Source organism: Dipteris shenzhenensis, chromosome 7 (assembly GCF_047967505.1).
Source record: "Dipteris shenzhenensis isolate YYH24624 ecotype China chromosome 7, Dip_SZ_1.0, whole genome shotgun sequence".
NCBI classification, from domain to species: domain Eukaryota; kingdom Viridiplantae; phylum Streptophyta; class Polypodiopsida; order Gleicheniales; family Dipteridaceae; genus Dipteris; species Dipteris shenzhenensis.
In genome coordinates, this window is record NC_141602.1 from 53,170,177 (window position 1) to 53,314,355 (window position 144,179).

General features: G+C 42.5%; 3 protein-coding genes and 1 pseudogene across 3 annotated transcripts; all 4 read right to left on the reverse strand.

The window, feature by feature from the left end:
* Positions 1-5,813: 5,813 nt before the first annotated feature.
* On the reverse strand, positions 5,814-9,165 carry LOC147900492 (uncharacterized). Its single transcript, XM_087376662.1, has 9 exons — positions 9,151-9,165; positions 8,464-8,733; positions 8,003-8,307; positions 7,857-7,910; positions 7,675-7,773; positions 7,109-7,324; positions 6,903-7,024; positions 6,206-6,663; positions 5,814-6,091 (listed from the first exon to the last, which is right to left on the reverse strand). Exons 2-9 carry the CDS (start codon positions 8,649-8,651, stop codon positions 5,965-5,967), a joined length of 1,569 nt encoding a protein of 522 aa, XP_087232788.1. The 5' UTR covers positions 8,652-8,733; positions 9,151-9,165; the 3' UTR covers positions 5,814-5,964.
* Positions 9,166-14,422: 5,257 nt separating this feature from the next.
* On the reverse strand, positions 14,423-15,270 carry LOC147900493 (uncharacterized; annotated as a pseudogene).
* A 19,500-nt stretch (positions 15,271-34,770) lies between these two features.
* Positions 34,771-87,363, reverse strand: LOC147900494 (P-loop containing nucleoside triphosphate hydrolases superfamily protein). The gene is made up of 7 exons (XM_087377042.1): positions 86,521-87,363; positions 86,205-86,351; positions 86,006-86,080; positions 85,710-85,891; positions 85,360-85,528; positions 84,851-85,258; positions 34,771-35,025 (listed from the first exon to the last, which is right to left on the reverse strand). The coding sequence occupies exons 1-7, from the start codon at positions 86,740-86,742 to the stop codon at positions 34,888-34,890; spliced, it is 1,341 nt and encodes a 446-aa protein (XP_087233168.1). The 5' UTR covers positions 86,743-87,363; the 3' UTR covers positions 34,771-34,887.
* A 21,047-nt stretch (positions 87,364-108,410) lies between these two features.
* On the reverse strand, positions 108,411-113,504 carry LOC147900495 (pentatricopeptide repeat-containing protein At5g27110-like). Its single transcript, XM_087377586.1, has 2 exons — positions 109,104-113,504; positions 108,411-108,547 (listed from the first exon to the last, which is right to left on the reverse strand). Exon 1 carries the CDS (start codon positions 113,273-113,275, stop codon positions 110,234-110,236), a length of 3,042 nt encoding a protein of 1,013 aa, XP_087233712.1. The 5' UTR covers positions 113,276-113,504; the 3' UTR covers positions 108,411-108,547; positions 109,104-110,233.
* Positions 113,505-144,179: the final 30,675 nt, after the last annotated feature.

Sequence of the window (144,179 nt, forward strand, 5' to 3'; positions counted from 1 at the left end):
ATTACTTTGCATGCAACTAACTAGTAACGTACTGTCCTTCCAATTGATCACCAGTCTCTGACCAATACGTGGTTTCACCTAACTAGCACATCACATCTCTCCTGATCTCATCTCGCTGCATTTTGTAATTTGCATTCTGCATTTTGCCCATCATTGTTCCTTAGTTTCTCCCTTCTCAGCTCAATCTCTCTTGCAAAACCTAGCTGAGTTGTACTCTCATCTCAGTTACTCTCATTTTTTTGTCCATCACTCATTGGAAAAAATCTTCCCTCTCATCACCAACGTTTCAGCTCCTCATAGAGTTTTTCGCCCATCAGATAAATCTTCTCCTTGAAGATGCCACCAAAGTACCAGAAGTGTCTCTCGCTCCAAGATTACCAACCCCTGTTTGCAGGGCACTTTATGCAAAATGATACTGAATTCAACTATATCAATGGATTGAGCATGGAGGGATTGGACCTATTGAGGATAGTGTAAATTGCACATCTACATAGGGCATTAGGGGCAAACCCTAGAAAGGCGTGAAGCCTTCCGTGTGTGAGGCATCTTTTGTTGAAAGAATTTTCCATCGAGAGAGAGTGCAAGCCCCTCTCCGACCGTCAAGGCAACAAGACCTTCGTTGTGAGACATCTTCATTTTTGCTCTAGTTCTTCTTCTAAAGCTCCGTTCACCCTTCATTTTGCTTTAGAAAGCTCCCATATCTGATCTCTAGAGTTCAAGATATGGTGTTGAGAAGTTCCATGGTTGTTCATGAGAGATATTGATTGTGGGATCCTTTGAAAGAGAGAGCATTCTAAACCAATTTTGAGTGCTTAGTTGTTTAGGATTGAGAGAGAGAGCTAGTTCTATGAAAGACATAGGGACTCTCAGAGACATCTATTTGAGAGATCATTACAGAGGCAACCATCTTGACTTGCTTCTCTAGCTAAGGCTCTCTACCCCAATGGCCCTTGGCACCTTCTATGACTCATTGCAAGCATGACTTCAAGGGCTGCATGAACCAAGTGCATATCAACCTTCTAACAACCTAATAGCTATGGTCTCCAATGAGCAGATGCTATATAGCTCCAAGAAGCAAAGCCCTTTAGAGGCAACTAGCACCAAATAGGTAGCCCAACATCCAAAGCGTCACGAGCAACCTCGACTAATAGCCAACTCCTACAACCACCTGCAAGCCAATGATGGATTGCAGATCCAAAGCTCGTGGCTCTCATGTAATCCATCAGCGTGACCATAGTGGCCTTGACATCTCTCTCTCAATAGAGACACCAAGCTTCACCTCCACACTACCGGCATATAGAATCCAACAGCCAATCGACACCCAATGTGCCAAATCCCTCTAACGAGCTGGTAACCATAGCAAGCTCCTCTACCACCACAATGAGTAGCAAAGACCACCACCAAACGACCTCTTTCAATGGCCCACCATCTATGAGAAAGCACTCGACTGGCTTCACCGACTCAAGCATCTAAGCAGCTGGCCAGGTAAGACAACCCACGACCTATGACGAGCAGCCGTCCACACCATCAATCTACTACACCCAGCTAAGCAACACCTTCTACAACGGCGACGCTCACAAACGATGTCTCCATCTTCAAAAGGAGGGGTTTTTTAATTAAATTTTTCAAAAAATTAACAGGATTATAATTACATGTGGGATTTTTTAATTCAATTTTAGAAAAAATTCAATTAGTTCATAAGTAAAGAGGAGTGTTTTTATTAGGGGGTAAATTTTAGTTGAGGGGTTTCTTAAATAGCCCTTGATCACATGTGATATATAAGGTTTCTTCGTAGTGCACCTCCCGAGGGCTCCAGCACCTCAAACATCAACTAGCTCTCTTGGCAACTCCATCTTCAATGCCACGCTACAACTGATGAAAATTTCATGTCAAAATGGAATCTTCAAAAGATTCCAATGAATCTTAACAGGGAACCATGAAGAGAAGATCTCGCAAACAAAGCATTTGCTAGGAAGAGAGTTTGAAATGACAAACTTTTGGGTTGAGGCTATCAATACTACGGTTTACATCGTTAATCGTAGCTATACAAAGGCACTCACAGGTAAAACACCACATGAGGCTTACAGCGGTAAGAAGCCATCTATCTCCCACTTCAGAACGTTTAGGTGTGAATGCTATGCGCATGTCAAACAAAGAGAGAAACAAGCTACAACCAAAAATCTTGGCTACTCTCTACACCTAGTTATAATCACTCTACTATAGGCTTGATTCTTGGCACAACTTGTTTTCCATCACATGACTTGGTTTCAGATCTATAAGTTCAGTGTAAGCCCCCCAGTGAGCCCTCATTGGTGGCAGCCTTCATCCATTGTTCTCATGGATAGATAATCTCGCCAATACATGAGTAAGCCTCTTAGATAGAGCACTAGGCTTCCTCCAGCACAGACTTTTTCACGTCACACAGTTGATGATACACTAGTCCATGACTTCAGATGAGATCCATGAGTGGAAAGATAATCTACTTAGACCATTCAACATCCATAAGGTATGTACCAATTTATGACATTGACTCGAGCCTCCGTTGGTCTTGAGAGATTAGTCATAGATTCTTCACTTGCTAGCATGGATCAGCCCACACATTCCGATCATGCACATTTGTCAGTAAGCCCTCAGTATGAGGCACATTTCTTGGTAAGCCCTCAGCACAAGGCACATTTGATGGTAAGCCTTCAACACCAGGCAGTCCCATCAACACCCACTCATACTATATGATGCACAGCCATCATCTTCATCTCATCCTCATGAATGGATATGACTCCATCTATTGTCACATCAATTATAGATTGTGCCACAGGAGTTCACCATTGGTCATGCACTCTTACAATAGGTAAGTCCTCAGTACAAGGCACTCAAATCTCCAGCCACACGCAAAGATACATGCGATAGCACATCCAGCTCTTTAAATGATTCCATTCCCACATCCATCATCGATGCCTTCACCTCCAACACAAAGCATACATTGGACACAATTTGCACTTCAAGACATTCCAGCATTCAGCTCAATCATGCCGCATTGCATCCCAGTTATCATCACCTCTTTTGATCATTAGATTACTCCTCAGCATGAGGATATTTATGGATCAATGCAGCCTTGTCCCAGTGTAGTGGACATCATTAGGTTCAATCATAACACAACCTAGGGAGACTTAGTATTTTAGCATGCACTTATGGATGTCATATGCATTCCATACTTGATGCAAATTAGTGGTTCGATCCAAGACTACATATCTATCCTTACATCAGCATTCAGCAGCTCATATGCCATAGGGATATCTTATAACTTTTTAGTGATATTCCAGGCTTCTAGACCGAATAGGTTAATGGTGCACTCAACCTATTGCAAAAATTAAGGAATTTTCTTGATTTGTGCAATAGGTTGGATATACTTTGATACAGGATGTAGTGCCACACCCGCATATCTCGCCCTATGCTCATCATGAGGAGGCAAAGCATCGATGATATACATTCCATGCCGATGGATGTTTAGCCATGCACACATAAGACCCTTCAGCTCTCGACTGTTGAGCATACAAGTTTGACAAGTTGCCATACCTTGTCAATTTTACGAGCCTCTTCTTCAGCCAAGCAGTGTATCACACTTGCACCTTTGGCCCTAGCCTTTATGCAACCCCTTTATGCAACCTGTAAAACACTCTGTCTAGATCAACTATGTGGTCTTCTTCAACACTGCATCACTATGACAGAGATTACTCTACTGTAGCATACCTCTGCCATTGTTGTTAGTCCTTTTGGGTTGGTGAAACCCTTGTTTGTCATCACAACCTACCAAATTCTTTCTTCATAGCTACATCGACTAGCCTCAGATCTAGATGCCTCTTCTTCAGAGTAGCTACACAGTCCATGGCGACTCATGACATGTTCAACACATAGCCATACACACCGTTCTTCACACAATCATCTTTGGATTAACCAATCTTTGATCCAGGTGGACTTTACTTTCGTGTTCCTCTTCCCTTCGGCCTACCTTCTGGGTTTTATTCCCAAAGGCAAAGGATGACCCACAACTTAATAGGGGGAAATCCAAGTTATGTACGGGATCTCATAAGTTATACTCATTGTACATGTTTCCATGACGTAGTCACTGTGCTCATACATGCACACATACTACTCTAATTCTTTCCAGTTTTCTTTTCAGTTTTGGATGCTATCATTATGTACCAAGCAAAACACAAGAACTTCTTGTACATGCACCCTCTACTTACCTAGTGCAAATTAAGAGGGGGTGTTGAGGATAGTGTAAATTTCAGTATCTACATAGGGCATTAGGAGCAAACCCTAACCCTAACCCCATAGGGTTCACATGTATATATTCATGTTTATGTTCAATACAACATAGTGTACAGGTAGCTATATCATGTGCATCTCTCCCTCTCTCTCTCTCTCTCTCTCTCTCTCTCTCTCTCTCTCTCTCTTGCCACCTCATCAAGACCCTCACAGTTTGCAAGTGGGTTCAAAAGATTGTAAGAAGATGGTTTTTGGCATGTCTTCAAGTATCCATGACAAGCACCTTGTAAGAAGGTGAAGTGCATGCATCGATGTCAAACCACAAATTTTGGAAGATTTCATGATGATTGATGCTACATTGGAAAGTACACTAGGATGCTCAAGGATATGGATTTTGCAAAAAAGCACAGTGATCTGGGTGCTAAGATTGCCAAGTTGGAGGACAAAGAATTGAGATTGAAAAGTGGGATAACATGGAATGACTCAGCTAAAGTGACAACATCCATGCTTGCACATACAAACCATAGTTTCTCTTCCATGGCTACTACTAGAAGGATGGGTGTTGTGGGGGTACTCAATAGAGCGAGCGAGAAAAAGCGAGCGGGCCCAAAAAAGTGAGCGATCTTTTTCACAATCCCTTATAGAGGTAGCCACTATTCACGCTCTGTGAAATCCACTATTTGGGAAGAATCTCCAAAATTAAACTTAACCTACTTTCCATATTTGGGAGAGTAAAGCAAGTTGATAATATATTATAATTATCTTGATAATGTAACTTGGACTTGGTAGCATAGGAGAGACTAAAGCAACTAACACTTTTCCAACAACTCAATTCTCATATCCTTCAGTGAGTCTATTGACGATGACTTCCGCAATTTATTGATATTTCATAGTCCCTCATATGGCTGCAAGTTGTATATTCATGCCTATGAGTCTCACTATATACGCATGTCAAAAGCTTTTATTGATTTGCTTTCTCTTCATCAAGATCCTAGGTATTCATTTGCCTCATATAAAGTTGCAAAAATATCTCATGCCTTTTTTAATGTTTTCATTGTATTTGACTATCCAAGCACAAAATCTTGTACATTTTGCTTTCTCAAATGGTAATTGTATTTGTCGTTCCTATCCCATTTAAATTGTGCATGTGAAATACATTGTGTCTATGAAATACATGTTTCATGTAGTTGACATGATTTGGGTGTCAAATGACCTGTATACAAACCCAATGTCAAAAAGTGATGTTTTGGACTAACAGTACAAGAAAAGATACAAAATTGATTAGAATGATCTCAATAATGTAACTTCCAATATGTGTCATTAGTAATCAAAAGAAAGTGAAGTGTCACTTCAAAACGTGGGATTGCATCACATACACAACAATTCTTCTGCATTCAAAATGGGTTTTATTTTCCTACAATCAAGACATCCACATTGCTTGAAATCATACTTAATAACATTAATACCACTTCACCCATATCTGGGAGAACCCAAGTGTCATTTGAAAGCATAGGAATGCATAATACATAGAGAAATATTACCACATTACTGTTAGCTCACCCATATGTCAAGAAACCCAAGTGTAATTTGAAAGCATAGGATTTCATAATACATAGAGCAATATTACCATATTCAAAATGGGACTTCTTTTCATAAGTATCACCAAGCTGTCATCAAAATGGTCTCTTAAATCATATTCTACTCCTCTTGACACTCATCATCAACAAAGTAAATGCGAGCTCGTGGCCTATCTGAATGCCTCTCATCATATCTTCTTTCAGTTGACATGAATCTTGCCATTTCTTCTGCATAGCATGGTAACAAACTACAATCAAACATACATTTGAAACCATAGTAAGTCAAAACGTTAAAGAAACAATAACAACAATCCAAAAATATCCAAATGTCATTAAAGAAAGACCTAAGTTCAGCACCATACTAATCATCATATGGATTTGTGATGGGGTCCACTCTATCTTCATCCCCATCGCCATCATGCTCTGACCTCACCCGTTTCCCGGAATGGTCTGCTATAAGTGGCTCAACAATGGTAGCCATAATACTACTATCTGAATCAAAAGAAAAACAAGGTCTACCAGTAGCTTGACAAGCACGCATGAGAGGAGCTGTGCCACAACCCATCTCCAAAACCAATCCTCCTAGAACACATAAGAGAGACAAAAGGCACCCAACAAAGTAGCAACATCGCTCAAGTCCACCTCGAGCCATCTGAGAAGACATAGGCACTATTGTCCTCTCACTGAGAGGCACATAGTGAGTCCATAAATCAGATAGCGGATCAATGGAAAGGTTTCGAAATAGTGGAACACTCTCTTCCAAATAAATTGATGGAGTCTTCTTAGCTCTACGTACTAGAGCCAACATAGATGAATGCATCTGTGAATCATGCATAGAGAACCACATACCAAAGAATGACCTTAGCCAACAAGTATCATAGCATGAAAGACTACATGTGACCACACATATGGAACACAAATGAAATATATGATTTTACCATTAAAACCTAGCATGCATACTACATGTAACATGGCATCTATCAATCCCACATAAAGTAACACATTAAAAAGTTCATGAATGTAGCATTACAACACACCATGCATAGAATTGTAGCATACCTTAAGAGTTATACCATGGTATTTACAGTATCCATGTGGAAGCTTGTCATGAATGACTACACGTCTAACAACTTCCAAGCCTTGAACAAATGCAAAGCGCTCCATCCACGAAATACAGTGTCCTACAATCAAATGACACTATCTCATACAAGAAAAATGCGAATAGAGGACATATAACAACAATAGTACTAGATATTGAACCTTACCTGCCATAGGACATATAACTGCTAACCAACCACTATCTGATAATGAAGCTGCTGCAATGGCAAGCCCATAACGCACATGGTCCTCCAATAAGAGGTTCCAAACTGGGATGGGTTCTCTCTCATCAAGTGGAAATCCAGTGGGAAAGTCAACCAATATAAAATCCGCAGCCCACTTAATCTTCTTACCCAACCGCATGTAGTCTCGATCAGGGTTAACTACATCTTGGGGGGGTCACTATATATAAACCCTCTATACCACCTGCGTTCAAGGCCTATTTCTAAAATCCCTTATCTGTAAATTTTTCATTAATAAAATGTACCCCTTTTCTATACAAATCTGTAAATTTTTTCCAAAACTATTTTAAATAGTCCCTTATGTATATTTATTTCTGTAAATTTTAGAAATAAAAAATATCCTTCTGTTGAACTCATGTGATAGGGTTACATATGATGAGTGACCCCCCCGAGAACTACATTCATGAAAAACTCATGCAAAATAGTATACTTTTCATTTTTCTTGGACTGTGAAAAGTCCATGCCCATGGTTATGTAATCACCCACCATACAAGCATATAATGGAGTGATACCACGAGTCGATAGACTATCCGATGACTGTGCCTTATGAAATACATAATGTTGTACTAACTTTGTGATAGATTGTGAACCTACATGGAAAATTTATATCAAACAGAACCAAAGGAAATTTTGAAACATCGATAGCAAGAACAAAAAATAACTAGAACCTTACTTGCATGCTCCATTTGATCCTTATCTTGCCTTGGTGGACTAGATGGCTCCTCATCTAAATGGATAGGAAAGAATAACGTTAGTATACTATTCCAAACCCTCATCATAAACAATATTAGGAACTCAACATGTATGTATATTTCTTACCTTTCTTTTGAGCTTGTTCTTGTTTTTGTGCTTGTGTTTTTGTTTTTCTAGAGCTTCCCCCTATTTTATCCTTACTTTCTTCAATGTCCTTAGATGAAGCATATTTCTTGTGAAAGTCTCTCTCACGTACCAAGACTTGTCCCTTGGGGAAGTCTATCCACCAAGGACAATTTGCAAGTTCCCATTGAGTGTGATTGTGCATGCCAGGAGGATACATACAAGCAGCATGACCAATTTCCACCCAACTCTTGCACAAATTTGGAATCTCTAAGATCTTTCTCTCTCTCACCAAATGAGCAAGATACCTACAAATCAAAAATCACTAATTATTTGGACCTCCTATATAAAGAAAGGTTCACAACAAATTTGAGACAAACAAAAATGATTGTCAAGTTCAATGTTGTTATAAGCTTCACAAAACAAATAGAAAAGCACCATCATGAAAACTAAAAGGGACCAACCTGTAGACAACCCTGTGAGCGGCCATGTCCAGCTCAGAGAGACCGTCTACTTTCTTTCCTCCCTTACTCTCAATCTTTGAATCCTTTGATCGTAGAGCTAAGAACAAATGCTTTCTTCCTTCTAATTTTATGTCCTCCATGTACTGTTGCATTGTGTAATCTTTTGGTGTCTCTAAAGGAATGCCCATGGTTGTTACAATCCTCAAGTCATCAAGAACTTTCAAAGCCTGGGTCTCTACTTTCTCAAGAAATATCTCTCTATTAATCCATCTACACAAGTGAAAAACAAAGTATTCACACAACTAAGACTTATGGCACTTCTACAATACATACAAACAATACATACAAACACTGTAAAATATGTTTATTTATGAAAGGAACAACTCACCCTCTATACTCCACATCCCCCACAGGCATGAAATACATATCCCTCATTGGTTTGGTAGCCTCTAACAAGGAAAGAAAAATGATTTTTTTCTCCAATCTCAAATCAGACTTTGCTATGAGTTGCAGCTTCTCCAAAGTTACACAAGAGTCCAGACCATCAACAAATCGCAAGGCAAATAACTTTTCCAACCAGGCCTCACCCAAGCTTGGATCTATGCAATTCAAAACCTATCCAAGAATTGCATGTTAGATGCATAAAATGATTTAAAAATGTAACAACAAGAAGAATGAAACTCTCACCTTTCCCATCCTGTCAGCAATTCTCTTTTGAATCAGGACGCGTTGCTTTCCTTCAGCTTCTGTTCTTTGGTCTATAGGCATCTTTGTGGATATCTTATCAATTGCTTTTTTAAGCTCTGTATTGTACTCAACCTACACAAAAGATTTCCTTTTATAGAAAGAAAAGGAATGAAAGAGAATAAGCACCAAGAGAAGTGTAGCATTAAACCTGAAAGACCAATCTTGCAAGATAACCTCTTGTCAATGGAAACCAAGGCCTTTTTCCTTTACTCTCATGAGCCCTCCAGTTCTCTATGGATTTTACTTCATTAGGAGACAATGATTTCATAAATATCATAGGATCACACTCACAAATGTTGTGTGCATTTATGAGTGTGTCTCGGAGGCTAGGTTTGACGATGGCATGCTCATTCATACTACAAGATACATCAAAAGATTAGTTCGTTTGTACAAAATAAAAATAATGAAGGTAAAGAATTATACAACACAAAATAATGAAAGAAAAAAAGGTATCAAAGTACTTACGAATTCATGCACTGTAGGCCAGCCAATAGAGCAATCTCACTTATTTTTCTAGGATCAATTATCGTGCAAACCACTCTTATGTGTCGTTTTTTGTTTGTAGGAAAGATATCCTTTATAACACTCATCCAAGCAGTAGTCTTATGATTTCCCTCCCAAACAAAAAACATCCTTCTTGACATAAATTTAAATTCATGACTTGATAGCAAGTCATTCTCAAACTCTTCATCAACATCTCTCCAAGTGAGAGACCACCTCTCCATCATATCATCTGTCACTACTACCTCCTCTCCATCACTTTTGCAAACGGACACTATGAAAGATCCTTTCTCTGGAAGGTAGCCCTCCACTTGGAATGCGCTTTTTAGTGAAGGCACATCATCATGCAGTCCTCGTACTCGTGCATAGGGGATCAATCTACATAATGGAATGCGAGGACAATGATCTGAATCAAGCATCCTACATTTTCCAATCACATCACCTCCTCCTTCCACTTGCACTTCAGTGTCATCATCCAATTCAACCTCCTCCAATCTTGGTCCTTCATCTCTTGGAGCAGAGGATGTATCAGGCTCAGAACCTGCTGCACTCCCTGGTTCTTCTGTCCCACCTACTGATGATTGGGCAGGGGGATCTATTTTCTTTCCTCTTGCTAACTTTGGAGGCAGAGCCTCTTGAGGCTTTTTACCTTTCCTTCCAGTCATCCTGAAATGAAATACAAAAATAACACCTTTTCATACACTGGTTACATATGAAATGAGATTGCAAGACAATGAAAATCTAATCCAAGAGCAAATATAGCATAGCAAACTATAGAAAAAATCTATTGTTCACAGCACATGCTATTCTTCTCCAAAACATTCTATGAAGATCAAGAGTTCAATGTGAGCACAATTGTTAAATTTTTTAAACACTAATCAGAGACATGTTTACACTATCATTTTGAACACATGCATTTAGGGTCTAGTTTATCTTAGAGCCAACAGTCAAACTACTATACTATTAAAGATACAAAGAGCTAACTGTCAAACTAATATACTATTATTGATACATAGAGCTAACATTCAAACTCCTATACATAGATGTGTATAAAGGAATATCTAAACATACTTATTTATCTTTATACACATGTCTTTATTTATCTTTAAACACATCTGTTTTCACATATTTATGCATATGTCTGCATATCCTTTTCTATGAGCAAATAAGAAAACACATGTAAATAGTTTTATGTATGCATGTATAAACTTATCTATGTATGAATTTATATCTACATATACATACATAACCTCTCAAACTCTCAACTCCATATAGCACTCATTTGCTAATGGAAGAGACCGCATCTTCCATGCATATGCTTACATTTACAACAGACTTCCATATATACATCTTGACATTTTCATACATGACATATGGACACAAATAAATGTACAATAAATGTATAACACACATACATGTCTATGAATACTTAAGCATGTCTATTTATATACATGCGATCTTTTGGGGGATTTCTCCAATATTCCACAAACTCTCACCCCCTTCCATAGAGGACTTTCCTCAATCAAGGAGTTCCTCCTTTAACTTGAGGCATGATTCAAGAATGTAGATTAAAAGCAAAAGCATACAATGTGTTGGCAAAATCATCCTTGTGGTGAAAACAACTCGCAGAATTGAAAGCTACATAGATGACATTTATGTCGACCTTATATCTACTTAACTCTTCCTCTTTGAGATCTTATGTCCAAAGAGCATTCATATATAATAAAAATCTTAAAATGTATAGGTTGAATGCAACTGTGAAAGCACACATTAGTAGTGTGCATTTTAGTGCTATTTCTACCAAAATGGACAGTGTGTCAACACGTTGTCTATTTCAGTGAAAAGGGCATATAAAATGCTACCCCAATACAAGGCCACTATTGAGCAAGACTTGACACAAGATGGCTTGACACAGTAACTCTGGGATTTGGAAGCTAACTTTATTTTCAAGTCACCATGCAGGTCAAGTGTGGGAGCATTCTTGATCCGAACAACCAATCTTATTGTAGGAAGACTGTTGCAAGTGTGGGAGCATATCAATGTCCTAAACTGTGAAGCTTTTTCTACCAAAAAAGACAGCGTGTTGACGCGCTGCCCATTTTGGTGTCACAAGCATCAAAATTTCCTTCTTTACTCAAATATGAAGGTGGTACATGAAAGATACAAGGTGGTCAACACGCTGTCCATTTAAATGGAAAGGGTATCCCAAATGCTCCTACAAATGCTCCTACAAATGCTTAACACAATTTCGAAATCAATTTGAGGATGTGAGGAGAAGAAGGATTCACAATTTCGAAATCAATTTGAGATGCATAGACATGAATCGATGAAAGTTTTGTCATGAAAAGTAGATCAAAATCAAAGACGCGCTGCCCTTTCTCATGGAAAGTAGATCAAAGAGGACCCAATGATTTTGATCTACTTTCCATGAGAAAGGGCAGGGCGTAGTATTGTCCAAATGCTTTTTAGTATACCTCCTTTGACATGATTCTAATCTACTTTCCATGAGAAAGGACAGCGCGTCCTTTCTCATGAAAAGTGGGTCAAAAAAAGAGATGATTTTGATCTACTTTCCATGAGAAAGGGCAGCGCGTCAAAAGGGCAGTGCATTGTCTCATGGAAAGTAGATCAAAAAAAGAGATGATTTTGATGGACTTTCCATGAGAAAGGACGCGCTGCCCTTTCTCATGGAAAGTAGATCAAAAGAGGGTAGCCTCTTTTGATCTACTTTCCATGAGAAAGGGCAGCGCGTCAACGCGCTGACCTTTCTCAATGAAAGTAGATCAAAAAAAGGATGTGGAATTCTTGAAAACAAAAGCGTGGGTGAGGAGTATGTACCTTGGTGGGAGAGAAGGTGGAGCGTGGAAGGAGATCAAGGGAAGATCAAAAGGCCAACGATGACTGCCAACGACGATTGCCAACAACGACGACTGCAGCAGGGGATGCAATGCTCAATCAAAAGAGTGTAGATCAAAAGAGTGTCCTCTTTTGATCTACTTTCCATGAGAAAGGGCAGCGCGTCAATGCGCTGCCCTTTCTCACTGAAAGTAGATCAAAAAAAGGATGTGGAATTCTTGAAAACAAATGTGTGGGCGAGGAGTATGTACCTTGGTGGGAGAGAAGAGGAGATCAAGGGAAGATCAAAAGGCCAACGATGACTGCCAACGACGATTGCCAACAACGACGACTGCAGCAGGGGATGCAATGCTCAATGCCATAGCCTTGCTCGCTGATGGAAGATGTAGACAGGGAGGAATGTCCCCCCGAACATGCAGGCTAGAAGGAGCAAGGAATGAGGTTGGTCCCAAGATCCAAGATCTCACACGAGTGGAGAATGGACATGCAGACAAAGCTACATAAGAACTCAGAGAGGTCCCCAGCTGCAAAACAGGAAACGAAGGCGAAGCGGAAGCGGAAGCAGAAAGGGAGGGAGAAGCGGAAGCGGAAACAACTTCAGTGACTGCTCGCCTTCAGTAAACAACTGCAACAAAGCTCCCCACAGCTACATTCCACACGACCAACAAAAGAAGCATCAGTAACCAAAGAGAGATGACATGCTTTTATATGCTTTCGACGTCTCACAGTTTCGAGCACACAGAGGATGAAGAAAGGCAAGAACGACTTGATTTGAGAAGGACCCGATGTTCGTGGATGGCGAAAGGACTTACGTAGCATGAAGGAACGATTTGGGAAGATGCCTTACGTCTAACAGCAAGGCTCCTCAAACCATCGACGACTCAAACCTTCAACGAAGGCTGAGGAAACAAAGGCAGAGGAAACGAAGTCGACGAGGAAGCAACGAAGGCAGAGGGAACGAAGGCGAAGCTGAAGCGGAAGCGGAAAGGGAAAGAGAGAGAAGCGGAAAGCTGAAGCGGAAGCGGAAAGCGGAGTGGAAGCGGAAAGAGAGAAGGGAGGCTACGAAGACCAAAAACAAAGTGCAGTTGTAGTAGCTACGGGCAAGTAATAGCAGTAAGGGAGTCACGCAGGAGCTGGGACGGCCAGATCAGTAATAGTTGTAAGGTAGTCGCGTAGGATCAGTGAGGCCACTGCAAACAACGCTACGTAGGAAGTAGTAAGGGTGGCTCTTATGGCCACAGGGAGAGAAGCAAGCAAGAACCATGCAATTCGTAAAGAACCATGCGATTCATAAAGAAGCAAAGAACAAGCTGTTTAGAACAAGCAAAGAACAAGCAGAGAGCTAGTTTAGAATGAGCGAACAAACAACACCCTATTCATGGTATACCCTTCTATATCAATTTGTAACAAAATCGCATCAAAAACTTACACGATTTCTATCAGTTCCGCATATTGTGTAACAAAAGATGGGTCTTTCCGATTCCCATTCTGGCAGGAGGCAATGCAAAACTTCACGCCGAAGATAGTGCAAATGATGAAAGATGAGAATCTTTTCGCATGGCAAGGAGGGCCGATCATCATGGCGCAGGTATGTGATGTGTGTAGCGAATGATTTTCTGGATGAACTGGGAATTAGTTAGAGCGAGGATGGAGTAACAAAACTTCATGAATAGGGTCGTGGCTATAGAAAGTGAGGAGCGAGGAGCGAGGAGAAGCAATGCGATAGATGAGAGAGCTCCAACGAAGTAACTTTTGTAATTTTGCCAATTTTGTATCGGTCTTCCAATAGACGAGAGAGCTCCAATGAACAACCTACGCAGGCTACCGAGATTTCAGGATGGTTCCAATGTGAAGGCTACTGTGGGAGAAAAGTGAATGTGGCTATCCTCACAATTTCTTCATCGCGAACACCAAGTTCCTTTATATATTCCACAGTACGACGAAGCCGACGATCAACATTGTACCCGAAAATGTGAGGCCAGCGAGTTAGCAGCTTCCCCATCTCCTCACCTTTCGCAACGCCTAGCTCAAGAAGAAATCTCAAGGTGGGCTCAAGCTTCGCGTCAATGCTGTAGCTGATCAAGCGAGGGCAGGAGAGGAGAACCTTGGCGAGTCGAGCCTCCTTCACTCCAGCGCCCTGAAGGAAACCTAGGAGGGGGCAGAGCTTCTCCTCGACGCTATAGACCAAAAGGTTGGGAAACTTGGCAATGGCAGAGGCAAGCTCGGCTCGTTGGGCACCAAGGCCGGCGAGGTAGTCGGCCATGGGGCGAAGCTTCTCGCGTGCAAGCCGAGGATGAGGAGCTGAGGGCAACGGGAGACCATAGCGGGAAGCTTTCGAGAGGGGATACCGATGTGGTGTTCGAGGAAAGCCCAAAAAGTCGTGGCTACCGTGAGAGAAAAGCGAATGAAACAAATGTAGATCAAAAGAGTGTAGATCAAATGTAGCCTTTGGGGAGGATGAAACAAATCCAAACATCTTCAAGGAACACGAAGAAACATAACACTAGTACAATAAATCGATCAGAGATAAGAACGCATAACATCTTCCTGGGCAAGCCATGTCTGCAAAGAGAGTAAAATGAGAAACACACTAAAGCATGTACCCTTCTCAAACTGGCCACTGCTAGTGTCCATGGAATCACCATACGCTTGCTGTGCGTTGGCTCTAAACAAAACGATCAGAGCAAGAGAGAATCCAACCATGCGCAAAGACTATCCTATTCGCAGACCTTCCGATCTCTTGTAGACGAATACCAACCTAGCATGTCGCCTGGCATCAGCGAGACCAAGCACTAGAATAGAAGTTCCAAAAAGTCGTGGCTATGAAAAGTTCGCCAAAACTCCGTAGTATCGTCTCTTTCAAAACTATGGGATGCGTAATATTTCAGAGGACTAGCTGCTGCTCGATATGCCTGGAATGCGGCTTCGTCCCGAAATAGGTTCTACCTACAGTGGCAGCGCTGTTTGAGCAATCAAGCAAGCAACCCAACTGAAAAGTGGTCTGATATATCCAAGCAGGAAACGCGTTCAAGGAACCCATTCACGATACAAGGCGGCGGTGATTCGATGAAGCGAACCCATTCACGATGATATGAGGCGGGGGTGGAAGCGACGACTGGGAGGGGTGGCAAGAGGAAAGGTAAAAGAAAGAAGAGTAAGGAGAAAGCGAGGAGCGAGGAAAGGGAGAACTAGTTGGATGGGAAATAAGTACTGGATGGGAAATAAGTAATCTTTCATTTTAATGTGAGAACCTAATACAGTGCAGTGTACACTGAGCATACTGAATTGCACTATGTACAGTGCAGTGTACACTGCATATATTGTACACTAGTGCAGTGTCCACTATAGCCCATCTTTGCAGCCCGTCTTCAATAACTGTGATCACATCCAACCTTGCATGCCTGACCCATGTGTTACTAACTAATGCTATCATTACTTAATTAATATTCTAGTTTTGTAGGCAATGATATTAAATTTTTTCTCTGACCAGATTCGTGTTTGCAAGTTATGGAGCCTTTATTCAGATTACCATCTTGTAAAATGATTACCATTTTCATGGAAAAGAAATAGGATATTATGAACCATGTCATGGAGCCTTTATGAAGATAATTGTGACGGCGTCATCTAACTCGCCACCTTTCAAAGACATAATTTCTTCATGTCTTCTCTTCTTTTGTCATCTCTTCCTTCTATTAACATCTTCTCTTCCGCTGCCATGTCCTCTTCTATCAACCTCTTTTCTTCTATTTCCATCTCTTGTGCTTCCATTTGCTCTTCTGATGCCACCTCTTCTCTGGCAATGTCATTTTTTATCACAATCTTCTACTGGCTACATCTTCTTTTGTAAATGAAGAGCCGCTAGCTATTCTAGAGCTCCGTCTTCTTTTGCACTTGCAAATTGATGAAATTGTTCTCATAGCACTTGGGTGGCGCTAATCCTTTAGTGTTCATTTGTGCATCTAAAACATGCCTGCATCTGTGTTCATTCGCTTTGGAGAATCAGAAACATTGTCCATTCGTTATGACACTCCTTTATTGGAGGTCTCCCTAGTAGATCTCAAGGAACACTTTCACCTTGCGGATGAGGAGATTAGTCTACATCAAGAAATCGGAGTGGATGACATTGCAGTAGTGCTTCCCTTGGTGGACTTGGAGGATGGTCAAAAAGGGTACAAGATCAATGGAAAACAACATTCAACCTTCAGAGTTGAGGTGATAAGAAGGAAAGATTCTCATAGTGACTTTCAAAATGCTGAAGTGAATAGTGTTATTTCACTTATAGAGAAGATGCCTTTGAATAGTTCTTTGCATGTTGCATTAACTTCTGCAGTTAGAGTTGAGAAGGTTGATGAATTGCCTAAAACTTATGATGGGTATGTTGTCTTTGAACTCCCCCCTTTGCCTGATGGATCTCCAATGTCTGGAATGGAACAAAATGCCGATGGTCATGTATGGACAAAATATTCAACATGTTCACAAGACTTTTTCAATGGAATTTTAAGGATGAGTAGATGTTTTGGATACTTGAGATGCTGTAACCTTCATTGTCCTTACCTTGAACGAATGGGAGTTCTAAATGATACACAATGGAAGGGAAAGCTTAGGAAGCCACCTGTGCCTGGTCCAATTGATCCAACCTTGGGATCAATTGTCTGCAAGCATTGTTTGGAAATCCCAGAGTGTGTTTATCAATGCAGTGCTATCATATATTATTGCTTGCCTCATGAAAGAGCAAAGATGACAAGATGTGCTGTGCATGTTGGGTTCCATGACCATCCTGTTGAGAAAGGAAAAAGTCATGCAAAGGAATTTCTAGTAGATGATCTTGTTTCAATGCGTGCTAGGCTAAATGCAAGTTCATCTTGCAAAAACATTGAGGTCTCGGTTACACAAGACCTTATGATGGATATGTTGCTTGTAAAGGAGGGGGTCGCTATGGAACCTTTAGATTACCAACAATTTAAGAGGTTTTGGATACAATCACACCAATGACACAAAGGAGAAGGCTTCAGAGAATAGTGCAGAGTGCAAGATGTGATGCTAGAGGAGGAGATGGTGAAATGGATTCAATACTGGGTTTGAAAAAGAGATGCAGATATCCATATGTGCAAAGTATCTTGTTTCCTGGACAGTTGCAAGATGAACAACAACCACATATTTTCAAAATGTCGACCATTGGTCCAGGATCAGGGGTTGATTTGGTGAATCGAATGCGGCCAAGAGGTAGCCTTGGATCATAATGGGTGCATTTTGACCACGTCCATCGAGTAAAAGGATGGTCAACTATGGGTGCTCATGTGTATGACCCTTACATAAGGGAACTCTTAACAATAGCTATATGTGAATTCAAGGTGGAAGATACCCATGCACAAGTGCAATTCTGGAAGCTTTTGAATAGTCAGATGGAGAAGAATGGTTTTGAACCACCTGAATTCCGAGGATTCATGGCAGATGGAGCAGGAGCAAATTGGCTTTCTATCCGCACAGTTTACAATGGTGGGCCTGAAAATGTAATGGAGGGTAAAGAAAGGACTTGTGGTTTTCACTCGGAGATGAGCATGGTTGAGCATACCAAAAGATGCATTAAGCCACAATTTCAGGAGGAGCATAAGGTTCTATGTATGAAATGGAGGGAGGCAATGACAGCTGCTTCTGCAGATCAATGCAAGAGAACATTGACCTTGTATTGGTCTCCATTGCATGTGAAAGAGGGTGAGTTGCCAGCACTCCACACATGGTTGGCTTGGTGGGATGTTAGAGTCAACCAATGGGGGGGAATGTTTTTGCAGCAAGAGAAAAATTATGGGTTTGTTCCTACAGTAAATCTTTCGGAGACAAAACACTCTAGCATGAGAGCAGCACATGGGTATGCAAGACACATAACATTGTATGAAGCTTGTGCTGCAGATCTTGCAATGAGTGTCCTTCAGAGTGCTCACTATAATGCCTTTTTGAATGGAAAACACTTGGGTACAAGTCTGAATTTGGATGTTCTACGACAAAGAATACTTGATGGTGGTGGATCTAGTAAAGGAGATAGAAATAGGCATGTTGATTTGTCACACACTGTGATTGAAGAGGCTGGGTTACACTCTCCAGAGATGGATAGACCGATGACAGAACCGATGAGTATGAGAAGAAAGAGGAGTTCTACATGTTCAACTGTGGTCCATGCACTTGATAGTCATCGCCCTGAATACATCACTGTCACTACAAAGAGAGTGATTGGGAAAAGACGACTTCTTGATTTTTTAAATCCTGCAAACCAGGTAGTTTGTAGAGAGGCAAACATTCATGATGCCAATTGGGCAATTAGGAGAACTGAAGCACATAGTGTTGTCACATGCTTTGGTTACTTGACAGAAAGTCGGAGACGGTGTAGGGCAATGATCAATGCGCTTGGTAGAAGTGCAAGCAATGGTGTGCCAGCGCCTTGCTTTAAGGGAAGAAGGCAACATTCCAATGGATTGACAGAACAATTTGTTTGGTTTTGCAATAGTACTGTGACCCATATGTGGAAGGTGGATAATTCCATTCAAGGTGTTCCTAGAAACTCTCCAAGTGTGTGGAAGGTTGCATGTGGGACATCAATTACTGTGGATGAGAGGGAGACCCTAGTAAGGGCAGGATTTGTATTTGAGACTAATGATGCTATTGGTGTCATGAGCTTCCCATCTCGTATGCAAAAAATATGTACGCCAAGCCATGTACGCCCATCTCGTCGTGATGGAAAGCTTGTGTCATGGAGAACTAGGTTGAATAAAGAATTCAAAGAAAGGATAAGCAAGGCAGTTGCAGAAAATGGGGAGGTTATAAGAGAGAGCACTATTATTCCAAATGAGGTGCATCTTTTCCACATTCGTACATCAGGTTCAATTTCCAAGGGGCTAACATACTGTGTCTCAATTTCAGAATTCCCACGTTGTACGTGTCTTGATTTCACTCAAAGGGAGACAAGTAAAACTCCTTATATGCCTTGCAAGCACATATACTTTGTGTTCATTGTAGTGCTGGGATTGAGTGATACAGTGCATCAGTTTATGCATCAAGCAGCATTGACTAAGATTGAGTTGTTTCAAGCACTGGCTGGAAAAAGAAATCCATCTTCCATAGACTAGATGATGTGAAAGACATTTTGTTGTTCTTTGCTGAACATGTAGATTATAGAGATAGGGATCCTTCTATGTTTTTGTAATGGAAGTAAGGATATACTTCTGCAAGCATTAGAGGCAAGATATGTCAGCCTTTAATGTGGAAGTAAGGATATACTTCTACAAGCATTAGAAGCAAGATATGTCAGCCTTTAATGTGAATAGTAGAAGATGCAATAGATGTAATGTGCTTTTTTGCTCTACATGCCTTCCATTTTTTGGATCAGATGTTTGGAAGATGTACTTCTGCAAACATGGAAGGCATGATATGTACATGTAGTATGAGCACGTTTTGGCTATATTCTATGTGCTCCTATGTTGTTGTCTCTCCATAAGGATTTCAGTGTGAAAGTAAGGAGAGAAAGGTATTTAATATGATGTGTAGGCTACTCCTTTTCTTTGGATGGGTGTATGGAGGAAGATACCAAGTATGGGTAAGAAGGATATGTGTAGCCTGATATTTGTCTTCATGATGCATGTATGGAATATGTAATCATATAAGCATGGCAGGCATGATATGTAATGTAAAAAATGTGTGCAATGTTAGTTCTTTTTCAAATCTCATATTCAGTACCACTATGTGTTTGCTTGCCAAATTTATTGTAATGTAAATATATGAGAAGGAAGGAGATATGCAATTCAAAAAATGTGCCCTCTAGGTAGTCTTTGTTTTTGTGAATCATATATTTTATATACTATTGAATCTCTCTCCATAATGAGTCTAATGTGATAGCATGAGAAGGAAGGAGGAAAGCAATATCATTTTGGGGCATGACTCCTCTCTCCAATGAGATTTGATTAATCATATAGTGGATCAAGGGCTGCTCGCTTGCCTGTTGTTTAATCACGCTCGCTTAATTGGGCTCGCTCGCTTTTCCTTGCTCGCTCTTTGGTAATCCTTGGTGTTGTGCATGCTTCCATTCGGGATGATGAGTTGCAGGAGCTACTAGAAGGATGGATTTTGTGCATGTTGCCATAGGGGATGATGAGCTACATGAGCTCATTCAGATGGTTGAGGGTGCACAAAAACAAATAAAATAAAAACCTTGTCCTTTGATGCACATAATCCATTAGAGAAGAGGTCATTAGAACTACACCATACTGAGGGTCTATCTTTGAAAGCATAGGATATCTATGCAATTCAAGCTGCAATCCTAGAAGTTACCTGTGCATTAGCCTACAGGTCAATGTTTGTTTGGGTGTAGCCATTCTTGGTGAGATTCAGGGCATGGATGGAGTGGCAAACACAAAGGCACTACAAAGGAGATAAGATAACACCCAAAGACACTCTTGAAAGAGAAGAGGGAGCTTGTATTCCAAACTTGTGCCTACAACAATGAAGACCAAAGTCAACCATTCGGTGTTTTATACATGTCACCTTTTGAAGAGAGGGCCAACCCTTTTCCTTTTAGCACTCTCCCTTTCTTTACATTAAAAGGCTCTTAGGCCCATAGGGTGCCAAGGCATATTGCTACCCTTTCCATCTCTCCCTATTGTTGGAAATAGCCCTTGTGTTAACCATATAAGAGTGCTTGGGACAAGCCTGGCATTAGGAGGTGTTCCTAACTGGCTCCCAAATAGCACTTGTGTTAGCCTTGCACCTCCAAGCCCTAAGCTATTTGGGGCTCAAACCAACTATATGAGGCTCAAAACCTAGAGTGGCAAGGTCGATGTTGGTCTACTTGCGGCTTGACTCCCGTGAGGCACTTAATCGCACTAGCCACATTTTGTGGCAATTTGCAGGTAGAACCTATAACCTGTGACCATTGGGGGTATTTGGGGCTCAAACTCCCTGATCTTGTGATGTACTCCTTCCATGGCTGCAATTGTTGAAGTAAATCATGGAGCCTAATCACCTTTAATCATTGGTTACCCTGCATTCGAAGACTATACTCTGTGGATGTTAACATGCCCCCTTCCTATTGCTGAGCTTCCCTTGGATCAGCCACACTGGAGGACACGGAGGTAGAGGGGGAGGTCTTGAAACTGCGTAGGACCGATGTCAAGGTTGAAGATAATCTCATTGGTCTGATTGTAAAGGCGATTATCGATGGGGAAACTATGGGCGAGAAGGTCGCGAGGAGTAGTAGGAGGAGGCAGTTGAAGTGGACCATTGCTACGATGGGTATCGAGCCATACGTCATTGAATGACTAGAGGCCAAAGCAAAATTCCTCTTGAGTCATTTCTTTGGGAAAGTTGTACTTCAAAAAATTGTACAACATATTAGGGTCCTGCTACTAGAGCTCTCGAAATTTCTCCCAAGTCCATCATCATTCCATTGGTATGTACAAGGGGTGGATCCGGCGATCGATGTGGGCACTACAGTAGTATTGCCAAAACTACTCCATTTTGATGAAGGGAATGCGCCAGTGAGGCTGTAGACCAACGTCGCCATCGGTCCGTGGGAGAAGAGCATTAGGGGCGAGGTGGTATCCTCCTCTTGTGTGCTCTGGATGGGCACATCGTCAGTCATCGAAAGACTAGGTGATGAATTGTGTGAGGAGGCGCATGTCTAATATTTCATAGAGGTGGAGGCGGGAGCCTTCGAGTTGGTGCTTCCAATGGTGCATAAGGGCACTATCTAACAGTTCTTGGAACGACTGCAAGTCAGGATGCAACTGTACATTTTTGGGTGGGAAGGAGGGAGGAGCTTGTAGAACCTCATCATCTTCAATGGGCATGGGTTCCTCCTCTGTTGTGCCTATGAGCGTTGTATAGTTGACCATCTGTACAAAATTGGCTACCTTGAGCAACGTGTTAAGAGCCTCTTCAAGGAGGTCGATCGGAGTCATAGATGAGATGGACGGGGATGTCTTGTGTTGTGCGATGGTGGTGTTAAAGGCATTACAAGAATATTCAGGCAGATTGGTGCATGGGAGGGGTGGCTTGTTGAGTGGGTTGGGCAGGATCCAAAGGAGGTGGTTGTGGGATTTCGACAAAGGGGGTGGTAGAATTAAATATTTAGATGGCTTCTTGGCCTCCCTCCTCGGCTACTTCCTCGGGATATGTGACATGTATGCTTTAAAAATTGCTCACCAAGGACTCAAGTGAGTCTTGGAGAGCTTGTAGCACCCAGTTAAAGAGGATTATAATGCCGAGGGGATTGTAGGTGGTGGATTGGTAAGCCACAAGATGCCCTTGAGATTGTATTATGGAGACTCGGCCATAGGTCAAAAACCCAAGAGAGGTACTTACCCTAATCACCTCGTGCTAACTGTGGATGCACATGGGTGTATGTGCAAGGAAATGACTTGTGGATTGCAGTTGCATAGGGTGATATGCCAACCATACTGACTCACCTAGACCTAGACTCAATGATCATGTGGAATGCAATGTTGACAGACGTCATGCTGTCGCATAGCGTGTTAAAAGCCATGTAGAGCATGTGTACAGCTTGTGTCTTACCTTGGATGTTGGAGGTACATTGGCATTGTGATGAGTTCTTATAGGATGGTCCTTTGCCACAGGAGAAGCAGGTTCTTGTGTGATTGCCTTTGGCATAAACACTTGCTCTCATGAGTCGAATGGCACCATTGGAGATGGTATGATTGCAACTACCCTTGATGGTTCACATTCGGGTTTGGAGGGAAGTTCTTGTGCATCACCCCTCATTGTAGGGGTCGGTTCTTGTGTTGCTTCCTCGCTACCTTAGGTGATTTTCATGTTGAGTTGTACAATTTGTGGTGGTAATAGGGTGCGTTCGAGACTCTAGGGCTTGTTTGCTGTAGTCGGTTCATCAGTAGGTTCTTGTGGTTTTGCATCCAAGGTCAACACATGTTCTTGTGTTGCTACCTTCAGAACCCCTACAGCTTGTGACTTAAACTTCGGCACCCATAGGACCTGCTTGTCATTGTAACTATCTCGGTCTTCCAAGAGCTTGGTGGGGACCTAGCACTTGGGGGGATGCTACGGTTGAGGAGGCAGATTGAGGCCTAGAGACCGAAGTGTGGGATGGTGTTGTGTCCTTTTTGGCATGAATGTGTTCACCAAGGACGTCTCTGGAGCGATTACGGACTCCTGTGCTACTTGGATTCTTTCTGGTCATCGGTTCCAGTTGAAGTAGTATTGAGCACAGAGAATAGGCTCTTGCACTTGCTATTCATGGCTCTCCTAAGTGGGGGATGGGAATGGTGGCATAATGGGCAATTGCACCAAGTTGCCATAGCAGTTGGTCCTCAGCTCCTTCTTTTCTTGGACCACGGCGAGGGTGCAGCTAAAGGAGCAGGACTTGGTTCACACAGCAGGATTACTGCAGTTCTACCATCATTCGTGAGGGAAGTTGTTCTGGCTTGCCAGTTGATTTGACAGCTCACAGCATAACACCAGGTCCTTCCCAATATGATATTTTCATTAGTCGCTTCTATGGGGAGAATATGAAAGCGTATTTCTACTGCCTGGCGAACAACCATTAGACTTAAGTTCAGAAAACCCAAGGTGCTTATGAGTTGGCCATTGATAGCCCTTACTGAAGTGACGGTGAGGTTTAGGGGTACCTGTAGCTTTTCTCATACCTCATGGTAGGAGATGAAGTTGTGGCTCAACCTCGGATCCATGAGTGCTCTGATACGCATGCCCGGTCCTTGCAGTTGAACATGCAACCTAGCTGGTTCTATCGTTAGTTCATCCGCTAGTCTTGGTTGTTCAAGCGTTGCCTTAAGTAATTCCATTTTCTTATGTTGTCTGAGTTTAGAGTTACTTGCTCTGGCTTCTTTGATGATTTGGCATTTCATTTGGGCTACCTCGGCCTTGAGTTCTTTTCTCTATGAATGGCTTAAAGGGTACACAATGTGAGTGGCCCATAGTATCTCTTTAATTTGCTCCCGTTAATGTAGTTGTCCATTTCTATTCCATCAAGGGTGGCTATTTTGCATGCCCCTTGTTGAGTGATCTCTACCATGCGATAGGGACCCATACCTCAGTACTTGAGCTTGCGTTGGTATTTTTGATGATGTACATGAGTTCCAAATCACCCTCTACAAGGTCTTTGCTCTTGAGGTTGTGGTCAAACCACTTTTTGCATCGGGCCTTCTCCATCCAAAGTCAGTAGGCTGCACGCAACCTTGTCTCTTCTAACTTTTCAAGGTCGATTAACCTCAGTCGTTGACTAGTAGTAAGGGACATATGAACTGCATGATAACTTGTTCATTTAAGAATTTGGCGATGGATCTTGCATCTACCTTCACGGTGGCTCGCCCTTCTACCCACTTGGTGAAGTAATGGGGCTTGGACCCTACTCACCTGCTCCACCTCTACGTCTTTGGACTTGTGCACATTCATAAATATAAAACCATAACTCATCGAGGAACATTCATAAATATGTTACCATAACTCATCAAGGCACATTCATAATATATTACCATAAATATATTAACTCTACATCTTTGGACTCATACACATTCATGAATATATTACCACAACTCATCGAGATTGTACGAGACAAAAGATTCCATATGGGAGGTGGTTTTCTCAGACAATGCAACACGTGCAGACCCTTTTGGCACATTTTGTGAGAATACAAGCATTCTTCTATACCATTCTTTGCTCCCTTGGTTTTCTTGTTGTTGGCACTCACACATGGGGTGGGTTGAGTGCACATGAAATAGAGGGGGATTGGGGTGAACGTCTAGATAGGTGCCTAGGTACTTGGATGCAAGACGCATCACACGAGGCATGACGGGATCGAGACCTCAACAGACAAGGGGGCGTAGGTCGTGGAGACCTTGGTGTTCATTTTTAACATAACTTTTGCGTTTGGACTTCGATTAAGGAGCATGTTAAACCATTGCGACAGGCACGTCATGATCTTTGAGGCTGGGGTGGTGGATGCCCAAGTGAAGACTCCAAGCGGGAGTTATTTAGGATGAATCCAACGTGATCATTGGCTACATTTGAGGGGCACGGGACCTCCCATGGCTAAGGGAAAGGTGCGGTACCTTACACTTGGTATTAGAGCCACAGTGGGGAGTTGTGACTCAGGGGAGAATCTTGCGGCTTGTGGACTCAGATTCAGATAGGATGCCACACCAGAAGCTAGAAAGGATAGATGAACTACCCGACGAGGGTAAAGAAATAGTTAAGAACGACAAAACCAAGAAAAATTAAAGCTGATGAGAGACGTTCATGCTTTCTCATTTTATTAAATAATCACAAAGAAAATATGCTTTGCAGGTAGAGGTTCTAGCTCTTCCAGCACTAAGCAAGCCCCAAAAGGGGGGTGCTTTAAATGCAAAAAGGACCACTACATGAAGGAATACCCAAAACGTGGCAAATTTGCAAGGCCTCGAATTGCCTTGACCCAGGATGAGGAAGCCGGATATCATGAAGACATGGAAGGAGGAGTTCAAATCATGGAGATTGAGGAAAGAGACTCCTCCTGACTGGAGGAACATCCCAGGATAGGGGCATGTAGAGCAATTGCGAGGTGCATGGCTACAAGAGTGGCAACATGTATTCCCAACATCTATGTCAATGGACAAATGAATGACATCCCTCAAAGGGTAATGATTGACTCGGGGGCCACACACAATGTGATCAGCCCAAAAATAGCCAAATGCCTAAAAATTAGAACAACTGATCTAATAGATATATAGGTGGCATTTGGGCAGGGAAAACAAGACTATCTTAAGATAGCATGGAATGTCCCATGCTAGATGGGTAAATGGAAAGCCAAGATGGACTTCTTGGTAGTCCCCATGGATTTGGATGAGGTAATATATGAAATCGAATAGTGGGAGAACTATGTGATTGCAATGATGGGAAAGGGAGCAGATTCCTTAATCCTAGACATGTAGGGATGCGGAGTCCAAGTGAAGTGTGTCCGATCAGGTATATCACCCAAGGATGCTAAAGGTCTTCTCAATGATGGAAGAAGACTAGTGGTGGCTCAGAACTTAGCCACCCGAGTAATAAACAAGGCTTCTGACAAATTGATAAGTGCTAAACAACTGCACAAGGAAGTCAAATGAGGTACGGAAGTGCACTTACTGTGATGTGCATGGTGTAGGCTGACCATGGCAAAGGTAGCATTTGTTGTGATGCATCTAGGGCAAGTCAACGAGCGAGTTGGGAGAAATCTACTAGATTGGATATAATTTTGGAGGAATTTGGCGATGTGATGCTAAAAGAACTTCCTAAAGGATCACTGCTGCGGAGGCATGTCGACCATAGAATTGAGTTGATTCCAAGCAGCATGCCACCAGTGAAGGCGCCATACCAAATGAACGATGAACAGCTGAAGGAGTTGAAGAGGCAACTCAATGAGCTAGTTGAGAATCACCATATGGGGCTTCAGTCTTGTTTGTGACCAAGAAAGATGAAAGTTCCAAATTATGTTTTGACTATAGAGCTCTCAACAAAATCATAATCAAGAACAAGTATCCAATGCCACTATTGGATGACTTGATGGATCAGCTAGCTGGGACTAAGTATTTAATCCATATCGATCTAAGATTTGGATACCACCAGATAAGAGATAAGGATTGCAAACAAAGATGGTGAGAAAACTTTTAGAACTAGGAATGGGAGCTATGATTGGTTAGTCATGTCTTTTGGACTTAGCAATGCTCTGGCCACGTTCTGTACCATGATGAACGACATTTTCAAGGAGTACCTATATTATTGTCATTGTTTACATTGATGATATCTTGGTTTTCAATAAAATGATGGAGGAACATTAAGAACATCTATGGAAGGTGCTTACCAAACTTTGAGAGCACAAGCTGTTGCTCTTGAATTATTCAAAAAAATGCAATAGATTTTATACATAGAATACCATTTGCTCACCCAAAGATGGAATTGTGATGTTTGTAGGCAATGAGGCTACCGCATGCCTGCCTATGCAGCCAACTATCATGTGTCGTTGCTCGGATTTCAACCATAGGAAGCGAAGTCCACAAGATGGCCTAGGTGTAAAACATTTTCACAAAGTACAATGGAATAGTGCCATTGTGTGGCTTTTTTAATTGCACCCTCTTGAAAGGTTATTTTTCTTTCTCACGCATAGCGCAATTGGTGCAATTTTTGATGGGCAATGAAATTTTTTATAGAAGGCAATTTTTGAATCAAAACCGACATTGGCATTGAATCAAATGCCTTCTATCTCCTTGTTGGAGATAATTGTTTTTATCTAGTCCCACTTCCATCCTTTAGGGTCATGGTAGGGACTAGCTAAGGTGGTTACATGTACCTTTGCTCTCCTGGTTGTTTGCAAGGTTGCATTAGTCACGTCCATTAAACATTTTATGGCACCTTTGGAATGCATGCTTTGATCTTGTGCCTCATAAGCACTTTGTGTGGAAGGTTGTGAAGATGATGCCATTGCAAAAGTAAAAGTTACTTAAAACCTAATAACAAGGTCATGAAAGAACATGAGCCATGGGTATATTTCAAAGTTAAAATTTAAAAAAAATATTACAACTTAAAAATCATTTGGTAACAACCCCATAACATAACAATCTAAGTGGCATGACCAATCACTCTTCAGTTTTGGACATCCCTTAGTTGCATATAGCTCTGGTGCTAACCAAGGAAATCAGTTTTCGGGTGCAGAAGTTGGATCTTGCTTGTACTTATTCTCTCTCCAATGTAAACTGTTTTCCCAATCAATAATTTCCACCCACACGGATTTACAATCCCTCATAAATTCCAGCAGATAGTTGTAGGCATTTAGATTTGTGTGTGTGAAACCTCACTCATGCACTACTCTCAATGCACTCACATTAGTGGCAATGATTCATACTTGCATCTTATACTTTAGTATGAATGCCAAGATCTTAGAAAAACATTTAATAAATGTGTTCAGCATTGTCAACGGTCTTCAATTTGTAAGCTCATCCTTATTCCTCCTTTAGTATCAGCTTTACCATTCTTGTGTCTATCCTAGATTCAAGAGATCCACTTTCAATTGATTCATCCCACATTTGTAAGAGGTATGGTCTAATTGTGTCCCAAAACACTTAATAAAACTCTTTTGACGACCCATCTTCGCCAAGTGTTTTACCCTTAGCCATATTATTTACAGCTCCTTTCGGTTCTCCCAATGTAAGATCCTTGTCAAAAAAGACAGCATCAAAATTGGGCACAACTCTAGGATGTACGAAACTGCATTGCCCTTGCTAGTAGTTTTTCTGTCATCCTGACCTTAGGCTCCCCAAAAAGTTGTTGGGAATGTGATATAACCACCTAGAGGATTTCAATATTATCTGTGACCCATCTGTTTTGAACAATTAGCTGATTCAAGCTCTCCAGTGCATGTTTTTTCCTGAGAGTTTTGAACATATCATCATAAGCCTTGTCACCCTTTCTTGCCTTGAACATATCATTGTTAGCCTTATCACCCTTGAACACACCATTGTCCTCGTCACCCTTTCTTGCCCACCACTAGCTCTTGTAAATCTAATATTGTTGTGCTGCTAATTGTTCCTGGCTTCTCAAATTTTCCTTAAAAACTCTTATTTTTTGTTTCCCCCTATTAGGAGCAATCAAAGGCTAAAGCCTTAAAATATTCGTCCAGAACTTGTCCCCTTTTGAGTCTAGCCTTACGAGAAAATTGTCCTATTACGGTTCTCACCAATTTCTCAGTGTAATTAGCAGTTCCACCAAAGGCATCCTTCCAAATCTTCTTTATTTTAGATTGCACATAGGGCACCTGGAAAAACAGGGGATTGGATTTGAACGACAATTTGACCTTCTTACACGTTCCTCTATCCAATCTCATGAGAATTAGATTATGATCAAAGAAAGGGAGGGACATCAAAGAGCTGTAGTTGTCTTTTAGAAATTCATCACTAATCTCTTAGGACATGTAAATGCTATCAATTCTACCTCACCAATGAGTTTCCTCAATCTGATTATTGCACCAAGTGTGATGTGTTCTCTATGACATCAATCAATTCTATTGTTACCTTGAGGCATTGCCATGCAATGAGTTCACTCCCTCTTAGGTAATTCCCAAGTCCCTGCCATCTATCACTCTTGCATTCTAACCATATTAAAGTCTCCCATGATAATTGTTGTGTCTTTGAAAGGACATGCATCCCATAACAATGTCGTGTCTATCACTAAATTAAGGGAATAGATGGAGAAGCTCTCACAGGAAATCTTGCCATGCATAAAGTCCACACCTTTTCCATTTGTACCTAAGGCTGCAATAGATCTACCAATGAAACTTTCTAAGTGAGTTACTACTCCAAGAGCTGCCGTCACAAGAGGTAGACATATTATGGAGGTTGACTCTTTGGGAGAGACTTGAGTTTACACATGAACAAAGTCAAGATATTTGTTTTCTAAAAGTGGATTGTGATAAAGCCCATGACAAAATGGAATGGTGATTTATCCCAAGTTCTCTTCACGATATGGGTTTTGGTGTTAAATTCTGAAGTTTTGTTCCAGTCCTATTGAAACAAGCAATGGCCAAGGTTGAGGTCAATGGAAAAACTTCTCCTCCTTTCTCCTTGAAGGTCCAGAAGGCAGGGCTTCCCCCTCTCTCCCCTACACTTTGCTATTTGTGCTGCAGATGCCTTAGGTTGGCTGACACAAGACAGAGTGGACAAGAAATTGATTAAGGAATTGAAGAGGGGGGGGATTTGTCAATCAACAATTTGCCGATGACACCAACCTAACTTCTCAAAATGGCCACTTGTCAATGGATAATACATTGGTCTAAGTGCTTGGATACCTTTTGCACAGCTGTTGCAGGCTCCAAGATTAATCATAGTAAGGCAAGGGTTCATGGAACCAAAAAACCTCCCTCTTGATGTTGTGCTAGATAGAGGTTGCAAGTTGACAAAAGAGGAGACCTTTGAGTTATTGGACATACCTATGGGTTTCAAGTGCACCAACAGGGATAGGTGGGATTGGGAGGTTTCAAAAGATCGATAAGAGGGTAGCTAAGTGCCAAGGTCTCTAGCCCTTGGTAGCCAAAAGAAAATTTGTTCTTAATCATTTCTCTACCCCTCACTAATCTACTTTATCTCATGCAAGCATCCTGGACAAAGGAGAGAGGCCAAAGTTCAATGAACATTTTGTACAATGGCAAAGGCCTTGGAGTAGTGAACATATAAACATCCTCTCCTAAGTTCGTGGGGAATTGGTTGCTTACGGCTTTCCAAAAGACAAATTCAACTTTAGGTTAAAGAAACTTAGCTAGGGTTAAACCCCTTAGATGCAGGCAGGCATTGGAAACATTTTCAAAAAGCCTTTGCCATGTTTGGCAAAGAACCATATATTCAAAGGGATTGGAACTATGGAAAGCAATGTGGAAAGCTTGGGAGATACTAAGATCACACATCCTCTAGAAAGGCTTCTCCAAGAAAATGTGGACTTTCTCATGCACTGACTCAATTTATTTCTGTCATTTGGGAAAATGCACCTTTGAAGGATGCTATATGGTAGGACTTATGGGACATACAAAACCATAGATCGATTGAGGATAAAGAATTGCAGAGTATAAACAAGTTGAACCGTTTTGATCTCATGCTAATTCACGAAAGGAGCCTCTGGGATAGCGAGACATTAGCCTGGATGGGCACGGATAGGCAACAACACCATCCCTCAGGAGTTCAGATGGGTTAAGAAGAGAAAATCTCCTATTCCCGTTTGTGAGGAATACTTAGAGGAAATAGTGGACCATCTAAATATGAGATGGCATAAAAGGACTCCCACAGAGTTTGGTTGGCCTGATTTGATAGAATTTGGACAAGACCAATACCGAAAAAACATTCTTGTCTTTTATGGTTAATACTACCCAAAATAGTGTGGATAACAAGCATGGCCCGGTCTATTAAGTAGGGGGTGTTGGAAAGGTCACCTGCCCACCTGTAAGCCAACAAATGAGGAGAGCATGGGGGAGGGAGACCTAGGGCAAGACATGCCTAGAGGGAAACTGCTGGAGAGGGGGTTGCCACATGGGCAACACCTCACAACAAAGAAAATAGAGATAAAGGGGCTGCAACATGGGCAACAAACAAGCTGCCACCATGAGGGTAGCATATTCATGGACTTACTTGGCCAAGAGTGGAGCCTCTGGTTGAGTAATCCTATACAAGGTAGACAAATGGTTGGAGAAGTTAGGTCACAATAGTTATGGGCAGGTTCGGGGTTGTTTGGAGCTCCAGACAGAGGTGGATAGAGGTGAACAGGTACATTTGCAGTACAGCAATAAGGCAAGGGCTATGGCCAGGGTTGTGGCCTGCATCAGACTCTAGAAGTAGGCCATACAAAGGCACAACCATGGTGCTACAAATTGGGCAAGATGGAGCCTATAGGAAGGCCCGCAATAGGATGCATATGGCTTGGGCCAGTGACGCAGTGCCACATGGCCAGGTAGGTACAAATGGATCAGCAAGGAGAGCCCTTGTAGGGCTGGTTGAGCTGAGCCAACCAGGTCGATTGGCTAGCCAACATAGCATACCAGCCAATCGACCCATTTAGGGCTGGCTGGTCAGTTGGTTCAAGGGGTCCTTGTGCCCTGTATAAAGGCGCCCTTTGGGGCTCCATAACACATATTCTGGAGCAGCAAGTAGGATCAGCACAGACCAGCATCCTTGGAGCCTATTTCTAGAGGACCAAGAAGAGTTGGAAGGCTATAGACCTAGCTCAGCAAGGTGCTGCCCACATAGGCTGATTCACAAGCAGTAAGGTAGAGAAGACCATTTTGGATAGAGGGTCCCCACAAGCTCGAGGTGGAGCATGCACGCTCAAGTCTAGAAATATCTAGCAGATAGTAAAAGTACCTTGTGGTAAGATCAAAGGACCACGCTCTGGTGGGACTACTTTGGATATATCTCTCTTTTGTATTGTGTCCATAGCTTTGGATGGAAATATATATTCTTTTTGGTAGCTTCTATATTTGGTTGGATAATTGTCTATTGATGAGTCTACACATCTATGTGATGCACATAAGTTAAAGAAGTTTGTGATTCCACTTGCACGCGCGTGCACACACACACACCATGTGAGCTTCTGGGCTATTCTATCAATCTTCCACTGTGCATACCCTCTATTGGTCAATTTCTAACAGGGGGATGGGAAATGCAGAAGATGCCTTAGGTCATAGGATAGAATACCCCATCTATTCATGAATTGCCCTCGGTCACACTGAATGTGTGGGAAATAGTCAGAACCCACATTTGCACTGTTCCTTTTAATTATGCATATATTTGATTTTGGATATGCCTAGCAAGTTAAAAGAGAACTAAAATTGTATCAAGAGCCATGCATTGTGGAATAGTTGATCACAAAGGAATGCTAATTTGTTCCACGGCGAGTTTTGGATGTAGGTCAACTTACTTTGACGTAGTGGTTGCACACAAGCTCAAAGTGAAAAGATAGAACACTACGACCAACTCGTTCATCAGGCACATGATTGTCTCAAGAAAGATGTGGTATTAGCTAAAAGACATGTGAAACTGGCTGCCCTCATATGGAATTTACTTGATGATATTGTTGATCTGCTGCCTGAGATGCTTGAGTGACCCAGCCGACTGCTTAGCAGAGAGAGGATACACAGGTTGTGCTTAAATAGAAATGTTCTCACTTTTCACTGCTGAAAGGATACCAACGTAGGTTGCAACTCAGGATGTGTCAATTTTACGAGCAAAAACCTATGAGCAAGTTTATCCAAGCGTGTTTTTCAAGAGATTTAAAAAATTGTATTTCTTTAGGAAACATGGTTTTTACACTTATTTTCACTAGAACTGGATTCCTTTGTCATAAAAATATACAGACTAGTCAATCATTCATTTTTACATAACATAAATTTTTTAATTCATAGACATCTCTTTATATCTTGTTATTACCTTAAAAAAGTGTTAAAAATAATTCATTTAAGAAACATCTCTCATAATCACTCTCAATGTAATAATATTATACATATATAATTACTTAAACACATTTAGATCAACATGACAAGAGCTTTCAAGTGTTTTTATAGCATAAATAACAAGATATTATGGATATGTTCCTAAAGAAGTTTAAATTACTATAAATAAGTATTAACTTGGACTTATATATCACTCTCATAAAATACATGTAATATTTAATACTATATATGCAATATTTTTAAAAATATAACCCCATATATGTGCTCAAATGGGATTTTTTGATTAATTTGAGTCGATGAATGACTATATTTGAGCATTGGATGTGAAAGTAATGTCACTTTTTTAAAAGTGTTGTCCAAGATAGTTTCGCTAGCCAAACTACCTTGGAAGACCTACTTCAAAGGGGTTTCGCTGGCGAAACTACCTTGATGAGTTGCTTCAATGAGATTTCTTTGGAGAAATCCTTTCATGAAGATAAGTTGAGAGAGTATTTTCAATCTCACTCCCTATTAAGTAAAAGTTGTAAGAAGAGTCATAAGGTAATTTTCATAGAGAAGTCTACTTTACATGTGGGTTTATGTTACCATTCCCAAAGATTTGTGCATAAAATAGACATTCCTATAATACTTTGCATATTTCTAAGTGAAACTATGTTTTCTTCCGATCCATTTTTGCCATATTTTTACATGGTCGGAAGCTTTTTTTCCCCTTCGCTCGGACGCTTGGAAGATTTCCCTCGAAAAATGGTCATCCCTTGCAGCTCAATGTTCTATGTGTGGTGCTTAAGTGATCTTTCAAAGCACGGTGGAACTTATCCCTTTACTTCTTAATCTCTTCAACTTCCTTTGCTTCACGTCCAAGAAAACTGAGGATTTAAAAATGATAGAAAATAAAAATTAGCAATTTTCGATTCAACAAGTCAATATCATCAATGTTCACTTCAAGAAATCGATGTACATGATGATGCAATGAAGTTCATACCCATAGGACAATCACATTGATAGATGCCTCTAAGACTATTCATGCTTGTTAGTACACTGCCAACAACTATATTAAGAAACTAACATCCTTGAAAGACAAAAGGCCACACACATTCAAGAATATAGGTGATGAAACCCAAAAAAGTATTCCAACATATTAGAACAAACACAAAGAACATGCGTGTCAATTAAAATTCACATTGTAGGAAAAAACTTCAAGGTGGTATGAAACACCTTCAGGTAGAGGCCCTTTAATTATGAGAGATTCTCTTGTTAAAAAGTTTGTTATGTTTTACACTCATTTCTCTTTGTAAGAAAATTGCATATACCTCCTTTTCCCCATTCTGGACTTTGATGTTCCAACGGTCTTAGCGAGGTTTCATGGAAACTATCAAGGTTTTATCCTCGAATTTAGCACCACCAACCTTTCCTCGCAACCCCACGGGCAACTCTACTACCCGCCTTTGATCACCCACCTCAATCAACAGGGCCGATCCTCCTCTCCACTGCAAAATCCACATAGCCTCTTTCAAAACAGTTGTAAAAGAATAGTTCTCTACATTGCTACGCTAGAGATTCAATTGTTATTGGGTCTCAAAAGATGCAAAAAACATGAAGCCAAAGTTGCATTGACGATATAGAAAGACTATAATAGAAATCTTCCATTTAAAAAATGTTTGCATTTGATAAGAGGAGCATTATAACCCTTTACAAAAATTGAGAAAAAAAATAAAAAAATTTGCATGTCTAGGCATGGAATTCCCAACTATAGAGAATTAACAACTGATACAGATTAGAGGAGATCAAGAACCTTTGGAGTTCAATTTACACTAGCCTATCTCCATAGATTCACTAAGAGTCACTTGCATGCTCGCACTTGTCATCAAAAAATACAAATTACATCCTTGAAATCAAAAGCAAATACAATATGCACACGGGACTAGTACAAGAAGTATGGAAAACATTGTCCTGATTAGAAAATGTCACACTGGGAGGGCAGGTCTAGTTGTGACACTATGCAAAGTCATTGCTGTTCCAAGGCCTATGGCCCATATGCTGTTCCAAGGCCTATGGCCCATTGTGGAAGATCCTCACAACCTGCAAAGACAAAAGGATCGACATTGATCTTGCCAGCTTCCTCTCTCTTGAAGATGTTTTGTTTCATTCCAACAATATTCAGGTCTGATAGTTGTACCAAAAGGGGTAGAAGATATGTGATTGATTTGTTGACTCCTTCAAAGGATTTACAATTATTTTTGAATGCCCTCATCCCATCTGGCCTCAATATGCGTAACTGGTTAGAAAAAAGGCAGAACTGCCGGATTGACACCCTCAAAGCATGGGGGAGGTGGATCAAAGTGTAGCAAGGCACATCGATGAAACCCTCCTTTGAGATCTGTAGATAGTGCCTTCTGTAAAAACCGAGCTTCATAGGAGGCTTGCTAGGTGTTAACTAGGTCATTTACATGCGTAGCTATACAAGATCCTACAGAATGACCCGGTTTGCCTCATGATAATTGAGCAAATCAGAGGGGGTCTCAAGATCATACTGAAAACGTGGCAAACCATCTTCATGTCCAAGCTTCCTATATCTCTGATCTCCCTCGACAGCATATGTGTGTGTGTGTGTGTGAGAGAGAGAGAGAGAGAGAGACAGAGAGAGAGAGAGAGAGAGAGAGAGAGAGAATTGTTTGTGAAGACTATAATGATTGTGTGTGTGTGTGAGAGAGAGGTGATGTGTGTGTGTGTGTGAAATCCGTGAGAGAGAGTGAGATTCCGTGCTAGCCCTCATGCTCCCACGCTACAGCTTCTTATTTCTCCCTCAATTTGACACCCTCGAGGTTCTTTTTGACGTCCGTTTTCTGTCCGTACGGTCTATCAAAAAATTCTTTAAAAAAAATTTCGTACTGTCAAAAATCCGTACGATTTTGTCCGTACAGTCAGAAAAATCCGTACAGTTTTTTCCGTACAGTCGAGGAAGTCCGTACAGTTTTCTTGTTAGGAAAATTTTTTTTTAAACTGTCAAAAATCCGTACGATTTTGTTCGTACAGTCAGAAAATTCCGTATAGTTTTGTACGTACAGTCCGCACAGTTTTGTCCGTACAGTCGGGAAAGTCCGTACAGTTTACCTGTTTAAAATAATAATAATCGTATTGTCAAAAATCCGTACGATTTTGTCCGTACAGCCAAGGAAAAACCGTACAGTTTTGTACTTAATGTGCTTTCCTCCTTGTAAAGCGTTGCTGCTTCCAAGTTTTTTCCTTAACTTGAATGGCGGATTATTCCTATGAGAAAACCTTTCACAAAGACAAGTCGGTTTCCAACAAGAAACAAAAACAGGTGATGGATTCATATGATTCCCTTCATGACTGTGCTGAGGCTCAGCTTGTTTATGAGGTTATGCATGAAGGGTTTGAAGAAACCCGTAAAGGTTGGAAAGATCCACTTTCCACCACTGGCATTATGGTGGAAGTGGATGATATATTTGATCCAGAAGGAGTATGCAAAGCATGCCATTATAATTTTCTTCCCAGGACGGATGCCTGCTGCTGCAGATGTTGGGAATTGGTTGACTCGAACCCTGGGTGGTTCTTATGTCAAAAAAGTTCATTATGCAGTGAGGGGCTTTTTTGAGATCATCATGGCTGATGAGGAGCACCGTCAGGTTTTGCTGGAGCACTCTCCTCTTTTCTATGGCTAGCAAATGCTCCATGTTCTGCCCTGGTCTCCCACCCGGGATTATCAGGCATTGATTCGGCATCGTTGCCCTGTTTGGGTAGAAGTTGTGGATTTTCCTCAATGCTTGTCTTCTCTTCTACCTAAAATTGCAACTTCCCTTAGTAAGGTGGTATGTCCCCCGTGACCCAATGGAAATTCGAATCGCTTCTGCATTTTGTGGGATACAGATCATCCCACTCCAGCTTCATACTCAATTACTGTGAATAATGTTTCCATGGGGAGTGCCTTTTACAAGCTCAAGTGGGGGCTGTTTGCAGGTGCTTGCTTTGAATGCAAGCAATTTGGGACATGGCTTCACAATGCCCTTCCCGAGCTCCACGGATGCTAGTGCAAGCTGAAATGGTTCAGCCTTTGAATAAAAATGCAAATGCCTCTTCTGTGGTAAAAAACAAAGGGGTCAAACAGTTTTTCTCTGTTCAAGACAAAGGCAAAGCCCTGGCTGTCTCACATGGTAATGCTTCTTTTCCTGTGCCTTTGTCCTCTCCACCTCAGGGAAAGGGGAAAATTTTTTTGACTGATGGATGGCAAACTCCTCGCAAAGTGATCTCCCCTAGTAGACCTTTGCCTTCTCGGACTTGGAGTGGTGCCTTTTACAAGCTCAAGTGGGGGCTGTTTGCAGGTGCTTGCTTTGAATGCAAGCAATTTGGGCACATGGCTTAACAATGCCCTTTCCGAGATCCACGAATGCCAGTGCAAGCTGAAATGGTTCAGCCTTTGAATAAGAATGCAATTCTGTGGTAAAAAACAAAGGGGTCAAATTTTTCTCTGTTCAAGACAAAGGCAAAGCCCCGGCTGTCTCACATGGTAATGCTTCTTTTCCTGTGCCTTTGTCCTCTCCACCTCAGGGGAAGGGGGAAAAATTTTTGACTGATGGATGGCAAACTCCTCGCAAAGTGATCTCCCCCAGACGACCTTTGCCTTCTCGGACTTGGAGTGGTGCATCCTCTCATGGGAAAACACCTGCTGAAAACTCTGATGTTGGCTTGACTTGGGCTGTTGTGACTACAAATCGGACCTTGTTTCCTGAAGAAGAAGTTGCTGCACTTTTGTCCTCTCCTCAGGCTGATGCTTCATCCCAGGGCAGAGGCCCAGACATTGAGGTGGAAATGCAGACGTAGACAGCCCGTTAGTTGCTGTACATACCTGTCCCATAACTGTAAATATGCTTGATCATCTGAAGTGAGTTACTCTCAATGTACAGGGAATGTGTGATGGTCGCAAATGCAAACTGGTCTGGATGTATATCAGGCAATTGCAGCCTGATATAATTGCTTTGCAAGAGCATAATCAGCATATGTATGCTGGTCAAATAGGCCATTTTGCTGGTTATGATATCTTCTATGCTGGAGAGCACTCCTTTTCTGGTGTGGCTTTTTTGGTAAAGCACGACCTTCAACCTATTGTGGCTCTCAATGATTGCCATGGTAGATGGATTATTGTTCAGTGCCTTGTTCAAGGGGAAATTTTTGAATTTGCATCGGTTTATGCCCCCCAGTCTTCTCGTGATAGAGCTTTGATCTGGGCTGCCATGCATACTTATCCATGGCGACAACATGCCTTCATTTGTAGTGACTTTAATAATGCCCCTCAATTGGGTGACAACACCTCAGGCCACACTCATATGTTGGCTTCTGAAACACAGGCATGGTTTGATTTTTTGCTTCAGTTGCACCTGGTTGATCTCTGGAAGGAATTACAGCCCATGCTTCCGGGTTATACCTTTCAGCATAATGCTCAACCTTCTTATCGGGCATGCTTGGACAGATGGTATCAGATTGATCCACAACATTGTGATGCCTGTACTTGTCAAATTTGGGTTGATCATGCTTTCACACATTTGGATCATGCTCCTCTTTGGTTGAGGCTTTCCTTACATGAATTTCCCACTGACAGATTGCCTTGCCAAAGGCTTTTGCTGATTAATAATAGTTATCTGGAGCATGCTGACTTTAAAGCCTTGGTCTCTGATGTTATTCAGCTTCTCTCTCGTCAGATACGCATTGGTTTGGATTATGCCTGGCAGGCTTTTGTTGCTCGGATGCAAGCAGTTATTCGAGATTATGGCAGATCCTATATGCAAGCCACAAGGGAGACTGTAGCACATGCCAAATTTACATGTTAGAGTTTGACTGAGCTTGCTCATCTTCGCCCTTTGTCTTCAGAGAAAAGCATGCTCTTATGTCAGGCTCAATTCTCTCTTTAATCTAATGATCGCAGAAAGAATTTTCTTGCATTCTGGGATCTTCTTAAATTCACCTTGCTGCAAATGGTAAATACAACATGGCAAAATCAGCAGATGCCTTTGTCATGGAAAAAGGGTCTTCTCAAGCTGATTCCAAAAAAGCAGCTATGTGATTCACTGGGTGATTGGAGGCCAATCACACTCATGCTAGTCATTTACAAGATCATTGCCAAAATGGTGGTTGATCTGATTAAAGGTTATTTGCATGATGGGTTGCATCCCTCCCAATATGGCTTTGTTCCACGTCGCCATATCACAGATAACATTGCCAATGCTTATATTGGGATTGAATATGCCAAATACACGCAGCAGGATATTCTACTCTTGCAGGTAGATATTGCAAAAGCCTTTGACACAGTTCAATGGGATTTCATCTCGCAAACTATGCGAGCTTTGGGATTTGGACAAAAAATGCAGCAGGTTATTTACTGGCTTTACAGAGATAGCAATGCGGTTTGCATTATCTCTGGGGATATCTCTGATGAGTGGACTCTTCGTTGTTCGGTCCGCCAAGGATGCCCTCTCAGTGCTTTACTGTATGCCATTGCTACTCATCCTATGATGCAATATATCGATCATCTTGTGGCTATAGGATCACTTCATGGCTTGGAATTGGATGCTAATCGCAGCATGGTTGCTCAAGCTTATGCTGATGATTCTTTCTTTACCCCAAAGAATACGCCCCATGATCTTGGTGCCTTGATGCAGGCCCTCTCTATTTATGGTTTGGCAGCTGGTCTTCATGTTAATTTTCAGAAGTCTAAGCTGCTCCCTTTGCATTCCAAAGATTGGCATAGTCTATTATGGCCCGGGGATATCATTCCACCCACTCAGTTTGTTCGTCATCTTGGTTACCCTTTGGGGTGGGAACTCACTTGCTGACAACAAACTGATTGGGTTTTGGCTAAGCTTCGAAAAAAGCTTGAGTATTGGAAACTGGCAACCTGGCCTTTGCACGTTCGTCTTCGAATAGTGCAGTCCATCCTTGTGGCATATATTCAATTTTACTTGCCATTGATCATGTTCACTAAGGCAGACCTTACATCTTTCATGTCTATCTTTATGGAACTCTTCTGGCGATCCAAACATGGCAGAAAAAGTCTCAGGTTGCTTTCGATGCATCACATTTGTTCTCCCAAGATGCATGGTGGATTGAACATCACAAATATTCATGTGCATATTCTTGCCCACAGGGGGAAAATGTTGCTGCAATTTCTGCAAGGTGATCAGCCTTGGGCTCTTATGATTAGGACTCTAGTCACTCATATCAGTATTTCTGCGTTTGGTCATTGGCAACTCGATCACTGGGATTTCTTTTTTGGCTGCACTGATGGCACTTTGCCTCGATGTCCTTTTGTCTCCCGCTTACTTCTTGACTGGAAGCATGTTTTTTCTCATCTGGAATGGAATGGACGGCAATCTTTGCTTGGGAATTCTTTGAGAGCTGAAAGCGTTCACTGGTCAAAAGTCTTTCAGCCTCCCTTGGCTTTACAGGAACCTCGACATTCCTACTTTGTCTCGTTTAAAGGCATCACCTCGGTTGCTGATGTTATAGATGATGCTGGTACTGTGCTCCCCTTTTCTCAGCAGCCACTACATATGGATTGGGCTCTCATTATCGTCCTTTGTGGCGACAAATTACTTCTATGCTTTCGCCCTTTGTTCCAATTCCTCCTTTGGAACTCCACGACCAACTGGAAGATTGGACTTTGACTTCTCCAGGGTCCTCTTCTCGTCCTTTGAGGCCATCTCAGATTACTGTACCTGCATTGTATAAAATCCTTTTGCCTCAACCTTGGGTTTCAGAGAGAGGTGATTCTGTTTGGCGAATGCATCGCCCAGCCAAGTGGTGGAGGAAAAGATTACAGCAACTTTGGGCCTATAAAGTACCGCTTCGGCAACAGGTTTTCTTTTGGCAAGTTCTTTTGGGAGTGTTTCCATCTGGACAGCTATTAGCTCATCGACACATTGCTCCTGCACTACTTTGCCATAGATGTTCTGCTTCTCTGGAGACTGTGCCTCACTTGTTTTGGCATTGTCCGTGCTCTCGTGAGTTTTTTTATCTGCTTCGACAGCACCTGCGAGCGAGATTCCCATCTGTTCCGTTTGGGAAGTTCTTCTGGCTATTTGGGTTTCATCCATCCAGATCGGAGTTTCATCTTTTCTTCGTTTGGGTTCGCTACTGGGCACTATGGACTTTATGGACGTATAGGAATTGTAAAGTCTTTGGTGATCCTACTTTCTCTCTGTTTGGCTTTTTTAGGCGTTCTCTGCAGCAGTCTTTCTTTGATTGCTTGCAGACCCGCTGCATAGATCATGAGGTCTTTTTGGCATACACTGAAATTTTCAGTTGATGTAATTGTAGCACCTTTTTTTGAGGTTGCTACTCATATAATATAATCAATCAAAGATTTTACCCCAAAAAAAAAAATGTGTGTGTGTGAGAGAGAGAGAGAGAGATGTGTGGTAGGTGTGTGTGAAGCGTGAGAGAGAGAGAGAGAGGGCGAGATTGAGAGAGAGGCATTAGCCCCTACTTGCTGTATGGTACATCCAGCACCCTTCTGTCCACCTCTTGCTCGCCGTACAAACCCGCCAAAGTCCAACCTCGACCCCCTTCCTGCCCGTACAGTCATTACGAAACCGTACGGCTGTACGGACTGCTGTTGCTGACGCTGCTGGGACCTGCACGTTGTGGGAGGCACTTCTTCTCGTTCGAATTCACATCCTGCTTGCTCTTGCTATCAAATTCTCTCTCCTTTCTCTTTGTATGCTGTTTTTGTGTTTGTTCTCAAAACTTCAATCTTTCTACTTGATTACCTTTTCTCTTTCCCTCGCCAGAACTTCTCTTTTTTCTCTGATTTCTAGTTCATCTTGGACTTTTTTCTGGTTTTTTCTCTTTTCCTTCTCCAGAACTTGTCTTTTCTTCTCTCTAAATCCCTAAATATCTCTTTCCTCTTCTTCTCCTTGCAAATACACTACTTTCTTCTTCTTTGTGGGCTGTTTTTCGAGACTGTTTTTCCTCTTTTATCACTTTACAGGTACCCCCTTTTTTAGGTTCCATCTTCTTCAGAAGACATGGCTGAATACTCTTATGAAAAAACTTTTCAAAAGGATCGATCGGCTCAATGCAAAAAGAAAAAGCAGGCTGAGGGTCAACATGACCCCGTGCATGATTCTGTTGAAGCACAACTGGTGTATGATGTCATGCACAAAGGATTTGCAGACACAAGGAAAGAGTGGAAAGACTCTGTTCCATCGGTTGGTCTCATGGTTGAAGTGGATGAAATTGTGGATCCAGTTAAAGAATATGCCAAGAATGTAGTCATTTTATTTTTCCCAAGTCAGATGCCACCTGTTGCAGAGGTAGGCAACTGATTGACCCGAACACTGGCTGGCTCATTTGTTCGTAAGGATGCAGTCAAAGTCTTTTTTGAGGTCATTATGGTAGATGAGGTTCACAAGCAAATGCTTTTGGAACATTCGCCGCTCTTTTTTGGGCAGCAAATGGTGCACGTTTTGCCATGGTCCCCCACAAGGGATTATCAGGCTCTGATTCGACATCGATGTCCGGTCTGGGTTGAAGTTGTAGACTTCCCGCAGTGCATGGCTTCACTCTTGCCTAAAATTGCAGCAAGTTTAGGCAAAGTGGTTTGCCCACCATGGCCTAACGGCAACTCTAATCAATTTTGCATTCTCTGGGATACTGATAATCCCACACCGGAGTCTTATTCAGTCACGGTGAACAATGTTAACATGGGAAGTGCATTTTATAAATTGAAATGGAGATTGTTTGCAGGGGCTTGTTTTGAATGTAAAAAATTTGGGCACATGGCTTCGCAGTGTCCAATGAGTCAGCATAAAATGCCTCCTGCTACTTTGCTTGCTCAGATGCCCAATAAGGATGCTCCTGCCTCTATTGGGAATAAAAATAAAGGTAATAGATGTAGGATCCCGTAGGATAGAATAGATGCATCTTGCAAGAGGTGTGAGAGCACAATGAAAGAAAGATGGTAGATCTCTATTATGATTATGAGTGAGAGGACTCTCTCTTATAGAAAGGGAGAGAAGGTAATACCTTCCCTACATAGTGGCAATCAGCCCCTACATCAGTGGGAATCAATCCCTACATCAGTGGGATTGCCTTTGTCTTACGTCATCACTTAGGTCACAAACTAGACACATCATAGCACTTGATGTGCCTTTACAACACACACAAACACATATGTGACTCCCCTAGATGCACACATGCACCATAGAGCAAGCCCTTGATCATACTTACCCCAACAAACCCCCCTCAAGGGGTTGCCTCTTGCAATGTCAAGGATACATCTAGTCTCATAGTTTCTCATGCCATCTCATGGTGGTCAAGGATTAATCTATGGCTAGGCTCTCATGCTAGCAAGGGTTCCCAAGGGTGTGAGGTTCACAGAAATGGGATAGTCAAAACACATATCACATGGCCTACATCATATGGTGACCAGAGGTGATTTACATAACATATTCTTTTTGGAGTAGTACTCCAAGCAGAGAACCTCAAAATTTGACCAAGTGATGATAAACAAAAAAGACGAAGTGCCTAAAAAATAGTCTTCATTTTCTTCATTTGCTGATGGAGTTCTTCCTTCAGCCAGATTTGCTTTGTTGTTGAAGTAGTCCTTCATAAGAAATGCTTGATTCTCTTTGTTGTTCTTCATGGAATAACACATTCCCTTTTCCAATTGTAGGCAAAGGAACAAGATATATTTGAAGCACTTCCCTTCATCAATGTGATGAAAGTATGAGCCACTTAATCCCAAAGCTATGATAGCAAGAGCCTTCTTGTCTTTGATCAACTAATTAGCTTTTTCTTTTGTAGACTTCTTTCCATTCACAACATTCCATATCTTCCTTTTCATAAGCATAAACTCAGCTTTTGTTTGCCAAGTATGGAAACTAGTTCCATTAAACTTATCAGAAAAGGTCTTAGCTTCCATGGCAAGGTCTTACCCGAGGGCAGTGTCTAGTGCCTTACAAGTGAAAATATGAGCAATAAAAAATATTCCTTCAAAGTACAAGCATTTAGTGTAGCAAAGGCTTGCAACCAAATTCCATACTACAAAACATAATGGAAATGATGCTTCCACTTGCATGCTTCATAGAGGTGGCTAAATGAAAGTATTCCAAGCAAATCCAGGTGTAGCAACTTAAAGCAAAGCTGTATCCATAGTTGTATTGAAGCTATTCAACACTTTAAAACATAAAAAATGCTTAAGTAGCATCTAATGTAGCATCAAACTCACAACCTTGTCAAAACTGTCCAAAACAGAGACCAGAACTTGGAGGGTGCAATTCTCACAGCTCATAGCTCTATTCAAGGGGATTTTTATGCAGGAAGAAAGGCCTTATACCTGAGAAGGGCTACCAGCAAGGAGGGGCGCAATGTTGCGCCAGGTCGCCATAGCCAGGCTTGAGAAGACAGACTGGTTTTTCATAGTTTTCTCCTCCATCTCTTGTCCAAATGAGCTCAGATTTCAGCAGCAGCTTGCCCTCAGTGTCGTCCAGCACGGGCTCAGAGAAATTTGCAGATAGGTAAGTACAGAGGCGGCATTGCGCGAAATTTTGTCAGAGAGTGTGAGTGTTGGCATTGCGCGTACAATCGAAATTTCTCTGATTGCTTGCAGCTCGAAGTTCGCCCATACGTGAGGAGTTTGCAGCTCAAAGGGTTTGGGCAATGGTCGTTTGCAGGCAGAGAACAGAGCTCTCAAAGATTTGGGGAAGGATATGTATGATCAGCCCCTGGGGGAGGAGGTGCAACAATAAAATCCGTGATACGAGTGTTGGAATGGTCACCTCCCCATCTGTAAGCCCCCATATCAGGAGAGCATGGGGGGGGTGGACCTAGGGATGTATAGACTGCCACATGGGTAGAGAAGGGGGCTGCCACATGGGCTGCACATGAGCTGTCATGTGGACAGCACAAGAAACGCATCAGAAGGCCTTGTGCACGAGAGATGGCGGGGGCATGTAGCCCTGGATCTGGCCTGGCAAGACAGAACTTCAGAGCAGGTGTACGGGCTAGAACAGGCCCCGAATAGAGGCACACAGGTGGTGCTGACATCAGCAAGTGTACGAAGCAGGGTACAAGGCTGTGCAGACCTGGGACAGGTGGCGCTGACATCAGCAAGTGTACGGAGCAGGGTACAAGGCTGGATGAGGCCTGGTGGAGCAGCAAAGGAGGCTGCTATGAGGTAGGGACCTGCCTTTATATAGGCTGGGCCCTTGCCTTGATTGGAGGGCCAAGGCCCTAGAAGTGAGCCCAAAAGGCCCAGTTTGTGAGCCCTAAAAGGGCTGGACCAGCCACAGACTGGTCGGCCAGAATGGGGTAGGCTGGTCGATTTTTGCCAGCCCCCTTGCGGACCTATAAAAGGAGGCCTCCAGGCCCTCATTTCATATCTTCTGGAGCAGAAAAAGACCAGCAGTCAGAAGGAGCAGGAGACCTACTCTTGGAGCCTATTCCCGGAGGACCAGGAGAGAAGGAAGAGCTGCAGACTGAGCTTGGAGGGCTGCCTACCTAGGTTGACACTCAGGGCAGCAAGGTTGAGAAGAACACTCTAGACAGAGAGTCTACATATGCTCAAGGTGGAGCACGCGACAGAGAGTCTACATATGCTCAAGGTGGAGCACGCGGGCTCAGAGATCTAGAAGTGCTTGACATCTAGTAGGATAACCTTTTGCTATTGTATCCTGTCCTATTTTTTGGACGGACGGAAATATAAAGTGTTGCCTCTATATTTGTCTCTGAGCATTGTCTATTAAGTGGCTTGCACATCTATGCACATTAAGTTAAGAAGTTTGTGATTCCACATCCCACACCACACTGTGTGAGCTCCTGAGCAATACTATCAGTCTTCCACTGTGTGTACCCTTTGTTGGGTAATTTCTAACAATGAGATGTGAATGCAAGGGATCCCATGATGTAATCGACAACGCTAGAGCCCCCACCATGTGGGAAGCACGTGAGACCACCTAAAGTTTTATCACGACCATTAGATGTCACCCGTCATCCGAAACACGCAACATACTTGCTTCCTCAAGATCAATGTCTGGCAGTAGAATGGAATCGTCCCTGAAGTCGAGGAGTGGTGCCTGACGGGCGCCTATCGTAGCGTTGAAGTCCCCAACCAAGAGGACTTCCTCACGGCTCGAGAAGTCAACAATGGCCTAATAAAGAGCTGCTTATGGTGATGTCTCAGCCTCCTCTCGGATATCTCAAGCAAAGTGGGAGGTCTCGGGAGGGAAGTAGCATACTGCAACGAACAAATCCCGGCTGTCCATGTGTCACATCCAGATCCAAAGAAATCTGGAGTGTGTATTTCTCTGATCTACTGGGATGGTTCCCAAAAGGGTGGACCTGTAAAGAACTGCTACTCCTCCTGACCTCGCACTCCCCCTGTGTCCCTCATCTCATCTCTGTAAGAAGACTCCCATGTATACTCGCTGATACTGATAGTGGGCGCTCTGGACTCTGATGTGTCTCTGTATAAAAGACTATGTCATGACCTGTATAGGATTCCGAGAAGTTCCCTGGTTCTAACCATAAGGTACCATTGCAGTTCTAAATGGTACAGAATAGGGTCTCGGAGGTCTGAGTCTCATAGACCCCGCCTCCCTAAGTGGGGGAGGAGGTGGGTGCCCAACGGGAGAGAGAAAGAAAGATATATAAACATCCGCGAAAGGCCTCACGGGCCTATGGGACAAAGCGCAGAAAACGCCACAAGGGAAAAAAACCCATACAAGCCACAAGGGGCTGGAGCAAAGGGCACACTAAGGCCCTCGCTGAGTACTATGCTGAAACAAAGAGCTTGATAGCTCAAGCAAAAACAAATACAAAACATGTCGTACCATATCATATCATGTCATGCCATATCATGTACTATTTGAACGTAGGAAGAGAGCTGGAATTAGGACTAGACCTCAGAATCCGAAACCCGTGTTGGAATGGTCACATCCCCATCTATAAGCCCCCATATGAGGAGAGCATGGGGGAGGTAGACCTGGAGAGATTGGGGCTGTCACATGGGCAGCTGTTGAAGCAAAGGACAGGCGTACAGCTTGCAACAGGGCCCTGTGAAGGGGGCGCTGACATCAGCAGGGTACGGCCCCATTGTACGGGGCTGTACGGAGGCTTATCAGATCTGTACGGCGCTGGAGAAGAGCCTGCCAGAGGCGCAACAGGGTGGGGGTGACCAGCAGCCTGGTCGGCCAGTCATAGGGCTGTTAGGGCTGGTTCCAGCCAGCCTACCATGCCTAGAAAATGGCAGGGCAGAAGGGGGCTGGACCCTGAATACATAGGTGGGCATCTGCCCTTGAAAGGGGGGCCAAAGCCCTAGTATTGTGGGCCAAGGGCCCTTGTAATGAGAGCCCTTTAAAGGTGGTTTTCCAGCAGACTGGTCGGCCTGTTTGGGTCGGCCAGAATGATGCTGCTGGTCGGTTTTTGTGGAGCAGGCCTTGAGCCTATGTAAAGAGGCCATTAGGCCTCATTCATTTATCACTTGCAGCAGCCCTTAGGACAGCAGACAGGAGCAGCAAAGGGGGAGCCTTAGGCCTACATGCAGGAGGACAAGGTGACTTAGGAGAACCTGTAGACTGAGCTAGAGTGGCAGCCCACCTAGGCTGGCTTCCGGACAGCAAGGTGGAAGGGATCTAGACAGAGAGTCTACATATTGTTGAAAATGGGGAGAGGGTGAGAGACACTCAATCACATGATTGGAGACAAGAGCTGAGGCACAAACTGATGTTGATAGATTGTGTAATCATAGCAAGTACATAGCCTCATTTATAGGCTGGGCAAGCCTTATCTTCCCACACAGACACCTCATAAATGAGGTCACGCACAAGAGAATCTAGATCCTATAATCTAGGGGAGGAATCACACCTACCACATGAGGTGGCACAAGTGGCCTCAAGACTCTTCACACTCACACAATTGTAGGACACTCCTAGGACTCTAGGACCACACACACACACTAGGACTCCGATTCCAACAAACCCCCCTTCGGAGCTAGGGTGAGAAACTATGACAACATCCAGACTGTGCATCCCAGGCAATCTCAGAGGCTAACAGCTGAGCATAATTCAGAGGTTGAACCAAGCACTCTCATGGCTTAGGTGTCAACGTGATCAGAGACTCAAATCTGAGCATGGATGCATGACCAACTCATAGGTCTAGGGAGTACACCAACATCCTGGAACTCGGCCAGGCCTGATAAAGGAAAGACATAACAACCCCCCTGTCTCCTAACTGAAATAAGTGGAGCCTTTTATAGACCAAGGCACACAAAATGACAAATTATTACATCATTTTAGGGGGACTACCCAGGGCAGAGTACCTAACACACATGACTCTAGAAAGCCCACTCTTCATCTATCACCTCATGGAGGGATAGACCAGAAACAGCAGCAGTGCAGGCTTGTTCCTCAGGTCCAGAAGGTGTAGCTTCATCGTCTTCGTCCTCGCTCTGTTCCGCAACTAGATTGGCATGTTCTTTGGCTTGTACCTTTGCCATCTTCTTGAAGCAACGATCCTCTGGATGGCCAAGCTTCTGACAGTAATTGCATTTAAGAGGTTTTCCTTTCTTCTTGGGCTTATTCTTGAGAAAGAATGCTTTGCCAGACTCAAAGGAAGATTCTGCTTTCTCTATAAGCCTACGGTCCTCATCAATGAGATGAGCTACCATATCCTTAAAGCTCATACTGCGGCTGACTCTTAGGACAGCTAGGATCTCATTGTACTTGGAAATGTCTTCAATACTTGAGAGAAGTACAGCAACTTGATCATCATCTTCAACAATGGCTCGGATGGCAAATAATTGTTGGAGAATTGACCCAAGATTGCTCAAGTGTTCATTGAGGGTTTCAGTTTCTTTCATCTTGAGCTTGAAGAGTTTTTGTTTGAGAAAGACTTTGGAATTATTGATCTTATTTCCAAACAAATTCTCTAATTTTTCCCAAACGTCATTTGCAGTCTTATCAAAATCCACATGGTGGATAAGGTTGTCAGCTAAAGCTAGGCCAATGATAGCCATTGCTTTATCATTTTGGTTCTCCCACCAACTGATTCTAGCATCATCACTTTGGGGTTTTGGCTCCTTGCCATTGGTGATATTCCATATGCCTTCTCGCATAAGAAGAAGCCGGAGTTTCATCTGCCAAGTTGGGAAATTGCTCCCTGAGAATTTCTCGATGAATGAGGAGTTTTTTATGACATCCATTGGTGGGAAGTCTTAGCTGTTATTACAGCCAGTGTCTAAATCCCTTACAATGTTTACTCAAATTTTGCAAAAAAAGCCCCAAATTTTACATAGTAGAAGCTTCAATTATGCCAAAGGAAGACACGGGACAGAAAAGCCCTAAATTTTAGCGTTAGGGTTGCTCCAAAAATTAGGGTTTGCAGAAAATTGGGGCTTTTCAAAATTTCCTAGAGCATAGTGTTCTAGCAATACTAGGGAAGCTTCAGATCATAAAAGCCCCAACAAATTCACCCAAAATGAGGCAAAATTCTTGAAAATTGCAATTTAGGATTTTGGGCTCAGAAATGGGCTAGAACAAGTTGCTCTTCAGGTCGTCATGGAGCAGAAATGCTGGGCTTCAAGGTCGGTCTGAATCCCCTCCAAATGTGGTGGCGATTTTGGAGCTGGAATCCCAAGAATGGTGGCTCATTTCACATGTAGGTCGTCTGTCGCTGGTATATGTGAGACGCCGCCAACATCATCGCAACGACACCTTCGCAGGAGCTGTCGCAGGTCAGGGGCGGAAGGAGGAGAGCGAGGAGCGGCAACAGCAATGGGCAGAATTCTAGGCCGAGATGCGTGAGCAGACTGCGAGAGAGGCGTGAGCAGATTGCGAGGGAGGCGTGAGCAGATTGCGAGGGAGGAGAGAGGTAGCAAGCAGAGGAGTTAGCGGAGGAGATAGCAGGCAAGAGGTAACATCAGCACGGATAAGAGAGGTAGCAGACAGTGGAGATAGCAATTCAATGAATGACGTAGATGACCAGCCGTGAGCTCTGACAACAAGTGGTGCAAATCCGCTTCAACAATGGCCGATGAGCTTCACCAACTCGTGAAACATCTTAACAGCTCCCAATAGCCAGTCACAGTAGCAAAAACAGAAAGTCTTTGTTGGCAAAGGTAGAGCTACTCAATCGGAGAGGAATGCCATCAGGCAGGAGCTTTAAGGTGGCTCTGATACCAACTGTTGAAAATGGGGAGAGGGTGAGAGACACTCAATCACATGATTGGAGACAAGAGCTGAGGCACGAACTGATGTTGATAGATTGTGTAATCATAGCAAGTACATAGCCTCATTTATAGGCTGGGCAAGCCTTATCTTCCCACACATACACCTCATAGATGAGGTCACACACAAGAGAATCTAGATCCTATAATCTAGGGGAGGAATCACACCTACCACATGAGGTGGCACAAGTGGCCTCAAGACTCTTCACACTCACACAACTGTAGGACCCTCCTAGGACTCTAGGACCACACACACACACTAGGACTCCGATTCCAACACATGCTCGAGGTAGAGCACGCGGGCTCAGAGATCTAGAAGAACTTGACATCTAGTAGAAGAACCTTTTGGTATTGTATCCTGTCCTACTTTGTGGACGGACGGAAATATAAAGTGTTGCTTCTATATTTGTCTCTGAGCATTGTCTATTTATTGGCTTGCTCATCTATGCACATAAGTTTAAGAAGTTCGTGATTCCACACCCCACACATCACAGTGTGAGCTCCTCGGCAATACTATCAGTCTTTTGTTGTGCGTACCCTTTGTTGGGTCATTTCTAACAACCCGGCACTGTGGTGTCTCGTCTATGAGTGGATATGCATCTGTCTAGCCTTCTCATGCTATGGTGGCGGAGGGGGACGTGGTCTCCTCGATCTCTGAACCTGCTGAGCTATGTTCAGAGTAACCCCTTGTCTCAAGCGATCTCCTCTGAGGAAAGCTGTGATAGGTCGGACCTCAATCGAGTGTGCTCTGGTCCCTCTCCGTGTCACACGCAGCCTCTACAATCCTCTCTCGGCAATCCATAATGCTTGCATATCAGCTAGCTCCTCCTCCTCCACCCCACTATGTCCTGGAGCTGACTCAAATGCATAGAAATATGTGACATGCCGCTATGTCTGGTCAGCCTCTGTATCATGTGGTCTGGTCCCCTCCTATTGCTCCCTGATCTGTCGTAGCAGGGTCTCCTATGTCGGCATATCTCAAGTAGATAAAGACCAATGCAGACCTGGTCATGGAAGTGGATCAGTCGCGATAATGGGCCGAACCCACTTTCATCTTGATAGAGACAGTGGTATCGCCTCCCGATCTCATAGTAGGCTGGGCACGCGCAAAGAAAGTGCTCCTCTTTCTCAATCCTCAATTGATGGGATGAAACCCGCATCTGCCCAATGGCAATCCTCAGTGCATGTGAGACTCCTCGATCCTCTAGATATTGGTCTGATGATGAATGCCTACTCCGAGACTCTCAGGTAATAGTCACGGTAATATTGGGTCTTGGTGGGGAACTCCTGATCTCCCCCCCAAGCCCGAGATATGTGGAGCTTAAGGATGTCTAACCATATGATACGGTTAATCTCATCGCGTAGGATCAACTCAAGGGGTGCATCCATACTCTATTGAAAGGGAGGGAGTCTGTCCATCCGAATCCCGTGTCTGGCGAACCATGCGGATATACGCGCATACCATGTGTCCGCCCCGCTCTCAACTAGTCTGGATGACTCCAAAGCCAGGCACGAGATTCAGATGGACAGACTCAGCTAGTCTCAGGCGATCTCCTCTGAGGAAAGCTGTGATAGGTCGGACCTCAATCGAGTGTGCTCTGGTCCCTCTCCGTGTCACGTGTAGCCTCTACAATCCTCTCTCGGCAATCCATACTGCTCGCATATCACCTAGCTCCTCCTCCTCCACCCCACTGTGTCCTAGAGCTAACTCAAATGCATAGAAATCTGTGACATGCCGCTGTGTCTGGTCAGCCTCTGTATCCTGTGATCTGGTCCCCTCTTGTTGCTCCCTGACCTGTTGTAGCAGGGTCTCCTATGTCGGCACATCTCAAGTAGATAAAGCCCAATGCAGACCTGGTCATGGAAGTGGATCAGTCGCGATAGTGGGCCGTCCTGATAGAGACAGTGATATCGCCCCCCGATCTTATAGCAGGATGGGCACGCACAGAGAAAGTGCTCCTCTTTCTCAATCTTGGTCATCATCCAGGGAGATCTTGGTTCCTTCAATGTTGCTCTCGCGCTCATGAGAATCTTTCTATCCATGGCTGTCCGGAACTTCAGCACTAGTGGCTTAGTAAGTGACTCACATTTTCCCACCCTCCAAGCTGTCTCGCAAGTGAGATTGACCCCCAATTTGGTAAACAATATGTTGGCATCTCCCATTGGAGTGTCTCCCATTGCTAGGCCCCTCACCAAGACATTTATCGCTTTGTTGGTCCTCTTTTTCTCCTCAAGTGCCTCTGAGATGAACTCTTTCTTTGGGGCTGTTGTGCCCTTTTTTACCACATCTTTCCATTCCATCATCTTGGCTTCCCCATTGCTGATTTGTTGTTTAAGCTCAGCATGTGTGCCTTGCATTGTTTCCTGCATGGCTGCAATCTCCTTCCTAAGAGTGGTATTTTCTGTTTTCAGCTCTTTCATTGCTTTGCAATTCCTCTCTGGAAACACTTTCATGTCCTTTATTTGCTGCACTTCAACTTCAAGAGCATGCATCCTATCCTGGAGCTTGTTCTTTTCACATATCCATTCAGCTTTTTCTTTCTCCCATTCCTCCTTTTTGCCTTTTTCTTTTCTCCATTCCTCTTGCATTTTACCCCTATGTTTTTTCACTTCAGTAGGTGTCTTGTCTACATGTGCTTTCTCCACAAGGAGGGCCACATTTGTAGATTCCAAAATGTCAATTTTTTCTATCAATGCAAGACATATCTTTTGAAGGCTGTTGAGAACATTAGATGCAGTGTTTGGAGTTGTCCCTGCCGTGTCGGCTGTCATGGCATTGTCAAGTGCTTGTTTCCCCTATTGGATTCGTCATTTTGAGCTATACTTTGCCCATCAAGACAAGACCGAGCAAGAGAAGCTTGCTCTTACTTAGCCAAAATTGTCAAAACCAATTCTGTAAAAGGGAAAGGCAAAGCATCCAAGCAGGAGGGTGAGGCTTCTATCTCCTCATCCCAAGACTCTACGATGAACATAGAACCAAGAGTAAATGCTATCCATTTAGCCAACACTGGTGTATGGATGTGTGAACTGAATAGAGAGTAGGCATATTCATTATAGAGTATGGACAGAGAATAAATATTTTTCTCCTCTGTGTAGAGCGTCTGATAAGATAAATAGGGCTGAAATAGAAGAGTTGGAAAAAGAGATTGAAGGTCTATAGTTTCTATAGACTAAGTAGCTCTCCATCGCAAAATCATCCATAGCCAAGGTCCACCTAGTTCAATGAAAACATTTGGGTGAGAGAATCGTTTTAATACTGACCAATTTGTTGAGAATGTGTTTAAGCTTATTGAGCAGGTTATTGTAAAGAGATTTCAGCAGCTAAGTATTCATAAGAGGATTCTGAGCGTGAAGAGATACTGAAGAGGCACTGCAGTGGTACTTCTGCATTTTGAATATTCAGCATCAAGAGGAACCAGAACTTGAAGATGAGATTTAAGTTCGGATTCAGAAGAGATCGTGTACTACCAGGAGAAGATTATTTGCAGATTATGAAGAGGAGATGCAAATGCATAAGTAAAAGAGAAGCGTACGCAAGAGAAAGAGACAAGAGAGGATCTAGAAGAGGACTTCTACCCATTCAAGCAGGAGGGAGTGTCATGACAAGAGAAATCACTAATCTGTGATTAGTAGACATTAAAACATTATTATTATGTTATACGCTAATAGTGTAACATGTATTTGTATTTATGATGGACACTGACCGATTTGTTATGGCGGTGGATCATCTAAGTAGATAGGACTAGTCGAGCTGGAGCCACTGCTTCAGACGACATCGAATTTGGACATGTGATACTTATTCTATTAATAAAAATGTGCACACACGTATCTAGGTCCTAGGGGCAATAGGAAGGGAAGGGTGCATTAAGGTGCATTGAATGGTAGATGCATGGGTCATAGGCTAAGAGTAGGTGTAAATGGGAAGATGGAACTTGAGTGATCTCAAGGCACATTAATGAAAGGGTATCACTCTTTCATTGTGAATCACACGTTACATTCTCTCTACCACATTGCATTCATCTGTCATCTCTCTCCCACCTTGCATGTAGGTCGAAATAGAAACAAGTACTCTCACGAGGGCGCTCTTCCCCATTGGAGGGCCAATCAGCATTCAAATTCTGCATGCATTGCACACATTTGCATTCTCGAAAAGTGTGGATTTTCACAGGTAACCCATAAGGTAGTGCATCCCTAAAACAATCAGAGAACTCCTCTGCTATTTGATCAGCCATCTTGGCCATCTCTCCATTTTGAGCAACATCAGTGCTAGCCGAAGAATCATCAATCGGCTCTACCGATGCTGTACAAAGAAACAAAAACTCTTCTTGAGCTTTTCGAATTTCCATCATGGAAACCAACGGTCCTTGAGGTATATCCTTTTCACCTTGTAAGACATACATCACATCATTCATCTTGAATTGATAAATGTGCTTTTTCCAATCTATGGCTGGATTCTTCCTAGAATGCCAAGCCTTACCCAAGGCTATGTCTGCATGAGCAACCTTAGTCATTTCAAAATCAAGCTTCTCAGCATAAAACCTGAATTCGAAGCTTAAACTGGGTAAGCCTTTGGTCCCATACTTCAGTTGAACTTCCATCTGCCATTCTGACTGTATATGCATAGTCAGATGGGCTAGTCTTTAGTTTCAGCCTTTTTACAAGCTTGGAGTTAATTACATTGTGCGTTGATGCCGAGTCAAACAACACAATGACATCATGATTAGCTACTTGCCCTTTCATCTTAATTAACTCCGTATCATTAAAGGCTGTATACACCATTGCTGCGGGCTTTGACAGGATATTATCAGGTGCACTAGTTACTAACTTAGCAACAGACACACATAACAAAACAGGTACTGACCTTTGAGAAGATCCTGCTAGCTGAATCTGCATCTGTTCAGCTCTGGGACTTCCCTCCATTTCCACGTCGCATTCTAAGACCACCATCTCAGCCATCCGACGATCCTTGTTTCGTGGACAATCTTTCCACTGATGAGGCTGAAGGCAACCAAAACACAAGCCTTCTCTCCTCGCTTTTTCCCTTTTGCTCTGGGTTCAAAGAAGACTTCGACCAAGCCCGAGCTGCCATTGGTGTTACTTTTCTTTTCATTCCAATGGTGGTACTTGATATAGGAGTCTCAACTAGTTTCGCATGCTTGGCTTGACCACTAGGCTGTGAGACACTCCCTTTGCTAATCCACTTCTTCTTAAATCCAGTTTTCTTCAGGTACCCATACTGAGTCCCAACCTGCACAAACCCACTTGGTTTGTTCCCTTTTGCATCCTCATAGTTCAGGGCTATTGCAATTGCTTCATCCAGCGTGTTCGCATACTAAGCCCGAACTTTCATCTTTATCCAATCATTCAATCCAAAGATAAAATCTTTTACTTGGATTGACTGAGGTAGGGGTTCATCAACCTTCATTACACTTTCTCTGAACTTATCAGTGTATTCCGCCACTGATAAGTTTCTCTGACGAAGGTTTCGATACTCCCAAGCTCAGGATGCTTCGTCAGGAGGTAGGAAGTGTTTTCTAAATTCCTTTTTAAACCCCTCCCAACTAGTGGATGCCACTTCATCTTTCTGCTGTTTTATCCACCACCTATCCGCTACCTCATTAAACATATGGGTGGCCTCACGGATTTTCTTCATATCATTCATGATTTCACAAATCGCGAATGCCTCGTTCCATTTGTGTAACCAGGTCTCAATGATATCGGAACTACGGTCAGACATCCGACCAGAATACTTTTCTGGCCTATAATTGGCAATATTAGGCACCTTAGCCCTCCTAGGCTCGACCGTATGAACACTGGACTCTGGTTCCATTGGAGATTTACCTTTCTCTTCACGGGATGGTCTAGCAGACATACTATGTACCATTTTCCTGAGCTCAGATTGCCCTACATTTGCTTGTAACTGCTGCACTAAAATCTATTGCAAGGCATCCTCTAACATTGCAATTCTACCAGATAGTGTATGACCTGCTGGGCGCGATACCTGCGGGGTCGGCCGGACTCCCGACTCCACGGGATCCATCCTAGAAGCTTCTTCTTCTACTTCCATTTAGGTCGATGGGTGTTTTTTTTTTTTTTGGAATAAATAATAAAACACCGCTTGAAACTGTATTTACAAATCAAAAGCCCAACTTGCAAATTCACAGCTAACCAGGCATATATCATTATGTACCAAACCCACTTTTCCCTATGCTAGGGAAATTCCTGCAATCTTAGAAACCTCGAGCTTGTATACAAGAGAAGTGTAGGCAGACTCTGCCTCAAGAATGAAGGAGGATCTCCTTATATACATAAAGGAGGCATGTGAATACCATGGGAGGAAGTACATTCAGGGGATCACTGTGAGATAAACCAGGGGCGCTGCTGGTTTTGGGAAAGTGAAGGTCTTATCTGCTGGGATACCAGACAGTGTCTAGTCACTTTTACAGAGCAATTAGTCCGCAAGAATCTTATAATGGCGCACAATAAGAAGTGGGATGCTGGGCCCAATATGGTGCACCTTCTCGGGACAGCATATCTGGAAGTACATTGGTGCTCCCTTTTTTCCATTCGACTGTAAAGTCGTACATGGAAAAGAACTCCTGCCAACGGGCTAACCGTCCACGCCCAATCTGTTTATCAATCTTCCTGGTGCAGAATGTGTGGAAGTTTTGGTTATCTGTTCGAACTGTGAATGGTTTATTTAAGATGAACAGTTCTAACTTTTGGATGGCCTTTTTGACGGCCAAAATTTCCTTTTCAATAGAGTGGTAATTCCGTTCTGCGCCTTGAAAGATTCCCGAGCGGAAAGCACAAATAATTTCAGCATTGGTGTCTGTGCGTTCCAGAAGGATAGCTCCCCAGAACTGATCTGAAGCATCTGTTTCAATAATCAAAGAAGCATTCTGGGACGGAATATTGAGAGGGGGCAGTTGGCTGAGTTGATGTTTGATGTTCGCGAGTGCCTGTGTTTGAGCAAGGCCCCAGCTAGGGTTAAGCCTGTGTTCCTACTTCTGCTTTTCCCCTTTTCATGAATGAAGGTGGTGTCAAGCCTGAGCCGATGCATGAAGATGAGCCCCAGTCTTCTACTTGGCGCGGCAAGAAAACTGCATTTTCTGATGCTCCGGGCTCCCAGTTTATGCGTGGTGAATTATTGCACCAACCCGAATATACAGATGGCACACTTGATGAAGCGGGTGAGCTTCGTGTCCGTTTGCAGCACAAGTCCTTTCCAGGGTATGTTCTCAACTTGGATGGTGCCTCTCCACAGGCTATTAAAGATATCTTGAAAATCTTTTACGGCCATATGATGTCTCTAGTCACCGTCTATCGTTGGAATCCTCGGGATGCTGCAGTCGAGACTACGAAAGGGTTCACGGGTATTTTGGCCAATTGGTGGGAGTTCTTGAGTGATGAGTCCAAAGAACAAATCTTCAACAGTCATGACAGTAATCACCAAGCCAATGCCCCTGATGCACTTATTGCGGCAATTTCCAATCAATTCTTGCCCACTTTCACAGATGATCGGGCCCAAGCCTCTAATGAATTCTTTGCCCTGAAGCTCTGTGATCTTTTTCAGCTGGCTACCTATAATGCTCATGCTCAGCAGTTAGTTTATCGTGCTGGTATTTTCGCTGATGTTTCTGCGAAAAGACATTATCTCTTCAGTTTGCCTCATAAGCTTGGAGAAGCTGTCAACGCTCTAATTGAAGGACAGACCAAGATTATCAACATTGATAATCAGCCCACTGAAGTCCATAAAACAGTGGCTGATTTCACCTTTGCAAATCTCTTTCAATTAGTCCAAGTTTATATACGGCACCAATGTACAGAGTTCACCCTGAAACACAAGCTAAAAGAAATTAGTCTTGTTTCTCCTCTGCAATTTGCCAGCAGTTTCTTGGGCATCATGATTTTTGTCCGCCAGCTCACTCATATGCACAACTCCCGCGCAAGTCTTCTCGCAGGTCTTTTCCTCGGCCTTCTAATTGGTCCTGTGGCGGCACTTCTTCTTTTCCCCATTTGCGCAAAATCCGTTGGCGTCGCCGCTACCAACGTCGTTCCCAAAGATTTCTCCGTCGCCGCCGGTTTCCTTCCACCAGTAAGACAGGTTGCTTTATCTGTGGCAAAAAGGGCCATTTTGCTCATGACTGTACTCAACAGCCGAAGACACAACAACAAAAGAACTGAAGGGGTTCTTTTCCCTCGTCAATACTCCCGACCAATGGGAAGTGGTCTCCCAAGGTATCACAGACGAATCTCTCTATGAATGTTCTGAGTCGGATACCCCTAATTGTTTTAGTTGTCAACTATCTCTTCCTGAGACCTCTGAACCTCTGGTGTTCATGAATCGCCCCAATATTATTGACCTGCTTGATTCTGACTCAGAATCTGGTTCTGATACGCCAACTGACATTTCAGATTTTCCTTTGCCTCCTTCTCCTCCTTCCTCTATCCCTTTGCGTCCCCTTTCTCGTCAGTCCATGCAACTTCCTGCACCCAGTTTTCACCCTCCTCCTCCTGCTACCTCTTCCTCCTATCACGGACCCTCTGTTTTTACTCCTCCGCATTCTGTCCCTCTTTCTCATCCCCGTACCCTGCCACTTCCTTTCTGGCAAACTCCTGTACATACCTTATCGGTTTCACAACACCCCAATCCTTGTTCTACTCAGTTTCAAACCCTGCAAGATAATATCTCTCTCCTCAAAACTCATGTTGCTACTATCCTCTCCCAATGCACTCAACTGACTTCTACCCTCAACTCTTTAGACCAACAGGTCAGCACCCATCTCCAAGCTTGTTCTGTCCACTCTTCTCCTGTTGCCTTTTCCTACCATGATTTCTTCACCACTCCTGCACCTCCTGTCCATAACCCCATGAAGACATGGCTTATTTCTGTTCTTCTCCGACCTCCTGGAGTTCCGCCTTATTCCCTCATAGCCCTTGTTGATACTGGTTCACGGTTTAATATTTGTAAATATAATGCATTACCGGCTTATTGTTGGGAACCCCTTACCGATGTCAATCAAATGCATGGTTCCACCATGGGCCGTGGAGTTATTGCCTGCAAGCGATTCGCCCCGAATATTTCAATCTCTCTGGACTCCCATCCCACAGAGATCAGTTTTTACCAATTGGAATCGCAAGGGATTGATTTGGTTATCGGTAATGATTTTCTAAACCGCCATCTTCCTTTTGGCTTCTCTACGGATCAGATGGCCCTCACAATTAACAATGTTCTTGTTCAAATTCCTGCTCGAGAAAAGGTCCATAAAGTTCTTAAACCCTATGAAGAAGATCTCGAGATTGTCAATAAAGCATCTCCCTCTTCTCCTTTTTGTCCTGCTCCTGAACAATACAGAGCATCACCAACACCCTCACCTCCGAATGCAGTTAGCCAATTCAGTCCTCCCCCGGATGCACAGCCTCTGCTGACAGATACCGAATTGGCTGATTTAGTTCAGGATCTTGTTGCCAAGGACTCTGCAAAAGCTTTACGCCGACAGAAGCACACGCTTTTCTTATGTGACAATTTGCAGCAAATGGAGCAACAACTTCTCACCAACTGCAGCAGCGAGTCTCCGCAGGCTTTCAAACATATATTTCATCACCAAATCGGCCTGCCTATCAAAGAGGGTTCAAAGCCCTACAAAGAAAGCCCTTATGGGTTTACTCAAGAAGATCGTGCTTTGTGTAATAAAGAGATTGCTGAATTACTCCAGCAAGGGCTAATCAAAGAATCTCGGTCAGAATGGGCTGCCGCAGCTTTCTACGTCAACAAACACTCTGAACAGAAGCGCGGGAAAAAGAGACTGGTAATCAATTATAAGCCTCTTAACAAATGTCTCATCTCAGTCTCTTATCCACTGCCAAATAAAGAATATCTGATGCAGAAGATCAGTGGAGCCCAGATCTATTCTAAGCTAGATCTAAAGGCCAGGTTTTGGCAAAGGATTGGCACAAAACAGGCTTTGTCGTCCCACAAGGCTTCTATGAATGGACAGTCTTACCTTTTGGCCTGAAAACTGCCCCTGTTGAATTTCAGAAGTTCATGGATTCAGTTTTTTCTCCCTACAATGAATTCTGCTTGGTGTATATTGATGATATCTTAATTTATAGTAAAAATCCTCATCAACATCTTCAACATCTCCAAATTATCCACGACCTTCTCCAACAAAAGGGTTTAGTCCTCTCCCTGTCGAAAATTCATATTGGCAAATCTTCCATTGACTTCTTGGGGGTTCTTATTCAGCATGGAGCCATACAGCTCCAAGATCATGTTCTGAAGGCACTCCAGGGTTTCGCCACGGAAATCCATGATAAACAACAGCTTCAGCGGTTTCTTGGATGTTTAAATTATATCTCTCCCTTTTATCAACATCTTGCTAAGGACCGCTGCCTCCTCCAGGTGTGTCTCAGGAAAGATGGCCCTAGCTGGGGCCCTGCTCAAACACAGGCACTCGCCAACATCAAACATCAACTCAGCCAACTGCCCCCTCTCAATATTCCGTCCCAGAATGCTTCTTTGATTATTGAAACAGATGCTTCAGATCAGTTCTAGGGAGCTATCCTTCTGGAACGCACAGACACCAATGCTGAAATTATTTGTGCTTTCCGCTCGAGAATCTTTTAAGGCGCAGAACGGAATTACCACTCTATTGAAAAGGAAATTTTGGCCGTCAAAAAGGCCATCCAAAAGTTAGAACTGTTCATCTTAAATAAACCATTCACAGTTCGAACAGATAACCAAAACTTCTACACATTCTGCACCAGGAAGATTGATAAATAGATTGGGCGTGGACGGTTAGCCCGTTGGCAGGAGTTCTTTTCCATGTACGACTTTACAGTCGAATGGAAAAAAGGGAGCACCAATGTACTTCCAGATATGCTGTCCCGAGAAGGTGCACCATATTGGGCCCAGCATCCCACTTCTTATCGTGCGCCATTATAAGATTCTTGTGCAACTAATTGCTCTATAATGCTCATGCTCAGCAGTTAGTTTATCGTGCTGGTATTTTCGCTGATGTTTCTGCGAAAAGACATTATCTCTTCAGTTTGCCTCATAAGCTTGGAGAAGCTGTCAACGCTCTAATTGAAGGACAGACCAAGATTATCAACATTGATAATCAGCCCACTGAAGTCCATAAAACAGTGGCTGATTTCACCTTTGCAAATCTCTTTCAATTAGTCCAAGTTTATATACGGCGCCAATGTACAGAGTTCACCCTGAAACACAAGCTAAAAGAAATTAGTCTTGTTTCTCCTGCAATTTGCCAGCAGTTTCTTGGGCATCATGATTTTTGTCCGCCAGCTCACTCATATGCACAACTCCCGCGCAAGGCTTCTCGCAGGTCTTTTCCTCGGCGTTCTAATTGCTCCTGTGGCAGCACTTCTTCTTTTCCCCGTCTACGCAAAATCCGTTGGCGTCGCCGCTACCAACGTCGTCCCCAGAGATTTCTCCGTCGCCGCCGGTTTCCTTCCACCAGTAAGACAGGTTGCTTTATCTGTGGCAAAAAGGGCCATTTTGCTCGTGACTGTACTCAACAGCCCAAGACACAACAACAAAAGCAACTGAAGGGGTTTTTTTCCCTCGTCAATACTCCCGACCAATGGGAAGTGGTCTCCCAAGGTATCACAGACGAATCTCTCTATGAATGTTCTCAGTCGGATCCTCCTTCATTCTTGAGGCAGAGTCTGCCTACGCTTATCTTGTATACAAGCTCCCTTGTTTTCTTGCAATACACTTCGCTCCTTCGTCTTCTTCCATAGCTTTCATGCCTTCTCTTGTCTTCTCTCTTTCCAAGCCAGGCTCTCCTCTTCGTTTATCCTATACTCTTATGTATGCTCAATCCCCCTCTTCTTCAGGCTGTCGTTCTTTCCCTCGTACCGACTTCCCTCGTTACATCACGTTCCTTGTCGTTTCCTCTCCCGATTTTCATTTTTCCATTCCACTGGGTATTGTGATTGGCAACGAATACACGTATAGCATCTAGAGCCAATCTGCACGAGCACAAGTTTCAGATGAATTACCTTATGATGCCCAAGAAACTGCTGGCAAATTGTAGGATAAGACCTTCACTTTCCTGCGAGAAGACTTGCGCGGGAGTTGTGCATATGAGTGAGCTGGCGGACAAAAATCATGATGCCCAAGAAACTGCTGGCAAATTGCAGGAGAAACAAGACTAATTTCTTTTAGCTTGTGTTTTAGGGTGAAGTCTGTACATTGGCGCCGTATATAAACTTGGACTAATTGAAAGAGATTTGCAAAGGTGAAATCAGCCACTGTTTTATGGACTTCAGTGGGCTGATTATCAATGTTGATAATCTTGGTCTGTCCTTCAATTAGAGCGTTGACAGCTTCTCCAAGCTTATGAGGCAAACTGAAGAGATAATGTCTTTTCGCAGAAACATCAGCGAAAATACCAGCACGATAAACTAACTGCTGAGCATGAGCATTATAGGTAGCCAGCTGAAAAAGATTACAGAGCTTCAGGGCAAAGAATTCATTAGAGGCTTGGGCCCGATCATCTGTGAAAGTGGGCAAGAATTGATTGGAAATTGCCACTATAAGTGCATCAGGGGCATTGGCTTGGTGATTACTGTCATGACTGTTGAAGATTTGTTCTTTGGACTCATCACTCAAGAACTCCCACCAATTGGCCAAAATACCCGTGAACCCTTTCGTAGTCTCGACTGCAGCATCCCGAGGATTCCAACGATAGACGGTGACTAGAGACATCGTATGGCCGTAAAAGATTTTCAAGATATCTTTAATAGCCTGTGGAGAGGCACCATCCAAGTTGAGAACATACCCTGGAAAGGACTTGTGCTGCAAACGGACACGAAGCTCACCCGCTTCGTCAAGTGTGCCATCTGTATATTCGGGTTGGTGCAATAATTCACCACGCATAAACTGGGAGCCCGGAGCATCAGGAAATGCAGTTTTCTTGCCGCGCCAAGTAGAAGACTGGGGCTCATCTTCATGCATCGGCTCAGGCTTAACACCACCTTTCTTCATAAAAAGGGGAAAAGCAGAAGTAGGAACAGGAGGAGGTTGATGAACAACAGGAAGGGGTAGAGGAGCAGGCTCAGAATCAGAATCAGAGTCACTAAAATCAGGAGGGTCAATGCCAACAGGTCCGGGGGCAGGAGAAGGAAGAGTAGGAAAGATTGAGAGGAATAACGCCGCCAAGAGGGGGTCGGACAATGGTTGGATCTTGGGCCTGTTCGTCTTGCTCGGTCCAGCGAAAGGCTCGAATGATAGGATGACTGGGATCAAGCCATTCAGCAGCCCGTACAGCATCATAAGGTAATTCATCTGTAACCTCAAGCTCCTGAAACTAGGTTCTAGGAGGGAGCATCAAAGAAGGGGAAAAATTGAACTGAAGGTGAGGAGGAGCAGCAGAAGAAGGTGGAAGGATGTATGGAATGGCTGAGGAGGAAGAAGAGGACTGTACAGGAAAAGGGGAAGAAAGAGCAGTAGTGAGCTTATCATCAAGTCTGGCGAGAGCAAGCTGCAAGTTGTAGAGAGCAAGTCTGCATTCATCCAAACTGTCTTGCACATGGATATTATGAGCATTACACCAATTCAACTGTTGTTGTTCCACAGGAATTTGAGAAACAGGAGTAGTGGAATCAACAAGAGCATATGGAGAATAGACAGATTTCGTACCCTCATCTGTCTCCACCTGATAACCAGAGGTTGAAGGCCAGTCAGTTGGCCGAAACATCATCATAGGAACATGCTTGCTAGTGATGGCCTCAAAATTGGAATGTGACTGAGGCGTATGATTGACAACTGACTCAGTGCGATACTAGAGACTGGTATCAGCAGCCGGATATTGTTGGGCAGAGCTGGTGGTCAACCAGTCACGAACAGCTGCAACTCGTTGGGCTGAAGGCTCTGCAATACTAGCTGTATCGGAAGCAGAGGTGCTGGCGATGGAGATATGCGAAGAGGCGGGGAAAGAGAAGCGCATGACCTGTTTTGAACGATCGCCAGAGCGGCGTCGAATAACAGCCTTGGAGGTCGAATCTTCAATCTGATACGACGCTTCAATGGCAGCTGCTTCATTAATGATATGATGGTAATCCATCTCCCATTCTGTCGGCATAGGCAAGGCATCGAATGGGAAACGAGTCACCTCAGCATTGGTAGCACCATATAAAACACATTCATTAGGAGAATGAATGTTAGGGGGAATGGGATTGATGGTAGATACAAGATAAGTGATACTGCGGACATGGATGGCACAGTGTTCGGACCTGGGCTTCATGCTAAGATCTTTGACATGTACATAGAGACAAAGAGCTGTAGACAGATGGGGGTCCGAGAGAGACATCTTAAAATTCGGATAGACAACAGTATAAATAGGTTCCCTGTTGAGAGAACCGTGGACAAGGCCAATACGAGCATCCCGAATGGTCAAATGTCGGGTATCGACAAGACTAACCATGCAGGTAGCATTCACACCGGAACGGAAAAGAGGTTCGATAGCTAAAACAAAACAACCGAAATGTATGTACTGATAGCCGGACCTAGTGAAAGTGGCTATTTCAGAGGGAGAAAACAGAGGCAAATATACACCAGAATTGCCTTCATCGGCAATATTAATGCAAACCTCAGAAATTTTAATATGCCGTAAGGCTTTATACCGAAAAGCAGAGAATTTGTACACCTCTTCAGGGTCTATGATAGGAAGGTTCCAAGAGGCCTTGGACTCAGAAAGTTCTGTGGTAGTGGAAGCAGAATGGGGAGTGGAGAAGCGGGCAGACATAGCATGAATAAACTTTGCCATCAGGAAAAGAGAGGACAGGGTTAGACTAATACGTTCCTTCGTCACGCTAGTCGACTACAACCACGAACGGCACTCTTTGGCCTCAAAGGGGGAGTCTGTCAGCGACTTTTCGCAAGCGAACGTACAGTGCTAAACGAGGCTCTGATACCAAATGGAAAACTTGCTCATGCAGATTGGCTCTAGATGCTATACGTGTATTCGTTGCCAATCACAATACCCAGTGGAATGAAGAAATGAAAATCGGGAGAGGAAACGACAAGAAACAGGATGTAACGAGGGAAAGAACGACAGCCTGAAGAAGAGGGGGATTGAGCATACATAAGAGTATAGGATAAACGAAGAGGAGAGCCTGGCTTGGAAAGAGAGAAGACAAGAGAAGGCATGAAAGCTATGGAAGAAGACGAAGGAGCGAAGTGTATTGCAAGAAAACAAGGGAGCTTGTATACAAGAGAAGTGTAGGCAGACTCTGCCTCAAGAATGAAGGAGGATCTCCTTATATACATGGAGGAGGCATGTGAATACCATGGGAAGAAGTACATTCAGGGGATTACTGTGAGACAAACCAGGGGCGCTGCTGGTTTTGGGAAAGTGAAGGTCTTATCTGCTGGGATACCAGACAGTGTCTAGTCACTTTTACAGAGCAATTAGTGCGCAAGAATCTTATAATGGCGCACAATAAGAACTGGGATGCTGGGCCCAATATGGTGCACCTTCTCGGGACAGCATATCTGGAAGTACATTGGTGCTCCCTTTTTTCCATTCGACTGTAAAGTCGTACATGGAAAAGAACTCCTGCCAACGGGGCTAACCGTCCACGCCCAATTTGTTTATCAATCTTCCTGGTGCAGAATGTGCGGAAGTTTTGGTTATCTATTCGAACTGTGAATGGTTTATTTAAGATGAACAGTTCTAACTTTTGGATGGCCTTTTTGACGGCCAAAATTTCCTTTTCAATAGAGTGGTAATTCCGTTCTGCGCCTTAAAAGATTCTCGAGCGGAAAGCACAAATAATTTCAGCATTGGTGTCTGTGCGTTCCAGAAGGATAGCTCCCTAGAACTGATCTGAAGCATCTGTTTCAATAATCAAAGAAGCATTCTGGGACGGAATATTGAGAGGGGGCAGTTGGCTGAGTTGATGTTTGATGTTGGCGAGTGCCTGTGTTTGAGCAGGGCCCCAGCTAGGGCCATCTTTCCTGAGACACACCTGGAGGAGGCAGCGGTCCTTAGCAAGATGTTGATAAAAGGGAGAGATATAATTTAAACATCCAAGAAACCGCTGAAGCTGTTGTTTATCATGGATTTCCGTGGCGAAACCCTGGAGTGCCTTCAGAACATGATCTTGGAGCTGTATGGCTCCATGCTGAATAAGAACCCCCAAGAAGTCAATGGAAGATTTGCCAATATGAATTTTCGACAGGGAGAGGACTAAACCCTTTTGTTGGAGAAGGTCGTGGATAATTTGGAGATGTTGAAGATGTTGATGAGGATTTTTACTATAAATTAAAATATCATCAATATACACCAAGCAGAGAAGTGTAGGCAGAAACCGCTGAAGCTGTTGTTTATCATGGATTTAAGTCATTAAATCCAAAGGCAAAATTTCGCTCCCAATCCAGCTCACACACCTCGAAGCTTTAGAAATTTAACCAAAAAAATAAAACAGAGGGAAAAAAGAATGGAAAGCCCCCTGGTATCTCCATGCGAACAACACACGCCAGGCTGGTCTCATGGGTGGTGCGATCATCTGCAAACTGCAACCGTATAGAGTTATTTCAGCTTCATGGAGCCTTCCTTCGATGAGAAAACCTCCGCCAAAATCCTTGGGCTGGAGGAGGCTGGTCTTGACAAGGTTCCTTCAGAAGTTACCGCTGCTGTGGCTGCGGTCTTTCGCTCACCGTCGTTATACCAAATGACACATGAAACCTTGGTAATCGTACACACTGTGCTCGCCTTTACGTCTCGGGTCCCTTTACTGCACCAACCGATGAGAGGCACCAAGTTCCGAGCGTGTTGGTACTGATCAAAAGCCTCCTTTGCCCAACAGTTGGTCGAAAGCTTCCTTATACGCGCAGCTCGTATGCCAAATGTTTGAATCCCTCCTTAATTAAAACGTCGTATCACACTCACGTCACGCAATCATCATTTGTTTTGACGTCCGTGAACATATCATGCCGAAACACAATCTGTGCTTCGTGTTATTCGTCGTCAATTTTGGGCATCACACAGCCCTTTGATTCACAAATTGCCGAGACATACTGCAGATGCACAAATACCGTGGACAGGATTCCCCGCTTCCGCTGCGTCACTCTGATGAGTCCTTGACCCAACCCAATCACAACCGCTCTGATACCAAATATTACACGAAAACTTGTTTACTCCTGGCTTACGTCGAATCACGGGCGCAGGCACGTAGAATCACCTCCCAGCCGATCTCAGTAGTAGTGGTAAGCTCTCTCTTTTTTTCAAATCGTTACGTTGAAGCTTTTTTTTCTTACTTGATTCCCACCAAGCTCCAAAATTCCGTAGATGGATCTAGTATGCCACATGTCTTCATTTTAGGGTCCCTCCTTAATGCATCATTTACCCCTCTTGGGATGTCATTAAAACCATTTGCCCCTTGGCACATTTCATGCATTTAGGTCCCTTAGCCTTAGATCCACCTAGTCTAGTGCCATATCACCCTCACCAAGGACCTTGACCTTGATTCCTTTTGGATCATTTACATGAAGCCCAAACAAATATAATACAAACATTGATCCTTTTAAGTAAAATGTCAACTGACCCTTCCGAGGTCATGTTACCTCGACTTGAGCGTAACATCTTTCAGGCCTCAGTACCTCGAGGATAGGAGAGTCTCACATGCATTGAGGATCGCCATAGGTCAATTGCGAGTCTTGTCACATCAACTGAGGATTGAGGCAAGGAGAGCTGTAGGATACCCCTAGTGGCCCTTTTGAGGTACGACATCAGCAAGGGGAGTGTGACATGTCGGGATGGTGGTGTGACCAGGCGGGGGGGTAAGGGCGCAAGGTGGTGGCATGTGCTGCCGTCTTGAACCACGATAGGACAGGGAGGGCCTGAGGCTAGGCAAGGGGTTGGTAGGGGGTCTAAGGGGCTCACGAGGGGCTGGTGGGGGGGCTGGCGGCGAGAGAGGGAGAGAGCTAGAAGGGAGGGAGTTAAGCAGACAGAGCTCACGACGGAGAGCGACGGACGAGCATCAATGACTAGCTCACGAGACAGATGAGCAGCAGCGATGGACGACATATATATATATATATTAACGTCTCTGAAAGGCCAAACGGCCTATGAGACTAAAACAATTGATACATCTACTAGTGTTGTCTCATCAAAGAGAACAACAAAATAAATAAGCTGAAGGCTGAGAGCTACTAAAGGTACTTACAGTCAGGACTGCAAGTGACCCAAAACTAATGAAATACCAAGCAAGTATTTACTAAAAGTACCAATTGATCAGCATAGGCAGAAAGCTAATCGATAAAAAGGTTGCACTCTTCTTATGTCAAAAATCCCAATCATGGGCAGCTCTGGGATCTCATAACTCGGTGCCACACATTTCCGGTGTTTGGCAATGATGGCACGGATCCGATGAAGATATGAGTGCTGGGCACAGGGTCTTGGGGACTTGGGCCTCCGTGACCTGGATATGGCGATGGCTCGGTCCAAAATCACACCACTAGAGTGGCAATCTGCCTGTGTGTGATAAGGTGGTGGTGGCGCCAGGGGTTTCTGATGGCAGGGAGGGCATAAAACTAGCTAAGGTGCTGGCAGTGAAGAAGTCTCTGAGTGTACTTTGCTTGGGTGGGGCTGGTCTCGGCTGTCTGTCTCCCAACAAAGTCTCTCTATGTCGCTTGAGCTCTGATAAAAACAAACCCAAGCATTTTTTATCTTCGTACTCCATCACCCTACGGAGTGGGCCAAATCCCTTTCTGAATAGACAGTGGTATCTTCCTCGGATTTCATAATATACCGTGCATCTACATACGTAATGCTCCTCTGTCTCCTCCTCCTGCTGGCATAACTGACATATCCGATCCTGAGGGGCTGTGTGGGTGTATCTCCCTGTCTCTATTCTCAACTGATGTGATGAGGTTCAAATTTGGCCAATAATAATACTACGTAGCCCGTGAGATAGGTGTGTGTCCATGTATGCTGGCCTGGCTATAAGTCCATCTGGAGATAAATGAAGAAAATGGCTCTGGTAGTGTGCCATCTTCTTCCCTAAGGGCTCATGTGGTCTAGTCCAAGTTCTCTCAGTCTCCAACTTGACAATATCAGCTCTAATGATCTTGTTTCGGTCATGGCGAGACAGGTCTAACTTGGGACAATCCAAACTGTATTGAAAGGGTGGGAGTGCATCCATTGTCAACTCATGCTCTACAAACCATCTCTGTAGCTGAGCATACCAGCACCATGTTCTACAGTACTAAGGATTAGGAAGTTGACATGCTTGGGTAATGGAGTGAGGTTTCTACAGTACTCCCCCATATTCACCCTTTTAGCCCCCCTCTATTTAAATGTCCTGTAATCCTGACTCCTAAATCCAACAACTTATGTTTATTGTGACTATCTGATAGTCTTTTTCTCCATCCTTGACCATACAATCATCATCATAACAAATGACAGCATAGCCTCTTCTCCCAAAATAGTAAACTGACAATAAATTCTTCTTTATCCCTGGCACATAGAGGGAATCTGCAAGGCATAAATCAATCCCATCAACTGATGACAACAAAATCTTTCCAATTCCCTTCATAGGATATGAAGAATTTGGCACAAGACACCCTCTTGCTAACTGGAGCAAGCTGTAAATCGCCAAACAAATTCTCATTAGAAGTGATCTGCCTAGAAGCCCCACTTTCAAAATACTAGACTGCAGCTGAAGCATTAGTGACACTGAGGGAACCCCATGGTTAGCATCATAATTGCTGACCAAAAAGGACCAAGCTTCAGACAGATATTTTGTGAAGCACTATCCTTGTTTGCATCTAGTTTCTTTTTCTTTCTGCAACCTCATCTTGCATTCATTGATATGGTATCCATGCTTCTTACAATAATGACACTTACCCTTCTTCTGGGCTGACCTGCATTATCTGAAATTTTCTATGATGGCTGAGCTGAATCCGTCCTAGAGGAGCTTATTCATCCCATTTGTGTTGGACCTATTAGTATATGAAGGCAGTGCCAATGTAAAAATTCGTTAGAACGGTGGGCCATTTTTCCTTGTCTAAGGCTTTTCTCCCTAACCACAATTAATGGTTGAGCTTAGGGATGTGTAGGTTTAACCCTAGTTTGGGTTACCCTAGGGGTACTCTTTTAAGTCCTATTGTTGCAACTTCAGTTCGTGGATTCTCATGTTTTGCTCTCTCCATGTTGTGTTCTCCACTGCCCATCTCCATTAGTTGGTCTCAGAGGAGCTTGCCCCTTGCTTCCCCGCACCTGCCCGCTCTTGCTCAAGCCTCCAGGAATACTTCTACCGCAAGAAGCTTCACTTCCGTTGCTTGCTGGTCAGCCTCTTAGAATCAGACCACCTTCGTTTTTGGCACCAAGAGAGCTGTTGGAGCTGTTCTAGTACAGCCTTTCCATACGAGTAGATTCAGGGAGAAACTTAGAGAGTTGGAGGATTTGACCTATGTTCCACATGGATTTGAAAAGGTTCTAAGTAAAAGTCAGAAACAACCCAAAAATAAGACTATTATTGAGTTTTATATTAAATGGAAAGATAGGCTAGATGAAGATTTAACATGGGAGAGGGTTGCTGACTTAAAGAAAACCTTATTTTATTTCTGAGGATGTATATACTTGTTGGGAGGAATTTCATTACATCCCTAGCTGACCCTGGTTAGCTTGTGACTCATCTATGGGTTGCGGACACCCTATTGGGTGGAGTCAGAAGATTAGGATGAGTAGTCCTAACTACAAGGTTATATTTGGAAGGATTTCTCAAAGGGATCGGACCTCTATGCTAATTATAGCTATGGACTATGGCTACATAATGGCATTTGGGGGGGGGGGAGCTCAGTGTTGGGGAGACTGGTCCGCACCTAGACAGTGATTCCTAGTAGAGACATGGTTGTACTGAGCAAGCTAGGTGGATGCATCCCTCGTGGATGGGGCTTCCATGGTGTGGGATGCGGAGGTCCACTGACCAAGGGTCAGGCTGAAACCTCACTCCATATAATTACTGCAAATATTCTCTCATATGCTCTCTCTCTCACTCCCTCTCTCTATAGATGCACTAGGGCCCAGGACAAAACGTCGGGCTGGACCCCTCGAAGGTTTTTATTCATGAAGAGAGAAAGCTGTTACAAGAGTTCAGCATAGAGTTGCTTGGTACAAAATCCAACATGAATCAATATTACAAGAGCTTCAAGCTCCTTTCAAATTGGCAACATGCCACTTGTCTAAAATTTAGACTAAGTCCTATTACATGCCACTAAGTCCAGAGGGAGGCTTCTTTGGCTTTCCATCAAAAAGAGGTTATACCATCCTGTGAAACAAGGGATCGCTTGTTCCCTCTCCCAACTGAATAATCAACTCTCTATAGGCATTCTCTTTGGTTATCTGTAAAGCTTCAGCCTGCTGTACCTGGTTAGACTTTACCTGGTTAGACTCTGCCATTCCCTCATGGGATGATTGGGCATGATGCTGTGAAGCCATCTCTGCAACTTGTCTGAGATCTGCAACTCTCTCACACACACTGTGTAAGCAACTGATGCACTCAGCCTTTGCTTTTCAGAAAGAAAGTACCTCAACAAGAGGTGTCTTGCATTCACAACTTGTGCCAATAATGGGCTGTCAACTCAAGGCATAAACTCAAAGCTGTGTGCCCCTTTTCTGGCTGATGCAAATGACTTCAAAAAGCATCTGTTTTTCCCTCTTTTCACTGCTCAAAGACATGCATATTCTTTTTCTGCAAATCTCTGATTTTCTCTGATTTCTGTTTTTTCTGACAGTAAATACTCTCTCAGGTGGGTGAAAACTGCTAGCAGAAACAGTCTCTGCAACTGTCTTTTTTTTTTTTGGACAGTAACTGGATGGGTAACTACTGGTTACACTAACCAGACTGACTGGTTCTGGTTTGGTTAGTCTGCAACTAGACTAACTGGACTGGTCACAGTCTGGTTACAGTGACCAGACTAGTCTGGTTGGGTCAAATTAGCTAGACCTCTAACCAATTCACTAACCAAGGTTAGGTTAGCTTAACCTCAGGTCGGCCACCTCAGCTATCTAGCTGGCAGTCCAAGTCAGCTGCCACATCATTCACCTGCCATGTCAGCATCTGCACATGCATGCCACCTGGCTGCCACGTGTCAGTGCCATGTCAGCATTTGAGCTAGCTGCCACATGTACTGCCATGTCATCGTTGCACATTGTACTGCCACATCAGCGTCCAGTTGGCAGCCACATCGGTGCCACGTTTTCAGATGGGCTGGCAGCGCTGCACGTAGAAGCAAACAACCTCGTCTGTCCCTGTGCCAAAAATCAAAACGGAGATCGATTGCCAAGCATCACGCGCACACAGATCAACGCTCGTATGCGTTCGCGGCAATCTTCCTCAAGAACTTGAGATCACTCCATTGGCTCACGATCTGCATTTGCATATACGCTTCTCTTGCACCTTCATAACGCCTTACCGAAATCAACGTCACTGGCAACGCAACAAAGATGCTCATAGAGGCACTCACAATTTGTGATCCTCCTTTCGGTTTATGATTGCAACCCGTCGTTGGATTCCGCCCCTTGCCTATTGCATAGAGCTGCGGTACACCTAGGCCTATGCTAGGCCAATGAAAGCAAATACATGCATAAATCATACGTCGGCCAACTTGACGTGAACCATTTGAGATGTATGTCGTTCGTGGCTGTTTGGCTTACCAGCATCGAGGTGTCATACAAATCTAGGATGCCAAACCAACCAAAATGATGACGACGTACTAGAAGTTAGCAACACTTGCATCACAATTCTGTGAACCCTCTCAACATTCAATTCTCGTGATTTACTGCTTCCATCATCCCAATTTCTGCCATCTCCCACAGGCTCCTTTGATCGTGGTCGCCATAGAAGGCAATCCTTGCCTTGCTGATACCAATGAAACCTCGCTCCATATAATTACTGCAAATATTCTCTCATATGCGCTCTCTCTCACTCCCTCTCTCTACAGATGCACTAGAGCCCAGGACAAAACGTCGGGCTGGACCCCCCCAAAGGTTTTTATTCATGAAGATAGAAAGATAGATAGATATATATATATTAACGTCTCTAAAAGGCAAACGGCCTATGAGACTAAAACAGTTGATACATCTGCTAGTGTTGTCTCATCAAAGAGAACAACAAAATAAATTAGCTGAAGGCTGAGAGCTACTAAAGGTACTTACAGTCAGAGGGACTGCAAGTGACCCAAAACTAATGAAATACCAAGCAAGTATTTACTAAAAGTACCAACTGATCAGCATAGGCAGAAAGCAAATCAATAAAAAGGTTGCACTCTTCTTATGTCAAAAATCCCAATCATGGGCAGCTCTAGGATCTCATAACTCGGTGCCACATGTTTCCGGTGTTTGGCAATGATGGCACGGATCCAATGAAGATATGGGTACCAGGCACGGGGTCTTGGGGGCCTGGGCCTCTGTGACCTGGATATGGCGATGGCTCGGTCCAAAATCACACCACTAGAGTGTGGCAATCTGCCTGTGTGTGATAAGGTGGTGGTGGCGCCAGGGGTTTCTGATGGCAGGGAGGGCATAAAACTAGCTAAGGTGCTGGCAGTGAAGAAGTCTCTAAGTGTACTTTGCCTGGGTGGGGCTGGTCTTGGCTGTCTGTCTCCCAACAAAGTCTCTCTATGTCGCTTGAGCTCTGATAAAAACAAACCCAAGCATTTTTTATCTTCCTACTCCTTCACCCTACGGAGTGGGCCAAATCCCTTTCTGAATAGACAGTGATATCTTCATAATATACCGTGCATCTACATACGTAATGCTCCTCTGTCTCCTCCTCCTGCTGGCATAACTGACATATCCGATCCTAAGGGGCTGTGTGGGTGTATCTCCCTGTCTCTATTCTCAACTGATGTGATGAGGTTCAAATTTGGCCAATAATACTACATAGCCCGTGAGATAGGTGTGTGTCCATGTATGCTGGCCTGGCTATAAGTTCATCTGGAGATAAATGAAGAAAATGGCTCTGGTAGTGTGCCATCTTCTTCCCTAAGGGCTCATGTGGTCTAGTCCAAGTTCTCTCAGTCTCCAACTTGAGACAGGTCTAACTATCCAAACTGTATTGAAAGGGTGGGAGTGCATCCATTGTCAACTCATGCTCTACAAACCATCTCTGTAGCTGAGCATACCAGCACCATGTTCGACCCTCCTCTGCTAGCTGCCTGGATGATATCATAGCCAACCGTGCATATCTGGAGCCAAGTAGATCCCACAATCTATGTATGCAAGTTACTGCCTGGAATAGAGCCTTAGTCACTAGTGGAGCAGCTGCTGATTCAGCTCGTTTTATCGGATGTGCTACAAATGACTTGCTCCGGATCATGCGGGCAATCAATGTCACTAATGGCCTTTCCAATCTCCTCCACTCAGTTGCACCCCCTACACTGGGGCCCCATATAGCTGCACCATAAAATAGTGTGGGCACCACCAATGTCTCAAACAACCATAATTTTGTGCGTGGCTCTTGGAACTGTACATGTGCACACTGTCTCTCTAGTGCCCCCAAAGCTGCATACCCTCTATCCAATCTGGCATCAATCGTGACTCTCAGTGAAAATTGTGGACCAGAAAAGATCACCCCGAGGTACACATAAGATCGTACCTGCTCTACTGTCTCACCTTTGAAGAGAGAAAGCTGTTACAAGAGTTCAGCATAGAGTTGCTTGATACAAAATCCAACATGAATCAATATTACAAGAGCTTCAAGCTCCTTTCAAATTGGCAACATGCCACTTGCCTAAAATCTAGACTAAGTCCTATTACATGCCACTAAGGGCAACTCTGGAGTCTTCTAAGCACTTGGTCATGCGAACCGCCTCCTAGATGCTTGTTAGGCTCCCGTAGCGCTTAGGAAAATAACTCTTCCTAGTACCTGCAACAATTAATTAAAGCGCACCACCATGGCACCCATTAATTGTTAGTGCTTTGCATGCAAATAATACACTGTGGACTAATTCTAGTCACGGTGGGCGTCCCCACTGAACACATGTGCACACATAACAAATATAAAAATATATATTTATTCTCTAGTTGACCGAAGTCAACGCTCTTGATCATAATTAAGAGGCTTTGACCAAGGGTCGAGGCGCCTGAAGTCAACACTCTCTAGTCAAGTAGCTTTGACCGTAGTCAATTCTTTGACCATTAAAAGAACTCTTTGACCATAATTAACACATATGAAACTCTTTAATTATGATGAGATAAATGGTTAACTATACTTTGACTTAGGATATTTTACATTGTGGTGACACAGGCCATGTGTTTTTCCTATGACCTCTGATGCTCAACCGTGAGCGGTTTGTTTAGGGTTGGGTGGTAAATTCATAAATGAAGCACTTGATGGTTCAGTTTTTACTTCGTGGTTCAGTGAAGATTATAGGAGTTGTCTCACTAACGCTGACTATGAGTGATGTGGGATAGGGACATGGGTAAGGCTTTGGCTGCGTGGTCTTGCCAAAGGCATGATGATCTGGAAACTGCAAGCCAAAAGAATTGCCCTCACTCCCATTGCTGCAGATTCCGACACATGAACCCATCACGCATAGTCTTGGGGTACAAAAGCCAAAACTGCTGAGTGGCATGCCCTAAGGCTGATCAAGAATGGATGGACCATCTAGAAAGATAGGGAGAGCTATCAACTACATGGTTGCCTCACATTTGCCAAAAAATTGATTGGCAATGAATAGAATGCATCATTATTCCCAAAGTGATACCCGTGCTAGAGTATAGATTGGACATGTCATGTCCAAGATCTATGCATCAAAATCCCCCCCCCCCTCTCTACACCACCGACTCCAACTAATCGAGTATAGTACTCCACAATTGCAGCTAAGACGCCTTCTCTATATGCACATACATACTATAAAGGAGGTTTAAATCGGCCCATCATTGGTCACCATGAGCCTACATACTATAAAGGAGGTTTAAATCGGCCTGTCATTGGTCACCCTGAGCAGATCTTTTACTTACAGCAAGAGGTTCATATACCTACATGACTCTAGGCACATTCCCAAACTCATCCTCTAAAAACACAACATAGTGCAGTTTCAATCTCACGATAGTCACTCATAAGATTGAAAACCATAAACTCCATCACGCATAGCAGGGACTAGCTGTTGAGAGTTCACGCTCAACATCATGTGATCATGTGTGCATAGCACCATCACGTGATCATATGTGCATAGCACTAACCTTATAGAGTGCTATAAAGGAAAGGGTTAGATCCCCTAACCCTAACCCTAAAAGAGTTTGTATATATTCTATTTTTTCAACTAAATCTAGTATACAGTTAGTCATTTGTGGTGTGCTCTCTAGCTGTGCCCTCTCTCCTCATCTCCACTCCATCGACCTTGCCAGTCCACCGACGACTCCATCTCTACCGAGCAGCATCACCGGCTCAACGTGCCACCAGCGTCGCGGTCTCTCCAACGAAGCGCCTCTCCATCGAAGGCTAGCGCAGCCCACCGAATGGCTGCCATTAGCCATTGCCCACCGAATGGCTGCCATTAGCTCTCATAGCGCAGCTCCAAAAGAAAGGCCAGTGCTCGCCTACGGTTCCATCGACTCCTTCTACAGCCAGCCGACGGACGACCTCCGAAGGCTCCTCGACGACCAGCGCCCGGCCGCCTCCATCGACGGAGAAGACGACGGAATCCGGAAGATTCCGTCCGAATCTTGGTAGATTCCGGCTTCCCACAATGTGACACGTGGCCCGTGCGCCACGTCATCTTATCTGCCACATGGCAGATAAGCGTCTCAAAATTTGCCACGTGTCAATCCTATCTGCCACGTCATCAGCACCACGTAAGCAGGCCACGTCATCCTGCCACATCAGCACCAGCAGCCATGTCATCTGGCCACGTCACCAGTGTCACGTCATCGTCGACTGCCACGTCACCTGCGACGTCATCAGTGACACATCATCAGCCACGTCACCTGCCACGTCATCAGTGACACATCATCAACCAGGTCACCTGTGCCACGTCATCAGGGACGTCATCAGCCACGTCACCTGTGCCACGTCATCAGGGACACATCATCAATGCCACGTCAGCATTGCCACGTCACCTTGCTGACATCATCTGTGCCACCTCAGCATTGCCATCTCAGCAGTCCAGTCAGCACTGACCCCTGCAGGCACAATCCCTTGCCAGGCACACTATGCACACACTGCATGTGCACACTCCTGCCACCTCAGCACAGAGCTTCACAGGCACACCTCTTGCTAAGCACAGTGCCACATCATCACTGCATGTGACTCACAGTGACACATCATCATTGAGCACCATTTGCACTCCTTTTGCCCCTCCACCTAGATCAAGTCGTATCTCTTGATCCAGGAAGAATTTGAGGGTGCTCCAAAAAGGAAAGTCGCTCGTTTTTTCGTGCTCCACGCGCTCGTCACATCACACGCGCACATTTCGGTGCAAGTTACACTCACATTTGAGCCTCGCCGACAAAACCACTTCCTTCATGCACATTTGTCTCTCCATCGACGCATCTGACCCAACACTTAAAGAACAAAAGAAAAGGAATTATTTGCTGTTCTTTCATCGATCGACGGTTGGTTTAGATCTAGATCAGAGTAGACTAGATCGCCATAGAGGGGACGCTTTGAATTTCCCCAAGTTGCCAATCTAAGCCATGCCCGAAATTCCCGACTAGTACCTACTCGGAGTCAGTCCATACGCTCACATCCGATTTCACATCATTACATTACCTGAAACCTTACGTTCATCAGTTCAGTGAGCAGACTTCAGAGTTCAGAGGCATTGCAGATTGATTCAGTGGGCAGATATCATTTGATTTCACACACACATGCCACCATTGTAAAGCCTATTTGGCTATCTCACGGCATCGTGCACATCATTTCAGCCTTGTAAAGCCTCTTGGCTATTCCCGGCATCATTGCCACAAGCCTTGTAACACAGATCAGATCTTATATACTGCAGTTCTATCTTCACCGACGGTACAGAGATTTCACTTGGCATCTTCAGTGTATTTGCAGTTGATTCATACAGAGATTTTCAGGACACTTTTTTAGTACATTGTTTGCACCATGTCGACTAGCAACCTCAATCTGGAGGCATCTGCTAAGTTAGACAACTCCAATTATGGTACATGGAAATACCGAATGGAGACCATTCTTGTGCTTCAGGACAAATGGGAGTATGTCGATGGATGCCGATCCAGCCACCAGTAGCTCTACTCCATCTGTTGTTACAGCACCAGCAACGGAATCTACATCAGGATCTACATCTACAACAAACAGTTTCCGCACCAGTAGCAGATCCTGCCATTGCCCGAGCTCAAGCAGAATGGGATAAGAAAGAGAAGTATGCCTATCACCTGATCAAGCAGAATGTGCAAGATGTCATGCTAGGACACCAGCTCTCTACGAGTCCAAGAACACATCCAGGATTCTCACCCTGAGAAACCAGATCAACCAGAGTTTCCGCAATAGCAATGAAACCGGTCATGCTTATGTACTCCGCATCAAAGACTACAACAATCAACTTGCAGCAGCAGGAGAGACTATGAATCCCGCAGAAATGGTTCAAGTAATCCTGAATGGACTAGGAGAAGGATATGAGAATCTAGTTCAGAGTATTGCCATCCAACGGCAAATTCCAACACTGGAAGAACTTCAGTCAGTTCTACTTGGTGAAGAACTCAGGACTCAGGCCATTCAAGCATGTAAAGGTCATTCTAATGATCAGGCATTCACAGCTTCAGACTGAAGCAGAGGCAAAGGCAGAAACAGAGGTAGATCATATCAGAAAAGTGGTCATCATCAACAAAATCAAAGTCAGAATCAGCATCAGCATCAGCAGCATCCTCAGCAACATCAAAATCAGCAAAGAGGAAATCATTCCAATCGAGGAAGATTTCAAGGACGAGGGAATGCATCCACCAATGTGTCAAACATCCAGTGCAACTACTGTCACAAGTTTGGACACTATGAAAGAGATTGCCGCAAGAAGCAGTATGACCAAGGCGGTCAATCCAGCAGCAATCGAGGGAATTCCCGAGGAAGAGGAAATCATCGTGGTGGACATTCTAGTCACAGTCATTTTGCAAATGAACATGGCAATATGTTTCTTGCAAGTGAGGAATTGCATCAGACTGATACAATGCACCTGGACACTGATTTCAATCCCAAAGAGGATTTCAGCTATCAAGTCGACCAAGTGGAACAAGATCCTTGGTACATCGACAGCGGTGCATCATCTCATATGACAAATCATCAGGAATGGTTCACAGAAATGAAGCCATTAGAAGGACAAAAGAATGTCATCTACACAGCAACAATACACCGAATCCGATTCAAGGGACAGGTGTTATCCCTATGAACAATTTCACTGGTACAAAAGGATTACTCAAAGATGTGCTCTATGTTCCGAAGCTCAGCAAGAACCTTTTGTCAGTAGGTCAAATGACGGAACACAACTACAAAGTCATCTTCGACGGTGATGAATGCACTATCAGAGACAAATCCGCTAGTAGCAAAAGGTGTCAAGAAAGGACGCTTATACAGGATGCTAGCTACAGTACCAGATAAGCATGCCATGTCAGCTCAAATGCAACAGATGCCACTATCTGCAAAATGGCACAAGAGATATGGTCATGTCAACTTCAAGTACTTGTTAGATCTAAGGAATCAGAATATGGCAATTGGGATTCCGAAGCTACAGTTTCTTGGAAAAGTTTGTGAAGCATGCTGCTTCGGCAAACAAAAGCGAACCAACTTTGTCAGAAGTACCTCTCGTGCACGAGGTATTCTTGATTTGATTCATACAGATGTATGGGGTTATGCCCAGATCCGCAGCATCAATGGTTCACTTTATTACTTGACCTTCATAGACGACTACAGCAGATATTGTTGGGTCTACTTTTTGAAAGAGAAATCTGAAGTGTTTTCCAGATTTCAAGAATTCAAAGCCATGGTAGAAAACCAAACAGGCAGAAAGATCAAGGTCATGAGATCAGACAGAGGAGGTGAATACATGTCTTCAGCATTCATGAACTTTTGCAAAAATCACGGCATTCGAAGACAATTCACATGTGCAGATACTCCTCAGCAAAATGCAAGAGCTGAAAGGAAGAATGGGACTTTAGCAGACAGTGCTAGAGCAATGCTTAGTGAAAAGCATCTTCCGAATCAGTATTGGGCAGAAGCAATAGCTACAGCTAACTACTTGCTTAATCGGCTTCCTACCGAACCGATACAAGGTATGACTCCTTATGAAGCATTCACTGGACACAAGCCACACATTGGGCATCTCCGCATATTTGGTTGCATAGCATATGCCCACATACATGATGATCATCGCAGGAAATTGGATGCGAAGTCACGCCATCATGGTTGGCTACAGTGAAGAAAGCAAAGCATACAAATTGTATGATTCATCAACCACAAAGTCATTATCTCCAGAGATGTAATCTTTGATGAGGAATCAAAATGGAAAACCTCACCTACACCGGAGATAGAAGCATCGACTTCACAGTCATCTACAGAACAGGTTGATGAAGAAGAGTAAGAATTGCCAGCAACACCCCAAGCAGCGCCACAGCAGCTCAGACGGTCTACTAGGGAAAGCAGACCACCAGCCAGATTGACATATGCTCAGAAAGGCAAAGCAATTCAGGTGGAAACCACCAACTATGCTCTTATGACTACCATCATGGCTACAGAAGAGCCAGTGTACTTCGAAGACGCAGTAGACAAGCCAGAATGGCAAACTGCTATGAATGAAGAAATGGATGCTTTGTATAAAAATAACACTTGGGAATTATGCGACCTTCCACCAGGAAAGAAGGCCATAGCCAACAAATGGGTATACAAAGTGAAGTACAATCCAGATGGCAGTATTCAGAGATACAAAGCCAGATTAGTTGCAAAAGGATTTGCACAACAATATGGTCAAGACTATGATGAGACTTATGCTCCAGTAGCAAAGATGGATTCCATACGGTTCTTGATATCACTAGCAACACTCAGTAAATGGAATGTGTATCAGCTCGATGTCAAGAATGCATTTCTCAATGGTTATCTAGACGAGGAAGTCTATATGCAACAATCCGCAGGTTATGTTGAACCAGGAAAGGAGAACAAGGTTTGCCATCTCAAGAAAAGTCTCTACGGCTTAAAGCAAGCACCCAGAAGTTGGTACAGCAGAATTAACAAGTATTTTGCTGATCTGGGATACATGAAGTCCAATGCAGATCATACTCTCTACTACAAAGTTCAAGGGGAAGATATTACTATTGCACTTTTGTACGTAGATGATCTGATTGTGACAGGAAGCAAGGATAGCTTCATCAAAAATTTAAAACAAGACTTATCTGCAGAGTTCGACATGAAAGATCTTGGACTTATGCACTATTGTCTTGGAATTGAGTTCTGGAGAGATTCAGATAGCACATTCATGAGTCAGCTCAAATATGTTGACAGTCTCCTGAAGAAGTTTCATATGGCAGATTGCAAGATTGCAGCCACTCCCATGGAACAGAGTTTGAAACTTACTAAAGATTCAGAAAAGCCTACAGTCAATGATAGATACTACAGGCAACTCATTGGATCTCTTATATATCTGACAATCACACGGCCAGATATTTGTTATGCAGTAAGCTCACTAGCACAGTTTATGGCAAATCCAAAACAATCTCACTGGAATGCAGCCAAAAGAGTCTTGAGATACATCAGAGGTACAAGACAGTTTGGGATAGAATACAGAGGAAGTCATCCACGGTTGCATGGATACTGTGACAGTGACTATGCTGGAGATCATGAGACCAGGAGATCGACACAGGGATATGCATTTTTCCTTGGTCAAGGTGCTATATCATGGTTGTCAAACAAACAGCCAACTGTTTCTTTGTCTTCGACTGAAGCAGAATATAGAGCACTCACTACAGGTGCATGTGAGGCTATATGGCTCAGAAGACTATTGTCAGAAACAGATTACTTTGATGAGTCAAAGCCAACAACAATATACTGTGATAATCAATCGGCTCAAGCATTGGCCAAAAATCCAATATATCACTCCAGGACAAAGCACATTGATGTCAGAGAGCACTTCATCAGAGAAAGAGTGTTACTTGGTGACATCACATTGCAGCATTGTGATAGCAAAGAGAATGTTGCAGACATCTTTACCAAACCACTCGGTAAAGAGCTATTCGAGAAACACCGACTAGCTCTTGGTTTGACGCAAAGGAAGGACATTCCCATTAAAGGGGTGTGATGGAATGTAATGCTCAGTCCTTCTTCGATTCCCTAGAATCATCATCTTGAGGGAAGGCCTACTTCATGATGTTAATCTTGAGGAAAGGTGTTGAGAGTTCACGCTCAACATCATGTGATCATGTGTGCATAGCACCATCACGTGATCATATGTGCATAGCACTAACCTTATAGAGTGCTATAAAGGAAAGGGTTAGATCCCCTAACCCTAACCCTAAAAGGATTTGTATATATTCTATTTTTTCAACTAAATCTAGTGTACAGTTAGTCATTTGTGGTGTGCTCTCTAGCTGTGCCCTCTCTCCTCATCTCCACTCTTCTCCTCTCCCCTCTTCATATTTTGTCACTAGCTACTATGACATCCCCACTGACGTCATCAGCGCCCAACAGTGGGTGTAGACCATAGTATAAAAGTATGCTCTCACACATACAAATCCACACACCCACACATACTTGAGCATCCATTTATACAAAGTCTTCGTACTGAGTTTCTATCATCACTCCGGAGGTGAAGGACAAACTCAGCCATGACGAAGGCTAGCACTAAAGGAGAAGGCTAATCAAAAAGTAGTCCAAATCTCTTCATTCAAGCTACAACTTGAAGTCTAAACGATTTCATTTTAGTCTCTCATCTAAATCTAAATCTAGCTGATAGGGCAACACACCATTTAAGATAGAAAGAATTATCGCAATACCAGCAGGCCGCAACTTGGACAAGAACTTCACAAGGTGAAATTTGCATGTCCGCTAATACGGCAGAAGCATATACCTAGATGAATCCAGGAACATTCCCAAACTCATCCTCTAAAAACACAACATAGTGCAGTTTCAATCTCACGATAGTCACTCATAAGATTGAAAACCATAAACTCCATCACGCATAGCAGGGACTAGCTACTATGACATCCCCACTAACGTCATCAACAGCAAGAGGTTCATGACTTAAAGATGCAATTGGCAGCTGTGACAGCTAAACTTAGTTTTTCGACAGGCTTGGCAAGCAGGCAATCATAGACGAAGTTATGAAGGCATGTAAGGCTTCCCTACCCACCCCTCAACTAGTCTCCTCAGTTAAAGACCTCATTCACTCTGAAGTACAAACAGTCAAGGAGGAGGCAAGTGTGGAAGTTGAGACCAAGGCAAGTAAAACTGACATTCAAGAAGAGATTAAGGAGCATGAAGCCATATGTGAAAACTCATTGAAGATTCGGATAGGACTTCTAGAAAACTGGTATAAGGATGAGGACTCTTTTAGTGAAACTTTAGCACATGTCGAAGCAGCCATGCCCAACATTGAACGGAAGGATGATGATGAAGAGGTAGCAACTAATATCAAACACTCCAAAGGACATGCTATCATCACTTTCAGCTGAAAGGGATGAAGGTATGGATAGTTGAGGAGCTCACGCAAGCTCAACTGAAGAACAAAGCGACTGAATTAGCCAAGGTTAGAGCTGCAAGGAAGGATGGAAAATGGGCAGTATACCGTGAAGCCATGGCAATTATCAAAGAATTCAAAGAATTCAAATTCAGTCTTAAACTGATATATGGCCGATTACATGTTTTTTATGCTTTATTAGATGTAGCTATTCTGAATAAACAGAGATGCTTTTGCACTCTATGGGAGCTGCCATGTGCCCTCCCTAAACTGATGTATTAGTTGGTTCTGTGCTGTCCCATAGACCTTTTGGTCTTCCGTGGACGTTAATAGACTCTCTCTCTCTCTCTCTCTCTCTCTCTCTCTCCATAACCACATGGACATTTTCAATTTTAAAGGCAACTCACATATGAAGAATTACCTGAGATAACCGAATTTCTGATTTTTGAAAACCTGGCAAAAAGAACGAAACTGTTTGGTCCTTCATGTTGTACCCCACAGGTACTGGAATATTGTCGGAGTTGTCTTTCATAAAAAGAGCTTTGGCATTGTCATTGAGCCTGGCAATAGCTTTTTCCCACTCAACAGTTGTACTCAGAGGCAGGGCTGGCAGATAAGCTCCAGCTAGAGGTGCAAAGTGCTTGTCAAATGAATCTCTATATAGAGCGTCAGCAGGTGCTTCTTTGTAGAAAGAACCAGCTACACGTGCACCAGCTTGCATAGCACAACCCCAATACCGGAGTGCCGCACTGACAGACAGGTGGTTGCTTGGATCCATTACAAGATAACATGCAAACCTTCTCGAGTCTGCAAATGTTTGTGCAATTTTCTGTGAGAACCCAAATAACTGGTCAAACACTCCATTTTGACAAATAGACCTGACGACAAATAGGATATCCATGATGAGCTTCAGGGTAAAGGAGTATATACCTCAAGAACTCGGTCAGCACCATCCCATAGTTCAGCAATACTTCTTCCAGCAGAGTCACTAGTGCTTTCTTGCATCAGAGAAGCTTCAAGTAATCGTAGGATTGATGGGGACGTGACCCTACCCGTGTCAGTCTTCTCAGATAAGCTCCTTGCACGCTGCAAGTACCATCTATATGACTTTGAAAAATCAGTGTACGCTTGAACAGATTCTCTCAGGATGTCTTTTGTTATCACTACTCCATGGGCAAACGATAAATTTTTCAATGTTTGCTTGCTGGTTGACAAGGTTTTATCACATTGGCAATAGATTGACTCTTGAGATGACATATTATTTGATATGATCCAAATACCTCAACTTTTCAGCCGCTCCAACAAGTCGCAAGGTTTCTTCAGAACTCAAGCCGTCATACACAACAATATCATATATTTGGTTGGCTTTGCGACTCCCTGCAAATCCTATGAGGCGTTCCATTGCTCCAAGCGCCAAAAGCGAATCCATACCAGGAAGAACACTAAGCTCCTCACCCACTACCTGTGAATCCAGACACACTGATCCTCTGTTAAGAAAATCCTTAGATTCTCTTGGCAAATCAACACAATCGGGGGGACAAGAAAGGTTTCCTACAATATGTGTATATAGACAAACCTCATCTAAAGCTCCTTGACTGAAATTGAGCCTTGCATCAGCCTTTTTAATTTGTGAAAGTGGCTCCAGGAGCAGCTGCAAAACGTAATTAAATAGTAAAATAGGACTCAAAAGAAGTGGAAATAGGAGTAATGGAAAAAAAAGAAAGATGTAGCATTTTCAGGTTGCATGTTGTCAACAGAAAAGATAGATTCAGTACCTTGGTTGATTCAAGGCGAACAATGTCGAGAGCTCCCTCGACAAAGGATGTCGGAGAGCCTCCTAACTTTTGGCCGAGCAGAAAATCGGCAGTGGGTTCTTGAGATTGGAGCACCAGACAGGTGCAAAGGCCCGTTCTTGCATAATACTGCATTAATTAATGTCAAAACATTATCACACACTAGCAATGTGGCTTTCACACTTGCTAGTATTCCTTGTATTTCGAGCAGCTCTTGCAATTTCGATCATTCCAACGTCGAGAGGATCAGAAAAGTTACAGTAGGAAATCAGCAAAAAAGCATCGATGAAGCTCATACTTGAGCTGCTAGGAGAGCAGTGATAGTTTTGCCTGAACCTCCTTTGCCGAGGAAGGTGACCAGCTTTGTAGACCGTGTTTCGGCACTTTGAGCCCGGATGAGCTCAACAGTCCAGGTGGAGGACGGGATCTGCTTCGAATAACAGACTTTCTGCTGCCGATGGATTGACCAAGGATGCCAGGAGCGAGAGAACCCATCCAAATATTGGAAGAGCCCTGCCATTGACGCCTGAAAAAGAGTAAGTTTTATGCCGTGCAATAGCGCTGCTCTGCTTTATATCAGCGACACGCGCTGCGTTTTGCTTCCTCGTTTTTTCTTCCTGCCAGCTATCATCCAGGCCACCTCGTGGTAAAATCTACTTCCATAAAAGGCCTTCTCCGCATTTCGGATGCCAGTAGAAGTGGCAGGTCACCGATCTAAGAGTGCATCGCGAAGGAAATGCATGTGTTCCTTTGTTTATCCGTATGGTAAGTCAAGCCCATTGTGGTTAGCTTGCTGAGGAGTGGAAAACTCTGCGCGCGAATGGTGCCGTTACACCCTATACAGCTTTGCAAGGATCACAGAATGCATCGGATTCCCTCTTCCAATATGGCATATGGCATATCGTTATTTGCATGTCATAGAGATTGTCGCGGGTTAACTCACCGCAGCACTGCATATTTCGCACACGCATTTTTCTGGAGCCCAGTGACTTGCAGAGAAAGATGCGCTCCTATACAACCGGTGGATTCCTCGATCCTTTCACACGTTTTCTCTGTAATTTGCACATTGATCTGCCTATCAATTTGTATGGTCATAGTTACAGTGGTCTGCATGTCAACTTCCTGCGTACTACATAGTAATTTGCCCTCGTATAATTTCCATGTTCACGGTTACTAAGCTATATGTAATTGAGGTAAAACCTTTGCTTTTCTTTCTACGTGCATTGGAATCTTTGTCACTACAAAGTTGTTGGGTAAAGCTGATCGTCACACAAGCCACATTTCACATTGCACGTCTAAACTCGGTGAGAAGTCATATGACACATTTACTAGCAGTCTTCTGAATTCTGATATTCCAACTTTGTTAGTAATACTTAGTATTGCAAAAGGAAGATAGCATTAGATTCCAAGTATCCTCCCTGGTCAGCATACAGCAGTGGTTAGAGTATTGAGACACACGACTTGCAGATACGTCCTTTTTTGTCATGGCCATAATCTCACAAGTGAGCTTATTTTGCAATTCTTACGGGCATCATATCCTTTTGCTCTTTTCTGTGAAATCTACTCCGGTATGGAAAAATGAGGACGAGAAATTATAACATTGCAAAGCTTGAAACTGGAACGATACCTTCTGGCATTGTTTCATGGCAGTTCTATGAGCTGGAGCTCTATTAGAATCTCTGCTCAGTAGCAACGTTTTACAGTATCAGCAATTACAAAGGATTGTTTCCTAGCATTACTGCTTCCCTAAGGGCTGAAACAGCTCTTTCATGTCTGTCTCTCTGACGAGAAGACATTTGCCGTGGAGAGGACATTCAAGGATCGGTAATGTAAGATGGCCAAGGGTGGGTGATTTTTTGTCAAAAAGACAGACCATGTTGGCTAGGTTTGGTCAGCCAGCCCAGGTTTGCCATGTGGTGTGCCAATGTTTACCTGTAGGCCATAATAACCCTAGAAAATGTTTATATTATCTCATGCGGAGGAACAAAGTTGCGCAACAGCTTCATGACCTAGACATCATATGGGCGGTCGGCAGATCCATAAGGGCACTGTCACTCAGATCCAAGAGCTGTGGTCTGTCACAAGACAACAAGCCTTCCAATGTCCCACGTCAGAAGATTCCCAATTATCTCATAGACTGCATGTTGATGTTGCAACTGAAATAGTTTAGGCTGAGGAATGTGGAGCTCTTGAATGTGCCTGATGCCGGACCATGTCCACTTGCCAAGATCCCACTGCACCTGAGAGAGGGGCCTGTTTCTTCCATTCCTGGGACTTCAGGATTTTTTATTACTGGATGACTTAGGAGGGACTCAGCTGGCCGCCTAGTCGTCTTGGCTAGGTTTGGTCAGCCAGCACGCCAGCATCTTAATCTGATCCGTAGTCTAATCAGCCTGGTCTGCCATCTGTAGGCCAGCCAGTGGCTGTTGTGCCAGCTCTTACTGCTCATTTATTATTTTTGGGTTGCTCAGATGCAGTCCTGATAATGCCCTATGTTTCCTGCTAATTGTTATATTCATCTGCTGTCCTCTTTCTAAGGCTTACAACAATCAACCCTTGATCTGTGTAATAACCCTAGAACATTGTTTATTTATCCCATGCAGAAGAACAAAGTTGCACAGCATCTTAATGACCTGGAAGTTACATGAGAGTATGGCATACCTATAAGAGTACGGGTCACTCAGATTCTAGAGCTATGGTATGTCACAAGACAAGAAGTCTTGCAATTGGCCTTGTCAGAAGACTTCAATCAACTCACTGCATCTTGACTTGCAACTGACATAGTTGAGGCTGAGGATTATAGAGATCTTTGATCTTAGTGACCATGCTTTATAGACATTGTCAAGCTGCCTCCTTTGGGTGCTCTTCATAGTGCAATAAGTGTTCTATCGTGAGTGAGCCATGCAACTGCTTCCCCACTCAGAAAGAAAGAGGATGTAGGAAATGCTTGGGGGTCCTATAATCCTCTGTCAAATAGCATAAGAGCCCTGAGGATACCAAAGTCAATGTCAATGTCCCTTTTATGAAGGAACATGGTGGAGAGAGGGAGAGAGAGAGGATAGGCTAGGGAGAGAGAAAGTGATACTCAAAAGGAGACATAATGAAATGGAAATGAAATGACTAGAGCAATGAAAGTACTCACATGTAGACCAAAGAGCTTGTAGCTTGATACTTGATTGATTTGACACTAGACAAGTATAGCTCTTATATAAGAGCACACACACACATATGAACACCTATGCATATGGGATAACTCCCAATATGACACGTGGCTTCCATAGGATACACTAGACTAGAACTCACACTAGAACACACTAGAACACACATTTTTGACTCACTTTGGCTTCATATTCCAACGCCCCCCCATGAAGGCAAGGTGAGAGACTACTGGAATGGAACCAAGATCAGAATATGACAATGACGGTCATCAAAACTGTGCATGCCGGTCTAGAACTAGACATGGCTCCCACACAATCTCAGAGGCAAGTGAGCATGGCTCAGAGGCTAGTGAGCATAACGTAGAAAGCTCATCTAGCATGGCTCAGAGGCTCATTATGCATGGATGCATGATACATACAAAATTCAAACGTGAATTTCAATTACATGAGCTCTCAGGCTCCCCTTCTTGGCAACAAGCCACTTGTCAATTTCTACTTTACTTTCCTAATTACATGCCACTAAGGGCAACTCTGGAGTCTTCGAAGCACTTGGTCACGCAAACCGCCTCCTAGACTCTTGGTAGGCTCTTGTAGCACTTACGAAAATAACTCTTCCTAGTACATGCACAATTAATTAAAGCGCAACACCATGGCACCCATCAATTGTTAGCGCATTGAATGAAAATAACACACTGTGGATTAATTCTAGTCACGGTGGGCATCCCCACTGAACACATGTGCACACATAACAAATATAAAAATATATATTTATTCTCTGGAAGACTCACATGGAATGCATTGTGAATCCTCCAATGCTCTGGCAATGCCAACCTATATGCAACCTCATTTATTCTTTCTGTAACTGAAAGGGCCATAGTACTTGGGAGATAACTTTGCATACACTTTCTGTTTGCCTTTAAACTTATGGAGCCTAGCTTTCTCAAACTTTAAAAGTACCCAATCCCCTTCCTTGAGATCTAGCTGTCTCCTATGCTTATCTGCAGCTCTTTTATGCTTCTCTTGAGACCTTTCAATTGCTGTCCGGACTTGGCTGTAAGCTGTGTGGAGGTCTCTCACAAACTGATCAGCCGATTGGATGCCATTATGTGTGCTAATTACATTTTGAACAGATGTCCTACAAAGGCATTGAAGACCATCACACCTTATGAGGCTTGGACAGTTCATAAGCCTCAGATTTCTCAGTTCAGGTCTCTCAGGGGGTAGCTCCCCTGGCAAAACGTCAAAAAAGCAATCTTTAAAAATTTCAAGGAACTGAAATTTATTCTGATTTGCCTCACTTATTTCAGCATGCATTTCCACATCTCTCTCTTTTACAAAAATCATGTAAGCTAAAACTACAGACTTTATTACTTTTCCAACAGAACTGTTTGATACAATGGGAATAGTTTCCCCTCTATTCCTAGCAACCACACAATATACTTTGCCCCTATGTACAAACTCCAGCACTCTTTCAGGAAGGGTCAACTTCACTGCCTTGTGGTTAAACCAAGGCATACCTAAGACTACATCATGATGTTTCAGTGGAGAAATGAAGTCGTCTTCTTGATCCACATAACTCTGTACATGAAGACGGAGCTTCCCTATCAAGGGAGTGACTGGCACAGGGTTTCCACAGAACATGTGATCAGCATCCAAAGCCCTGCCCAACTCCTTGGTAATAGGGTTATAGAGATGGTAATCCTTCGCCTCTTCACTGTAGCCCAAGAAAATACACTTCCGGCTCTTCGGTATGCCCCTTTTCTGGCACTGCAAATGATTTCAAGAACTCAGAGGTCTAGGAGACCAATGCACCAACATCCTAGAACTCATATGCCAGGCCTGATAACTAGACCCTATCAATGCCAATACATGGCTCCCACAGTACATCCCCCTCTTGACTCCAGGGACTAACTAGAAACATGGAGTCACACACCATAAAAGAAATACATCATTTTAGGAGGACAATCCAAGGCAGAGGACCTTTATTAACTCCTCAAACATTCTTTCTAGAGGGACTACTCAAGGTAGAGAACTTTTAACTCAAACATATATAAAAAAATGTAAAAGATTTCATTCATTTTATGCATAGCAAGGGCAGAGAACCCATGAGGCCGAAGTAGCTACCGCACAAGAGTGTGCGCATCCTGATGCAAAGAGGTATGTCAGTGAAGAACTAGGCGAGGATGCCCTCGAATGATGATGTGTCAATAAAGGCCATAGGAGCAGCTACCAAGGGAGATCACGTCATGACTCTCAATGTGCCGATCGGAGAGTCACCGAATGTGCAGAAGAGGCAATGAGTAGCAAAGATGGTGCACCAATTGAAGTAGTCACCGAAGTGTATTGAGATCAGAGAAATGATATTTGACTGTTCGGGACAATCAAACACTGCAATATCGCAATGTCGGAGATAACGAGGTGTGAAAAGAGTATTCCCTGCTGTCGGAAGCCTCAAGTCAATATACCGGAGTGTTGGTATAGTTGAAATGACTTGTGGCTAAGCTCGGGAAGCTCAAATCACTGGTGGAGGTCACGGGAGTCCAAATCTGAGCAAAAAATGCCAAAAAGTAGCCTAAAACTGCTCGGAATCACCTTCTGACAAGTTGTACGAACTCTTGGCACTGTTGTGCATCCACTTGCAGAGGTCCGTACGGATGTACGAACAGTTGTACGAACAAAAAAATTGTTTTTTTTTTTCTCGAAATGGTGCGGGACAAGGTCGTTTATGTTTGGGCAATGCCGAAATGTCAAAAAACATCAAAATCGGACCTCAAAAGGTCAAAAAACAGTCGCTGGACTGCTCCAAAACACGTTTTTGGTGACCAACTGACAAGGAATGTCCGCCAATGTTGAGGGAGAACCACGAACTGATGCGGGAGTGAGCTGAACTCACAAACGAGAACCAGGAGCAATCACTAGGACACCGGAGTACTTGATCGTGAGGAACCATGGCGAGACTAAGGGAAGGGAGGCTCTACCTTAGAGGAGAGGGGAGCTTCCATTTGCGGGCTTCTCTCATCCTCTAGATAGAGCAAGAAGAAGGGGAAGGTAGGAAGAGAGGCTCTGATACCAAATGAAGGAACATGGTGGAGAGAGGGAGAGAGAGAGGATAGGCTAGGGAGAGAGGAAGTGATACTCAAAAGGAGACATAATGAAATGGAAATGAAATGACTAGAGCAATGAACAAAAATGAAAGTACTCACATGTAGACTAAAGAGCTTGTAGCTTGATACTTGATTGATTTGACACTAAACAAGTACAGCTCTTATATAAGAGCACACACACACATATGAACACCTATGCACATGGAATAACTCCCAATATGACAGGTGGCATCCATAGGACACACTAGACTAGAACTCATACTAGAACACACATTTTTGACTCACTTTGGCTTCATATTCTAACATTTTACACTAAGAACAATGAAAAGCAGCACTTGATAAATTGAACAGAAACAAAAGCAGAGCAAAGAGGATGGTGACACCAACTAAGTACAATCCCCACCTCCCAAAAAAATAAGATGAGTGGCTCACTCTTCCTCATGTAAAGTATTTGAGATCTTTCATTGAAGGACATGGAGCCCATAGTCGACAAGACTATGCTATTCTAAGCAAGTGATGTAGAAATATAATTTCCGAACATTTGTCTTGCTTGGATTGTAATTGACTTCAGTTGCGTGCTTGATCACAGAAACTGATGAGGTTTGGTAAAGCCCGAAAGAACCATTTAGGCATCCACTGAGCATCCTCACTTAGATGATTTTCTTGTTGTAATTAATTGATGATCCACAATACAACCAAGTTCAAGTATTTCTTCTTCATAGGTGTGATGTGCAGATAGAGGTTCCCTGAATGGTTTCAATAGACTGATTGAAATGCATTGTGGATTCTCCAATGATCGGGTAGCTCAAACCTATAAGCAAGATCATTAATTGTTTGGACAAACTGTAAATGGCCACAAAATCATGGAGCCACTTTGATAACAGGCCATTTTCTCATATTTTTTAGCCTTCTTTTCTCAATCTAGAACGTAAGCACCCTCTTTCAAGATCATATGTTTTCATTTTCTTATTGCTTGCTCCATGTATTTCTTTTGAGCAAGGCTAATGGCTTCTTTTACCTTTTTGAAGATATTCTCGTTGTTGTTGGTAAATTCATTATCTGCCTCAAGTCTATGGGTCAAACCTAATGATGGATATAGGTAGAACCTTTCCATGAATTATCTCGAAGGGTCAATCTTGTGATAGGTATAGTGGAACCTTCCCATAGATTATCTCAAATGGGTCAATCTAGTGATAGGTAAAGGTAAAACCTTCCCATAGACTCTCTCAGATGATGCTCTTCTAGTTGCTAATATGAGGGGTATATTGTAGGCAAACTATACGAGATGAACGTGTTTTAGGTTAGACTCCCAATTGGAGTGGAATGTATGACCGTCAGCAGCTGGAGTAGAGTATTGAGGGCCTCATCTAGAAGATCAATTGGAGCTGAAGAAGAGATGGACCGGGAGGCCTCATGCTATGAGCAGTACTATTTGTTGCTCCAGTTTGTCCATTATATTTTAGATGGAAGGCTGAAGAAAAGTATAACTTAGTCTCAAGATTCTCAAAGAATGCAAGTCATAAGTTACTACAACATTTAGAATCTCAGTCAGACAATATAATCTTTGGCAAGACATGATGCACAAAGATCTGCTTGATGAACACAAAGGTAGTTTGCTGAGTCATAGAATCTTTTCACATGGGATAAAGAAAGCGGTCTATTTTAGTCCATATCATATCATCTTGACTCATAGTAGTAGGCATTTCGGTAATAATAGTAGGCATTTCGATAATAAAATCTATTGGAATACTGTTTTTTCCCTCACAATTCATGGCAAGTGAAATGGCAAAGCTACGTGAGTGCGGATTAAACATATTAATCTCAGCCCTAAGTTTTGACTTCAATCTTGCTAGATATGTTCTCTTTTGATCTTCTTTTTCTAAGGATTGTAATTACAATAAAGTGTGCTAAAATCGGGCAATACATGCTGAGACTATCTCTTTCTCAAATTGTCTAAAGGCATCCCATTGTTGTCTAGCCATAGACTTGAATTCTGCAAGTAAAGTCTTTCTTTATCAACTCTTGATAAGATTTCTAGGTGTTTGATAGTCTTCGACTCGCCTTCAACTCTGTTTTGTTATATTTCACTAAGGAGTGACACTCTCTACCAAATGACCAGTAGCACATTTGATTGTGTCTTTCTCAGAGGATCTCTCCCTAAACAGTAATCATTGAGCTTATAAATCCAGGACAGAATAGTGCATGCATCTTTCTTCTCATCAAAGTTTTGAAATGTAAAAGCTTTCTTACTAAACTTGTTTCCTTTGTTAGAGTTTTGTGCCTATCGATATCGAAAGACTCTGCACAGTGATGCAATAAAAGAAAGTAGAGTGGAACAAATGCAATGAAAAATATTTAGGTGTATGAGCATGTTCACGAGTGAAAAACATTTGTACATTTCAAGTGTAGGACATAGAGATGAATAATGAAGGATACTACATGTATGCACCCAATTGCCAATTATGCCGAATTGCTTTTCAACTATTCACTTGGTTACTTTGTGTCTCCAAATTCCTGTCTTGATTCCGATCAAACTTCAGACTAAGCTGGTGCTTTTCACCCTTTTGTGGAGCAAGTTTAGAATACCTCTCCACTTCTGCTTGACAAAATAACTAGGTGGTTGGACTTCCTTCAAAGCTTTAATCAGTATCTTTTTGTTTGCGCTTTCTTCAAAAACGTTTGAAAAAACTCTCTTTTTATGTAAAAGAAATCACTTGGTAGAGGCAATATATTGGACTGTTGAAACAACAAAGCTTTTGAACACACACACACACATTCTTTTTTTAGTGAAGTCCATTTTTCATTATATTACAGAAAACTATCCCAAAGAGAGGGACTTAAGATTACAAACATCACAAGACGTCATTATATGACAAGAAGGCTGGAAAATCTGTGTCCCGTGCATGCAGACAATTATAAAATGATTGTCATAGAGAGGCACAGAAGAAGTGATATTTCGCCAAGGAGGGATCACCAAAGACCCGATGATTACGGTCTTTCCAAAGGGTCCAGAGAGCCCAAAAACGACAAATAGAAAAAAAGATCATATCCCTGCCTTACCGGATGAAATCAAGAACAAGAAATCACAAGACTCTAGGCAATGCCAAAACAGATGAGGCATAGACTCCCGTGTGGACAGGCATCGTTGACAAGTGGCAGGAGCAATATGATGACGACCTAAAATCTGTCCAAAAGGAAGAATCCCAACCATAACTCGCCACAAGAAGAACTTCGGTCGAAGAGGGAGTTTGGAAACCCAGATGTGCTGCAATCTTTTGCGCCACCACCGTGCGCACGCGCGCACATACACACAGATGTATATGTATATGAATATGAATATGTATGTATGTATCTATACATATGTATACACATATATATGTTGAGATTTTAGGGGTCGCCCCCCCACTTGTGAGCCCCCAAATGAGGACATGGGGGAGGTAGACAGCAGCAAAAGAAGGGTTAGAGAGATGCCACATGGGAAGACTAAGGGAGGCTGCCACCACAGGGCAGATCTGAGAGTTGTAGCAGGGCTGCCACATGGCCAACATGTAGGCTGCATATGAGCAGCATATATGACAGCATAGGGCCTGCAAGAGGGCTGAAGTGCAGGCAATAGAAGCCTTACAAAGGCAGCCAACAGGGCTGCTAGGGCCACTATATAGCCCTTGCAGGTGGCTGCAGCAGGGATTGCCTGCAACAACCAGGGCAGCAAACAGGTAACAGTCCTGTCGGTCTGCCATGTGTCAAGTCAGCAGATTAACCAGATCGGGTAACAGACTGGTCGACCAGTTTGTCATAGGGCCGGACAGGGTGCAAAAATTTGCTGAGTATTGCAGGGTCAAGTGGCAGCAATACACACACTCTCTCTCTCTCTCTCATTCTCTTTTTAAACCCTCCTTCTTTGTTCTCTCTTTCTTCCTCCTCTCCCCTCTTCCTTCCTCTTTCCTCCTCATTTCTCCTTCTTTCTCCCCTCTTTTACTCTTTCTCCTCTCCTTCTTTATCCCCTCCTTCTTTATTGTCCCATTTCCCTCTCTTTCCTTCCCCTTTCTCCCCTGCTTTCTCCCCCTTTTTAATTTTCCATTTTCCCCTATCCTCCTCCTTACATCCCTTTTTTCCCTCTTTGCCCCCCTCTCTCCCCTCTTTTTTCCACCCCTTTTAAATTTCACATTTCCCCCCATACCCCGTCTAAATTTTCCATTTCCCCCTCTTTCTCCCCTACATTTTTGCCCTTTTCTCCCCTCATAATTTATCATCCCTTTCTCCTATCCTCCTTTCTCCCTCTCTTCTAAAGTTTCCATTTCCCCCCCATCTCCCTTGTTTCTTTCTCCCCTTCTAAATTTCCCATTTCCCTCTCCTTCCCATCCCTCAATTACACTCTTCCCCCCCCCTCCCCCCCCCCCTCTTTATTTCTTTTTATTCTAAAATTTCCATTTTATCCCATCCCTTTCTCCCCCATCTCTTATCCATTCTCATCTCTTTCTCCCCCTTCAAAATTTCCCATTGCCCTCTCTTTCCCATCCCATCACTCCCTCTTTCTCATACCTTTCTCACCCCCTCCTTTCTCCCCCTTATAAATTTCCCATCACTTTCCATTTCTCATCCCTTTTTCATCCCTTTCCCATCCCTTTCCATTTCTTTTCAGTAACTTTTGAAGGAGAAAGGAGGAAATTATACCCATTGACCTCAACCTTGGCCATTTCTTTGATCATAATTTGATGCTCATGATATTGGATAGAGGAACACATAAGAAGGTCAAATCATGGTTCAAGTCCAATCCCTTCTTTTTCCAGTTGCCCTACTAATGCAGGAAATCTAGTACACCTCTTAAACTATAAGAAAGTCAAGACAAAATGTGTGTGACTCCTATGAGTTTCTCCATTTGGAATATATCCAACAAGAGATGATGTAATACTTAAGTTTTTCCTTTCGTACTTCCTCATCAACTCTTTTTAGATGTAGCTAGGGATAGGGACTTCATTCTAAAAATATTTTTGGTTATAATATCAATCTACAACTTTTTTGCTTTAAAAAAAAAGAGAATATAGAATGTTAAGTTTATGTTAAGACCAAAGGCAAAGCCCGTGATATAATGTAGATGGATTGTTGAGGCACATATGATTGGAGACTATCACACAACATGGTTCTAACATTCTAAAATTCTTGAAGACGAAAAGAATGTGGAAGCCGACTTGCAAAAGGAATTCGGACCTCCAGAAATGGCCAAGAACTATTTCTTTGTCAACAAAGTTTAAGACCTTGCTCGCCCGACAACAACTCGAATGGTACTTGGAATGAGTTCAATTGCTTGTAAAGACAAACACCATGAGTCGCGAGAGCTATGCAATCATCTGAGCTATTGAGAAGGGCATGAAGATTTCTTGGGCAAATGTGTTCCACTCCAGACTCATGACTGAGATGTCCAAGAAGGACCTGATCACCACTAACAAGCATTCCAAGGTAGCTCCTTTTATTACTACCTTGTTTGATTTTGCAAACAAGTCTACAAACCGTCCTGGTAGGTTATCATGCAATACCGGGAAGACTGAACCAAGGCTAGTCAAGACCCACAGGATGACCCCAAAGGTAAAGCAAAAGTAGTACAACAATTGATAGAGGCAAACTACAACATAGAGGAGGCAAATCTAATGATATATGGGAAGCCCGTAGTAGACACTCTGTGGGATACTCCTATTAGAGGAGCATAATTATTAGTTGGACCGTCGGATGTTAAGAAGGCCAAGAAGACCAAACTGACAACACAATATATGCCTATCATCAAGCTCGCATAGCAGAACAATGACAGTGAAGAGGACATTGAGACAGTCATGCTCACAGCATCGACACATGGGGCAGAAAATCCAGTAACTCCAACCATGGTGAAGCAAAGTACCACAGTTGGTACATTGTGGTACTGGTACATTGGGCAAAGTATCCAGTTCGGAGGTCGAATATGCAATGAACATAAGTCATTCCAGGATCAACCGGACAGTGTACATCTCAACTTGACGAGACAAATTTAGGATCTACAAAAGGAAAGGGATGCAGTCAGGCAAAAGCTCAACATGCAGCAACAAAACAACAACAAAAGCAGTTAGAGGAAAGCCAAGAGGAATTGGACCTACCCAAAGAGGAATACGCAGAATACAAGGAATCTTAAGAACATCAAGTGTCCAAGCTACAAGCAATTGTGGATGAAGATGGACCTCATAATATTGTTAAAGTTGATGCTATAGGTCCAAGAGCTAGAACTGAGGCACAATATGCTCCTATTGCTTTGAAGGCTATCATTGCAGCCTAGTCTAGGTGGGTCTAGGTAAGCTGGAGAAACTTTTTCTATACCAAGAGATGCAAAAAGAGAGGGGATTAGTGGGTTTTATAGGAATACAATTGCTCATTGGCCAACTCTTTTGATTGAAAAAGTCAACTATCATTTTTTGACATGATTTGTCATCTGCTTTTGTATGGTTAGATCTGTCAAATAGTGTTTCTGATGTGGTAGCATGTGAAAGGAGTATGACATGGACTATGGATGCCCATGATAGGAATATCGTCTTGGCAGCATGTTATTTTTCTCACCGCAAATCCCCATCTACAAACACAATAATATGTCATGAGGTTTACCCCTTCATGTATGTAGTCATGTATTCTAAAAACTGTGCAATCATATTGGTAGGGAATTTTAATGCATGAATAGGCTCAAGGCAAGCCACACTACAATAGAAGGGAAATATCCACTATGGATCAAAGATAATGGATGAGGATATTGAGGAAATAAGGGGCCTAAAGCTGGCGTTACAAGATGCAAAGGACTTTGTCTAGAGTCCATCCCACTAGATTCCATATTTTGATCCAGAGAGAGAGAAAGAGAGAGGTAATATGATATGATGGTATTAAAGTCCTTGAGTCCCTACAAGATACATGAGACCAATGACCACTATTAAACTAAATAGTAGTGAGTAACATCCAATGATAGACAAATCTCACAAATATTTTCTATGTTGTGAGTATTTGTTGAGCTAAATTGTGTGCTAATCCAAGAACTTTATTGAGTATGCCCAGCACATCAAAATTGCCAAACAAACTAGGTTGCCATTTTCAAAGAGTGGGAGAGTAAGCAAATATCCTTTGGAAATAGTGCACTTTGATATTTGGGGTCCTACGGACAATGTAACCCCCAAAGGAGCAAGGTATTATATTACCTTTATTGATGATTTGAACGGCATGATATGGGTATAGTTTTTGAAAGCAAAGAGTGATGTGTTTAGCCAATACAAAAGAATGGTTGAGAAGAAGCTTGGGTATCAAATAAAATGCTTTCACACGGACAATGGTGGAGAGTACACAGCTTATGAGTTTGATGAGTTCTTGTATAGTCACATCATAAAGAATATAGATACACCCCATAGCAAAATGCCATTGCAAAAAGGAAAATAGAGTGATTGGAGACATGTCTAGAGCCATGTTGGATGAATGCCCTTGACATATTGGGCCAAAGCGGTGCTACGGCAGTGTATATAGTGAATGGAACTTTCATGGATGCCATACATGGGATGACATCCTTTGAGAAGTTTTATGGGTATAAGCCAACCTATGACATATTTGAAGGTGTTTGGTTGCATTTGTTATGTCCACGTGCCAAATGAGGTAAGGAAGAAGATGGAGCCAAGGGCTATAAATGTGTGTTTTTGGGATACCCATATGAGAGAAAGGGATATAAATGCTATGATCCCACTACAAGACAAATATATGAAAGCCGAGGTGTTAGATTTAATTAGCATGCACCTTGGTATCAGCCCAAGCCAATTATGGTTTAGGATGAATACATGCCTAAGCTTGAGAAACCAAAATTACAGTAAGTTTGGATATGATAGGTCCATCTCAATAAGAACAAAGTGTTGATAGTGTGAAACCTTGGAGTGGTAGACTAAGGGGGAGTATGCATGTGGGCAAAGGAAAGAAACAGATTGAGGTGGATGAGAGCATTGAGAATGGAAGTGTTGATGAAGGGAGTGGTTCACAGCTTGTGAAAGTTCAAGATACCAAACATGCCACAAAGCATGTGCCACCACATGCAAGAAAGCAAGTGGCAAATTCACAACCCTTTGAGGAGATTGAAAAGGGTAAGGCATCCCCGTGGATAGGTTGACATAAACTGGTTATATGAGGATGCACTATGCATATATGGTAAGCAAAGTGCAACATGTTTTGAAGAAGCTATCAAAAATTCAGGTTGGAGGGATGCTATGGATGAGGAGATGAATGCCTTGGATAAAAACAGTAAATGGACTCATGTCAAGCTTCCTAAAGGGAAAAAAGCTATTGATTGTAAATGGGTTTTTGAAGTTAAATGCAAATCGGATGGGAGTGTTGAAAGATATAAGGCAATGTTAGTAGAAAAGGGTTATGCCCAAACATATGGTTTGGATTATGATGACACCTTTGGCCCAGTAGCAAAGATGACTACCGTAAGGACGGTGATTGCATTGGCTAGTATGTTTGGATGGAAGTTATGGCAGATGAATGTTAAAAGTGCCTTTCTCAATTGTTCATTACAAGCAGACACTGTAGCTGAACGGGTATGTACACCCTAATTTTCCAATGCATGTGTGCAAGCTAAGAAAAGCCCCCGGGGGATTCACAGGGGGAAACTTATGATATCACATGAGTATACAATAGGGGGGTTTTTTGAAATGAGGCATAAGCTTATACATTAGGGGTGGAGGCCCTTTTATTTTTTCCCAATATTGAATTTAAGTTAGGGGGTCCATGACATATTTAAGAGGGGGGGACATAGTATAGGCTACCTTGGGTAACGAGTCCGAACAAGTTTGGTTTAGTCATAGGGAAAGTAATCTAAATTTGCTTATTGTGTAATCTAAATTCTTGAGAAAGAACGTAGATTTAAGAAAAGGGGGGGACATAACAGAATTTTGATGGTATTTTATAAGATTAAATAGGGATCTTAAATAGGGGGTTTTCTTGAAGTTCATGCACGCAAGTGACATCCCCCTTTAATGAAGAGTGAATCCCCCGAGGAAAAACCTTTTATGGGATGAAGCAAGAACCTAGGGCATGGTGTGACAAGATAAGCAAGACCTTGTTGAGATTAAATTTCAAACAATCCAAAGCTCGTTACTCCTTGTCTGTGTAAGAAGAGGAGACAAAAGTTGTGATCATAATGATATATGTTGATGACTTGATCATCATAGCCAACTATGATGCATGAATGGATGGAAGTTATAGTAGATGGATGTTTAAAATGCCTTTTGCAATGGTTTTTTACGAGAGGAACTATATATGCTAGTGCTGGAGTGTATGTACACCCTAAGTTTCCAATGCATGTGTGCAAGCTAAGAAAAGACTTATATGGATTGAAGCAAGAACCTAGGGCATGATGTGATAAGTAAGACCTTGCTAAGATTAAATTTCAAACAATCCAAAGCTGATTACTTCCTGTCTGCAATAAGAGGAGTAAAAAATGGTGGTCATAATCATATATGTTGATGACTTGATCATATCACAGGCAACTATGATGCATGAACTGTATACAGCCATAAAGAAAGGGAGTTTGACATGAAAGACTTAAGACAGCTAAGGTATTTTCTTGGCATTGAGGTCATTGATACTTCTTATGGTATTTGGATGATATAAAGACAATATGCTTTGGATATGCTAGAAAAGTATGGTATGACATCATGCAAACCAATTGAAACTCCACTTGAAAATACTAAGATGGTTGATGATGGTCACTACTTGCAGGATGTGACTATGTTCATGAAGATGGTCGATGATGGTCACTACTTGCAAGATGTGACTATGTTCATGAAGATGGTTGGAAGCCTAATATATCTCACCATCACTAGACTGGACTTGAGCTATTCTTTGGGTGTGGTGAGTCAATTTATAAAAAGGCCCTAGAAGAGTCACCTTGATGCAGTGAGAAGGATACTTAAATATGTGAAATCCACAATCAATGTTGGTTTGTTCTATGCCAAGGAAGGAGGAATATGCTTGCATGGATATATAGATGTAGATTGGACTAGCACCATTGATGATAGGTCAACTACTAGGTATGCATTCTCTCTTGGAAGTGGTGTGATTAGTTGGAGTAGAAAAAAGCAACCCAGTTTTGCATTGTCTAGCATGGAATTTGAGTATCAAGGGGTTACCATAGCAACATGTGAAGAAACTTGGCTGAGATTGTTTCTTCATGATCTAGGTGTATTAATTGATGGTCCACCAATAGGGATATAATGTGACAATATAAGCAATATAATGCTAGCTAGGAATCCCACTTACCATGCAAGGACATAGAGGTGCACTATCACTACATCAGGGAGATAGTAATAAGTGGAGAGATTGACATGAGATACGCTAGGACAGATGCCCAAGTTGTTGCTATCTTTACCAAGTCTTTGGGTAAAGCTAAGTTTTGTTTTTTTAGAGAGGCTTTAGGCCAATGTTATGTCCAAGCTCATGCTGCGCTTAAGAAGGAGAATTGTTGATGTATGGATAGATATTGTGAAGGTGGCATGGCATCTTTAAGGAATACGTGTGAAGGACCTTATGCACCTCATTGAGAATGAGGATTATGAAAAGAAGACAGTATGTAAGTGTAATATTGACTCCTCCCCATAATGCAAGAGAATATTTCATGGAGCAGTGTGTGAGCATATCCCTCTCCCCTTTACATTTTTCACATTCCACATGCATTCCATTTGTAATTGTCTATAAAATATAGCACAAGATTTGTATGAAGTCATTGTTTTTGAATTCTCTCCTTCGAGTGTGAAAATTTGTTTGTTCATTTTTGAACCCAATCACGATGACTTTGGTTTTCGGTATGTTCACCTGCACTTTTCAGTATTGGTAGAAATTATAGCATCCAAGTGTACTTACATATCACTCATCCTTAGCAAAGAAAACCACATCATCTGCGGAGATTAGTAATAATAATGCATAACCACCTAGAATCCTTCTGTGGTATCTTCTATCATGCAATCTTCCAGTTCATCTATGAAGAGAGAGTTCATCTTCCAATTCATCTATGAAGAGACCAAAGAGAGTTGGGGATAAAGGACATCCTTTTTTGACCCCTACATCATTGATTATGAGAGAGAGAGAGAGAGAGAGAGAGAGAGAGAGAGATGATTGATGTGATATGATTGTATTAAAGTTTGTTTGAGACCCTTCAAGTTCTATGGGACTGATAACCATCATTTATTAATAGTGGTTCCTTTTACATCCAAAGAATTGAAAAGAAAGATTTACAAAATTTCATTGTGAGTATTTGTTTAGCTAACTTGTGTGCTACTCCAATGAATTTTTGTGGTTTTCCAAGCCTTCCTTTAGGTAAGCCCCCAACTTTTTGATTGGTTGCTCTCAAAGGGTTTTTAGATTGTCAGTGCTATTGCTAGTTTTTCCCCTAATGCGTGACACGATAGGAATATATGATGATCTTATACGTTACCAAAATTTTGATTTCTCCCATATTTTTGGGGATATCAACAGCCTTTATGCCACAATTCCATCCATTCCCCCCCCCCCCCCCTTTTTGTGCCATCCATTGGTCTTTGTAACTTCCATTGGTTTGTGTGATATTCTTCTTTCATCCATCTTCTCATCCTTCTTGAGGTATTGGCATATTCTTTCCCTCTGAGAGGTATCATACAATCTCATCCAATGGGATAGGGTGTTTGTACTTGATCCCTAGTTCTCCTATGAGAAAGTGTTTATTTTATGTTTTATTGTTCTCCAATAAGCTCTAGAGATCCCAGGAACCCATCCATAGAGGATCATTGTTTGCACAAGCATGGTGTATAGGACCTTTCAGCTCCATGGGTGTGCCTTCCTACACTACATTCTAGCCCTAGGTACGTGCGTGTAGTGACTCTGTCCAAAGGCTCCACTTCATATATGAATTTCATATGTTTATTTCAAGTGCTGATTACCAACACTTTGGTCTTGGATATGTTGACCTACATGCCCGAGTGTCTGAAAAATTCTTCTAATGCATCCAAGTATGCTTGCATATTCGTTTGTTGGAGGAAAGCATCCCTGGATATACCGTCATTAGGGTAGAGAGTGAGGGCCTTAGTCGTGGTTGTGCTTGCCCCCTTGTGAGGATAGTATAGAGTAGGTTTGGGAGCCTACCTAGGCATGTGTATCTTCCACCTTTGAGGCACTTCTCGCTCTTTCTATGCTAAGCTAGGGCCTTTTGTATGTGCCTGGGGGGTGCGGGGTAGATCAAGGTTCGTCTAGGACCTATGTACCACTTGCTTAGCAGCCCACTTGAGGCGCATTGCAGGTAGATATTCCCATGAGGGGTGCTAGTTCAAGGCCTCTTTATGGATTTCTTGGTGCCCCGATGGTTGCTCTTTCGAGGTATCCTAGGCAGGCTTATGGAGGGGGCCAATCAGGCCACCCTGTGGAGTAGTATACCCAACCTGCTGGTCAAGTTACCAGGCTTTGGCTGAAATGGGATGACCTACTTCTCGGCCACCTAGGTTGGATATGCAGCCCCCATATGGCAAAGAGGGAAGCCCCTTTTATGGCTATGTGTCAACCCCTTCTGGTGTAGATCAAGGCAGCCCATATAGAGAAAGAGTCGACCCTCTACGTTTGTCCCATTTAGGATGTTTGGCTAGCCTACTGCACCATCCAACTGGGGGGGTGAAGTGCATATTTATAGGACCCCCTCACTTGTTGTTTTACATCTCACAGTGGAGGTTGTCCCCAGCATTTCAAAGGGGTTTTCTTTAGATCGCTTGCAGTCTCTCCTTTTTCTCTCTCCTTTCATTACAGTTTGTGTCGTTTGGTTTGCTCTCTCCTTTTCCATTCAATTTTCTCTCTCTCTCTCCTTTCAGTTCAATTTGTGTGGTTTGGTTTTCTCTCTTCTTTTTTATTGAGTTTTCGGTGCACTTCTCACATGGTATCAAAGCCAACGGTAGGCTAGAGACCCAAGATGTGGAGGGAGCTTGGAGACAAGAAACCATGTGGAGATTAGAGCCATTGTTTGGAGGTGTCAAAAGAGGAGTGTGTGGAGGTGTGTAGAGATTGGGTGTCAAGGAAGGTGTGGTGACTTCGAAGGGTTTTTTCATATTCGAAAGGAAGTGTTTTCAAGGCCGGGATAGGGAAGGTCTGGAGTTACCTAGGCCCCAAGCCTCTTCATCATCTTCTCTGGCCCTCTCCTCTCTTTCTTTATCAATCCCCTTCTCTACCTCCCTTCCGATCCACCCTCTCGTCTTAGTTCAACTCTCTCTTCACTTCGATATGGCTACTCTAGCTGAGTTGGTGGATAGCAAGGTAAAAAGTCTCGTATTACCTACCTTCCCCTTGGTCCATCTACGGATGGACTCAATGACAGTGTGTGGTGGATCATGATGGAGGTCGTCCTGCAATCGTATGATTTACCAGACTTCATATTGGTGGGGGTTGAGAGGTATGATCCTCTTGCAGAAAATCTAGGGATCCTATAGTAGGAGGAAGTAGAGACCGTGTCTCAGCTCAGGGACCAAGTCAAAGCAAGGGCAAGTTCATTCATAAATTGTACTCCTCAAGTGATTAATCATATAAAGCACATGATGGTGGCCAAAAGTATCTGGAAGCATTTAGTGTCCTTGCACGATGGAACCTCTCCCATGAAGATGGTCTCTTTTGAAGTTCAAATGAGGTTGTTGGATCCCATGAAGTCTTGATCGATGCGGGAGCAAGAGCTTCGGTAAACTAGTACCCATGGTGCTCAACCAGAAGGATAGATTTCTGGATCCTTTCAAGCACAATCACTCAGAAGCTTTGGCAGCTAAGTAGAAGGGGAGAAAGAGATGGCAGCAGCAGCAGCTGAGGAAAGAGAAGCCCTAAAGGCTTCATGTAAAGGTAATCATTATGGCTAGACACATCACTATTGGTGGGAATGTCCTCAATGGAAGAGTGAGAGGACTAGTGATCAAAAGGAAGCATATTTAGAAGCTGTCACTTAGATTGTTCCAACCTTTCCAGCCTTCTAGTAGCACAAGGCAAGATGCGTTGCTGGGGTAAGACCTATTGCAGTGGTGAAGGATTCTTTGTTCGAGACAAAGGGGAACACTGATGGAGATCCAACTTCAAATTGACATGGTGCACAAGAATAAACTCGCATACACTCAGATCTGAGATTGTAGATAGCAGTAATGAACTGATTCTCAAAGTATATTGTTCCAAAATGGGCCAAAACCATACAAAAAGATGCTGCCTCAGAGTCCAGTCACATGCAGCCAAGTTGCAGCCCTGGAAGCTCAGTGTTGAGCTCAAGCTCTGCTCCTCTTCCCTGCCTAACACTCACTCTTAGCTGTGTGCTCCTCGGTGAGCTTCTATAGCTTTCTACAAATGTTAGTGACAACTTTCACTGGGTTCTTTACATAGGAGAGGGCCTGTTCTGCCCCCCTCTTATCAGGACAACCTAATAGACGATCCAGACTGTAAATGGCTGATCAGTCTGGGAGTCAGCCGATCCTACAGCTTTGCCCTAGATTGCTGACTGATGCTGGTTTATATATGTTAAAAAAGGTCACTGACCCCACCTGTGAGCCCCATATGAGGACAACTTGGGTGCAGTAGACCTGGGTAGATCTGGGTTGTAGAGGCTGGTGTATGCCCACTATTAGGGCTGTGCCAGGTAGGGAGGAGCTGCAGAAATAGCAGTGAGTCCTTGGCAGTGCTGCAGGCTTGCAGCGGGTTTTTGCACTCCCTCTCCCTCTCTCTCTCTGTCTCCCTCTCCCTCTCGCTCTCCCCTCCCTCTACTTCTCCCTCTCCCTTTGCCTCTCCCTCTCTTTCTATCTCCCTCTGCTTCTCTCCACTCCACATAGATTTAAAATTACAAACATCTGCATAGATTGAAAATTACAAAGATTTATAGAATTGTCCCTTGACACCATAGAGAGCCATAAATTCAGAGTTTTGAATGATTTAACACAATTAATGAAACATTACTTTGTATTATTTGTTCTATTCATACATCTAACAATGCCTCAAGGCCAAGTCCCTTGAGAATCCAAGCACTTGATCTCAAATCGCTGGAATAAAAAATATGAGCCCTTGCCATCATGTTTCTATTATTTCAAAAGTATGTGGGGGACAACAATTCTTACAAAGGATATTTGTCTCATCCCAATATCTAACTTTGTGATTGTCAAGTCTAAAATAGTAGTCTTGGGGAGGGACTCTGATTCCCATCACATATATCATCATCCATTGCTTCCCATTGCAGACTTTTCCATATAAACCTTCTATATGTGAAAGACATGAAAATATTTTACCTTCCAATGAAAAATCTACAAACATTGGAATCTGTCAATACATACTATCTTGTAACATTAGAATTTTTTATACAAACAAGAATTATTAGACCTGCTTACCAAAATGTCACATCTGAAGTGTTCAATTGACCTTGTACCAAGTCTTCACTATGACATGTTCTTGTTGTCCATCCATTGTCGAATAATTCAGTATAGTTAGCCAGTCTAGATCTAAGCTACAAACATTGGAATCTGTCAATACATACTATATTGTAACATTAGAATTTTTTATACAAACAAGAATTATTAGACCTGCTTACCAAAATGTCACATCTGAAGTGTTCAATTGACCTTGTACCAAGTCTTCACTATGACATGTTCTTGTTGTCCATCCATTGTCAAATAATTCAGTATAGTTAGCCAATCTAGATCTAAGCTCTTGCAAGTATATGCTATAGGGCCAAGGCCTACTTATAGGCCTTGCAGGAAGCTGAAGGCAGGTCGGCAGGTGCACAGACCATGCGAGTCTGTCACGAACCTGGTCAACTTGCATTAGGGTGGGTTTCAAACCCTGGTCGATTGAGATCACTTGGACCTGAAAAGAAGGGGAGGGGGGGATCCAGCCCCCCCCCCCCCCCCCACCCCCTAAAAATAGGAGACATTGTCACACTCCTTCCCATCCCACTGAAGCCTCATTGTAGGAATCACAGGAACAGGAGTGTGAGCTTTGTAGCTCCCTACCGTTCTCAGCATTTCAGTCTGTCCTGACTGAAGGTTTCCCCAGCACGTTGCTGGATGTTTGCGGCTCTTCTCTGAGCATCTTTCCCCACACCTGTGGACGAATTTATTCTGAGTTCTGCTTCACTACCTTCCGATTCAGATTTCTGAGTGTGGATTCAGGGTGTGCACCAACAGTGTGAGAGATCAGTCAGAGATTGATTGTATTCCGCTGCATTGGGTTACGTTGTGAGTAGGGCTGCCCCACAGCATCCCATTGGTTGGACCTTTTTCTGGCCACACAATCTGCCCCAGCCCTTGCCCTCCATGCCACCATCTGCAGCTTCTTCCTCTGCCTGTGTGGCCTCATGCTGCAGCACTTCTTCAGCAGGTCTTCCAGCCTTTCCAACCTCTGTTTGCTGCCCACGTGGCAGTCCTTCCACCACCATAGCTTCATCTACAGGTGGAACTGACAACCAATCTCCACATATGCCAGCCTTTTTGCTGACCACATGGCAGCCCATGTGGGTAAGCACTTCCACCTAGATCTGCCCATGTTGCATCCATATCTAATGACACACGGCAACCTCTCATGCTCCCCCAATCCTATGCAGCCTCTCATGCTTCCACTTCAGATTTCTGAGTGTGGATTCAGGGTGTGCACCAACAGTGTGAGAGATCAGTCAGAGATTGATTGTATTCCGCTGCATTGGGTTACGTTATGAGTAGGGCTTACACTCTTATGCCCCACAGCATCCCATTGGTTGGACCTTTTTCTGGCCACACAATCTGCCCCAGCCTTTGCCCTCCATGCCACCATCTGCAGCTTCTTCCTCTGCCTGTGAGGCCTCATGCTGCAGCACTTATTCAGCAGGTCTTCCAGCCTTTCCAACCTCTGTTTGCTGCCCACGTGGCAGTCCTTCCACCACCCACGTGGCAGCCATGATCATAGCTTCATCTACAGGTGGACCTAACAGCCTATCTCCACATATGCCAGCCTTTTTGCTGACCACATGGCAGCCCATGTGGGTAAGCACTTCCACCTAGATCTGCCCATGTGGCATCCATATCTAATGACACATGGCAGCCTCTCATGCTCCCCCAATCCTATGCAGGCTTCATGTCCCTCTGCTCTCCTCATTTGGGGCCTTACAGGTGGGACAATGAACCATCATCTACTCCAGCATCTTCATGGGTGCTGAGAACTTGAAAAGAAATGGCCAGCTTCTCATAGTGGCACTTACGTGTTCTCCAGAAACAGATTGCAGCAGGTCATTGCAAAATTTCTGTAAACGGATTGCAACATCTGCTCCAAAAGCCTCCTTTTGCTTATATCTTCTTTCATTGGGTGACCATTCATCTTAAACAAATCGCAGAAACACCCCTCTCACATGAATTCAGCTGCTGCTTGACATTGGGCAGACCCATATTCCGCAGTCAGTTGAGAAGCTTTTCTGCGGCTAGCAGCAATATGCACATTGGCAGTGGTATACATGCCAATATTATATCATTCCATACATGCTTGACAGCACATTCTCATAGATTTATGTCCCATACAGGCAAGAAAGGATGTTTTAGCAATCAGGCACGTGACCTTTTCCCTCAGTCTGCTTGAAAGCTTTGCTATATCATCTCCCTATCAGAGGGCAGTTAGATAAGAAATGGTGGTATAAATTGCCGATCTCTCTCTTCAGTTGTCCTTGCTCCATATATAATATGACAATGACCGTAGATTGTTAATGCACTCCCCTAGTCTCCACTCAGCTGCAGCTTAACTGCCTTTGCAGACCCTTGTCCCTCAGTCTGCTCATGATAACGGCTGCATCATCAACCCTTCCAGCAGCAGTATAAATGTTTGATAGTGTTATAAATGGTGCAGAATTATCTGGTTCCAGTTGAAACATGTGCTCAGCAGCACGTTCTCCTCGCTCCACGTCTACATGGTGTCTGCAGGCACCAAGCAGGCTTGTCCATGTTATAACACCAGGTCGAAATGGCATGTTATTGATTAGGCCCTCTGCCTCACCCAGTCTTCCTGCCCTCCCAAGTAGGTCAATTATACAGTTATAATGATCCACAGTTGGCATAATATAATGACTTTGATCCATGTAACCAAGGCATTGAAACCCTTCATCAACCATACCTGTGTGGCTACATGCACTAAGTAAATTCATAAGCGTGACCTCGTTTGGAGCCAATCCTTTCATCTGCATTTGGTCAAAGAGTTGAAGGGCACACACACCCTCTCCATGCTGAGCATGCGATGCAATCATAATAGTCCATGTCACCATATCCCGCTCAGGCATCATGTCGAACACCGTCTGGGCCTCATGCAAGCTGCCACATTTACTGTACATGTTGACAAGGGCGTTCCCTACTACAACCTCTACCTCAAGCCCACGCTCGATGACACATTCATGCATTAGCCTACCCTCAGCTAGGTCTACTTGGCTGGCACAAGCAGACAGTATGCTCACAAAGGTGTCTCTATCTCGTACTGGCATTTTCTCAAACATCCTCTTTGCATCTTCCATGCTGCCACATTTGCCATACATGTTTATGAGTCCATTGCCCACAGCAACATTTGACTCAAGTCCGCAAATGGCGATACGAGAATGCATTTGCCTGCCTGCATCCAAAGCTGTCTTACTGGCACATGCAGACAGAACACTAATACAGGTGACTTTGTCTGGCACCATTCCCAACCTTTGCATTTCATCAAAAAGTTGGAAGGCTTCCTTGCTCTGCCCATGATGGGCATATGCTGCAATGATTGCAGTCCAAGAGACAGTATCCCTCTTAGGGATTATATCAAAAATCCTCCTTGCATCCTCCAAGCAGCCACACTTTCCATATAGGTTAACGAGAGCTGTTCCCACAACAATATCAGACTCCAATCCACTCCCCCGAATCAGAGCATGCATCCGTTTGCCTTCAGCAAGATCTAAGAGAATAGTACATACATTGAGATGACTGATAAAGCTTACCTTGTTTGGCATAACAACTTCCTCCTGCATTTGCTTAAACAGTTGCACAGCGCACCTACCTTCCTCATTGTGCGCATAGACCCCAATCATTGCATTCCATGCAACAATATCTTTATCAGGCATTTTGCCAAAGACCCTTCGAGCTTTCTTGGGGCAGCCACACTTGCCATACATATTGACAAGAGCCGTTCCTACAAAAACATCTAACTCCATTTTACTTCCCAAGATATCAGCGTGTATCCTCTTGCCTTCAGCTAGAGCAGCCTGGCTGCCACATGCATCCAAGATGGTAGCAAATGTGACTTTGTTTGGCTTTATGCCCTTGCGCTTCATTTGGTTAAACAGTTGGAGAGCATCCTTGCCTTTCCCATTCTGAGTATATGCTGCAATCATGGCAGTCCAAGACACAACGTCATGCATGGGCATTTTATCAAACAATTGCCTCGCAACATCTGGCGTGCCACACTTACCATACATGGTGATAAGAGCAGTCCCCACAACAACCTCTAATTCCATTCCAGTTCCAGCAATGTAGGCATGCATCACCTCACCTTCGGCCAAGGCACCTTTGCTTGCACATGCAGAAATCATGCTGACAAATCTGTAGTTGTCTGGTACTATCCCTTCCTGTAGCATCTGTTCAAAGAGCCGTAGGGCCTCTTTGATTCGTCCTTGCTGAGCATATGCTGCAATAATGGCATTCTGCGATATCCCATCCTGCTCTATCATATTGTCAAACGTGGTCCAGGCACCCTCCATGCTGGTGCATTTGCCATACATGTTAACAAGGGCTGTCCCCACAATTACGTCTGATTCCAGTCCGTTGCCCACAATCCGAGCATGCATGCGCTTGCCATTTGCTAGGGCTATTTCACTAGCACAGGCATCCAGGATGATGACAAAGGTGACCTTGCTTGGCACTGCACCTTCCTGTTGAATCTGTTCAAAGAGTTGCAAGCCATCCTTGCCCTTGCCATTCTGGGTGTATGCAGCCATCATTGCATTCCATGAGACAGCATCTTGTCTGGACATTTTGTCAAAAACCTCCCGTGCATGAGTCAGGCTCCCGCACTTCGCATACATGTTCATAAGAGCGGTCCCTACAATGACATCTGACTCAAACCCACTCGTTGCAATGCAACTGTGGAGCTGCTTGCCTTCAGGGAGGGCCTTTAGGTTTGTATATATTGAGAGAATACTAACGAATATATGCTGGTCCGGCATGATTCCTTCCCACAGCAATTGCTGAAATAGTTGAAGGGCTTCTTTATCATGACCATTGTGAGCATATGCTCTTATCATAAAATTCCATGAAAATTGATCTCGTTGCTGCATCTTGGCAAATAATCTACGTGCCACCTCCACAGCTCCACAATTGCCGTACATCTGGACAAGGAGGTTCTGTAAATACAGGTTCTGTTCGAGGCCACTTTTAAGGATGTGGTCGTGGACGCGTTTGCCATCCAAGAGAGCATGTGCATTACCACACGATCGCAAGAGAAAAGCATAGGTTGCAATATCTGCCTGAAAGGCAGGTTGATCCAGTTCATTCAATATCTGCTTACAGGACCACTTTCCAACATTGATTTGCTTTTCATCAAGTCTCTCATATAATGGCTTCCGCTGCTGAAGCTCATTCATTAAGTCCAATGGGCTCTCAGTCCCAGGTTTTCCATCCTTGCAAACATTAAGTTGTTCAAATACAGAGTGCCCTCGACGAAGCTGGCTGAAACGTCCTTTACATGCATCTAAGTGTCGCCTCCCATCCCTATATAGAGTAACCCCAGAATAGCCCACGCCGATAAATCTGTACATTTCATGACTGTATTCCAACGGATGGAAAATCTAAGCAGTTCCCACCAGTGCCTCGCACAATCTTAGTTTTGAGGCTAAAGAGCCTCGCAACATGACTAATACAGATCCCACGTTTTCCAACATTGAACCAGTTGGATTGCATGTGCTCTTAATCTCAACCCAGTGTTGGACAGTTAGTACAGACATCTTAACATTGTAATTACATAGCTTTAAATTATGGACATGAAGTGCTCGAGAGCGCTACCTTTTCTAGATCGATAGTTGTGAAGAGAGCAAGTGCGAGAGAGAGAGAGAGAGAGAGAGAGAGAGAGATAGAAAGAATAACAAGATGAATTACATTCAAAAGGCCTACCTGGAAGGTAGTTGTAAGTTTGTGTAAATCATTCGGTGGTCACACCAATAAATATACTTAGATCCAAATGTAGAATGTCACACCTTTTTTTTTACTTGGCCAGCACTAGGACGTTTTTTCAAATTCTGAAATCCTGTGCTTCCACATGGCACAATATACACCCTTAGATTTTTTAAATTCTGAAAGCCCAAAAGCTTTGAAAGCTTTTGAAAAGCTGCGTAAAAAGCCAACTGCGTAAAAAGCTTCGATGGACACCAGTAGTGGGGAATTCGAATGAGGTCCGATGTTTTTCCAATTTCCTTTCAAATTTCCATTCAAAATTCTGACTTCTTTTGCACGAACTTACGTTTATGATGGCTCTGTGCAGGAATGATGAACATGGCAGAATCTGGGAACCTTGGCAGAGGGAAAGCACTGTCGGATCATTGAGGTAAAAGATTTAGTGTCTCTGTCGTCAACCCCCCAACCCTCTCTCTTGTCTTGCAAATAATCGCATTTCAATAGTTGCTCCAATGCTTCTTTGCTACCCTGCAAAGTGAGACCTGGCATCGTGCGCAAAGATCCTCCAATTTCGACCACTTCTTAAATCCAATGGTCAGCTTCTAGACTATTGGCGGGCAGACCCCCTTTCTGATCGTGCGGCACAATGCTGACTGTGCCTCCTCCGAATCCTTCAGGTCCTCCTGAAATTCATCCTCGCGGGATAGATAGAGCTCTTTGCACGTTTAGGCTTCTCGAACAATCCCCCACATCCCTTTGTATCTTCATATTGCTCCGGCAAAAAACAGTCTGCTAGGCGGAAAGAAAGAGTGTTTTGAGGACAGAGAAGACTCACCCCGTTGCTGCCTTCTAGTCCAATGGCCGACCCCTCAAAACTGCTCTAAACTCCAGTCTCAAGTTGCCACACTCTCTGCTCTCATTCACCTTAGTATTTCCACCCCCATCTTTCTCTCCTCTCTACCCGCGTTGAAAATTTCAGCTCTTTTCCCCTTGCTGCCTTCCTCTACACGCTCTCTCCTCTAATTCGCTTTAATATTTCCAAACAAAAATCAACCGTACACTTTATTTTTGTCTCTGTTTGTGTCCACTGCAGAAATTGTTGAGCAATCCGAAGTACAAAGTCCTCTATCTGAACCACGCCAGATACCAGTGTGTCAAAAAGAGGTGGCGGGACTAGAGCGGATGGGAGCAGATGGACTTGAAAAATTCAATCCAATGGAAGGTAGGGTTATACTAAAAGAATCTGCATTACCAACGCTTCAGGATTACTGTCTCTCGCTTCATTGTTTTTTATTTTGTTGTTTTTTCCAAAAAGGCCTTGGCCCTCCGATCAGGGAGGCGATACGAGCTCTCACCCAACAAGGAGTCATCTCAGCGTCCGAAACTTGCATCATTACTTGGCCAGCACTAGGACGTTTTTTCAAATTCTGAAATCCTGTGCTTCCACATGGCACAATATATACCCTTAGATTTTTTAAATTCTGAAAGCCCAAAAGCTTTGAAAGCTTTTGAAAAGCTGCATAAAAAGCCAACTGCGTAAAAAGCCAAGGCAAAACCTTTAAATATAGGCGAAATGGACGAACGTAAGCCAAAAACAACGTAGATTGCTTTATGAAAGCTATTGGTTTGTGAAGAGACCCTCACGTATTGGCTTTCGAATGTTCACGTGCCGTCACCATCAGGTTTGCTCCTGCTTATACTGAAGCTTGTATCGAGCCACTGCCCATGAATCTCCTTCGTTATGCTTTCTGTGTCTTTGAGAGGTTCAACGAAGCTTATGGCTATAGATCGGTCTGTTTAAACTGTTGATGAACTTCAGCGAATTGGGAATCGATGGAAGGATCTAGGGACTTAATTTTATAGTCGGAACATGGGCTTGCAATGAGAGATGCTCTAGTTCTTTAGCTATAATTTCTACAATTGCTTCTAATTTTGATCTGCAATTCTCGGGCACTAATGATCATGTGCAACGTTTGGGTGGGTAGGAGTGTGACCTCTTGAGACTTTGAGTCATAGAAGAACAGCTTGCGAGAGTCAGACATCTCCATAGTTGCTTCCTCGCTTACGCTGCACACCACCTCTGTCTATCATCAACGCTTGTGCATATCCACCTTGAACATTTGCTTGCTGCAGATATATGACGAGTTCTAGTTGCCATTGGCCGTTGTTGCAACCCATGAACGTTCTTTCATCAACCATCTGGAGTTCATCGACGGACATTGTGCGCAATATTCAAGTCCATTCATAGTTACTTCATAGCTCTACATACTAAGGCAAAATCTTCGAGCTCTCTGCCGGTTCTAAAATTGTCCAGGATTCCATAATAGAGACGAAATTTCTAGACAACCTACGTTGATTCATAATAGTGTTTAGTCGATTTTTTTGTAAGAACAGCTCGGAACTCTACAGCAACGTCATGAATCTAAGCCAAAAAAAGACAGCCCGACCCTGTTGCCTAGACCTACACCATGGCCATCTCTTTGCGTCCACAATAGTGTTATACTCCTTCTGCCACTCATGTCAAACATAACTTCACGTTAATTGTGGAAATTGTATTGAATTAGTAGTAAGAAGTGCAACGACCAGCCGTGGTGTCTGTATAGGCAACAAAACATGCCTCCGCCACATTCTTTGATAATGATGAAAATCATAGTTTGCTTTTTGGGTATGGGAGGCCTATTGCTGCATACATATACTCGTGCATCTAGCCGTGCATACAGTCTACGTAGTTCTAAAAGCCTTCGATCCAATCTCAGATTGAGCTTCCTAACTCTAATAAAAATATGAGGCTCAAAGTTGTGGAGCTAGCAGAGGTCTTAGTTCTATCTCATTGCAGAGACTCTTCACCGTGCGGCGTGGATATTACAAAATCCCTTGCAGTAAAAGTAATGCTTTTGAAGCCTTAGGCATAACTTTGAATTCTCATAATTGCAGGACTTTTTGTGATTGAAAGCCCTGCGTGATGCTTACATCCCTTGCGTGCATGGATATTACAGAATCCTTGCATCAAAAATTTTGCTCAAAGCCACACAAGACGAGAGCCAGGACTATTTACTCATGCCAAGACTGCTTATGGTCCTCAATCCCAACTAGGTAAGAGAACTACATTCTCTTGATGGACAACCCTGTTGATTACTCTCCCCTTGGCTGCCATATACTCTATCTTCCTAAGATAGAGGAGTCCCGTGTTGCGCTGGCTTGCCACAACCTTGTTTCATTGTAGGTTGGGATGTGAACCCCCTTTTACAACTCAGAATTTCCAATCAATAGTGCATATAGGTCGATAGACAAAAGTACTAAAACGCTGATGAGAAATTTTGACATTCTCTAGCTCGCTACAAGCTCGCAGCATTGACAAATAATTACTAAAGGAACTAAGCCTCCGAGAGATAGATATCAGCACATGGACGATGTCTGACGTTGGATTGTGTATAGCTTTTGTGCTTGAATTTATCATCTTTAGGAAATTGCACATATGCTAACCAACATATCCAAACATGCAGAACATGAGGAATGCATATTGACTAATCATGATTGTTTTTCAGATTCCAACATTCCAGCAAAGAAATAGGCGACTTCTCGTCGAGCTGTGGATGTCACAAAGGATACTCCACGTAAGTAGAATGTACGGTCATTTCAATTCTGAAATGTTTCTACACCGTCTGTTGCTTTGGTCCGCATTAGTGCGCTACACCTCCAACACTGGAGGTGACTATTCGAAACGGGGGGATGGCACGTTCCCCTATGATATATAATTTTTGGAGAGACATGTGCCGGCTCTCCACCATACATTACGTATGGTTTTTTTTTTTTAACACCTCATCTTGAGCATGCACACTTCTTCGCACATTCTGTTTCCGCAGGGGAACATTACATTTGCTTGGTTCGACCAACATACTAATCATGTTTGCAACACTTCTGTTTTCGAGATGTTTGCAGCCTCCAAACGAGTGTCTTCTCCTAAAGGTACACACAACAAAATGTATTTGCTTGATTCAAGTTATTTTATCAATTCTTTCACTTTCTAAAGATAGAGTTTCAGTCCATTTTGTTTTTCCTGTTGCGTTTAGACAAAACCATGTGAGTGAAATTGTAGCAAAGTTTCGGATGGTTTTTATTATTAATCCCTGTAGGTGTTTAAACCCGAACATAAGACATCGATTCATGTCACGATGTAGAAATGACCACCGGAAACTCCTTCGAACATGACCATTCATCAATGCTCAGAGCAGCCAGAGGTCGAGCTATTCAACTTGATATAACATCAAGAAAGATGTCCTTGAGGCCAGCTAGGAGCAATGTGCAAAATCAAGAGCATCAATGCAACTAGTAGGGGAGAAATCAACAGTATCACTGTCGTCGTGGACACAACAGCGGCCGTGCTCACATTACGACGCTCGAAGCATCAACGAAAGGCAATAAATGGAAAATGGTTCCACAAGTCCACATTTCCACTAACCCTAGCATACGCTATCACGGGACACAAATCCCAAGGCGCAACCATATCCAACAAAGCGCTGCTCATATTTCGAGGAGTGTTTGCCCCTGGCCTAGCATACGTGATGTTGTCCAGAGTGACTGAGAGAACGAGGCTGCGCATACTACATTGCCCACATCCAAACATATTCAGACCAATTCCACGAGAGTTCTCACAGCCGACAACACAACCACGTGCATAAAGGTATTCACTACCAGAGAAAGAAAATTTCGAAATCAAAGTTTTGGAAACAACAGACACTGTAGACAAAGCACGAACTTTAGAGCAGTACTACATAAGGAGCCACAACACAGTAGGTCCATTAGGTTACAACACGCTCGAGGGCCATCCGGCTAGAGCACGGAAGTACTATTTCCTAAAGCGTAGGAACGTAATTTGATCCAAAAAATAAACATTTGTGCCTTTGAAAAAAGGGATCCAATGAAGTTGCAAATGGTGCTGGAACTTTTGTCGTACATGCAATGCAGCTTTGGGTTTGGATTATTCCTGTCACAGTTGCATGCTTCTGTCTCAATTTGGTTTTGATTTATTATTTATACATTTCTCAAATACATCTCCCCGTCGTTCGCTCGAAGTGGAATGACAATAGATTTGCTTACAGTGCAAAGAATAGGAATTTGTCTTCCTCCGAAAAAAAGAAAAACTACGTTTTACTGTCGACATGAACAACATCAAGTGCAAGCAGGACTGGATGATAATGAAATCTCTACAAAAGGTTGCATGCAATTGAACATCAATCTTCTGCATCATTTCTGACAACGTGACTCATGTGAACCTCAACAAGATAGCAAAAGAGAGAAGTATTCATCAAGAGCCCAGCTGGCCAAGCACTCTAGTTTTTTTTTTGGGTAGAATGTCACACCAATAAATATAGTTAGATCCAAATGTAGAATGTTGTTATGGTGTGTTAGTCCAAATGTGGTCTATAGTGGAGCCATGTATAGTTGTTGGATCGTCGATAATTTGGTGCATGTCATGGTCTCTCATGAATTTTTGTAGTCTTATGTTTTTGTTGTTGTGTATTTTATAGTTAATGTTGAAGTCCCCTATAATTATAGTTTGTGGTATTGATTGAATTTTGTTTAGAAGAAATTAAAGGGACGAAGTGAGTGTTGTGCATGATGTTGTTGGTGAGTTGTACACACTAATGACTGCAATGTAGTGATTTATGTTATTTTTAAAAATTGTTAGGAAGCATTCACAACCCTCTTTTTTGACATTTCTTGTAATTGTAATTGAATGTGTTTTTTAAAACAAGTTGCAATACCAGTACCATTTTTCTTTTCCAGGCAATTGAATTCAGGCAAGGTAAGGATGTTGGATGTTTTATTATGTAATTCTTGGAGGCAAAGTATTGTGGAATTTAAGAGACTTTTGTCATGAAGTATGTCCTGTAAGTGAGAGTTTAGTGCTCATGTGTTGAGAGATTGTAATGTTGTTTCCCCTATCTTAGTTGTGTAGAAGTTGACTTGTTTAGGTATCCACATTTTGTCTTTTCTCAAGCATTCAATTTCTTTAAGTACAATGTTGTCAACTTTGATGTGCTTTGATTCTAGTGGTTTTATTAGGAATAAATTTGAAGCGTCTCGTATACGTGAAAGTGCAGTGTAAGTGAGACCATGTGATTTTATGAAGGATGGGTCAAATGCCAATGAATCCATTGATAGTCCTTGTGAACGATGGATTGTTCTTACTACTGCAGGTTGAATAGGAAATTGTGTTGAGGTGATTTTTTCCAATTTGAAATTCCCGTGTGATTGGATATATTGGAGTCCAATTTGAAGGTATTCTTTTGTTGTAAAGATTTTTGTTGTTGAATAGTGCATGTTTACCTATGTTGGTGTTTGCAAAGGAGATCCAGACAATGTTTGTTTCCATAATTCGTTCATAGTGTTCGAATATTCCATCTGCTCCATTGACCAAGCCATCAGGTATGTCCAAGTTTCTTGAACAAATTTCAACTATCATTCCTGGTTTCAAACGAAGAATGTTGTGTAGTCCAGCTGTGTTTTTTGGGTCTAGTGGGATTATAATTTTTTTGTTGCATGTTTTGTGTTTTTTGTCAATTGCTCGGAGGATGTGTGGTGTTTCTTTAAGTAATTCAAACATGTGGTTGTTGTGGATGTCCTTTGTTGCATTTGTGTAGAATAAGTGTGGTATTTTTTCTTTGTGTGTTGGATTGCGTAAGTATAGGTTGTTTATGTATTCTATGTTTTCAGTGGTTTGTTGTCCTATTCTTATTTTGTTAAGTATTTCTATGTAAGTAGAGTTCGTTTGGCGCATGGGTTTTGTTAATTCGTAAAGGAAAACATTGTTCTCCCAATATGATGTAAGTGCTTTGTTGCTTGAGTTCTTGTCAATGAAAAGCCAAGTATCCTTTGTTGGGCTAGCTTGACACATATCTCCACATAGTAGAACATCCACTCCTCCAAATGGTTCCATGTGCTTGTATTTAATTTCTCTAAGGTGCATGTCTGCTACACATAATGTGCTGTGGCCAATTAAGGAGACTTCATTGAAAACCACAAGTTCTAGGTCTCTATATAGTTGTGACAGCTCTTGCAGTTTTTTAGCGGAAAGGCTTGTGTAATGTGATGCCATAAGAGGTAAGTGTAGAGCTGAATGAATTGTTGTGCCTCCTATATTGAAAGCTGCTTTTCCTATGTAAGGAAGCAATAGAACTTTTGGCAATTCAATATTGGTTGTTTGCTTGTGGGAATAATATCTCAATAATTATTGTGCCATTGAAAGTAGAACAAATGTTTGACCTATACCCGCATTGCCTGTTAGGAAAAGATGTATTCTTCTATTTGGGTCAAATCTTTGTTTGAGCATGATATCATCGAAAATTAGCCTTTGTTCATTGTTTAAATCTCATAATTTACTAAAGTGTTCGTCATTAGAGATGAGCTTGTCTGATAATAATGTTGAATTTTATTGATTGTTTTTTTGTTTAATTGGTGGCATGTCAATTGCAATGTCATATGGATGAGGATTGTTAGGACCAGATTGGCTATATGAAGTTGGACTTGCATCGGAGGAAGGTTTTGATTTCAAAGGAAACTTAGGTTAAAGTTTGTTGAACTTTTCTTTATTTTGTATGATTGTTATTTTGTGTTGGTTGTATTTGTCATGCCACGTAGTGATTTGTTGGTCGAGCGTTGGCTCTATGTTGTGGCATGGGAGAAATAAAGTGCATAGTTCTCTATAGTACTCCTCCGAATCTTTTGTTTCACTGTAGTTATTGTAACATATTATCCTAGATTTCTTCCTTTTTTGGGCATTTTCACGAGTAAGCGTGTAGTCGCTTGCGAAAGTTGCCAGGCAAATGTTACTATACGTGCTTTGACCCACTTGAACCACTAGAGGTGCATATATGTGGCAAACTACAATGTACTAACTTATGAAATATATACCAGATAGTAAGCATCATATCTCATTCTCTAAATAATCACAGATACTTCAAAAATAGGTCACCACCCTTCTCCTCCTATAGGTACCTCTCCTCACGCATTTTCTCTATGGGCCTCATGCCTTAACATGCTCCTATGGTATTCTATCTCTAGGTGGCCTCTTTTACTCTCCTTAAAATACTCTATTGTGGTAAAAACGATGCCCAAAAGATGCCATGACTCTCCACCTTGATTTTTCCCCTCTTTAAAGGATGCAGTTACATCACTTCCACATACTGGGTCAATTGGATTATTGTTTTTCAGAAATATCTCTTGGAAGAAGAGCTCCACCCCAAAAATCAAGGTTTGGTTGTACCTTCATGTTGTTTTGCCATGTTTTGCATGTGGTCTTCAGAGGACGATAATATATTCTTCTTCTTCTTCTTCTTCTATTATGCAATAGATGATGTTAAAAACATGTTATTGTGGAGTTTCTGTTTCTTTATTTCCCTTTTGTCACAAGAAGCATGGAAATAACCTAAGGTAGAGCATATATCCCAAGATCATATGTAATGATCTTGAGTGTTTTGGGGCATGGACATGTTAGGTTACATGAATATATGTTTGGGCTCCATATCTTCTACTGTGTATAATTGAGATATTCTTACGTGTTTTGAGGGATGCACTCAAGTGAGACTCAACTGTGAGCTTTTCCTATGGATTGGTAGGTCTTTTTCATATTAAGTTTCTATGAAAATGGACTAGCATGTGCTTCAAGTTATATGGCTAATGTAGAATTGGGTAATGCATAAATTGCCTTATGAATCTCAACTGTGCATTTATCTAGATTTATGTATATATGAGGATTCTCCCAATGAAGAAATGTCATGGACTATGTGGGTGTTCAATCTTTTTCTAATCTTGTGCTCTCTGATCACAAACCTGTCATGCTTATTTGTGATTTTTGCCATGGTCAAAAATCCATGTCTTGGTTCAAGGCTGATCCCAACATTTTCCTTTTCAAATTAGTGCGGAGCCAGATCAATAAGATCTAGAGTAGATTGGATGGAAGACAAAATGCCTCTAATATTTGGTAGCAAGAAGTCAAGGAAATGCAACAAACACTAAAGGATGCAAGAAAGCTCAGAGCAGTAATAAGGGCTTGGAGGCTAGACCAGGTTAAGGAAACTATAGAGTCTCCATTACTTATTTTTGGCATTCACATAGTGTAAATTCACATAGCTTCATCATTGGAGTGGTTCGTTTGTACCCTCTCCAAACTAGTACATAAAAGGAGAAAAGGGATGGATATAATGTTTCACTTCTCATATCAATGTGTACTTCTAGTTGAACACTAGCAGAGATTAAACTCCACCAAGCCAATTACACCCTTGCCTAAACAACGTGATAAGTTTCTAATAGATTCAATCCTCTTAGATGTATCATAAGTATTCACACTCACACATTTGATTTCATATCATTGCCCTAATAGTGGGCAATAGTAAGGAGATCTGTTTCAATGCAAACAATATGTCCATGATCATTTTTCTAGAGAATCAGGTGGAATAATGCATCAAAGGTGCAAACTAAGATAGGAACAAACTACCTAGTCAAATAAAAAGACATTGGTGATGAGATGACTTCAATAGTCAAGACATCAATTCATCATGCTAGTCTAAATTGCTCTCAATGGACTAGGGAAAGATTAGATCAAGTTTTGACTTCAATGGTCACCAGGGATGCACTGCCTTCATTTGAAATCACATTCGATATGCTTATGTAGCAGTACATGAGAATAGGTAGAAACACTTATTCAATTAATCAAGAGCATGTCTTATCAACCATAGGAAGAGGATTCCACAGAGGAAGAGGCAAAATTTCTAGTAGATTTTAACAAAATGAATTTGCCCCTAAAGGGAGACATGGAATCCTCAAGGTAGAGGAGACCTTAGGAGAGGAGGAAATTAGGCAAATACTCCTAAGAGGGCTAGCAACTATAATTACTATGGTATCCCAAGACATTGGGAACTAGAATCCAAGAAGAGGAAAGAGACTTAGCCAATGGTTAGAATAATAGATCTAGACATCCACATCAGCATCAAGGCAATCAGTAGAGACAATCTACACATATGCCTTTGAAGAGAGTAACTCTCATGATTTACTATTAGCATTGGTTATCATCTCTCAATATGCCCTTATAGAGAAGTCAGCTACTATTAAAGATGATTAAGTATAATCTAGCTTCTCTTCTGAATTGTCCCATTTGACTGTTGCATCAAGTAAAGTCACCCTCTGGACTTGCATCCACCCATTGGCCATGTTCTTTGAGATCTTCCCAAGCTATTAACTCAGTCTCTCTAATCACAGTGCCCTTTTCTAGCCATCTGTCACATTTCCTTTCTACCATATTGAAGTCCCCCATGGTAAAACAATTGCCTTCTACATAGGTTAATGAATCCCACAGTAATGGTTTTTTAGCTGCAATGTTTGGGGCATACATAGAGCACACAGAAAATTCAATACCTTTGATGAGACGTTTGAGTAGCACTGCAATCTATTTAAGACATCAATCACTACTTGAATGACTCCTCCCTGATAATGATAGAGTATTCCAATAGCAATCCCTTCCCTTTTGTAGAGGTAAAGTACCAAGCTCTCCTTCTATCAATATTTTAAAGTATACTCTCTAAGATAACTCCACTAGCCTTGACTTCTTGCAATGCTAGAAAGGTAGGAGAGAGAGAATTGGCCCTCAACCAATAAGCTATCTCCTCTCCTCTACCAAGGTCCACCAACCCTTTAACATTGAGAGTTAAGAAGGAGATGCTTTTATCTGGCATTCTTTTTTAGCCCCTTCTTAGCCCTAGGGTTAGGGTTGCTCACTTGAGTAGAAGCTGCCTTGGATTGTCTTCTCTTGTTCTGCACCAAAGTGAAGGCCTTACCTTGACTTGCATCTTCTCTCTTGTTCTGCACCAAAGTGAAGGCCTTACCTTGACTTGCATCTTCTCTATTGGTACCTTTTACTTGTTTCTCTTTTGGATCTTGTCCACTTATATCCTCCCCTTCCATGGCATTAGCTCTACTAACTTATTCTACAAACTCTTTTAACCATCCAACCTCTATCATCATTTGATCATTAGGATTCTGGCTGTTACTAATCTCCTTGTTCTCCCTTGTTCTCTAAGGGGTTGATCTTTGTGGAGAGTCGCGTTTGTGGTGCCAAGATCCCGTATTCAAGGCCAGGATGTTGTTTCATGTGTTTGGCCCATAAATGGGGCGGAGGGGGGGGTGGAATATGGGTTGTGTGGCACAACCGCTTCACAAGGCATAAGGGGATATATGTGTGTATAATAACATATGTGAGGCTAATAAGATATATGTGGCTTTCACCTTATAAACCCACGAGCAGCCAATTGCATTCTTGTCTTTAGGCAAAGGCACCAATTTCCATGTAGCATTTGCCTCCAAGGCATCCATTTCTTGATCCATGGCTTTCTCCCATTTTTCTTTTCCCATGGCTTGCTCAAAAGAAGTGGGTTTTGGTTCATGTATCACTTTGACCATATAGGCATAGTGAATGGCTGTAAATCCATCATATTTTAGCCTATCCACAGGATTCCTAGCTCTGGTAGACCTGTGCAAAATAGGCTCACTACCAGGTGCTCTCAAAACATCCCTTGTCTTCCTTACTCTAGGTGTAATAATAGAAGGAATACCTAACTCATCATCAAGGCTCTGTTCAGAGCCACTAGATTCACCATCCACATAAGAGTGACCTGCATTCACATGAACCATGGGTTGATCTACTTTCTCTTTTCCTTTTCGTGATACTTGCATACCACTGTCTGCATTGCTTTGAGGAGGAGATCCTCCTAATCTCAATCTGCCTATCCATGGCAAAGTATGTGAACCACTACTAGAGGACACTACAGGTCCACTAATATTTTGTGATTGCTGCTGTGAATTCTGTGCAGCATTACCATTTTGTGCATCTACATCATTAATCACATTTACTGGTTTATACCAGCTACTCATCTCATCAGAAACAACATGCAATTATTTGAAGGAATAATGCCTTAAGTTGGCACTGCATGACACATGGATGAAGGAAAGACTAATCCCATAACCATGGAGTGCTTGTGTATAGTTTCAAGTACTTGTGGAGCATCTCTCATAATCTCTCTAGTCTTTTTGGAGATTGCAAGACAACGTGGCTAGGAGGAAGTGGGATTGGGAACCCTCTCTACTTTGCGTTAATTTTGGGCCATGTGTGTGGCCAACAATAGTTTAAAAAGGACCCCTTAATTTTTTTTTTCAAATCTCAAATTTGAATGAACAAGCAGAAAGATCTTGAAATTTCGAGTAAGTTTCCTTTTTGGATTGCCTCAATCCGAGCTATGCATCAAAAGTTATGACCCTTCGAAGTTTTAGCTATGTATATGTGGAAAGGTTTTTTTTTAAATTAAAAGGGGCCACGTGGCATTTCGCTAGCACGTGGCCTCTTTTTTTCTTTTGGGCCCTTTCCATATATACATAGCCAAAACTTCGAAGTGTCATAACTTTTGATGCATAGCTCGGATTAAGGGAGTCCAAAAATGAAACTTACTCGAAATTTCAAGATCTTTATGCTCCCATGCTGAAATTTGAGATTTGGAAAAAAAATAAAGCTCTATTTATGCTATAAAGTTTTAGGTGCATGTATGGGAATGATGATGCAAGAGCATTTAAAAGAGGTGTCTATGTCTGTGTGTATACGTATGTGTGTGTGGGTGTACGTGCACACACATGCTCTCTCTCTCTCTCTCTCTCTCTCTCACCCTTCACACACATGCATGTGAAGATAGTGGGAGAGAGGGAAGGAGTCTCACTTGCGGCTTTCTCACATACACAATGGGGGAATACATACAAAGGTGGAGGCTGAAAACAATTTTCCTCTTCTTAGTTGTGAAAGCCAAAAGAACTCTTGTACAAAGAAATAGAAGAACCCTATATGTGGGTCTCAAACCAAACTCAGCTAACTAAGGTGACATACTAACTGAGCCACGAACTAGAGTACATAAGGATAGCTGTCATCCAGCTATTATTCATGGGCGGTGTACCAACCGCATCTGCAGCTAAGAAGTCGGTGACATAAATGCACAACGGTCACCCTGGCATATCACGAGTGGAGCTCGATATCTCAACACTCCCCCTCGAGCTTAATCCCAATTCTTGCACACCAAGTAGGTCTCTGAACTTGCGCAGCTTCTCTGCACCCAATGCCTTCGTGAATATGTCAACTACCTGATCCTCTGTGCTGACATAAACTAGATCAATAAGACCTAGTAAAACCTTCTTCCACACATAGTGATAATGCATTTCAATGTGTTTTGTTCTAACATGATAGACTGGTTATTTGCCGAGTGTATACTACTCATGTTGTCACAATAAATGACAACTGGCCCATCTGTAGACTGATGCATATCATAAAGTAGCTTATGCAACCAAGCTACCTCACATGCAGCCATTACTGCACCCTTGTACTCAATCTCTTTGCTCGACAAGGCAACTGTAGGTTGTTTCTTGCTGCTCCAAGTGACTGCAGCACTCCCAAATGAGAACATATATCCACTGGTAGATCGTCTATCAGAAATACTACCAGCCCAATCAGCATCAGTGTATCCATGCAACTGTATCTGAATCCCAGCCTCATAAAATAGTCCATACTGCAATGTGGACTTCACATACTTGAGATGCGTCTGAGATGCGGTTTCCTTGGAGCCTGCATAAACTGACTTAGCAATCCAACAGCATAGCTCAAATCTAGCCTGGTAATAGTCATATAAATCAAACTTCCTACTATGCGTCTGTACATAGTAGGGTCTTCCAGAAGCTCACCTCCTGCATCTACGGTCAGCTTCACATTCTACTCTAATGGAACTGAAATAGGCTTACAGCCTGTCATCCTGTATTTGGACACAGCATGTCCAATCCATACTACCTCTGCAAGAGCCGTATCCCACTTGGTGATCTAATCACCTCAATGCCCAAGAAATAACGCAGCTCTCCCAAATCCTTCATTTCAAACTTCTGCTTCAATAGCATTTTCACATGAAGGATATCATCACTATCACTTGTGATGATCAAATCATCAACATAAATGACAAGCAGCATAATACCTTTCTCTGTTTTTCTCACATAAAGTGAGAAATCTGCCTTGGAAATCTGAAAGCCAATAGTGACAAGATACTGTCTTATCTTGTTAGACCATGCTCTAGGTGCTTGCTTCAAGCCATACAAGGCTTTCCTCAACCTGCAAACAAACTCAGGATGAATAGCATGAACATAACCTGGTGGCTGCTCCATAAAGACCTCTTCTTGCAAATCACCATGCAAGAAGGCATTCTTTACATCCATCTGATGTAAAGACCATCCCTTTGATGCAGCCATAGCAATGACTACTCTTACAGTTGCCATCCTTGCAACCAGACTGAATGTTTCTTCATAATCAATGCCATATGTCTGTGCATACCCCTTGACAACTAATCTTGCCTTGTATCTGTTCATAGAACCATCTGCATTGTGCTTCACCTTATAAACCCACTTACAGCAAATTGCATTCTTGTCTTTAGGCAAAGACACCAATTCCCATGTAGCATTTGCTTCCAAGGCATCCATTTCTTCATCCATGGCTTTCTCCCATTTTTCTTTTCCCATGGCTTGCTCAAAAGAAGTGGTGGGTTCTGGTTCTTGTATCACTTTGACCATATAAGCATAGTGAGTGGCTATAAATCCATCATATTTCAGCCTATCCACAGGATACCTAGCTCTGGTAGATCTGCACAAAGTAGGCTCACTTCCAGGTGCTCTCAAAAACATCCCTGGTCTTCCTTACTCCAGGTGTAACAATAGAAGGAATACCCAACTCATCATCAATGCTCCTGTTCTGAGCCATTGGATTCACCATCCACATAAGAATGACCTGCATTCACATCAAACATGGGCTGATCTACCTTCTCTTTTCCTTTTTGTGATACTTGCATACCACTATCTGCATTGCTTCGAGGAGATTCTCCTGACCTCAATCAACCTGTCCATGGTGAAGTATGTGAACCACTACTAGAGGACACTGTAGGTCCACTAATATTTTGTGATTGTTGCTATGAATTCTGTGCAGCATTACCATTTTGTGCATCTATATCATCAATCACATTTATTGGTTTATACCAGCTGCTCATCTCATCAAAAACAACATCTCTGCTCACTGTAAACTTATGAGTAGAAGGGTTATAGAATCTATATCCTTTTTGCTGTAGAGAATAACCGATAAAGATGCACTTCTCAGCTTTTGGATCCAACTTGGACCTCAATTCATCTGGCACATGAACATAGGCAATGCAACCAAAAATTTTCAAATGAGAAATATCTGGTTTCCTACCAGTATACATCTCCTCTGGCATCATGCCATGTATTGCTGCAGTGGGAGTCCTGTTCATTATGTAAACTACTGTAGCAACTTCTTCAGCCCAATAATAATCTGGTAGGTCTTTGTCATTTAGCATGGCCCGAGATACCTCTCCAATATGCCTGTTTTTCCTTTCTGCAAGTCCATTTTGCTGTGGGGTATGACTACATGAATATTGCTGCTTTATGCCATGCTCCTGTAGGAACCTTGCAAACTCATTTGAGAGGTACTCTTCCCCTCCATTTGATCTTAGGCATTTTATTTGTAGGCCTGTTTCTTTTTCAACCATAACTTTAAAAGCTTTGAAATGCCCAAACACTTCACTTTTCTTTTTCATAAAATGCACCCAAACTTTTCTGCTGTAGTCATCAATAAAAGTGACAAAATAATGACAGCCTCCAATTGATGCAGCTTTAGTAGTCCACACATCAGAGTGGATTAATTCCAATGGCTTCTTACTCTCTTGAACATGTCTAGGAAATGGTTTCCTTGCCTGTTTTCCAAATTGATAGGCTTCACATACCTTATGCATTTCTGCAACTTGAATTTAGGCAATCCTGTAACAATGTTTTGGGCCTGCATTGATTTAAGTCGTTGTACATTAACATGACCAATGCGTTTACGCCAGATGTCAATATCTACAACTACACCAGTCCCATGTGCAAACATTGCTGCACTCAATTCAGGCATGTCCGCATCCAACGTAAACATCTTGCCCTTCTTCTTTTTTTTTGCTATCAAGTGACCATTATTTTTCATATCCTCAACAAAGCATCCATGAGGATTAAATCTGACCTGCAAGCCCTGCTCAACCATTTGACCAACAGAAACCAGGTTCTTGGTGATATTCAGGACATGAAATACATCAGACAGGTATTTCTATTTCCCATCCTGCATAGACAAAGGAATTTTAACAATATGCACAATAGGATGTGCAGTATCATCACCAGTCTCCACAAATCCTGGTCTTTCCATTTTCCTTGCATCCTGCATCCATTCTGCATGACCTGTCATGTGGTTTGACGCACCTGAGTCAACATACCACACATCATTACTTTCTTCTGCACTTGTCATAGAATTGGTCATGTGCTGCACCATAAACAAATGCTCATTTCTGTCACCACCCTGTCTACTAGAGGATGCATAATTTCCTTGCTGCAATTTTCCATTCATAATGTCATTCTGCTTTTTGTAGCAGTCTTTAGCCATATGACCCATTTCACCACAATAGTAGCATTCAACATTGCTGTTTGCATTTTGGCCTCTCTGCCATCCACCATGACCTCTTTGGCTCCCCCTACCTCTAGAGTTACCACGTCCTCCTCAAAGGACTGGTTTTCTTGAGTTTGCTGCATATTCTGATTTCTACCATGGCCTCTAGATCGGCCTCCTCTACCTCTGCCTCTACCTCTTCTAGCATTTGAGTAGAAGATAGTTTCTTTTGAAGTTCCTCCTGAAGAAGATGCACCACCATTTCTCGGCTCTTCAGAAATTAGAAGAGCAAACAACTCCTTAAAATCAAGAAACTTTTCACGGACGGCAATGGATGTCCGGAACTGTGCATAATCCTTTCCTAGACCATTCAAGGTCACAGAAACTAGATCATAATAGGGGCTGATTGCCACTGATGTAGGGTTGAGATCCAAGTTGGATCCAAAAGCTAAGAAGTGCATCTTTATTGGTTATTCTCTGTAGCAGAAAGGGTATAGATGCTATAACCCCTCTACTCATAAGTTTACAGTGAGCAGAGATGTTGTTTTTGATGAGATGAGCAGCTGGTATAAACCAGTAAATGTGATTGATGATGTAGATGCACAAAATAGTAATGCTGCATAGAATTCACAGCCGCAATCACAAAATATTAGTGGACCTATAGTGTCCTCTAGCAGTGGTTCACATACTTCACCATGGATAGGCAAATTGAGATCATGACTATCTCCTCAAAGCAATGCAGATAGTGGTATGCAAGTATCACGAAAGGGAAAAGAGAAAGTAGATCAGCCCATGGTTGATGTGAATGTAGGTCACTCTTATGTGAATGGTGAATCGAGTGGCTCAAAATAGAGCCTTATGATGAGTTGGGTATTCCTTCTGTAGAATAAAGAGCTAGAAGCAATGATATCGATGCCCAACAACAATTACAGATCAAAAGAAAAGAAGTCAGAGTTCAAGAATAGAGATCAAGCTTCACAGTGCCAATATCTACTTTAGAGAGTGGTGGGAAGGCAAGATAGATAGACCAACTAAGAATTTCAGAAGGATCAGAAAAAAGAGGAAGCATGAGGAAATCCCTTGGCTACAAAAGGATGATGGAGAATTGGCTCAATCAGAAACAAAAAATATAGAGTTAATAGTCAGCCATTTCAAAAACCTACTAAGCATAGTGGACTCTGACAAAGTGAGGGATCAAGGAGGATCAAAGCACCACAAGAGAGACATAGGGTAGAAAACACTCAATCTATTACAATGTGTGTTCAACAATACATGATAGGCTTCTTATAGAGAGAGAGCCTTTAGAATAGTCAAACCATGTGGGATCCTCTCATCCACATCTCTCCTTGTGGATATCCTCAATCCACATCTCCACATCATGTAGTCCACATCCTAGGGTGGCTACTTTAATTCTTTCCTATACCATACCTTAGCCCTTTTAATCTATGTGCTCATGGCACCATATCTCAACACCTCCCCTTGGTGCCATGATCCTTTGGCTATTGCAAGGTGGTTAGATGTGAGTTACATTCCATCACCTCCCCTTAGTGCATGTATTGCTACTTAAGGTGGTTAAGTTTGGTTTTTACATGTCAATACCTCCCCTGGGTGCTTTCATAGCTACTCTCAGGTGGTTAGGTTTGATTACAAACATATAGGCAAGGTTTTTCATTTCTCAATACATTCCATTGATGTCACCTTTTGGCTCATGGCTTGATGACGATTCCACGTAGTTGACCTGCTGGTTCTTCAATCTGCAATCTTCTTCCTTGTGTCCGAGCTTCTTGCAATGGTGACACTTTGGTTTGTTCTCGAATGATTCGAATGGAAGAGAAAATCGGTTTAAAAAATAGTGACACGTCACATTTTTTATATAAATCACCACGTCATCCCCACATATTCGTACAAATATTTTTTATTCGTACGAATAGGTATTCATACGAATAAAGTATTCATATGAATAAATTTGTATTAAGATGAATACATTCCTACGTTTTTGCATATAACCTCACTGTTGCCTATGTCACTTATCTCATGCTTGGTTTCCCATAGCCGAGCATTAGAGATCAAAAAAGGAAAAGAAGAAGAAAGGTCCTCAAGGTTGTGAAAGCAATCTAGAAGGTCCAAATAAGATGGATTTTTTGTTAGGGAGCTTTAGGATCTCATTTTGAGTTCCTGAGATCTCTTGTGAGGATTTTAGTTTTGGTCTTTGTTCTCGTTTGTGGGAGTTCTAGGTTCTCTTTTTTGAGTTCCTTTGATCTCTTGTGATAAAAATATTTTAGATATTTATGTGTTTGAAATTTGTTTGTGGGAGTTCTAGGATCTCCTTGTTGAGTTCCTTAGATCTCTTGTAAGATAAATTTATTTGTGAGAGTTTGAGGATCTCCTTGTTGAGTTCCTTAGATTTCTTTTGATGGACATGAAAACAAGCCCATTTCTCATAAGAGATCTCAGGAATTGAAAGAATACAAAGAGTTTTAAAGTGTATGAATTGAAAGTTTTAAAAGTTATTAGAAGAGTTCTCATTCTTACACTTTCTTTTGAATGAATATTTAATATTCTTTCAATAGAATGTGAATTATTTTAAAAGAGCATGATTGAATGATAATTAATATATTGCATGCTTGAAAGTGTTTTTCAAAGGATATGTGTTGTTTAATATTAAATGTGTACTGCAATATGTTTTTATTGTTTCCTCTCTTTTCTCCTCTCTTTCCTTCTCTCTTTTTCTCTCTTTTATCCCCACTTTTTCTCATTTTTTCCTCTCTTTTCCTCTCCTTTCTCCTCTCTTTCCTTCTCTCTTTTTCTCTCTTTTATCCTCACCTTTTCTCTCTTTTTCCTTCTCTCTTTTATCCTCTCTTTCCTTCTCTTTTCGTGGTAATTTTCCTCTCTTATCTCCTCTCTTTTTCACTCTTTTTTTCTCCTCTCTTTTCCTCTATTTTTCTTTTTTCTCCTCTCTTTCCTTCTCTCTTTTTCTCTCTTTTATCCCCACTTTTTCTCTCTTTTTCTCCTCTCTTTTGTTGTCCTTTCTCCACTCTTTGCACTTTTAAGATAGCCTGAACCTCGGCGTGATTTAGCTGGTCTGCTAAATCAGCCTCTTGAGGCAAGCACCTTGTGGGCCCTCTTGGACTGGAGGTTGCTCTGGTTGGGGAGGACCCTATGGGAGAATGTTCTCTAAGTTCTCTCCCTCCATGCTCATACTTAGCCTAAAAAATGACAACAAGATAGAATTAATTTGTACCCACAATTAATATTAAATATTTAAACAATATTAAACCTATACAAACAATATTTAAATATTTAAACACAATTATTTAAACTTATAAAAATAATATTTAAACATTAATTATTGCATCGTTTATCATTTTTAACAATTGGATCATCATTTTTATTGCATCATTTACTTATACAAACAATATTTAAACATTACTTATCGCATCATTTATCATGTCACTATAAATATACAAACTTGAACAATGGAGTGGATCCAAACTTGGATGATATATAAAACTAAAAATGTTACAAGTTCCATGTTCAGTCACTCATGTTACATCCCGTCCAAGAAAGACTCAGTCTTGGCTGGTCTAAGTCCTTGGTTTAGACTGACCTGTATACCACATCTTGGAGCAATGTCCAAAACCCCACAAAAATCTGTAGTACTTGGACATCTATTCGGTTTGACTGACTTTCCCTGAATCGCAAATCATCGTAGATGCCCAATTAGGGCTTCTGTGTATCCCATACTTGGTGATGGTGCACAAATGTCCAAGACTTTTAGGATGTGATGAGACATGGCATACTTGTACAACATCAAAAGGTGGGGGGTGCAAAGGCACTCTAGAGCAATGTGACAAAACCTAGCAATGAAGCTCTGCACAGTGTTGGGGCTATCACTGAGTAATGTGGGATAGTGCTTTCTAGTGCTGCATGGGGTCATCATGCCCCAATCACAAATGCCCAGATACGTGGAAAGACATGTTGTGGTCGATGCACTAGTGCATACACGTGGTGTGGCTGCAATGGTGCTTGTGGTTGTATTGGGTGGAATGCGACATATGACTGGGGATGTGGGTGCATTGGTGCTTGTGGTTGTGGTGGATGTAATGCAGCATCTAAGTGGGGGCATGGGTGCATTGATGCTTGTGGTCGTGGTTGTGCTTGGGGGCGTGGGTGCATTGATGGAAGGGAGGTCGAGGTAGCTCCTTTGCCTTTGTAACCTCGCCACACATTCTTGATGTACATGACCCTAGCATCTACAGCAGGATCCTCCCACTTTGTGTCACATGAGTTTATGTCTCGATCTATTTGACCGAGGCATCATTGACCCTCCATCGCTAAGTGGTACAAATACTGGCCTATAGACTCTACTATGAAAACATCTAGAAATCGGTCATGCAAGGTCCTCCCTCCACGCTCTGCCATTGTCCTCACCAAATTTTATACACCACTTTCACCATTTTGGAAAGTTGTCTCAATGATGTCCTGATCGACATTCATTAAGAAGTGTACATTCTCATTTTTTAGCACCTTCCTCTGAAACTTAGTGAGATCAAGTTTTTAACACTTCCTCTTCTCACCTGCATGAGCCATCTCATATGCACTAAGCTGCAACATAGAATTCAAAAAAGAATTCACTGCCAGGTGCAATAAGAAACTCATTAAGCCATAACAATTAACAATGCAAGCAGTCTAAGAAATTACCTAGGTATAACCTCTCAACTCAAGCTCAAATCATGTAACAGACTATAGAAAATCAAAACACAAAAATTGACCTAGGTATAACCTAATCGTGGACTTCACCATTTAACACTAGGCTTCAGCTATAAACACACAACTATCAAGGGATAGTTGAGTGCCAGACTAAGTGTCTAAGAGCACATCACATGATATCTAACTTAGGCTGCAATACACAACTATCCAAGGACAGTTGAGTGCCAAACTAAGTGTCTAAGAGCACATCGCATGATATCTAACTTAGACTAGAACACACAACTATCAAGGGATAGTTGAGTGCCATACTAAGTGCTTAAAAATATCTCTAAACTTAGACTATAACACACAACTCTCAAGGGAGAGATGAGTGCTAGAATAAGCATCTATGAAACATCACTAAGCTTGGACTACAACACACAACTCTCTTAAGAGAGATGAGTGCCAGCCCAAGAGTTCCTACAAACAAACATATTTATACAAACTAAGATTGCAACACACAACTCTCTTAAGAGAGATGAGTGCTAGCCTCAGGTAAAAGATAATTATTTATATTATAATTAAAATTGCAACACACAACAAAAAGAGACTGCAACACACAACTCTTGCAAGAGAGATGAGTGCCAACCTATCTACACACTTAAATACAATACAAAATAAATATTTAACAATTTAAAAAGAGTGCAACACACAACTCTCGTAAGAGAGATGAGTGTCAGTCCTAAACAAAACAAAACAAAAGAAACATTAATTACTAATGAAAGACTATAACACAAGTAAGGGTGCAATAAGGTTCCTATGACAAGAGCTAGTAGGTATGGAAGTAACCAGGAAGTAGCAAGTAGGCAAGCAAGAGGTGGCAGGTAGGCAAGCAGGTGGCTCAGGTGGCAAGGAATCCAAGTAGATGTATTCATACAAATACCAAAAATGGCAATGTTTGTAAGTTTATACTACGTTTATTCGTACGAATAACATCATCTATTCGTACGAATAAAGGTTTATTCATACGAATAAATTAGGAAAAATCATTAGATTCATTTTAAATCAAGAAAATCGTGATTTTTCTAATTGAAAAAAAATTTGAGCGAATTAATGCAACTTAGTTCCTTATTGGCTGTCTGGAGGGAGAGTGTCAAACAGGAGTTGCTCTTAGAGCATTTAAATGGAGGGGCATTAAACTTATTCCAAAGTGAGGGGACAGGACAATGCTAAAAAATTGGAGGTCCCTTATGCTAAAGCAATTGTTTTGAGACTGAGACACAAGATGGACAAGTGGATCCTAGAAGAACAAAAAGGATTCATCAAGAACAGACATTTATTGGAGGCAATCATTAATCTATGGGAAGGGTGCACCCATGCTGAGGAAAGTAAGCAAGAGATATGTCTTATTAAGATAGACTTTGATAAGGCATATGATAGATTAAACTAGGACTTTCTTCTACAGTCACTCAATAGCTTGGGGTTGGGAAAGAACTTTATCTCCTATGTAGCTTTGCTACTATCAAATGTCTTTGCAAAGGTATATGTGAATGGTGAGATGTCTCAGAGTTTTATGTTGAAAAGATCCATCAGACAAGGTTGCCCTCTAGCCCCCCTCCTATTTGCAATTGCTACTGATGCCTTGGGATGGCTGATTAAAGAACAAGTAACTTCAAGAGAAATCAATGGCATAGAATGTTGAGAGTTGTGGTGCCATGAGCACTTGTAGAGCAAAGGTATGAGCAAAGGGTAAGCTGCCACATGGCATGGAGGAGATATCCCACATGTGAGCAAGCAAATGGATGTAAGTACCCTCACCTATAAAAGGGAGGTTCATTTGAAGGAATATTAATCAAGCACTTTGCACTATCTCAAGATTCTCTTTATGAGTCCAAGATAATCTATCTTGGAATCTAATTGACTTGAGATACATGTCATGAGCACTCTCTTCATCATGTTTCCACATAGGTTCAATCCACCTTAGAGTGCTCCATAGATCCTGAGGCACACATGTTTTGTCATGGTATCAGAGCATAGGTTTAGCTCTCCTAGTTTAGCTCATTAGTAGTTCACTAGGATTGCTCCCATTCCTAGATTAGTTTCAGAATGTAAGATTAGTTTTAGATCTAGAGAGTTCTTTAGAGTGTTTCTTGAGTAGTGAGAGAGATCTAGATTCATTCTTCTTGTAAGAAAATTTCCGTCCATTCCATTCATCTCTATGACATAGAGAGATCTTGTTTCTTTATTGTGAGTGAGTTGCTCATTCTTCCAAAGAGATAGATAGATTGAAAAATTTGTGAAATAGAGTAACGGATCGATCTAAGTTTGAGAGAGCTCACAGAAAGATCAGTTTTTTTGAGAGAGAGAGAGGATTCGAGAGTCTATTTTGGCTGCAAGCTCCATCAACGCCTTGAAATTGGAGTGGCTCAATGACTCTTCCCTGCAGTAAGAAGCCTCGCCAATGAAAGAGGTCCTCTTGCAAGGCTCCACGGCAGACGCCACGGACAACGCAACATCCTCACGGGCGACCTCCTAAGGTGCAGCACAGCTTAGAGACAAGGCTTCATCTACAAGAGCACTCTGCCCAAGCTTTGCAACAGCAGCAAATTAAGCAGCACAGAAGCAAATAGTCAACCACATGGCTCACTGGCCTGCTCCAGCAAACAACGTGCTACCGGCCAGCCATCCTCGACGCCTCTCCAAATCCAACGACGAGCCAGCCTCCTGAGACGAGCTCCATCGACGCCCATGCTTCATCTCACAGCAGAGGCACCTCAACCAAAGCTTCCAACGGCCTTCTCCATCAAAGTGGCGCTCCAACCAAGCTCCTACGATCCAAAATGGCAACCCATTCACGACAGTAGCTCTAGGACATATGGAACTTTGGTCCGCTCATGAACAAGCATTTCCTTGAATTCAAGATACTCTGAGTAGACAATGAGGCGGATATACGATTGCTTCCTGAGTGGCCTGCAATAGGAGTCCGAAAGCTCCATCCTTGAGCTTACTACAAAAGCCGCTCTATCCACAAGCTTCACGCCACACATAGGCTGATCTTCCACGGCTTTGGCTCAGCACCCGGTCGCTCCAACTGCATACCCAACGAGCTCCAATCGCCGTCGTCGCTGCAAATTCTCTGCAGCCTCAAAGATTGCCTAAGCTTCTCAACAAAGACACGTGGCAAGATAGAATCTTACCCAGGTTAGGTTAGTTAAACTTGGGTTTGGGAATAGTTAATTGTTTGCCACATGGCAGATAAGGTAGTCAAAAATTAACTATGGTTAGGTTTTGTCTAGGTTAGTTGAACCATAGTACAGTTAAAGTAACCTTGGGTTAAATAAGCTGGTTTAAAAGTCACCAAAGTGCCACCTAAGCACAGAGTCTCTTGCTAAGCACAGTATGGATTTCAGCATGTGAATCCTTGTGCCACATCATCAAAGGCCTTTCCTCTTCACAAAACCTTCAACAAGGCGTAACTTGCAATCCAGGAAGAATTTGGACACGCTCCAAAAAGGAAAAGTGATTGTCTTTTTGAGCTCTACGCGTCTATCAAGTCAAATTCATTGTATGCAATTAGACACTGCCAATATTGAAAGAAATCAATTGGTAAGACCTTTGCAACAAATGACAAATCAAAGCATGAATGCACACTTCGTCGTCATAAGTATGCCAAAAGCACAAGTACATGAGATGACCATAGCAGAAAGCATGGCATCCACACACAAAGCATCAAGGCACATCGAAGAACAAAGCATCATGCATGAAGCTACACCAAGCAAAGAAGAGAATGCCATTGTCATCAAGCTATGAGCCAAAAGGTGACATCAATGGAATGTATTGAAAAGCAAAAACCTTGCCAACCTTGCCTATGTTTTGTAAATCAAACCTGACCACCTGAGAGTAGCTATGAAAGCACCCAGGGAAGGTATTGACATGTAAACCACACTTTACCACCTTAAGTAGCAATGCATGCACTAAGGGGAGGTGATGGATTTGTAACTCACATCTGGCCACCTTGCAGTAGCCAAAGGATTATGGCACCAAGGGGAGGTGTTGAGAGTTGTGGTGCCATGAGCACTTGTAGAGCAAAGGTATGAGCAAAGGGTAAGCTGCCACATGGCATGGAGGAGATATCCCACATGTGAGCAAGCAAATGGATGTAAGTACCCTCACCTATAAAAGGGAGGTTCATTTGAAGGAATATCAATCAAGCACTTTGCACTATCTCAAGATTCTCTTTATGAGTCCAAGCTAATCTATCTTGGAACCTAATTGACTTGAGATACATGTCATGAGCACTCTCTTCATCATGTTTCCACATAGGTTCCATCCACCTTAGAGTGCTCCATAGATCCTGAGGCACACATGTTTTGTCATAGAACTCCCCTCAGGAAACTAGTTGGTTAATCAACAATTTGTAGATGACACTACTCTTACAATCAAAAACACAGATGTGAGCATTTGGGTCAAGAATAAACCACTCCAAAACAAGGTATGCTTTACTATTTGAGACAACCTAAACCTTTTGGATGAGCTTGGATGCAAGAAGATACACCATGGACATATATTTAGGCTTCTAGATATCCCTATGGGATTCAATGTCAAGATGAAGGACAGATGGGAGTGATATCTTGAAATTTTCAAAAAGAAATTAAATAGTATCAAGGGGTTGCAGGCAAATTTGGTAGGGAGAAAGGTAGTCCTAAACCACTGTATTTATCCAATTGCCATCTTTTATCTCTCTTCCTAGTGTCCATCCAAAATAGGATTAGAAAAATTCATAAGGATCCATAGATCCTTCTTATGGGGTGGGAATGACACCAGAAGAAGGATAGCAAAAGTTAAATGGGCTTTTTGCACTAGACCAAGAAAAGAAGGAGGACGGGGTGTCATAAATATCCAACTGGCAGCTTACAAGTTAGCAGCCACGTGGATAATTAAAGCTATTACCAACCCTAAAACGGACTGGGCTAACCTTTTTCTCAGGAATTTTAGACATGTCAGACCTCTCAAAGCTCCTAGATGGAAGGACTATCCTTTATTGGCAACTATTGGAAACCCAAAACCTTGCACTACTAAAGGGAGCTAGTTGTGGAAATCCCTGTGGGGTGCCTATGTACAGATCAAATGCTATATCACTCTCTCTGGGAAAGGAAGTTTCATGACTTCGGATTCCATATGGGTTTGTACCTTCTTCCCAAACCAATATCTGAGTGACAATGACTTTCTGAGAGCATGGCACTTGGTAAAGAAGGGAATCTCTTGCTGGGGTGACCTATGGGACAAGAATAATATTAGATGGAAAAACTGGCTGGAGATAAGAAAAGAGTTCAGACTGCAAAATTTAGACCAAGAGCTAATCATGGGAAGAATACAATTGTGGGATGGGGACATCACTTGAAAGGGGGGTAGAGTGCTTAATTACACCAAAGAGTTTGGATGGGTTGGCAGCTCATCCCTCTTACCTATACCCACACCTTCTAAAGTTATAGAGGAGATTGTAGTTAAGCTAAACAATAGATGGAACTACTCTGATAATGAAAGAAAATGGACATTCAGATTTGAGTTGATATGGAACAAAGAAATCCCTGAGAAAATGTCGACACTTTTATGGCTAACTTTACATAAGGCAATCTGGACTAATGGTAGAAGTCTCAGTATTGGCAAGGGGGATGGTGCAAGCAAATACTATGTGATGAGCAGAGAAGACATATTTCATCTATTCATTGCTTGCCCAAGAGCAAGAAAAGTATGGAAATCTGTGCCAAATGGACACTTATCAGGGCTTATATATTATGGTTTATATGGATTTCCAGGAATGCTATTCAATGATGAGATCATGCATGCTAATCAGTTCTTTATTAATTATGGAATTTTTTCTTAGTTTAGATAATTATGTTGAATGATATGGTTTCTTTCATTGGATGTTTTTTAATATTGGTCAAGCTTGGGACACATTTTTTATACTCTTCCATCTAACATGGACTTTACTTTCTCATGATCGGATTGGGTTTTATGTTCCCTCATGATGTATAAGATTTGAGATAAGAAAATAGAGACACACATATCCCTTTGGTTTTTATTAATATATAATACATTTTACTATGCTTTCAAATATGCATGAAAATGTGAAGTTCCAACTGATAGTCTAGGTCATAAGTAAGTGTTTCATTAATGTAAAGTGTGAACTTTAAGTATAAAGTTATCTTTTGGTTTCAATTATTCATAAGCTACTTCCCTTGGGTCACAATTGTCATATTAGATCTCCTGTAGTCCCTTACTATGCTTCCTTGTGGCCAACATTCATTATTGTAAGCAACCAAAACATACCAAGTGTCACCTGGAGGTGAGGTGGGCGTGGGGTCCCCAGGTCCCCCCCATAGCCACCCACAAAGCTCCACAGCCCCCAAAAAGTCCCTAGAGGGGATGACTATGGAGGGCATAGAGGTCCAACATATTCAATGGCTCGTCAAAGGCACAAGTGCATATGGGATAAAATGCCCTCATGTACACGTGTTAGATTTGCGAGGCATCCCCTGAATTCCATTACTATGACCATATACATGAGGGTGAAGGCCACTACATCTAACAACCCCCTGTGGACAAACCCAAAAACACCAATCAAAGAACTAGCCAAAGCAAGACCAACACACCAAACATAGCCATGTGGACAAACTGCACATGTCAACAAATCAAAGCTGTCCAAAGTGCCTCAAAGATCACGCAATCAATAGATAGCTATGCCGGTGCCAATAGCCACTATTACAATAATATTGCACTACAAATTGCACCACGAATCATGACCCTCCACAATGAGGCCACACTAGTTATCCACTATATCGTGAGGACACACTGGTTGCCCACTATATAGATTGTGACACCTTTGCATACCACATAGGTGCAAGGATCCAAAAATGGTGCAGTCGACCACGTGTCGAACATATGTGATAGCCACCATACTTTGATATCATGTAAGCAACCAAAACACATCAAGTGTCACATAGAGGTGAGCCAAGTGTAGGGTCCCAATGTCCTATCCCATAGCTTCCCACAAAGCTCCACAGCCTCCCAAAAAGCCTTGGAAGGGGATGAACGTGGAGGGCTAAAAGGTCTAATATATTTAAGGACTCCTCAAGGGCACAAGGGCTTATGGGATCAAACTCCCTCATGTGCACATATCAGATGCGTAGGGCATCCCTCATATATGCGGGGTGAAGGCCACCACATCCAACAATCATCGCATTGAATTTGGCTTTCAATGTCAACTTGGGCACCATGGTAGACTTGAGTTTTATTTTATTTATTTATTTGTCTTTTGGTGTTTTGGTTCATTTTCAAGGGAGTTCATGGTCCCAATGAATTTGACTATCCATGTCAACTGAGGGCACACCATGGCAAACTTGAATTTTGTTATTGTGTCTTTTCTATTTTTGGATCCATTTTTAATCCAATTATGACCACGAGTGATCCAAAAGCCTAAAATTGATGCAATAATACGGAGATGACATTTTTTAAAATATCCTAAATTTTAATAGTTTTGAAAGTAAAGTCTTTTCTTGGTCTTTGATAGGAACCTCCTTGGACCATCTCAAAGGTTTCTTATTAGGATACTTGTCTTGCAAATATGTCATTTTCTAGCATTTATGTTCAAAACTACATTGTGATATCTCAAATTGTTTATCACCATGATAGGCAACCATTAGGAGGAGGGATGAAGCAAACTCTCCTTAGATCATTACAAGGGTGTTAATTACTACCTATCCTATGAATTGTAGCCACTAATACCTACATGTAAAGCTCATTGTACCATGATGGAATTCGTGCATTTCCTCCTTCAACCATTGTTTCCATGGGACTAAAAAATCATAGGACCACATTATTATATAATTTCTCAAACTTTCTATACTATTTGGTGCTTTGCACTTTTAGGTTTACATATGATTTGGTCCTTGATTTAATAATTCATAATTTTATGAGCTCCATTCTTTTTTTAAAATAAAATTTTTTATGAGCTCCATTATTTACTAGAAATCAAATTATATTAAGGGTGTTAATTACTACCTATCCTATGAATTATAACCACTTATACCTACATGTAAAGCTCATTGCATCATGATGGAATCCTTGCATTTCCTCCTTTGGCCATTGTTTCCATGGAACTAAAAAATTTTATTCCTTTGCCTTATATGATTTCTAAAACTTTATATACTATTTGTTGCTTTGCACTTTTAGGTTTGCATATGATTTGGCCTTTGGTTTAATAATTCATAATTTTATGAGCTCCATTCCTTTTTTTTCAAATAAAATTTTTGATCAGCTCCATTATTTACCAGAAATCAAATTATATTAAGTCCAACATTGTGCTTTGAAACTTCTTTTACAAGTCAAAACTAGACTTTGCAATTAAAGCATCTTCATGATATTATTCATAATAGCATGATCAACAACTTTAAATTAAGATTCTCCATATATAATGGTTCACAAATTTATGTATTGGACTTTCAAGGATTTTTTAAAAGTACATCGAATTTTACCTTGAATTGGAAAGCCTCTTCTAGAGAGGCCTCTACATGCCTTAATCTGCCATATTGCCCTCTATTATTTTAGTAAGTCTCTCTAAGGTCCCTTTTGAGCCCAAAATTTTTGTGATGTTTCTTCTAATCTCTTGTAAGGAAGTATTTATCATGCATGTCAATCTTTTTCTATATTTTCCAACACCTAGCATTTTAACTAGAATTAGTGGGGCGATAAATGGAGACCATGCTTCTCCCATGTCCATGTCAAAGCTCATGGATTCTTTTGAACTAGGTAGTTTACCCTATGGTGGTCCATGCATAGAGTATGAGTTAAGGATTGAATCCTCTAATTGGATTTATGTGAAGCTGGGTAGATAGCTAGACAAGATGTTGTTTGAGGCACTATCTTCACGATTAAGTTCTGCTTCTAGTACTCTACCAAACCTAAGATGCATATAGATGAAACAATGTCACCTTGCAAGGTGCTACCAACCCAAGCACATCCCTATGGTTATGTCTACCCAACTCAAGTTGACAAGATATCTCAACATGTTTAGAACTATCTCAATGTGCTAAGTTAGCCCTATTCTAGTGTGCTAAGTTATCCTATCCTAGTGTGGAGATGCGTACAACTGGATTTGGGTTTTTTTTCTTAGTTTTTTTTTGTCACGCACATTGGGGAATGTCCAGAAAGCTATCTTAGCATCTTGATGCCACAAGCAAGTTTTTTTGGTTCTGGTAAATGTTCAAGGGATTAGGATGGATCCTGGAAGATTTGGTAGTACTTTTAAGCTCTTATCA

Excerpts from the sequence above, each read along its gene's own strand:
- LOC147900492 (XM_087376662.1), bottom strand. The coding sequence starts at position 8,651 with ATGGGCATTCCTTTAGAGACACCAAAAGATTACACAATGCAACAGTAC. Across the intron at positions 7,911-8,002 it reads AGAACAAGCTCAAAAGAAAG|ATGAGGAGCCATCTAGTCCA; the intron begins GTAAGAAATATA and ends CTATCCATTTAG. Across the intron at positions 7,774-7,856 it reads GGATCAAATGGAGCATGCAA|GTTCACAATCTATCACAAAG; the intron begins GTAAGGTTCTAG and ends TTTTCCATGTAG.
- LOC147900494 (XM_087377042.1), bottom strand. The coding sequence starts at position 86,742 with ATGGCAGGGCTCTTCCAATATTTGGATGGGTTCTCTCGCTCCTGGCAT. Across the intron at positions 85,529-85,709 it reads GGAGCGGCTGAAAAGTTGAG|ATGGTACTTGCAGCGTGCAA; the intron begins GTATTTGGATCA and ends AAAGTCATATAG. Across the intron at positions 85,259-85,359 it reads GTGCTGACCGAGTTCTTGAG|AAAATTGCACAAACATTTGC; the intron begins GTATATACTCCT and ends GGGTTCTCACAG.
- LOC147900495 (XM_087377586.1), bottom strand. The coding sequence starts at position 113,275 with ATGTACAGATTTATCGGCGTGGGCTATTCTGGGGTTACTCTATATAGG.